Below are 118,974 nucleotides of genomic sequence, written 5' to 3'. Positions count from 1 at the left end.
CTACTGTGAACACAGAGCACCACACCGCAACACTCAAAACTTTGAAACAACAATTAAGTAGAGTTTGGAAGCACAAGAAGGAAATTTTGCTGCAACATGACAACACTAGGCCTCATATCTTATTCTGGCACCATTTAATAACGAGACCAACTTCCCAGCAAACACCAATATCACAGCCAGCTATAGACAAAAATACTCCCAGTTGCTTGCTTGCTTATTTATTTAAAACGTTTGTATAGCCACTCATCCTAAACCAAACTCTGGGTGACTTACAATCAAGAATAAAATCACATTTACACAATAAAAACTGAAAACAATAAAACCAATAACCAAAAAAGAGAAAAACCTGGCACCACAGCCACACTCCACTGATGCAACCCACACATTCTGTCCCCACTGACCTCACCCTATCCTAGCACTTGGGGAAAGACCCAAGTCCTAACTGCTCTCCTGAAAGTTAAAAGGGTGAGGACCTGTTGAATCTCGGGTGGAGGGTGTTCCGTAAGGTAGGGTCTGCAACGGAAAAGCAACACTTCCAAAGACCCACAAGATGGCACAATCACCCATAAGATGTTTAAGGGAAGGGACCTGGAGTGTGCCCACCCTATCTGCTCTGGTGGGATGGATAGATACCTTCAGGAAGAGGTGGTCCTGCTTATGCTTTGAGCACACCACAGCTGCAGGGCTGCTGTAATCAACAAAGGGTTACCTGATTAATAACAGCAACAATGGGAATTCACTTCAAGTCATACTTATTAATGTTGTCCAACAATGGTGATTCAACTGTTCTAAAGAAAAATCTGTTTAGACTTTGGTTGTTCACCCAGAAGACATGAGATACAATAAAGATCACACTTATCTTCTGGGAAAGTGCTTTAATTGGATAATGATTTACATACAGCTTGCTCCCTACTTAATTTTGACCATCTTAAAATGCTACCACCTTGGAACAAGCTAGGGGTACTGGATCTGGGCTGCATAACTCTAGATGGCCATTAGATGGCAGCAGTGGGTTACTTTTTTCTCAATTTCTTTGTTACCATCTAGTGGTCATCTGGATTTTGGCAGCAATAGTGGAAGCAATTGCATGTCAATCCAGCTGTACAGGTCCTGTGGAGTTGCCTGAGGCATGTTCTTGCCTGGTTATCTGGGGAACATTTGAATATGTTAGCCTTGATGAAGCAGACAGGGTCATCAGAGGTGAATGCAGTCACCTGTGTTTTAGACCTCTGTCCCTGCTGGTTAAGGTCTCCCAGGAGGTGGCAGGCAGTTGGGTCTGGGCAGTAGTGAATGCTTCTCTGCGGGAGAGGGTGGTTCCATCCTCTTTGAAAGAGGCCATTGTCTGCCCCCTCCTCAAGAGACCGTCACTGGACTGAACAGATCTGGACAATTTTGGTCCAGTCTCCAACTCTCCCTTCCAAGGGAAGGTTGTTGAGAAGGTAGCTGGTTTACAGCTACAGACAATACTGGACGAATGGATTATCTGGACCCTTTTCACTCAGGATTCTGGTTATAGTACTGAGTCAGTACTACATGGTGGGCTCGGGATGGGGGGGCCGTACCACCATCTTGACAGTGACTCGCCCCACAGATGCCTCTGCTCTATATGAATGTCACTCAAATTCTTTTTTTTTCTGTTTCTGAAAAATGGGATACTTTAAGAAGTAGAATCCTGTGTATTGTTTATTACAAGTAAAAAAAAATCATCCTTTCAAAAGATCAAGTATTATTTACAAGTGCAAGAACTGTGAAGATTCTGAGAACCCACGTGCCTACCCACGTGCCTACCCACAAGCAACAGGAAAGTGGATTTTCCACCAAGCCACCTACAGGTATCACCACCACTAAGGTAGCCTGACCTTGAGTTCATGTGTCCTTCTTTTCTGGCAGAGACCTCAAGGCCTGCTTAACACTTAGGCTGAAGGGCTGCTACTGCTATGATGAAGGAAGATGTACTGTATTCCTGATTGCCCAAGTCCTGTTTTCAGTCATCCATCTTCAAGTCAAACACATTTCTGAGGGAGCACTGAACAGCTTTCACACTGGAAGCAGCTGTCATCTTCCCCCACCCTCAGGACCCTTTCCCACTCTACTCTCTGCCTCTTTCTCTAGTTTTTATGACCAAATGGCAGTTTGGGAAGTTTTGAGAGCCTAAAGTGGGCACTGAGCTTGAAAAGGGAGACGGATGCTGGAGTCACCAGGGTTCAAGTCCTTGGGGGATCAAGGGGATAGGGAGGAAGTGGGAAACAGCACTTGCCTCTCTCTGCCTAGCAGGTTGAAGTTTTCATTTACCTGGAGCCCACAAGAAGGCAGCAGGGCTTGCTTCCAAGGAAATGCCCTTTGACACTGACTGTACCAGATCAGACTGCAAATTCCATGTGACCGCTAGACAGCAGGAAAGGATTAGAGTTTTCTGTAGCTCTTTAGATGCTGCCTAATGATTGTCTGGATTTTTGCAGTCCAAATCCAGTAGCCCTAGTTCATATCTCCTTACTGGGAATTGTGCCTGAAAAAATACCTACTTTAAAGGTATTGGTGCAAAGCTTTGAAAGCCCATTTCCTTCTAACACTTAAACCCTTTCCCTGTAAGGACTGTTAAGGGTGAGCCTGAACTGCTGTGAAATGATTGAGTTGACCTGTGATTCCTGCATGCAATACCAGACTTTCTCAAATGAGGTCAGCATTTGTTCAAAGATGCCATTGCAGGGATCCAACAGAAGGATATCTTTCTGTAAGCCTTGAAAGTGCCATAAGTCTCTAGCTGTGTTTATACAACAAATTGAACCACATTTTAATTTTTTTTTAATCCCACCTTTATTTTTTATAAAGAACTCAAGGCGGTGAACATACCTAATACTCCTTCCTACTCCTATTTTCCCCACAACAACGGCCCTGTGAGGTGAGTTGGGCTGAGAGAGAGTGACTGGCCAAAGTCACCCAGCCGGCTTTCAGGCCTAAGGTGGGACCAGAACTCACCATCTCCTGCTTTCTAGCCTGGTGCCTTAACCACTAGACCAAACCGGCATTTTAGTCTGCATGTGGTGCAAACCCTGCCTGCATACTGAAGTTTTGGTTCAGTACAGAAAATTGTATTAAGTTTCAGAATCTTAGCACAGGCAGATAATGCCAACACATCGATTGTATTCACCAAACATGCTTGCCCACATTCTTAAAAAATCTAATGGGTGCATGTTTACAATATGCTACCTTTTTTTTTTCCAGCATAGGGTGAACTTGGTCTGTCTGGTTGGTTTACAGTTCAGTGTATTGTGGAAACTCAGAAGATAGTTTAATTCAGTATTATTATTATATTTAGATTATTATATTTAATTATATTGATAAGTATTAATCTAATAATCAGTAATATAAGGATCTGTGAAGACATCCTGTTTCTCTGTTGGTTTTGCTACAACAGACCAACCTAACAGTTGGTTACCATGCACAAAACCCTTCCCATAGCTTTTGCAGTTAAGCATTATATACCCTTATTTTACTTTGATGGTTGGTAGCCTCATAACATCAGTGGCTACTGGCTCTTTTTAATTTGCTCTAAGGCTCTCCCTTCCTTTGTATTGTTGGAACAGTTTCCCCCCTCCTGTAGGTGAACAACGAGTCACTTTGCAAAGATATATGCATCATTTAATACCTGTTAATGCCATCTGATAAGTGGGCAAGTAAACGCCCTGAACTGGAGGTGGAAGTGTAATCCAAGCGCGATCCACAGCAGTTGATCTGAATGGCAGAGTCCCTGGCCAAGTCACCGTCGTGAATTATGATGAGGCATCTGTGGATTTAGCCCTCAAAATATTCATATTTAGATGCTGGCTAATCCTCTCACGTGAATCAGGACTTGTTATTTTACGAACATCTTCCCCTGCTGCAATTCTGCTAGTCTTTAGTCCAGGGTATCAAATGTATAGAATGAAGTATAATTGTAATTCTACTGCAGTGCAGCTAAGCAGTACCTTAGATTAAAAACAACCCTCCATTTATTAATGTACATTTATATGAATATGAACGCAAGTATGGTTGAATTATGCCAAGCAGTGCATTACTATAAAAGCTATTAAGTTGCTTATACTGTCAGGCAACTTGTCCATCTAGTTCAATATTGTCTGCTCCCCATAGTCAATCTTTTTTAAATCTCAACCTATCTATTGGATGCCTTAACTAGAGGCTGATCTTTGGAGCTTCTTCATACAAACTTACATGTTATACAGTTGAAGCAAAACCACTGGAAATAAACAAATAAATATTGTCCAAAATCTAGTAACCAAGTACTTCTGAAATAATGTCTTGCCATCTTTAATTATTAACTGTCATTAATTTCCATTCAAAGGGATCTCAGATAGCTTTGCTACTATTTCTAGTCAGATCAATTTTCACATCCAAAGGCAGATTCTCTTCTGGATTAAGTTTGGTGGATGCAAGTATTTCAATAAGATCTCCATTCAGCATCTGGGCATGTCAGTGTCTGAGTTAGGGTAGCTTTTCCTCTGAAAAGTGCAAAACCTCTTATTTAATATTGCTTCTCCTTATATGCATGCCCTCTTTCCTCTCTTAACAGATGACCAGCATTGTCTAAACTGATATCTAAAGCGCATCAATTTGTCATGGAGATGTTTACTCAGCAGCAGCTGTGGAGCTACTATTGTGTGCAAACATTTATAAATCAGGGCTAGTCATTCTTTTCTTTTTCAATGGTGTATAGCAATAATTTAGTATTTAATTAATTGGATTCAGATTGGCTGTTGCTTGAGCAGAAGGAAAGCTTTTTCTGTACAGATCCAGCAGAACAATGATGGGCAATCTATAGGATACAAATGGACTCCACCCTTTAAATGTAATCAAACTTCTCACATTTTGGTTGTTTTCCGTGGATTTTAAGGGCTAAACTGTTACTTAAGAATTGCAGAAGCTTGATAAAACTGTTGCACCCTTTCAAACCCAGACTGTCCCAAAATTAGGATGATGTGGTCCGTTTGGGTTTTAAGGTGCAAAAAAGAATACCTAGCATGAGGAAGCATTAAGACACCAATTTCATCTCATAACACAAAACAGGCACAAATATTTCACTCCAACCAGTCTAATGACATCATCAACCACTCCCCTTGAAGGCCAAAAATACTGCAACTACAGTTGCTTACCCCTGTGGGAGAGGCTCCCTGATAGGCAGAGAGGTGTTCCCTCAATGGCCCTCCCTGTGGCCTTCCCTGTGTCACCTATCATTCCACCTTGTAGGGTCTCCAAGGCAACAGTTTTCAAGAAAACTAAGGCGACTCCAGGGGAGGCAGAAGGAGAAGTCGAGATAATGTGTGTTTGATTTTTCTTTTTTAAGCAAAAACCAAGGGAAAAATAAGGTCAGATTTTGGATAACTTGAAGATAATTTCCTCGGAAATCCTGGAAGATCATATTGCTTGAGTTTGGATCATACCCCATTGTTGGTGGAGAATCTGAATGTGGGACTTTGGCATTGTTGTTAGGAATTGGCAGTGGAGTGGAACAGCTGTCACATACAGTATGGCTTTGGCCTACTTTTGCTGAGAGCATTTAAGGGAAGACATACTGGTTAGAAAGCACTTGTTTGTTTTTCCAAGCCCATTCCTTGGAACAGTATTTGCAACAAATGTTGAGTTCCTAATGCCAGAGGGTAATCCTTTCCCACCAAGATTGGGACTTCCCAGAGGTAGGTTTCAGACAAAGCTGTATTGTCAGTTTTCAGCTGGAAAGCAGCTGCCAGCACACCACATTTACATTGGGTTCCAGACAGTGGGCCCAATGAAATAAATCCAGAATAAGATTCAAAACAGAAAAACTGCTTACATTTGTTCAGCGCAAAGCACTCTCCAAAACTATCCAATACTGCTTCTCCAACACCCATCAAAATATTTATGTATTTGTTTGTTTATGTTGATTCCTAACCTACTTCCAGACCCAGGCCTTTTTTTAAAGTAGGCTTCTACAACATAGTATCCCCTGCAGACATGTTGGACTACAATTCTAATAATCTCTAGACAAATGACCAATGCCCAGGAGGATTTAAAGCCTCTTCATTGTCATATTCTATTAAGTTGACTGGCTTTATGGTCATTCTCACACCAAGCTCTCTTTCTGGATATTTGGTATCCATAAGTTAATTATCACTTGCTGATTTCAGTTCTTGTGGAACAAACTGAAGATGATCTAACCTGATTGACATGTTTCTATATTCTATGAGCTGGATGTCAAGACTTACACCTTCTGTGGGAGCAGTTAATGATGTACATTTGGCTTTCTTTTAAAATAGAGAAAACTTCCTACAGGAGGATTTAAATGTGGATAATTGGTCTAGAAAAAATAGATTTCCAGGCAAATACATTTCTAGAAAATAAGAGAACAGGCCTTCAATTATAATTTCCCAAAAAGGAGGTTGGGAGGAAGTATAACTTAATAGTCGATTACTATTTACTCATAGAGAATAGGTTCAGTGAAGGGATACTATGGCAATTTAGACGAACAAAAATGAATTTGTACCTTGTGAAAAATGGGGCTTCTAGCTAGTAAATAATATAAATTGAGTTAGTGTTCATTCATAATGCGTAGAATTGAAGAACCCTCTAGAGATCTCCAACATTATCTCACTTAACTCTGCCAAATGTTTTGAGCCTGCATGAGGAGTACCTTGTTTGCCTTATATTGTGGTTTTACATTGCTGCCTTATAAGCACTTCTCAAGGAATAAGCCCCATTGAACTTGGGGAAGGGAGCTCTCTTCCGAGTAGATGTGCAGAGTATTGCACTATTCAGTCAGATGTGTTGACCGGAAATTGATTTCCAATGTTAAGGCAATGTTTGTATGCACATGTAATTTTGGGGGTGGGAGGTAGGTAGGTAGGCTCCGTTGCTCTCAGTGGAATTTACCACTATTAGGTAAATATTAAGTGCTAGGACATAGCCAACCTTGGCTGATCCTAAAAGACCTAAGCAGGGGTGGACCAGGACTTGGATGAGAGGTCCAGGGCTCCAGGCTAAACTGGCAAGCAGAGAAAAACATCCTGGTAGAAGGCAATGTCAAACCACTTTGACATTGAAAATTGCATGGCCATGTCAGATCTGAAGCAGCAAAGGTGCTTTGGAGGGGGTATCGCCACAATCACTGCACCTGTTGGCACCTCCTTAAATATGCCTTTTCCTGGACTTATATGGCAGTCCTGCAGTCCCTGGAAAATATGTGTACAAATAATGAATTCTTGACAGGTGTAGCAGGTGCACCTATGTCATCTCCAAAGCACCTTCTGTGCTTTGTCCATCCTTAGGCCTCTCCATGAAGTCACAAGAAATAAAGCTTGATTCAAGGGATTTTACCTGTAAAAGACCATATGAATTGTACAGGTAGTCCTCAACACGACCATTTGTTTAACAACCATTCAGAGTTACAACAGTGCTGAAAAAGTGACTTATGACCATCCTCATACTTACGACCATCACAATGTCCCCACGCTTATAAGATCAAAATTTGGGCACTTGGCAACCTGCATGTATTTATGGTCCCAGTTGTGATCATAAGTCGAGGACTACCTGAACACAGAACAGTCTATTGGCTATGGTCCTTAACCCTTTTATTGTAGAGCAGTAGCTCTGTAGCAGCCTGTTTACACCTTGTCAGAAGGAGGAAGATGGTGTACTTGGTTTGAATGCTGCTCCTGGGAAGCTGACATGCAGCCATGGGGAGAAACTCCAGCATCTGTTGGTCAAGGAGATACTGCTTTTGAATGTGGAAAATCTTTTTTAGCTTCCAGGAAAAATGGCTATGCGTAGTGGCACCAAGTTACTTATCAATATGTCCAGTTCTTTTTTTAAAGCTGTCTAGCACCGGTGCTCTTGAGTAAGTGGTTAAAGAATAGCAGCAGTAGTCAAATCCATCTAAATTCCACTCCTTTGTGTTGCTAGCAATTCTGTATTCACTCTTCTTAACCTTCCAGTGTAGCTGTCGGCAGCATGAGGAAACCCCTCCAGAGATAATTGAATCTGTCTCTCTCGGCTCTGCATTCGGACCTCTTATCAAGGCTTTAGGTGGCAAATGGCTTCCTAGCTTGTGCCTCTTTGCAGCTACCTAGTAAAGAGCAGAGAGGCCTGGATATGGAGTGAGTGAAAATGAAGTGGCATCATTTCATCTTGCAAATTCTGAGAGATGTATTTCTGTTGAGTAGGAGAACCTTCCTCAGCTTTGGAGACAGCAGAGTTGGAAAAGGTTGTAGTGCTGTAGTGCTTCAACTCAAGCCGTTCTTCAGTGCCCCGGTTGCCAACTGCAGCGGGATGAGTTGTAAGGCTCTACCACTGAAGTAAAGAAAGAGAGAGGCCGAAACAAAACAGGAAAGGCTGCAATGGCCCGTCCTGGGAAGACAGATCCTAAAAAACTATCCCCCTTACCACGAGAGAGAGAGGAATAGGGCAAGCAGATTATTCTTCCAATATTCAAAGAGGAATCATAGCAAGAAGCTCAGTGGAAGTCATTCTCAACTGCAGAGAGACGATTTGGGAGTGACAAATGCACAGTGGCAGATGCTGCAGGGGAGCAAACTGAAACATCAACAGCACACAGGAGAGGCTCAAGGCTGTCTCGGAAATTGCAGAGCGGCTCATAAGGCAAAGCCGCCCAAATGACCTTATTGGGCCATGCTTGAACTTCCTATGAGGTGAACCTCCAAAATCCAAGGGGGAGTTCTCAGCTGTAGTCTGACTGCAGCTAAGCAAAAGTGCTCAAAATGTCCTGCCTTGCCCTTGAATTACAGCAAACACTCCAAGGCTGGAATTAGTTTACAAAATATAACATTTGCTCCACCCACAGAGGCTAAAAATTGCTTGTTTATTCCCAGCCGTTTGTGCTGTTGAACCTCTTGGATGAAATAACTCTTAAATTAGGTTTCTAAATAAGTTTCTCTTTAAATGTAGCTGGCCTGGAAAAGGGAGGGGCTGTGCTGCAAGGGAGGGAGCCATAAATAGGGAAGGCCTTTTACAGAACTTTCCCTTCTCCCCTCCTGGCAAGGCTGAAAATAGAAGGGATGGGCTTCATGACTGTTTGTACGCTTGCCAAGCCAAGACTGGGAGTGAAGCAACAAGGACCGTCAGAGGAGAGCCTTGCTTTTCCAAGCCTACTTTTCCCTTCGACTGGGGAAAAAACCCACAGAAAATGGGGCTGGGGATTCTTATCAGCCGGGCCATGTGCTAACGTTCACAAGACAGCAAACAGCCCGTTCTCCCAGTGCAGAAAGTGGGGAGCTGTACTGATAGCAGCTAGTCCAACAGATGCAAACCTGCCATTCAGCCTCTGACAGAGATGCCAGGAAGCTTTTAAGTGCCCATTTTCTCATTCTTTCCACTCTCTCTTTGAATGCAGTCTGATTAAGGCTTGGCTGAACAATCCAATTCATACCCTTAGGGTACAGCCGGAGAAACACGCCAAAAATAGTAGCGGGTGGTTCAAACTCGCAACTGCTGAAGGCAGGAGGCAGTACAGTTCTCTCTTCCCACTTACTCATTTTTATGGGGCCACATTTGCTACGGAGGGAGAACAAGAGCCACAGACAGTTCTTTACTTTCTCCAATCCAGCTGCCCCAACAATGCAAGCAAGCAATCTTAGTTTGCCACGTGCCTCGCCTGATAGGACCTAGGAGACAAGTCCCAGTTAGGGCCAACAGTTATAAATTTAAGAGATTGATGGTGCTGTTTACCACTCTGAGTTTCAACCCAATTCATCTCATGGCTTTCCTCAGTTGGCAGATGCACCTGTGATATAGAAGGAAAAAACTATGGAGCCAAATGCTATTCAGTGCAGAAGGGAGTCTGCAACTATTCAGTGCAATCTTACATTAAACAATATCCCAAGAATGTCCAATTGTGCAACCTATACCACTTTAATACCTATTGTCGAGAATCTATTACCTTGGCTCAGATCTAAAGAAATAAAATCAAAGGACTTACAGTATTAAGTTCAGCAAAATTCTGAAATTTCCATATGAAGGATAGCAACTTTAAGACCAGTTGGGAATCCCTAGAATACCAAACTGCTCCAACATATTGGAATTAGCCACCCGTTTTTTTCTGTCATTTCATTTTCATTTGTGAGTAAATATGCCTATTTTCTGCCACTGGAACATAATGTATTGCGCTTAACTAAAATGTATTATATACCTTGAAGGCTTAAAGCACAATAAATCTATTTAAGGTATTACAAGACATTTGCCAGCCCAGACAGATATAATTACTCCACCACATACCTCAAGATGTTACTATTTTGAATAATGCTTTCTTGGAGGAAAGCAACAAGGAAAATGTTCCTTGAATTGACACTACCATTTCCCAGTTGGGTGGACAACTGCAAACATTCTGATGCACCTGTGGCACACAAGTAAGATCAGATGGGTATTAAAGACAGTTTGGTGGTGATCTGCTCTGGGATTCTCAAGAAAACTAAGGGACAGGTTCCTGCACTCCCTCCGCTCCCAAACAAAAAGCAACAGCAGCTCGGGATGAGGGAAGCAAGAAGTCACTTACTGGAGATTGGTGTGATAGCATGTCTTCCTGTACAGAGAGTTTCTCCATCATTCCTTTGGCCTGAAGAAAAACAAGATCCCAGCCATTCTGAATCTCAGACTGCTGAACAAGTATATCAAGCATGATGGAGGCATTAAAGTTGATGGTGGAAGCCATCCTACCGGACAATTTCCTAGCCTTAGTGGACCTGACAGAGGCCTACTTGTACATCCTAATCAGGACTTCCCATCAGAGATTCCTCCGAATGGCATATGGGAAAAACCCCAGTTCAAAGCATTCCCCTTCCAACTAGCCTCAACACCCAAAATAGTTAATAGAGTAATGGCAGCCCTTATAGGATACCTCAGAGCTCAGGGTATTCACATTTATACTTATCTGGATGGATACGCTTATCACAGTACCCTCCTGATGCTTCAGTGACTTCAAGAGCAGAGTTTTATGGTGAATTTTGCCAAGAGCTTGCTCACATTCTTGAAGCAGATCCTGCACCTGGGAGCTACCATCAACACAGAAGACTCTTTCTGTATCTGGGGCATATCTTCAATTTTCAGAGGGATGTGAGAAAGACCAAAGTGTCCAGGAAGCCAATCCTCATCATAATGAGATTACAAGGGATCATGGTCACCACTCTATGAATATGGATATCCACAGAGGGGGTCAACAGCATCAAATGGCAAGTACGACCAAGACAATCAACCTCCTTGATCCTTTTTACATGTGTATGATGCATACAACACACATTAAAAGGGGATAGGTCTTCAATCACCTGCTCATACTTGCCATTTGACCCTGTTGTCCCCCTTCTGACAGACACGCCTATCTGTTTCCACTCCAGATGCTCCTTCTCTGTGATGGAATGTATCTACGAAGAGGAGGGTGATATGAAAGATCAAGGCTATCAGGAAGGAGGGAGTGCATTCCAGGAAAGGAAAGGAGACAAAAGACAACAGAGTCTGCAGGAGGAGTGTGGGAAGCATAAGAGGTTCAGGATAGCCACTCCCTCGAATCTCCCAGGGCATATCCACTAGTTGCAGTAGTATAGATTGAGTCTGGCAAGATTTTGTCTATATGGTGTAAGCAAATAAAAATAAACTTAACTCAACTGGACTGTTTCATGATTGTTCTTTGGCTGGGCCTGTCATTCTCCCATTCCAGGACCACATTGCCAGCAGACCCTACCAGCACATAACAGTACCTAGCAAGTTAGCCCAGTCTTTGCATTGGTAGCTGATTCCAGCCAGTTGGGTGTGAGGAATGCTATTCAGATGATCAGATGATGACAGACACCAGTCCAACAGGTTGGGGAGCCTAATTCCAAAACTGTTGGGGTAAGGATTGTGGTCCCATCATGAATCAACACTCCCTAACAACAAATTAGACTTGAAGGCAGTACCACTGGCTCCGAAGATACTTTTATACATAGTAAATAGGCAATACCTATTGCAGCAAGCAGACAATACATATTACAGTCAAAGCTTATGTAAACCACCGGGGGCATACAACTAATGACAGTGATGGAGAAATACCTACTCTCCATATCAGCAGAGTACATAAAGAGATTATGGAATATCATAGCCAAGTGGTTGAGTTGTCAGCAGCTGTCTCAGAGAGAACGGGTCCTGCATCCAGAGACTTTTCTTAAGAGCTCAGCAAGATGGAGGTCCTTCTCAATCAACCTGTTTGTTGTCAGTGGACAACAGATAAGTGAGGCACTTCTTATTCTAATTTTAAGACAACAGCTTAAAGGATAAATGCCTTGTGGCATTGTGGCCAAGATTCCTTTGCTTTCCCACCAACACTATTGCTATACAAAAGTGAAGATGCTCAAAACACAGAATATTTTGATTGCTCTGTTCTGGTTCTCCACTGTACAATGAGGTGCCCTCATGGCATGTCTTGAAATGCCCAGATATTCTCACTCAAGGCCCTGTTCTACATCTGGACTAACTGCTACAACTTTGTGTCTGGAAATTAAATGGGAACCTCACAAAATTTCTAAATATCTAGCCACCACAGAGTTTGGTGTGCCTTTTAATTGAGGTACAAAAGATAGTAGCAGGGTTCCCTGAATAATTGGGATACAAGTGGGACTGAAAAAGGGGCTAGCAGCAAATACATTATGGACACAGACAATTGCCTTGGGGGGGTCTATCCTCCTGTCACTAACTAGCCACCCTAAGGTACACCATTTTCTCAGAGGAACAAGCCTTCTCTTAACCCTGTTCATCCACCATATCAGTCACTGATTCTGAATGTGTAACAACTGCTTCTTTTGACTCCACCAGACAGATTGCCATTAACATTCTTATCTGGAATACAGCCCTTTAATAATTCTATCATCATCTAGGAGGCTTGGGGAGATAATGCTCTCTATGAATGAGAACTATATGTATTCCATTAAGACAAAATGGTGCTAGGTCTGAACCCCTGCTGCCCAAGGATACCAAGCAAAAGAGATTGTGCACCCTGCTTTTTGTTCAGGTCCTTCCTACTGTAGTGAGGTGGCTACACTGCCTATAACATCGTATATCCTCTCTCCTAGTCTTTTAATAATAGTATTGATGTTTTTTAATTGTGGAATGTATTTAATATTTTATGGTTTGTTTTTATTGTATGTTGCCCAGAGTCACATTTTGTGAGATGAGTGTTTATATAAATATGATTAAATAATTAAATAATAAAACCCAGCATAAGTTAGATGTACACAGGACACTAAAAGTACAGGTGGTCCTTGACTTACGACCATTTGTTTAACAACTCTTTGAAGTTACAACGGTGCTGAAAAAAGTGACTTACAACTGGTTCTCACACTTATGACCATTGCAGTGTCCCTGCAGTCACATGATCAACATTCTGGTGCTTGGCAACCAGCATGTATTTACGATAGTTGCAGCATCCTGGGATCATGTGATTGCCATTTGCAACCTTCTCAGGGGGCTTCTGACAAACAAAGTCAATGGGGGAAGCTGGATTTGCTTAACGACCACAGTAGTTTACTTAACGACTGTGCAAAATAAGGTAGTAAAATCAGGCGCAACTCACTTAATGACTGCATCACTTAGTGACAGACATTCCAGTCCCAACTGTGGTTGTAAGTCAAGGACTACTTGTATATCTTAAATGTACTTTTACTTTTTTCTCCTACAAAACGAGAGACCTGAGGAGATGAATTACATGAACCACCTTCAGCAGTTGAGTCAGGGAAAGCATTGCTTTGATAAACCCAGCTAGCTAGAAGCAGCGTCCTGTTGGCATTAGGGCTCATTCTGTCAGGAGGGCTAGATCAACTATTCAGGCAGCAGGGGTCCTGCTAAAAGGCACTTGTAGGACAGCAACCTGGGTGAAAACCTGTATGTTTATTAACACAGAAAGACAAATTTGCTTCTGCAGGTGTGGATTTGAGTTGGACCATGCTACAGAAAGTGCTTTAACTTCTACTGACCCATCCAGGAATACTGTTGTAGTATAGCCCTTTCCTGTTACCTCATATTCAGTGACCAAGAACAATGCACTTATGGTCATCAAAACACAGTTCTGACAGTCTCTCCCTACCAGAAGGTACAGGGTAAGGACATTTCAATGCATCAAGGGTCAAAACTATAACTACCTTGCTGTATTTGCTGAATGTTTTATTGTACCTTGCTCTTATGTTTTCCCATGTTTCAGTATAAGAATGAAAACCATTAAAAACCAGTAATGTTGACAATTCTAAATTCTAAAATGTATGGGTTACAATATATATTTGAACTGTAATGAAAAGGAGGCCAGCTTCAATCTCAATGGCCCACATGTGGGCTAAGCCCCACACAGAAACAGAATTGGTTGATACTGTTAAATTCACCAGTGGCAGGGCTTGCAAAAGGAAATCAGAGGATAGGACAGACTATACCAGAGTAAGTAGCCCTGAAACTAATTTGGGTCTAAGGCATGCGTGGCTTTATATGCCACAATGAGTGTTTTGAATTGGATGCAGCAGTCAGTACCCAGAACAGCTATTTCAACATCACCCATGCTGCCTGGGCCAGTTCCAATTTCCAGGCTCTCTCCAAGGGCTGTCCCACGAACAGCATACTGCAGTTATTCAGCTTGGAGTACAGCAAAGGAAAAGATGGTAGACAACTTAAAACAAAGTGAAATAAAATACCCTAACTGGTTATTCTCATAAGGATCTGTGTAGTATTAATGGGAAAGTCAAAGTTTAAATAGAGAGGGAGCTAAATAGATCTACTCATGCATGATTGAAATCAACAGGATTTCAATCAGTGGACTACTCTTTTTACAATTAAGTCTGGATTCAACTTGTTGTAATGGTTGCCTGACATCCTGTTACAAGCTAATTCCATTTCTATGTGGGGCCTAGAGTATATGTGGGCCATTGGATTCAAGCTGGCCCCTTCTTCATTATAGTTCAAGTGTATATAACTGCTGGTGGTTCTTGAAAGAAACCTGTACTGCAGTGTTTTTCAGCCTTGGCAACTTTTAAGATGTGTGGCAAATTTAAGATGTGTAAACATGCTGGCTAGGGAATTCTGGGAGTTGGAGTGCACACATCTTAAGGTTGCCAAGGTTGAAAAACACTGCTGTACTGAGTATACTAATTCACCAGGGATCCTAGCAATGAGAAAGGCCTCTAAGAACAGCAAATTGATTACTATGGCTAATATTTGTTAGTTCATGAGGAAGGAAAATTAATATTATTTCAGTCAAAGGGTCAATAAAAGAAGCATAACAGTTGTAAGAACAGACAGTAACTTTAACTCTGAAGAATATTAATTTTAAATCCTACCTAAAATGCAGTCTTTGATTCTGGGTGCAGAGGAGCATTTGAATTCCGAGCTTCAAACTGAGTTCTAATCATATGGTAATTTTTCAGATTTCTGAGAGAATGAGCAAGATTCACACCAGTATGAATTTTGTGAACAAGTGAACTACATCTGCTGCCAAGTGGGTTAAATGTCACAGAAAGAGATTTGTAGAAACTGATTTAACTTGAATTGCAAACAAACAAGTGATTAATTGAATTATATGTCTTGCTGGAACTCCCTTAACCTTTTGATGGTGTTCTTAAGCTCATTGATTAAGGTATGTGAAATGTTTGCTAGTACTCTGTATGTGTCCAACTCTCCCAGCTTTCAGCAATATTTCAAAAACAATTCAAATTATGACAAGTTCATGACCCAAAGGAGGTGAAAGAACAGGATGCCTGAGCCTGAAATAAACTAAGTGCATTTAATTATTACTTTTTAAAGGTAAAAAATTTAATGCCAAATGCTAGTACAGTGGTACCTCTAGTTACGAACGCCCCTACTTACGAATTTTTCGAGATACGACCAGCTCCGGCCCCAAAAATGTACCTCGACTTGCGAACTCACCTTGACTTACGAACCGGATCCGCGGCCATTTTCTGCCTGTTCCACGTGGTCCGCGGCCATTTTCCCGCCCATGCCACGTGGTCCGCGGCCATTATCCCGCCCATTCCACGTGGTCTGCGGCCATTTTTCTGCCCGTTCCACGTGGTCTGCGGCCATTTTTCTGCCCGTGCCACGTGGTCCACGGCCATTTTTCCGCCCGTTCCACTTGGTCCGCGGCCGTTTTTCTGCCCTGCCGCATGGTCCGCGGCCATTTTCCGCCCGACACGTGGTCCACAGCCATTTTTCTGCCCATGTGGTCCGCGGCCATTTTTCCGCCCTGCCGTGTGGTCCACGGCCGTTTTTCCGCCCCTGATGCATGCTCCGGACGCCAGAACGGATTAACGGTAATTACATTGAACCTTATGGGAAAATTTGCCTCGTGTTGCGACCAATTCGAGTTGCAACCAGTCACGGAACGGATTAAATTCGTAACTCGAGGTTCCACTGTACTACCATGATTCATGCCATACCCATCATCTTCTTGTCATGTGCCACACACATTCTACCATAGTTACTTATGGCCTATACTGTACATGTGATTTCTGTATCACAAGTGCTTTAAGAAATTGTTTTAAGCTACTGAGAGTTGTATGTCTCCATTGTCCTCTGGATATACAAGGTTAGGTGGTTAGAACTGGTTCCTTGAGCACAGTGATCATTTGTCCCAGTACTGTTGGGCATTTTCTAGCAAAGTGCTTTCTGAAATAAGTACATCTTAGAGTAAACCAACCTTCCTATATCTAGTGTCTTCTAGTTTGATTACAACCCATAGAATTTTACACCACCAGAGCCAACATTTTAATTAGATTTATGTTTATCTAGATATTTTATGTAGACTATTTGAGCTTATCTTTAGTTTGGCAGTTGATCAGTTAATTAGGTCTGAAGATCTACATTAAATTTTGGATCACAACACTGCTTAGCTAAATTTAATCCTAATACGGTACATGGAAAATGCTACAAGGAGAATTGGTGGAGTTTAATTTGGTGAGCGTAGGGTGATTTTTAAATCTATCTCAGCAAGAATATACGTTTTAAAAATCTATTTTTTTAAAAAATGAAACTTTTTCTCAACTAAATTTTGTTAGTGTCCTTATCTTTGGTTAATCACATAGATAACTGTAATACACCTCTTACTGCAATACCCAATCAAGCTCCAGTAAGTATAAGAAAAGGTGGTAAATACATCATTAATGAAAGATTGACAATTTATTAAAACAGGTGAAATAAGATTTAAATATTACTTTACATAAAAATATTAGAATATATTCCAAAAATTTAGTGGTTATTTGGGATGCTTTTAAGGCATATCACAATTGGATTATTGTTTATGCTTCATGGTTAAAGGGAAAAAAAGAGAAAACTCAAAAAACAAAGTTATGGAACTTTTGAATATGCAGATATATATGTATATGCAAGGCATTACATATATAAAAAGTGGAATTATACAAAATTCTTATGTTTGCTAAATCATAAGTTAATTCTATTGATGAAACAGAATATTCACTGAATCTTATAAACAAAGATCTTGGGAGGAAGAGGAAGAGGAAAAAGAATAAATTATTGGCTTCTTGATTGAAACCACTAAGAACAAAGTAACATTTTAAAAGATTTATACACTCAACTACTTATACACTCTTTATTTAGCAGCTCTTTTAGTCTTTCAGAAATAATAAACATTAAATGCATGAAAAATGGAAGGGCTCCCAGTGCTGAGGATTATCCTTTTGAGTGGTATATAACATATATTGATTGTTGGAAACGTCTAATTATGCTTTTCTGACCTTATTCCTTGTATAACCAAGATTTTTAAGACTGGTAAAGTTTCTGATTGTATAAACTATCATCTGATATTTTTTGTTAGATGTTGATGCTAATGTTTTGACAACAAAATTGCTGTCAGTTGTTCATTCTGCACAACCTGGTTTTATGAAAAGGCAACAAGCCTTATATAATAGTAGATGATTAGTTTGCATTTTAGATACATATTCAAAAAAATTGAATACTGCAGAGGTGGTTGGTTAGACGCAGAAAAAGCCTGTAATACATTACAGTTCTAATTTTTGGAGGACATTTTAGCTAAATATGGATTTCCTTTTTGTATTAAATGGATTACAGTGTACTATTCCCATCCTTTGGCCAGGGTTATCACAAATGGAATTATTTCATCACTATCTCTTCTTCTATTTAATTTCATACTAGAAACACTGGCTTATCTTAACCAGTAAGACAAGGACAATCAGGGTATAAAAGTGACTGGAGTTAAACACATTTACTGATAAGGATCAATATTGATAAATATCAGGTTACTAAATTAACTGGAATAAGTTTCAGATACTTTCCATAGGCTCGAAGATATTTAAGGAAATTGGTAAAATGGGTATTTTGTTTGGGATTTAATTCTTGGAATAATTAGTCCAAATAAAGGTTGTTCATAGATGTAAACATCTAAGATTCTTTATCTCAGATCAATATTAATATAAACAAATGTTTAAAAATCCCAATGGACTTATGGGAAAGAAATGTAAAAATAAATATTGCTTCAAGATTCGTATATATAGTTAAAGGGGTTCCTGTATTAACGCCTTTAAGATATTTTAAACAGATTAAGGAATTATTAAACATGCTTTTATGGGAAAGAACCCTCTCCCATGATTTACTTTATCCAAAGTATGGCTTCTATACAATGGGGGGAGGGGGGAAAATACATTCATCACTGGGCATACCTTTTGACTTCTATCTCTTTACGTAACTCAAATTATTTAGTTTTAAAAAACATCATAGTACAGGCCCTATAATAAAGTAATAATACTACCTTTCTGATATCTTGGCAGTGGCCAAGTGGTTTCCTTTTATGCAAAATTCAGTTATATTTTCAGTATTAAGAGCTTTCAGACATAAATGAAAAATGCTGGAATGGAAATGTAATAACTTTGACCCTTATTCCCATGATAAACTTAGATTCTAGGATAATCCTAGTTTGAGAATGTCAAGTTAATTCTTTGCCTCCCTCCCTCCCCCTTATTTTGAGTTCATGAGCCAGTGGGGTACTAATACTTAAGATAATTTTATTGCTAGCCAAGTTTTTAAAATATCCAAGATACTGTAGGAAGAATTTGGATTGTTTAATATTTTGCAAAGGCAACATATTCAGTTAAAAGATAATCTGATTACATGATTTGAACCAGATGTGTCCACCCATATTTAGATATATCTGTAAGAACTTTTGAATTAAAGAGCTGGAAGCCCTATCAGGCTTTTTCACAATATTCCATAGGGGGAAACCAATGGTTAAAAAATAATATATTTCTTAAGGTGAGATTAAATAAATAATTTTTTGGTATGTATTGAACAAATCAGAGAATGTTTAGGAGAGACTGGTTTTTAATTTTGTTATGCTGTAAGTGTAAAATGATGGAGGGGAAAGTTACACATATGATATGGGCTTGCCCCAGTGTTGTCCTATTTGGGTTAACATCCATATATTTGTTAATATTTGAGCCTAGAGTCACTTGTATAGTGAGATGGGTGGCATCCAAATTTGATTTATTGATAGATAGGCAGGCAGGCAGGCTGGCTTTGGGAAGAGTAATACACAGGTTTAAAGCTGTTAATGTGACACTGAAGTATATACCAAAAAAATTGAAATACATCAAGAATTTATCAAGCTTAAGGAATAGCAAAGACATTTTTGTTGTGGTGGAAAGTGCTACTCTGGATATATAGTCCTGGGCTCATGATACTGTTTATCAATGTGGAGGAAATACTGTTTGGTACAGTATTACTCTGTGAAAGCTTAAAAGCAGCTTTTAAAAAGACTTTGTTTTTGTATAATAAAGCGGTAAGAAAATATTTTCAGGTAAATGGGCACAGGATTGTAGCCATGCATACTTACCTTCTAAGGGACTTGCTCCTTGAAAAGTGAGAGTCATGAGGTGTAATCATGTTCTTATTTAGAAATTAGTTTGCCTGTGTTAAATGGGGCTTCCTGTGTGCTAAGCAAGCACAGAATTGTGCCTTAGGGATACAGAAAGAATTCTAAAACGGACTTTAGTCTTCCTGACTAAAGCAAATACAAATAAATACATGAATTATGAATGCATAGAGGATTATCCCCCAATTAGATATTTCTTTATCCATTTTACAGGCTATGTAGAAGAATTACAGCACAGAAGAGTAATCTGAATGCATAACTAGTCTGGGTATAAGAAAATATTAAATCTGGAATTAAGTGGAAAGGCACATCATGTGCATATATAAAAGTATGTCCAAGAAGTCCAATTTTATCTTGTCATTCCTCTGACCTGCAAACTCCCAAAGACCTACTAAACTTATGTCTCTAGTCACAGAGAAAAACATAATCCTCTCCTAATGAAAGTGAAGTTACAATTTTAAAAATGGCCAACACTGTTTTAAACAGATACAGCTTTTGAAATGACCAGCAATTTTCACTGAATAGTTAATGCAGCAAATTGAATATAATTTTAGTTGCTAAATTGTTTTATTTAATCTAAATTACCTCTGGTGTCTGCTAAAGAGAAAAAGAGGCGATCTGAACTGATTCCCTGGGCTCCTATTCCCGCTCCTCCAATCTGTTCTTACTGGTTGAGGAACCCCCACAGAACAGCAGCAGAACTGCTGTTTGGGGGATCCAAGAGGACAGGCAGAGACAGAGTCCTTGGTTGTATTCAGGTTAAGAGCTTTCAATAAACGCAACTAGACTTTAGTGATGCATATTTAAGTTCAGATATGGGCATGAACAAACTTGATAGATTCAGTTATGCTTCTTCTCCATCTTTAAAATAGGCCCTTGAAGTTACTTCAGAGTTGTTGGGAGGATGAATCATGCTTGTGAAGCATTTTGCATGGACAGACTATGCTAATGATAAACAAAAAATATCTGATGTTTGTAGTTAACACGAAGAATCCCTGCCTAGGCTCCAACCATTCAGAAAATATTCCAGAATTTTTTGGGGGGAGGGGAGACAATATCTGCTGTGGCAATTTCTTTATTGGAATTTGAATTTAAAAAATAGCACAGAAGCTTTAGGATTATCAAATTTCTCATCAGGTAAGGGATGGAGGTGGCAAGCAGAACTAAAAGATGTTCGCTGTCTGAATATCTGCTATTTTTTTTCGTTTCCTTTATGTTTACAATTGTGTCTGAAGAGTCCTTACTTTCCTTAATATGATTTGAATTTTTTCACCAATGTTGTGTTCTGCCTATTACTTTTGATACTTTTTAAAAAACAAAATAAATCTTTCCACTCACTGGTGAAGATTTAAGACAGCCGCAAAGTTTTTTAAGCTGTTCCCCATTTCATGGCCTCTAGGTGTGTTGGCTGAAACTTCCATAATCTCTACCAGCCCCACACCTTTGGGAAGGCTTTTGAAATCAACATGAAGGATATGTGGAATTCCATGAAGAATAGTATGACATTCTCTTACGGCCATCACTGCACAACAGAGCGGTCCAAACTCCCTGGGATCATTCTGCTGCATTTTCTGCAGTGTCTCTATCAGATGTTTTCTACGTTATGAGACTATTGTGTGCCGAGAATCCTGTGGATCCAATGGAAGAGCTCAATAGCTTCTCAATTTATAGTAAAGTACACTGGTTTATTTAGTTGATATGTTTCTTTACATAATGCAGAAAACACATTTTAAAATAATTATATAAGGACATAAAAACACATCAGTGGTTGGTGAACACTTTTTAATACAAGATTTTCTCCCACCATTACAGTGTCTAGTGGCATAAACAAACAGCACTGGTGCTTAGGGGAAACCGGCTGATGAGAATGCCATTGTTATTATTCTGTTCACTGCCCCTTCGCCTCCAGTTTCTATGGTGACAGGTAGGCCCAGGCCTGAAATTGTTTGCGCTTGCGCATGACCAGTAATAAAGTGGTATCAGTTGCTAGGGACGACGGCACTGTTTGGAAGGCCCTTCAAGCTTGCAGCATTTAGGCTTAGGAGGCTGTGTGTGTTGATAAAGTGGGGGACATCTTGAAATGCAGGTCTGCCAGTAGAGATGTTGGCACCAAACTGCTAGCTTGGGGAGGGGGGAGGGGTACCTTACTAACTTACTTCCAGTATCTGTCAAAATGCACTGTGCCTTACCTGATGCTGCTTAATGACCTTCCCTTGACCTTCTCTTTTGGTGGTGAGAAGAGTCCCAGGGCCTGTCTTTACCTTACAGCAGGCACAGGACTATATCCAAGCACCAGGGATTGGGGGCGCAAAGGAACTTTCTAGAGCAAATCTATACTGTCACCCTCACTTCATACACATACCCTTCTAGCCCTCCTGGAGTTGGGGCAAAAATAGAGTGCAGATCTATGGGGGAGAGCAAAATTAACGTTTGTTTACAGGTTTTAAATCCTGCTCGCATATTTTAAAAGAGGTTTGATGAAAAATGCCACTCAAGCAAGTTCAGAGGTGAAGGTCATTTTAGCCATTCATCCACTAGCGTGTTAACTGGCCATGTCAGCACACAAACATACTTTGCAAAACAGTCAATATGGCTTAGAAGTGTCTGCTTTGTGTGCAAAGTCAGCCAGAGGCTGCCCAGCCCCCAGCCAGGGGATGGACTCATTATTGCAAAAGGTTTTTCCTCCCTCTAGTGTACCCAAAATAGTCTCAAAGGACAAGGAAAAAAAAATCCATGCGTAAAATGATTTTGTCTAAAGAAAAAAAGCTGGGAGCAACCCTGAGAGTAGCTCCAACTTCCCAGAAGGAAGATCAGTTTTTTAAAAAGGCAAGAAACCGAGACATGGCTCTGATATTTAAAACAATGACTATGAAAGACCAAAAAAGGAAAAAAAAATGCAACATGAGCATAGCATCAGACCCACTGAATTGATACTAAGAAGCTAAGCTCATACAAACTGCTGGCAGCATTACCACTATTAATTATTTTTTATAATTAATAAAATTTGACGCTGTATCAAAAATTTAGTAAAAAAATTAGAGCTGAGAGTTCACTGATGTTTATTAGGAACTGTTTCTGGCATTTGTTATTACTTTTGCCATACACCAGACCGGTTCTATTGCATCTGCATGCAACAGAAAACAGTGGGGAAGTGAGCTGGGACAACTAGAATGGTGGGGGTACAAGGGGCTGTTCCAATACTGTGGGCCCAGAAGGAGTTCATGTAAGGAAACTGCATTACACTACATAAAAATATTGCATCTTCACCAAAATACCTCAAGAGTGTTTCAAAAGCCAAAGCATACCTTCCAGATGGAAAAATCTCAGTGCAGCACCATGACCCTTTGCAGTCTATAGATACCACTGTCAGGCCTCCACTTTCCGAAAGGCAGCAACATTACTCCATAATTCTGCTTTTTGATAATGGCAAAGATACTTCAAACTCCATTGTTAAAGATATTTGTGCCATCTGTTCAGCAACAGCAGGCTAGAGAAACAAGAGCTCTACAACTTGCAGAAAGGACCCCAGGTGATGACTGAATTGTATAATATGTGAAAAAATAGGATTCCTTTGATTAAAAAAAAGATGGTTCCTCAGCCTGATTGGCATTGGAAACACCCTTTGAGCTTATTTGTAGTAAAGCACTTCCCTCCTTTCCCAAATCTATACATATAAGTTTCGGTAACAGCAATTAAGTGTAAAAACTTAATATTGATCTCATAAAGTCCTTTGAATTTAATTCTTAGGCTATGTTTCATGTTATGCCCTGTAGCTAGACACACGTGAATAGAAAAAACAGTACAGTTAGTTTTAAAGGCAAACAGCAGAGACCCAGTGTGCCACCCCTAGTGCTGCCTGCATGTCCAGTCTCCCTTTGCACAAGATGCTTTGAGACGCCTGCTGTCAGAAATATTTTGAGCCAAGAAGATTTTTTTTTTCTATGAATAAACAAAACATAAGCTGTTAGGCAAAAATAAAATCAGTGTCCCAAAAGTTCCACAAGCACTCTGGATTTGCAAATGCACTCGGAGAGAGCCTGCTGGGATCAGGCAATGTTTGAGATTCTGAATGTTGGTTTTCTAGTTGGCAACAGATTTGCAGGCCACTGATCCCTACAGATAACACTGGTGTGGAACTAAAGGCTCCATCTCCGTGGGTGTCTCTGGTTCATTAAGGAGGGACATAGGGAGGTGGAGACCTGTACGGGGTCATGTTCTTCGGGCGGGAACCTTTACCTTCCATGGGCGTGGTGAAAGGAGGGGGAGGCTGATAGGGAGGGGCATTAGGGTCTTCATCCCGCAAAGGTGTATACTCTCCTATGACATCTTGGTTCAGTGGGGTGGTTTCTGGCATATTTTGATTTGGATACTCAGGGGGAGGGAGAGGAGCTTTTTCTTCCTGCAGAATCAATGGCATGCTAGAGGAAGGGGGAGGTTTGGAATCATCCAGCTCATCTGCAAAGATTATTGGTACTCCTTTCTTGATAAAGGTGGCCTGGTCTTCTATAGTGAGTTTGCCTTTTCTCTTCTTGCGATAACAGATCATAGCAATAATGCCAGCTATAAGCAAAATGGCTGCCACTACCACTGCAGGAATTACTGTGTGCAAGTAAACATCATCTTCACTTGTCTTTTCTGGATCTCGTGGAAGCCCAACTGTAGGAGGTGCAGTTGTAGGGAGCCCATCTCTAGTCACAGGAATAAACTGAATGTGTCTGCAGCTACCAGCACCAACTACAGAAATATTGATGGGCCTAAATTCTGGTTCTAAGGTATTTGAAAAAACTGTGCTTGGAACTCCAGAATCATCAGAAATTTTTCTACTCAAGGTGCGAATCTTTTCTTTGGGACATGGATCCAAAGGCAGAGTATTATTTGTCCATTCAACTACAATAGAGCCTTTGCCAATATTCTCTATGGTAATAGTACTACTGTTTCTATCACCAAGAGCAAATGCCAACTTCTTTACCAACATAATTTTCTTATGAATGTCATTGGCTACTATAGTATGGTCTCCATGGAATCTGGCCTTAAATTTAACAGGAGGTATCTCATCATCTCCAAGAGTGTGGACAAATATTTCAAAAGCATCCACAGCTGAAAGGCCACCTTTGTCTGTAGCATGCATAAAAAACTCATGCCTGCCTTCATGGGTATGATTAGGTAATCCATACATTAGCTGACTAGTGCTATTAAACTGCACCCAGGAGTTTTCTTCCAATGGTTTCTCATTTTCTAGTTTCATGGTCAGTTGTAGTTTGTCAGTGGTAGTATCTTCTTTGTCATAGAAAGTATCTGAAGGTATTTTGAGCTCGAAGTATGTGCCCACCCATGCATCTACCCTGTCAATATGGTTTTTCAACACTGGTGGATCATTGGGCACACGGGGAATTCCAACTGCAGTAGTGCGAATACGAGTTGCTGGTGAAACTGTTTTCTGTTCAACAAGGCTTGGTTTAGTAGTCCGAGGAGGCTTTGGAGGTCGAGGAGGTTTTGGAGGTCTTGGTCTTCGTGTTGTTCCTGTATCAGTTGTTGATGGTGTTGATAGTTTTGGAGTTGTTCCTTTGGGTTTCTTTGTTGTGGGAGGTGTAACGACGGCAGTAGCTTCTACCTGCCCAGTCATTGTTGGTCGAATCTGGCCAGGAGTAATAGTACCTATTTCCACTGTTCTGGTTGGCTGAGCTGGGGCAAGGGTGGGTGTCTGCACAATAGCACCTCTTGTTCTAATAGTAACTGTGGGTTTCTTGGGCAAAGGTACCGGCTCTCTTACTGGAGGTGCTGTCGTTTCAGTAGGAGGTGCAATGGCTGGAGAAGTTGGTGTTGGAACAATTCTAATTGGTGGTTCTTGGGGGGCAGTTGTTGGAGGTCCAACAGCAGTCACAGGTGTTGGTGTAGCATTAATCTGCCGTCTTATTCTCTTTGGAAGATTAGGTTTCTTGTTTGCAATGTGCCAACCAACCACAGGGTAACCAAGATGAGCAGACATTGTTCCTTCCTTAGCTGGAGATTCAACATTACTTATGTTGGGAACACTGTTTTGGCTCAAAGAACAGCCCAGTTTCCATGATAGCAAGGCTCCATTTTCCACCACCTTCTTAGCATTCCCTGGTCCAGCCATGAAGGCTGACATGTCAAAGAGTCTATTATTTACAACAGGAACTAATTTCATGTTATAAAGTTCCACTTCTGAGAACGTTTTCATTCTGTTCAAAAGTTCAATCCTCTGCTTTGGTGTCATTTTTGTTAAGTCAGCATCCAAAATTACAGTTAAGATGGTGACTGGCTCCTCAGCACTACACACAAATGGTGATGCTTCATTCACATCTTGTAAAGCCACCCGTACTGACTGAGGTTCATTATGATCTTCAGGGTGAACTTCGATTGAAAAGACATTAGTGGTTTGGGGCACATAGCTTCCATTAGATACCAGATGCACTGCAGTCACTGAGATATAATGAATGCCTTTATCTGTTTCAAGTGGGAGACCTTCCAAGGTTCTACTCTCAGGTTCCCAGTGCAACCAAGAAGGCAAGGATTCTTTTCCAGCTTCAGCAATCTATTAAAGAGAAAAAAGTGATAGCTACATTATTCTTTAGAAAACAATAATACACAAAACACAAAACACATTTTAGAAATTCTCCTAAAAAGCAGTTACTGAAGGAAAATATGAATGTTGTTGAAAAGCTACAGGAAACAGATTTTGTATCTCCCCATATGCCAAAGCTGTGAAATTCTCTGACTTACTATGAATTAATTCTTCCTGCCAGAAAAAGGCTAAACAAATGATAAAAGGTCCTTCTCTGGTTTGTTTGTTAACCTATGAACTGGGATCTCTGGTTTCTTTTTGCCAAACAACTCAAGCCTTTTGACTCTAGTTTTTCATCATCATCCATCATGGGAAACAGACCATAGTAGGTTTTTGTGGTTTGTTCAACAACTACTACTACCATTCAAGTGGGAATGGCTGAGTTGCAAGTACACTTCTTCACAGTAAACCAAGAATCCACAAAATACCTGAAAGCTATTAGAAGCTATTCCTTGTAAACAAGCACCTGCTTAGTTGCCTGTATTGAATAAAAACAATCTACCAAGGAAGAGATATTATGTTATACAACTGGAAATAAATGAATCCAGAGAAAAGGGTATTTATCTGTCACAAAGGATTAGGATAAAGTCATACATATGCCTAGGCATTTGGGGTGGAGTCTTAAACTTTCACAGGCATGTTTGGGAGACTGGGTTAACGTTACAAATTAATATATTCTTAACCCACATAATTAAGCTACCTATTGGAGGATAAGATTCTTTGTGGGCAATTTCTTAAAACAAAGTGCTTGATCCTGCAGCAATGTAAGAGTTCTGGTGTAAAAGTAATACTGAAGGAATTTGGACTAGCTTTCATACTGCACTGACTGAAAACATGTGGACACAACAGTGACAACGGAACAGGACCTAATCAATGGCTGTGTGGCATAGAAGACTGAGAACTTGCACAAAACTGAAGGATAGCTTGTTTATTGTTCATTTCCTAGCATCATCCACACATGTATTCAAAGGCATCAAAACATTCATACTTCAAGTGAATTATTTATTCCATTTCTATTCCACCACAATCCAAGAGACTCTCAGCTTTTTAAAATGAATTACCCAGTTTTGCAGCAATAACAACCCCCCCCCCAGTGAGGCACTATCTTGATGTTGTTGTGGGACTTGCGTGCTCTAAGGAGGATGACAGCTATGCCAGAGGTTCAACATGTCTTGGACAGGTCTTATCAGAGGAGCCAGACAAAGAGTGTCTCTCCCATAAACAATATGGTGAGACATAATTTACAGAAACCCATACCGGATCAGTTGTTGCCCGGGTCAACAAGGACTGCACTAGGTGTTCTAGTTCCTGGACATCCAGTGACAAGTGGGCTATAGGACTCACAACTGTTGGCTGAGCAACCAGGGCCAGCAGTGCAGGACTACTGGAAGAAAAGTTGTTTACCCATTGCAAATATATAAAGACTGAAAACAAAGAAATAATGATCTGCTATTACAAATCAAGTCCAGTGAGAAGAGGATATCTGAAAATAATGTACCAGTTCTGGAAAGAACAACATCCAAAATCAGAAATAACAGAACAGAGGCTAGCAGATCAACGTCAATTTATAATACGAAATAAAGTATTCACAAAAGTAGAACTGGAAGAACCACAAAGGTCTACCCAAGGCAAAGAAATCAAAGCCTTGCCAGAAGAAGCTCAGACTGTAGAGGCAAACCAGGGGGAGTTGGCAGTAGAGGAAGCAACATAGCTATTGAATTGTTTTCATTCCCAATCCAGCCACCCTCTCTTTTGCCTTCTTCTCAGAAAGAACAAAGCCCTCTGACTAAAAAACAAGAGGAAATGAAACAAAGAATAACTGAGCATCTAGAACAGCACAAAAAGAAGAGAATAAGATTATCTGCAATGAAGCTTGTTACAAAGAAAGAGCTAGCACAAGTATTAAAAGATGCCAAAACTGTAATATCAAATATAAGCACCAGCTTGCTGCAAGAAACAAACCAATTAATGTACAGCACAGCTGCAGTTATAACTGAATATCTTGGATGCAAAATCAACAAACAAGAAAAAAAGCCAAACAGTGCACCACCAAAATGGAAGATCAGGTTGGAAAATAAGATCAGCATGCCAAGTGTAACGATCTGCCACTTTCAACTCCCAATGCCAGTAACTCTCTTGCAACCGAAAATGGTTCAAAGAAAAGTTCATTTATTGAGAAAAAGTGTACAGGTCCAAAGCATTGCTAAGACTGAGCCCACGCCTACCAAAAAGTTACTTTTACCCCCTTTGGTTGCCATACTCCCCCCTTTGCCTTCCAGTCATTCTCACATTCGCCCATTGGTTTGACCTTGAGCGTTCCTGCATTCTGATAACAGCCCATCTGCTTCTAACATCTTCCCAACTCCCCCCCCCCCACGTCTTCTAATGGCAGAACGGAGGCGAGCAAGCTGGCAAGCAAACTGGTTAATTGATTGCGAGGATTCTGACACCAAGATCAGATGCAAGCAAGCTAGAACAGATGAAAGAAAAGAAGCTGAAGAACAAGACCACCAAGAAATATCACCTAAAAACAAGGAAGATAAAAGAAGCACTGGAAATAATAAAGCAGCAAATAACAACCATAGCCAAAAGGATAAGCAGATATAAAGCTCAAATTGCACACTACAGGCAGAATCTTCAATTTCAATTGAATCAGAAACTTTTCTACCAATCCATCAATGGAGAGACTGCAGTGAACCAGTCAACACCTGACAAAGAAGAAACGGTGCAGTTCTGGGTACAGCTATGAGACAACCCAAAGAAATACAACAAGAATGCAGCTTGGATAAAGGAGGTGGATAAGAATAAAAAGGAAGCTGAAATGAAAGAACTTGTAATAACAGCATAAATGGTGGAGAAAAGGGCAAGGAAGATCAAGAATTGGTCAGCACCAGATGAAGATGAACTGCATGGTTTTTGGTTGAAACATCTGACTGGTCTGCACCTACTCATTGCCAAGCTATTCAACAACATGCTGGAAGGAGATGAAACTGAAGATTGGTTAACATCTGGCAAAACCTACCTGATAATGAAAGATCTAACAAAAGAGGCAGCACCAGGCAACTACAGGCCAATTACCTACTTACCAACAACTTTCAGATTGCTAACTGGTGTTGTAGCTGATGCAGTCCAACAGCAACTAGTTGAAAACAAGCTCTTTCCATCTGAGAAGAAAGGAAACCACCCAAACAGCAGACGGACAAAAGATCAGCTCCTAACTGACAAGATGGTTTTGGAAAACTGCAAGAGAAGGAAGACCAACTTGAATGTAGCTTGGATTGATTACAAGAAGGCATTTGACTCCCTACCACGATTGGATAATCAAGTGCCTAGAAATAATAGGAGTCAGTAGAAACACCAGAAACTTTGTGCAAAGATCAGTGGCACAATGGAAGTCATAGTTGCTGGTCAATGGTGATAGACTGGGAGAGATTAATATCAAGAGAGGAATCTTTCAAGGAGACTCACTAACACTACTACTGTTTGTCATTGCATTGATTCCTGTCAACAATACTGAACAAGTCAGACCATGGCTATCAAACAGCAAAAACATCTGCCAGGCTATCCCACCTCCTTTACATGGATGATCTGAAGCTGTATTGAAAAACACCATCTGAAATGAAATTGCTGCTCAACACTGTCTGAATATACAACCAAGATATTGCAGTGGAGTTTGGACTGGACAAATGTGCCACCCTTACCATCAACAGGGGACAAATGGTGAAATGAAGGCATCAAGATGCCCTATGGAAATAACATCAAGAGTCTGGATGAAGAAGATCACTACAAATACCTGGTCATCCTTCAAGCTGACAATATCAAGCACACTGAAGTCAAGAAGAAGGTTAGTAGTGAATATATCATGCGAGTGAAGAAGATCTTAAAGTCCAAAATCAGTGGAGGAAATACCAGCAAGGCAATTAACACCTCAGCAATTCCAGTCATTAAATACACAGCTAGTATAGTGGACTGGACTCAAGCAGAACTAAAAGCCCTGGATAGGAAGACCAAAAAAATAATGACAATGAATCATGCCCTTCATTCGCACGGCAACATTGACAGACTCTACTTACCAAGGAGCATTGGTGGGCATGGAACTTTGCAAGTACGCCAGACAGTTGAAGAAGAAAAAAGGGTATTGGAAGAATATCTGAAGAACAGTGAAGAAGATACACTGAAGCTAGTACACCATGAAGGCTTACTGAATACTGAAGAGACCAAACTGGCCTACAAGAAAGACCAAATGAAGAATAGAAAAGAGACATGGCAAGGCAAAGTATTACATGGCCAATACACACACACACGCACACACACACAAAACAGCAGGCAAAGCAGATAACAATAAGACCGGGCAATGGCTAAGAGCAGGAGTGTTGAAGAAGAGACAGAGGGGCTAATTCTGGCTGCATAAGACCAAGCCTTAAGAACAAATGCATACAAAGCCAGAATTGAGAAGACAGCAACAGGCAGGAAATACTGCTTCTGCAAAGAAGCTGAAGAAACAGTGGACCACCTAGTTAGCTGCTGCAAGAAGACTGCACAGAGTGACTACAAACAACTGCATGACAAAGTAGCAACAATGGTACATTGGAATATCTGCAAGAAATACCATTTGCTTGCAAGCAAGAACTGGTGGGACCACAAAACAGACAAAGTAATAGGAAATGAAGAAGCTAAAGGGCTCTGGGACTTTAGAATTCAAAAAGACAAGCACCTGCCACATAACACCTCAGACTTAACAACTGTTGATAAGAAAGACAAAAAAATCTGGATAGTGGACATTGCAATACCTGGAGACAGAATAAAAGAGAAAGAAATGGAGAAAATCACAAAATACAAAGACCTGCAAATAGAAATAGAATGACCGTGGCAAAAGAAAGAAAGTTAGTACCAATAGTAATAGTGCCGTGTGCAATCCCAAAACGTCTGGAGTATCACTTGAAGACCACTGGCATTGACAAAATGACCATCAGTCAATTGTAAAAGGCAGCTTTACTTGGAACAGCTTACATCCTGCGACGATACCTTTAACACCATCAAACAACATCTGCCTACCTCAGGTCCTTGGGAAGAACTTGATAGGTGGATAAAAATGCCAAATCCAGCCTAAACATCTGGCTAACTGCAACCAACAATAATATACAGAAACTTCTGCTATCTTTGTCAAGTAGACAAAAACAAATTTAAAGCTGTCAGTACAAATAAAGCACTGAACCTGCTCAACTACTAAAGTGACTACTACTAAAGGGTCTTTTCAAGGAATGTTTCAACTTTTCTTGTAGATCAGGGTTCCTCAACCGTGGCAACTTTAAGACGGGTGGACTTCAACCCCCAGCCTTCCCTGGCTGGGGAATTCTGGAAGTTGAAGTCCACCTGTCTTAAAGTTGCCACGGTTGAGGAACCCTGTTGTAAATGATATTCATATTCCTTCAGGCTTTTGGGCTGGGAGGTTAACTGCTGGATCTGTTTAGTTCTAATCCTATGACTAGAAGTGGAATATTTTTAGACTGTAGTCATGTTTATGCTTTTGTATTTGTTTGTCTTTGGATGTTGGGATAGTGTGCTTTTGCTTTGGTTTTAATTCTTGTTCGCTGCCTAGAATAACTGTATTGTGAGATGGCTAGCCATATACATTGTAATATATGTATAAATACATTCATACATTTTTGGCACTCCCACTTTCCAGCACATCCAGCCATTTTCTCCAGAGCAACCTGAATAGGAAACACAAAGTTCTAGCGCAAAATAAAGGTATATGTGTGGGCTATGTATTGTATGTATAGGATATAGTATATATATTGTATAGGAATAAGGATAAAATAGACTATTTTAAAAAGTCAGCAATTCTGCTGATCCAAATTAGTTGCAGCCAAATTCTCTAATTCCAGAAAAAATAATTCAGACACTTGATTTTCTTTCTTTGGAGAGTTTAACCAAAGTAGCTATAAATTTTAAAGAATTACATTCTCCAGCATTTGTATTTGATGAATATTCTTTTCCTAGCCTTTCCTAGAAGTAACTATCACAGTGAATATAAAAATGGTTAATTCCAAGAGTACTATGACTAATATGAATGCCTACCCAACATCCTCTGGCCTAATTCAGAAATGGAAGATCATAACATAAGCAAAAATATCACTTAAATATTCAAGAAGACTCTGATGAAAGTTCACTCCACCTAGTTTTCTTTCTTCAATTTCTCTCTTCCATTTTCTCCAAACAGAATGTTGACTTATTCAGCATTTAGCTACAGGTAGTCCTTGCTTAATGTCCATTCATTCAGTGATCGTTCGAAGTTACAACAGCACTGAACAAAGGGACTTACAACCAGTCCCTGAAGTTCCGGCCATTGCAGTGCCTCTCTGGTTACATGAACAAAATTTGGGCCCACCTGCATTTACAACTGTCTTCTGGCTGCCCATCTATCCACTGCCCTGCCGCCCAGCCCTGCCCGCTATGGCCGGGTTACCAGACTGCACGCCACTACTATACCAGCTGGGTCCTTCTTTTGTGCCGGAGCAGCTGGGACCTTCTTTCACACACCGGGCTTCTTTTGTGAAAGAAGGCCTTGGGAGGGGCATGAGAAAAGCTCTGGCTGCACTGGCGCAAAAGAAGGTGGTGCAAAAGACAGCCCACCCAGTAGCGGCATGCGGTGCAGTGGGTGTGGCAGGTAGGGCTGGGTGGCAAGGGTAGCTGGTGGCAGCAGATAGGCTGGCGGCCAGAAGGGAAGAGATGGGAGAGAGAGGCTGGTGGGGGTTCAAGAGGCGGCAGAGGAGGCAGTCCCTTACCTTACTGAGGCTTGGGGCTGGGAGGGTCCAAGCCGGAAATGGCTTGGAATGGGTGGGTCCTCGCCTAGTGACTGTTGGGATTTGGTTAATAGCAATGGGGACTGGCAGGATTGCCATCACTAAGCGATGCTTTACAACCGCATCACTTAGTGACAGAAATTCTGGTCCCAATTATCATTGTTAACCAAGGACTACCTGAATTTATTCTGCATCTCTTTGTCTTCCAATCTGAATAAAATTTGTTTCTTAGAATTCCCTCATAATTTTACCTCACCTGTGAGAAGCTCTCTCAGGCAGTAGATTGGTATCTGCATATTTGCAAATCATCCCACTTTTTATTTCTGTTTGCCATTAGAGCAACTAATCATCTGAAAACCTGCTAATGTTTCCTCTTTCTAATAAAGACAGAAAAGGAATTGCACAGAAATGTTCTCTTAGAGTCGGTATATTTAAACCACTTTAAATGCAACCATAATTTATTAACAGCACCTTCTACAGATCAGCTAGACTATATTTATAACAACACAGGACCAGTCAGAATAAGATTTACTGATAATGCTTATTTCATCTAGTCATGCAAACTAAAGTTTTCTTTCTATCTAATCAGGTGATCAGAAATACGGTTCCAACAGAGCCCTCCTTGAATTCACTCACATTAGAGAGACATTTGGTATCAAGATGGGTATATTTGTAGCACACCTGTTCTGGATTTAAAGAAAGTGAATTTTAATGAACACAGAACAGTGTTAAGTAGGATTCCAAGGCAAGAGGAGGTAATGGGGAAAGGAGCTCAATATGGATGGGAGTTCTTATCTTCAGGTGACACAAAATTGAGTGGAATACCTAAAAGACAGAAATAAAAGCTCAAAATGATAAGTTATAGAGCTGGGCTGAAAGAAACAATATAACATTTAAAAAGAAAAGAGCAAAGACTTTCACTTGGGAAACAAAAATTAAATCCATGAATATAGGATGGGGATACCTGGCTTAGAATAATGGGGCAGGGCTTTAATCACCCAGTCTCACCTGCCATTTTGACACGTTGACCCCTCCTGTCCCTGTGGTAATGGTATTTGTGAAAGATTGAAATAGCTGACCTTGTACTATGAGCCAGTAACATAATGTGGCTGCAAAAAAGGCAAATGCAATTTTAGGCTACATCAGCATAAACATAATGCCAAATCACAGGAAGTAATCATGCCATTTTATTCTGCACTGAACAGATCCTTCTGAAGTGTTGTGTCCGATTCTGAGCACCACACTTGAAGAAGAATTTTTTTTTAAAAAAATGAAATGATTCAGAAAAGGGCTATGAGGAGGATCAAGGATTAGAAACTATGAAGAGAGACTGAAAGAGCCAAGTATATTTAAATCTGAGAAGATGGGAATAACATAGTACTCTTCTAATCCTGAAAGGATGTTACACAGAGGAATGTCAAGATCTATTCTCTTTTATTCCAGATTGCAGGACACAGAATAATGGATTTAAGTTATAGGAAGGCAGATTCTAACTGAATGTTAGAAAAACCATCCTAACAGTAAGAGCAGTTTGAAAATGGAACCAGTTTTTCAGATACATGATGGACTCCTTTCTTTGGATAAATTTAAATAAAGGCTAGACAGTGATCTGTCTGGGATATTTTAATCTGGATTCCTGCACCGAGCAGGGAGTTGGACCAATGGCCTAAGTGGCCCTTTCCAACTCTTATGACTCTAAATGAGAAGTTTAACTCATATAATTTAGAATTAGAATCCTTGAAATACTGGACTGCATAAACTCATTTAAAAAACCTTCAAATGCACAATTCAAGGAGGAAAATAAAATTATCTTTATACACATTATTTCTTTGTAAAAAGTGAAAATGTCTGGCAACCTCATTTATCATGCAGCTGATTTGAATACCTCTCATTTGATTGATCAGAGCATTATATACAAGATGGCTGTTTTTAAAAGCATTGACAGACTGTGGTAAAATAAAAGCTTGTGTAAACGTATGCATGTTAGCATCATGGATTCAGCTTAACGTTCCACTCATTTCACTAGACTAGACTAGATTTCTGGGTTGCCCTGTAAAAGTTCAAGATTCTTTAGCAACACTCCACAATGAACCTGGAGGGATAGCTATTCTCTGAAATCTTGCCATAATTCTATACTGAATTCTATATTCAATTCCTCTTCAATAATACATTCAATTAAAGCTCAAATGAAAGCACCACAAAGCCAGTGTATTGTATCTGGCTATTGCTTACATTCTTGCTAAATAAACTGTCAGTGTTACCAAAAGACAGACAAAGCTTCCCAATTTCCCATAAAGCCATCTTCCACTAATTTATTTTTATTATAAGATTTATATACTGCTTCAGTCTGGACAACTCTAATTTCTTGTTAACTCATACATTTATGGTGTTATTTGTTATTTTCTTTCTCATCCAAGGCTCCACCATCTTTTTGTTTCTTTATAATTGAGTACATGCTTTGCACATAGAAAAGTCCAAACTGAAACTTCTGATGATTAGCCTTTAAAAGGCTCTGAAGCGGCTGAGTTGGAAAAGTTCTCTCAAGACTTTGGAGAACAGCTAGTTACAGGAGATACTGTAGAAGCAGGTGGACTAACCAATTTTATATAATGTGGGAGAGCTTCATTTATTCTCCATCAACTACTACATTTTGAATAGCTTCCTACTTTGTTTCTGTCAAGTCAATTCATTTCTTCTAACTGAAGTCCCTTCTCATTTTTTCAATATTCAGTTGGAAATTCTACTTCTCTTTACTACTGCCATTTGTGCTATTACTTTAAAGTCTAATATATGTAGATACTGTAACTCTTGTGAATCAGGCTCTACCATACTATAAGGTGTTACAATCTGCTTGTAGTCACAACATGTGAAGAGTGTCGCTTCTAACCCTATAATTCTATAATGATGATTCTATGATGAAGGCAGGAATTGGTTTCTGAGTTTATACAGAAACTTTTTTTAAAGTTTTGTCCTAGCAAGGGAAGAGGATTACATTTCAGCTCTACATCTTAGAGCAAAATGTCTTGAATCCAGTCAAGGAGAGCCCATCACCACTTAAAGCTGTCTGGATAGAACTGATTGGAACAACACCTGATATACTTTCAGCATTAAAGCAACATTTTAAAACACATAAAATATTAACTACTAGATATATATTTTATACCAAAATATTAAATAATAGAGCAAACTCTCCTCTGATTTTATTTCATCACAGATATTTGTTGCACAGAAACAGTATTTACAGGCATTGTTCCACATCAGATTGCTGTATATTTAAGCGTAAGCTCTCCTTAGTAGGAACATTTTCATTTCTCTGAAGCTCTATAGAGCTCATATATATTTCAAGATTTACCAAAACATGGCCTTGTTGTTATAATTAGAACAAGATTAAATTTGATGTAAGCATTTACATATATTTTGCCATCTCCCCCTATCCAAAAGTGGGCAATCCCACCAAAATCAGAGGCAAGAATGAAATAATATAATAGATGAACAGAAAACACAATATTCCCAAATAACAAGTGTCTCCAATCACCATTAGAACCTATTCAATAATGCCTGGTTTAAATTTAAAAGGTTCACATTAAGTATTGTAACATATGCAAACCAACTATAAATTGTGATAGACTTCTGTCATTTTGGCAAGCTTCAAATATTGTTCATCTCTTAGAACCTCCAATTTTTTACTCCAAATATGAGTAAAAACATGACATATATACATACATTTTAAAAAGGAGCAATTACATGCTATCTCAGTGAAGAGAAAATTCTGTGAATAGCCACATTATGTAAATCACTGTAGAGATAAAAACTAATATGAACAAAGTAACACAAACACATATGGAAATGTTGGTGCTCGCCTAAAAATTGTTAAGTTGCAAGTTTGAAATAAATGAATGAAATCTTCAAATTAAACATGAAATAGCTTTATGTCTTATTACCAATCATCTGGAGGTCATGTAAGCATCCCTGTAGCAGTAGAATATTTATTTATAGTATTTATAACCTGTCCCAGTCCTGAATGACTCTGAGTGGCATACAACATCAATACAAAGAAAAAAACAGTAATAAAATCTAAATAGAAATCAAAACTGGAGATAAGTACTCCAATCAATCAGCTGGGGCTGAAGGCATGCTGAAATAAAACAGATTAAATATACTTACGGAATTGCAATGAGGTGGGGGCTGAACATACTTTGGGGCAATAATATTCCACAAAGTGGAGGTTACTATGGAGAAGGCCTGCTATCTAGACGTGTGTATGTTGCAGGGAGGGGAGACCTTCAACTAGCCCTCTTGACTGCACCATTCCATTTAGCTTCTTTTTATGCTTTTCTCCCAGCACAACACGGTTCCTTCTCTTTTTAGACTGTTCTATAAAGGACATTGTAACTACTCAGGGGTAAAGCATTTATGAACACTTTTGATACCTCAGCCAATGGTGGGGGTATTATTTCAACTAACAGAAATCTGAATCCAGCTTTGCAAATATCTCAAGATAAAGACAATTTACAAACTGGTAGGGAAAATATGCCTATAATTTCCGTCATGTTTGGTGTTTTTGTTTTATAGGTAGTCCTCAGTTAACAATCATTTGTCCAGAGACCATTCATAGTTATGACTGCGCTGAATGAGTGGTATTTATAACCAGTCCTTGAAATTCCAGCAGTCCCAGCATCCCTGAAGTCACGTGATTATGATCCAATGACAAGCAAAGTCAATGTGGTAGCCAGCAGGGAAGATTGCAAGTCACTCTTGTTAAGTCACTCTCGCTCCCACCACTTTTTCTCCCAAGGATCCCGGCTATGGAGTACAAGATCCCAGGGATCTCATACTGTAGCACCCACCCCCCACCCATCTGCGTTTGCACCATGGCAGCTACCTGCACACCATCCTGCACTCTGCAGCACCCTCCCCACCCGACCGCGCTGCACTCCACAGCACTTACTAGCCTGCTGACCTGCTTGCGAGCTGTCTGGGACTTGCGACTTTCTGCTGGTTTCCCACTGATTTTGCTTGATGGAAGCCAGCAGGAAGTTGCAAGTTGTGGTCACATGAGGTCCTTGCTTAATGACCCACTTAACTCATGCAATGGAGACGGCTGGGATTGCCGTTGCGAAGCGATGCAAGCACATCATGTCATGCTTTACGACCACATCGCTTAGCAATGGAAATTCCGGTCCCAATTACCATCATTAAGCAAGGACTACATGTACTACCCAGATTTTCAAGCTGGCAAATCTATAGATTAATACTTAGATGGAAGATATTTAGGGAATCCCAGGGCTATATGCTATATTGGAAAGTAAAAAAAAAATCTTGAAAGAAAGCAGTAGCAGACACTTTCATATTGCTACCAGAAAAATTAAACTACATGAAGTACAAAGGCAGAATGAAGAGCACTCTTTCCACCTCCATAACTTTAAATAGGGATATACTATACTGGGAAATAAAAAAAAATCTTGAAAGAAGGTAGTGTGATGGAATGGAATTATGAAGGCCAGGCTCAGGGAGATAAGCATTTTCTTAGCTCGCTGCAGGAGCGTGGGAGCTAAGAAAATGCTTATCTCCCTGAGCCTGGCCTTCATAATTCCATTCCATCACAGGTAGTAGCAGCCACTTTCATATTGCTACCAAAGAAATTAAACTACCGTATTTTTCCATCTATAAGACACCCCCATGTATAAGATGACCCCCACTTTTCCAACCCAAAATTAAGAAATCAATATTTAAAGATAAAGCAGAACACATTTTTATTCAGTAATTAGGTAACATTTACCTGATTCACTCAGTGGGAGGAGATCCAAACTGTCTCTCTGCAACTCTATTTCCATGCTCTTTTGCATAACTGATTACATTCAATCATGAGTGAAACTGCCGATAGCTTGTCTCTGCAAACAGACTTCCTCCAATTGGTTTGTTCAGCATCAGCTGACGTCAGTTACATAAGGCTTGTGATTGGAGGAAGTCTGTTTGCAGAGACAAGCTATTTCACTCGTGACTGGAGGCTAGTGATAGGAGGAAGCCTGTTTGCAGAGACAAAGTATGGGCAGTTTCACAACCGCGCGGTTCTCTCCTTGGCTTACTTCCTTGCATAAGACGCCCTTCAATTTTTAGTTTAACAATTTTAGAAAAAAGGATCGTCTTATAGACAGAAAAATATGATACATGGAAGTATGAAGGTGAACTGAAGAAAACTGTTTCCACCTCCATAACTTTAAACAGGGTTATTTTAATAAATGAAAGAAGAAAGTAATCCTTGAAATAAGCTCTTTTGTTACCTGTATTTACTTTTCCACATTATCACCACCATTTACTACATGCTTCTGCCAATGAAGGGCAAGCTTCTTAAAGCCATCACAATAGAACCACTCTTTGTCTCTTCAATCAGGTCCTGATAACCCTTTCCATGTCTTCATTTGAGTCAAGCAGATGCCCAGACAGGTATTCCTTCAATTTGGGGAAAAGGTGGAAATCACATGGCACCAAGTCTGGACTCTTGATGGATGGTGTAAAAAGGTAGTGAGATCCAACTTTACAATTGCTTCTTGGGTGGCTTATGAGATATGAGTCCTAACACTGTCAAGTTGCAGCAAAATTTCCTTCTTGTTCTTCTGAACTTAGCTTAACCATTTCAAAGTTTTGGGTGTTGCAATGCAGCACTCTTGGGTTGATGATGGTGCCAAGTTCAAGAAATTATCAGCCCACCTCATCAGATATAGCAGAGAAGGCATGTTGAGGGTATCATCAGCTAAGGATGTAGATTTGATGGGTCCCGGGCATTGGGCCTTTTTTGCTATGGCACCCGCCTTATGGAACATTCTTTCCCCCGATACTAGATTAGCTCCATCCCTTCTGACCTTTCAGAAGTCCTTCAAGACCTAGTTATGTCACCAGGCCTGGGGCTCCCAGGGAACCGGACATATGCTTAGATGGCTCCTTTTCTGAGTTAGCTATCCTTATTCCCTTTTGCCTAGGGTTTGTTTTTTATCATATTTATCTTTAATATTTTTATATTTTATACTGTTTGTATATGTGTTGTTTTTATTGGATTGTTATAAGCCCAGAGTTGCTTTACTGTGAGATGGGCAGCTATACAAATTTGATTAATAAATAAAATAAATAAAAATCCATGTGAATAACACCATCTCATCCCCCCAAATTGTAACCGTAAGTTTTTCTGCCAAAGTCTGGGGTTTGAAATTTTTTCCCACAGGTAAAGCTTTTTGATACTTCATGGACTGATGTTTTGTTTCTGGTGAGGAGCTTATGTTTCATCAGCAGTCACAATGTTGTGAAAAATTCCTCACCTTTATTCTTATAGAGTAACAACAATTACTGGGAAATTTCAACTCCTGAAGCTTTCATCTCTGCCATCAGCATGTGAGGAACCCAACTTGCACAAAACTTCAGATACTGAAGAACATCAATAATGAGACCCATACATTCCTGTGAAATGCTAAGGTTGACAGCAATTTTCCTTTGAGTGATCCACTTATTGTCCTTAATCAGTTCATCCATGTTTCTCACGTGAAACTCGTTGATTGCCGTTACAGGCCATCCACTTTGTTCTTGATCACACAAATCAGGTCTTCCTGGTTCATTATTTTTACATTTTTTTAGCCCAGTGACATACAGTTGTTCTTTAGTCGTTAAGTCGTGTCCGATTCTTTGTGACCCCATGAACCATATTGCGCCAGGCCTTCCTGTCCTTCACTGCCTCCCTGAGTTTGCTCAGTTTCATGCTCATTGCTTCAGTGATGCTATCTAACCATCTCATCCTCTGCGGTCCTCTTCTCCTTTTGCCTTCAATCTTTCCCAGCATCAGGGTCTTCTCCAAAGAGATCTCTCTTCACATTAGGTGACCAAAGTATCTGAGCTTGAGCTTCATTATTGATCCTTCCAATGAGCAATCAGGGTTGATTTCCTTTAAGATTGACTGGTTTGACCTCTTAACAGTCCAGGGGACTCTCAAGTGTCTTCTCCAGCACCACAGTTCAAAGGCATCAATTCTTCGGCGCTCTGTCTTCTTTATGGTCCAGCTCTCACAGCCATACATTACTACTGGAAATACCACAGCTTTGACTATGCGGATCTTTGTCAGCAAGGTGACGTCTCTGCTTTTTAATATGCTATCTAGGCTTGCCATAGCTTTCCTCCCAAGGAGCAAGCGTCTTTTAATTTCATGGCTGCAGTCTCCGTCTGCGGTGATCTTGGAGCCCAAATAAATGAAGTCTGTTACTGCTTCCATTTCTACCCCTTCTATTTGCCAGGAATTGATGGGTCCAGATGCCATGATCTTACTTTTTTTAATGTTGAGTTTCAAGCCAGCTTTCACACTCTCCTCTTTCACCCTCATCAAGAGGCTCTTTAGTTCTTCTTCACTTTCTGCCATTAGGGTGGTATTGTCTGCATATCTGAGGTTGTTGATGATTCTCCCTGCAATCTTAATTCCGGCTTGTGATTCTTCCAGCCTGGCATTTCTCATGATGTACTCTGCATATAGGTTAAATAAGCAGGGTGACAGTATACAGCCTTGTCGTACACCTTTCCCTATTTTGAACCAATCGGTTGTTCCATGACCAGTTCCTAAGAGTTGCTTCTTGGCCCGCATACAGATTTCTCAGGAGACAGGTAAGGTGGTCTGGTACTCCCATCTCTTTAAGAATTTGTCACAGTTTGTTGTGATCCACACAATCAAAGGCTTTTGCATAGTCAATGAAGCAGAAGTAGATATTTTTCTGGAATTCTCGTGCTTTCTCCATGATCCAGCGAATGTTGGCGATTTGATCTCTAGTTCCTCTGCCTCTTCGAAACCCAGCTTGTACATCCAGTAGTTCTCGGTTCATGTATTGCTGAAGCCTAGCTTGTAGGATTTTGAGCATAACCTTGCTAGCATGTGAAATGAGTGCAATTGTGCGATAGTTTGTGCATTCTTTGGCATTGCCCTTCTTTGGAATTGGAATGTAAACTGACCTTTTCCAATCCCATGGCCACTGTTGCGTTTTCCAAACTTGCTGGCATATTGAATGCAACACTTTAACACCATCGTCTTTTAGTATTTTAAATAACTCAGCTGGAATACTGTCATCTCCACTAGCTTTGTTGTTAGCAATGCTTCCTAAGGCCCACTTGACTTCACTCTCTAGGATATCTGGCTCAAGGTCAGTGATCACACCAGCGTGGACATCAGGGACATTATGATCTTTCTTGTATAGTTCTTCTGTGTATTCTTGCCACCTCTTCTTAATCTCTTCTGCTTCTGTTAGGTCCCTGCCTTTTTTGTCCTTTATCATGCCCATCTTTGCACTAAACGTTCCTTTCATATCTCCAATTTTCTTGTAGAGATCTCTAGTCTTCCCCATTCTATTGTTTTCCTCGATTTCTTTGCATTGTTCATTTAAGAAGGCCTTCTTATCTCTCCTTGCTATTCTCTGGAAATCTGCATTCAGTTGCTTATATCTTTCCCTTTCACCCTTGCTTTTCGCATTCCTTCTTTCCACAGCTATTTGTAAAGCCTCATCAGACAGCCATTTTGCTTTCTTGCATTTCTTTTTCTTTGGGATGGTTTTAGTTGCTGCCTCCTGTACAATGTTATGGACCTCTGTCCATAGTTCTTCAGGCACTCTGTCTACCAAATCTAATCCTCTAAATCTATTCCTCTAAATCTATTCATACAGTACTTACATACATGCAGTACTTCAATACAGTCACCACTATAAACAACCTGCATATGGCTGTGAATTTCAATTGAAGGGACTCTTTGAGCAATCACAGTGCACTGCTTAAAGCTCAGTGATGAATATTAGTGCAGGTTCCATTTCATGAAGTACAGCAACATAACATTTTCTTACAGCAACTTCCTATTAACAGAAGTGAAGAAACAGATGCTAAAGAACTGTCAAAGCTTCTAGCACATCAGTATTGCCATCTGTTGGGGATTTACAACACTGGAGGCATTACTTTTCATTCACCCCTCGCATCTGTGATGACCAAGAGTTGAGTTCAATTTATAGACCTTTTTTTAAAAGAAACTTCCCATATTTGCAAATTGGAAAAATGTGGTATTTGCCAATCTGACAATTTATTTATTTGATATCTCATTACCTCACTGTTAATCATTAATACAAAGAGTGGTACAAAATATTTGCAATATATCAAACATTATGTAAATAAAATGGCCCTCAAACTCTTGAGCAGAAAGCTACTAACACTAATAGTCCCCGATAAAATGCCATTACTCACTGTGCACTACATGGGCTGCTTAATGAATATCATAAATTAAAACCTTTCCTAGTTATATTCTACTAAACGAAATTTCTCCTCTTGCCTCCCTGTAGTCATTTGTAATGTGGGAGTTTATGGAGTGCTGCTTTTGGAAAAAAATATAGTTCCTGACAATATATAATCCTATATCTAGTTAGAATTAAGCTCATCTGAAAGGTTCACCTATTATTTAAAAATAGTAAGGTTACAATTAAATAGTACCTAAGGAATGAATAGCCTTTGAGCCACAGCAAATGTTGGAAGTATGGATATTAGAAAGTTTGTACACGAAACATTCTGACAGATTTTTGGTTTGGATGAAGTCATTTTTTTTCTGCTAGTAATGAACAGGCTGCTCATTTATTAGCATTCAGTGTAATAGTAAATACATTTTTATTATACCAGAAAATGCAGCAAAAGATCCAGATATGCACATAGATCCAGAGTTTCCACACCAGGTTGCCAACTTAGTTTTCCTAACATACATCACCCTGGAAGTTCCACCATATCATGTAATGTTGAGTAAGAAAAATATGGTGGGCTCCCTAAACATATATGGAGCTGTTTCACAGCAAAGAAATAAATTTCTATAAGTTATTAGAGAGAATGTAATTCTTTCCAGCAAAACAGGCATGCGTATAATCTTCATATTTCTATGTCTGGGAAGAGTGTGCCTTTAAGATGAATGCTTTTTTTTAGAAGATAAGTTCCTCAATTTGGTATAAAAATGCCATCCTTCTTAAAAATAGTTTAGTACACTTGGATCTTGAGTGTTCTGCATTGAAAGTTCATATTTAACAATATGAAGCCTATCTTCATTTTGCTGCTAGACAGTACATGGCAAAAACTTACATAGGAACGGTCTCATGCTTGCTATTCTAGAGCAAGTTAATTCCTACTATACTCTCTAACATGAAGACTGTAGCAGGAATATAATTCAGCTTTGTGTGTGCTGAAAAGGAATGTACTGAATACACATGTCACTTAAGTGTTTAGTTTTGTTCAAATTGGTCTGCAACCGAATTGACTTCGGTAGAACCCTGAAATATAAGACAGAACATAATTCAAACTCTTTGGCTACATAGCTACATATTTTCTGCACTCTACAAGAGCCAAGTTTTTTATTTAGCTCTTTCTTTATACATACGGATTACTTGAAAGGTAAGGCTACAATCTTATGTATGCTTATATGGAAACAAATCTTAATGAACAATGCAGGATTCACTTCCAAGTATATGTTTAAAGGCTCAGTCTGAAATAATCTGGAATTTTCCAGAAGCAAGGCATACTAGCTACCAGGTAGTACAATTTTTTATCCAACAAAACTGCCCATGCAGCTTAGAAAGCAAAATAAAAGATGTCTAATTAGAGAATTGAAAACACTGCTGAGTGGTCAGAGGAAGCTCATGAGATAGGAATAAAAGATGAGCCATCTGGGTTCAATGGACAACCCTGGGGAGTACATGCCAGCACATTCTGGATTTTAGAATCTTTCAATAATAAATACTGTATATGTTGGCATTTATAATTCTTCATATCTGAAGTCAGATATCTCAGCATTCCTCTTCCAAAATAGTTCTTAGATACATCAATAACTGGCTTTTAAATAGCTGTTGCTGCATAGTTTTTAAGCATATATTTTAATAGATTTGTTTTCTCTAAAAATATACTTCTGTTACAGGAGGTCATTTTTTAAAGGAAAGCATTTAATAACTTCTTAAAAAATGGGTGAAATCCCGCATCATGACAGCAGAGGTCTGTTTGTACACTATTACTCTTCTCTGTCTCCCCATCACACTCCACTGTTACAATCTGCCTGTCCTGATATTCCTGAACAGTTATTGTAAGCTTGAGGGCAAGGCGGATACTACCTTCCAGAGTTCTGTGCATGGCAGCTGTTCCAATTAAAAAACAAACAAACTTTTCCTTAGATTTAATCCTATATAAAAATTTGATTAAAAAACTTAAATTGTTTTAAAACTTATTTATTCAAAATAGTTTACCCCAAATACTGAATTATTGTACACATATAATCACAGAAACAGTTCAGCCGTCTCCTTTTCTTTCCTGCCCAGTACAGTAGTAAAATATTTGCAGCAGTTTGGGAAAGGGAAGGATGAAATGTTAATAGTCCAGATTCTGCCATCTTAAAATTTTTCAGCAACACTATTTGAGAGAACATTAGCAAATACATCAGCTAAAAGCAAATACATTAGCTGCATCATCACCTACACTGAAAGCCCGTGTAATGGGACTGGGCGCATCAGCCGAAGAACTGGCGGTGACGGCCCAAGGCCTGGAAATTGGCCAGAGATTCAGTTTGGGGTGCAACCTAAGAGGCAGCCTAGGTTGTCAACTCTGGCCCCTACAGCCTATGCAGACAGGGCAGAGGTGGGTGGGGGTCCCTCCTGTGTGTGAGATTTGGGTTGCTCCTCCCTAGTGAGAGAGGCAGGGAGGGGAGCCCAGGAGTGAATGTACAGAGTGCAAATGAGGGTGTGAGTGCTGTAAGGATACTTGCCCTGCCCGAGAGTCGGGGAGGGAGGGGAAGTGGATTGGGTACCCTCTGCCGGCTAGTGAGAGAGGCCGGTGAAGGGGGCACAGTGGGCAATAATGAATGAAGGGGGTGGGGATTAGGGCTCCAGCGCTGAGAGCAGTAGCTGAAGTGCTGAGGAGCCCGCCACCACCCTCTGACCGATTGTGGTGTGTGTGTTGGTGTATGGCTGGATGGAGGGCCCCCTAATCAGGGGAACCAGAGGCTGGAAACTGGAGGGAAGTGGAGGCTCTGGGGTGGTTAGGGCGGGTTATACTATTCAGGTGGTGACAGGGAGGGGATGTTATGATGGGAGTCAGAGGGCGGGCCACTCTTGGGGAAGGCATCCCCGGTGTTTGTTACTGGTGGCATGTTCCGGCCCTCTGGACTCAAACCCAGGCCCTGGACAGCAGATCCATGGTGGCCCTGGCTTTCAGCTGCTCCTTCTTAATGCCAGGTCGGTTAACAACAAGGCCCTCCTTATATGTGATCTGATCACTGAGGAGCAAGCCAACCTGGCATGTATTACTGAGACCTGGCTGGACCCTGAAGGTGGGGAGCCCCTTTCAGAAATGTGCCCAGCCAGGTTTACAGTTTGGCACCAGCCGAGACCCCAGGGCAGGGCAGGGGAGGAGGGGTAGTAGTTGTTATCCGGGACTCTCCTGTGGCCTTCAGGGGCACTGCTCCACAAGTGGCCAGTTGTGAGACCCTGTTCCTGAAGCTGGATTCGCGAGAACAGTTGGGATTGTTGCTTCTGTACCAGCCTCCCTGCTGTGTAGCAACCTCCCTGCCTGAGCTGCTGGAGGCAGTCTCGGGGCTCGTGGTGGAGTTCTCCAGACTTATGGTTCTGGGGGACTTTAATCTGCCGTCCCTGGGACGTGCCTCGGAGGCAGCCCGGGAGTTCATGGCTACTGTGGCAGCCATAGGCCTGTCCCAGATTATTCGCAACCCGACTTGGGACAGTGGCCTCACACCAGACTTGGTTTTCTTGTCTGAGCAGTGGCAATATGATCTGAAGGTGGAATTACATCTGTCCCCCCTGATCACGCCCTTGTGGCCTTGAGATTCTCTTATGCCACCCCCCTCCGTAGGGAGACAGGACCCATTCGATTGGTCCATCCCTGGTGACTGATGGACCCAATGGGGTTCCAGAGGGACCTGGGGGCTATACCCGAGGATCTGCTGCACAGTCCAGCAGAGGCCCTGGCTGCCACCTGGAATAGGAAGGTGGCTGAGGCCTTGGACAAGATTGCGCCTGTGTGACCTCTCTTGACCCATCGAGCCTGATGCTCCCCGTGGTTTATGGAGGAGTTGAGGGTTCTGAAAAGGATTAAGAGACCTCTAGAGTGGCTGGAGGAAAACAAGGACCAAATCTGACCGAACACAGGATAGAGCCACTATTAAGGCCTACCTTGTGGCGGTAAGAGCAGCGAAACATCAACATTTCTCTGCTCTTATTGCATCTGCAGAATGCCGCCCAGTGGCCCTGTTTAAGACCACTCACTCTCTTTTGGGAAAGGTGGGCCCAATGATCCAGTGACCCACCTGCGTGGAGGAGTTTTCTGGGCATCTGGCAGAAAAAATCGCTCGGATACATTCCCAGTTGGATGCCAAGCGTGGGGCATGGCCTGTGGACATGCTGGGGTATGTACTTACCTTGTTATCTGGGAATAGTTTGATCCTGTTGGACCTGAGGAAGTGGACAGGGTTCTCTGTGCTATAAATGCCGCCACCTGTCAATTAGATCCATGCCCTCCCTGGCTGGTTAAGGCAGCTCGGGAGGTGACATGTGGGTGGGTCCAGAAGATGGTGAATTCATCCTTGAGAGAGGGAGTGTTTCCAGGAGCCTTTAAAGAGGCACTGGTGCACCCCCTCCTCAAGAAACCATCACTGGATCCCACTGTACTGGACAATTTTTGTCCAGTCTCCCACCTTCCCTTTTTAGCCCTTTTTAGGGAAGGTGGCTGAGAAGGTGGTGGCATTGCAGCTTCAGAGGATCCTGGATGAAACAGATTATCTGGACCCTTTCCAGTTGGGTTTCAGGTCCGGATTTGGGACTGAAACAGCATTGGTTGTGCTCTTGGATGATCTCTGGTGGGAGCGGGATGGGGGTAGTGCATCCATGCTTGCTCTTCTTGACCTCTCAGCGGCTTTCGATACCACTGACCATGGTATCCTTTTGGGTTGGCTTGGGGAGTTGGGGGTGGGTGGTACAGTTTTGTGCTGGTTCACCTCCTTCCTCCAAGGCCAGCCCCAATCGGTGTTGATAGGGAGCAAGAGGTCCAGCCTGCAGCCCCTCTTTGTGGGGTGCCACAGGCTTTGGTACTTTCCCCGCTCCTTTTTAATATCTACATGAAACCGCTGGGTGAGATCATCCACCACCGTGGGATGAGGTATCATCAATATGCAGATGATACCCAGTTACATATCTCTATCCCAGGTGATTTGAGTGATGCTGTGGCTACCCTTTCGCTGTGCCTGGAGGCTGTGGGGGTCTGGATGGGGAACAACAGGCTTCAGCTGAACCCTGGTAAGACGGAGTGGCTGTGGGTTGGGGGCTCCTCTGTATCCAGAAGTTTATCATCTTTGGTTCTGGATGGGGTCACAGTACCCCAGACAGACCTGGTGCATAACCTGGGGATCCTTCTGGACTCATGACTCCTGCTCGAAGAGCAGGTGGCAGTCGTGGCCAGGAGGGCCTTTGCTCAACTATGTATTGTGCATCAGTTATGCTCTTTTCTGGATCAGGAGTCCCTCTAGTCAGTCACTCAGGCCCTAGTCATCTCCCATATAGACTACTGCAATGCACTCTACATGGGGCTACTCTTGAAAGTATCCGGAAGCTTCAACTGGTTCAAAACACAGCCGCACAGGCAACTTTAGGTACCCCAAGGATGGCACATGTTACACCTTTGTTACGTGAGCTACACTGGGTCCCAGTTTGCTTCCGGGTCCAATTCAAGGTGTTGGTTATCACCTTTAAAGCCCTACGTGGCACGGGACTGGGTTACCTGAGGGACCATCTTACCCCCATTATATCTACCCGTCCCACCCAGTCAGGCAGGGAGGGTATGCTGCGGACACTGTCAATGAAAGAATGTTGACTGGCGGGGTCCAGAGAGAACCTTCTCTGCCGTGGCCCCTGCCCTATGGAATACTCTCCCCCCAGAGGTGAGGCAGGCCCCAACTCTCTTGTCCTTCCGGAAAGCAGTCAAAACCTGGCTCTGCCAACTGGCATGGGGCGGAAAAAAGGGCAACCAACCCTGGGGGTGGCTAGCACTTTGAAGATGCTCCCATATGTTAACATCTTACTGACCATCAACATCTTGGAAGATATTATTTGTGTATGTGTTTGGTTTTTATTCTATTTTTATTCTATTTTATATTGTTTTTATTATGTTTTAATATTTATTGCTGTTTTATTGTGAACCGCCCAGAGTCACTTTTTGTGAGATGGGCAGTATCCAAATTTGAAAAATAAATAAATAAATAAATAAATAAATAAATAAATATATTTTCTAAGACACTTAGCATTTCTAAGATATACCATATTGAATAATTTCAAATTATTGTAATTATCATGGAAGCACGATGGAAGGCTGCATAAAAAGTATAACAAATCTTATTCACAAGCATGTAGGTAAATCTTGGTAGCGTTTTTACAGCACTTTAAAGTAAAAAAACAAACAAACCACTTCATAATATTATTCCCAAAATCTTTACAATAGGCCTATAATGGAGTTCAGGAGTACTATATTCCTATATAAGGCTTTCAACCAAAAGATAGCAGCTTGCTTAAGATCATATTGTAGGCTTACAGTTGAAGCAAATGTGATGATAGTTTTCAAAAACAGCTTCTACCTCTATGCTCAGAAAAGATGCAACACTAACCCTCTCTTCAGGAATTTCAAAAAGAATGTACAAAGGAAAGTTGGGGACCAGTTCCAATTATGTATTATAGATCTCAACAGGATCAGGAAAAGCCACACTACAAATCTACCATATCAGTTTAGGACGGACAGGGTGGATACTGCAGCTCTATCTTCCTTTATGTTTTGTTTCAGTGATTTTTGAAGAAGGCACTATTGGCTCTCTGCAAACCATGATTCACTCACTATTCAAAGCTAGTTTTGAGAGTGCTTACTTCCTGTTCTGTGATTTTTCTTTCTGTGTGAGTACCCTAGCCCTAACCCTGAAGCTGTAAGTTGTTTAAACCTGCTCTTATTTAAGAGGCAAACTGATTAGTATTACCTATAGTTTGGAAAAGTGAGAAGACACAGTAAAGGCACATTTTAACTGTACAGTAAAAGTAAAAAGATTGCTGGGGGACAAATTCTTCTCCTTCATTTCTTTTTACCACTACTCTACATTCCTTACATACCGCTCTACCATGGCAGAGGGAGCGCTATGTGGAATACAGGCCTCACTACAGAAACCTTCTCTACCTGCTACCCACTCTGCTTTCCCCAGGGTAAAGTTTTGTGCTCTTTGATTGTTAAATGCCTGTTTTCCACACAGAGCCCCCACTGCCATGGTAAGGTAGTATGTACGGAATGTAGAGTAGTTAACCTGTATTTCAAACACTGGAACTACATACTTGCCATATAACAAGCTCCCCTCTGTTATGCTATGTAAATTAACTTAAGTATGCACATTTCTCTAAGAATTAAAGCAGAAATTAATCATTGCTTCTGCAGCTGATACCAGTGACAGAACTCCACAAGGCATACCAAAAGTCAAGCATATCATATATCAGAGGTTGTTTACATCTGGACTGCTGTTCTTTTCAAGATGATTTGCATAGTACAGCCTTACCCTAAGAATGCTGGCCATCAAGTATGCCTATACTCAAGAATCTGTGCCAATAGCAATGTGGCTTCCCAGTCCTTTCTTTGAGTAGAAGATGAAATATGGACAAAGTAATATCTCAGATGTAAAGTTTTACAAGCTGCTTTATATTCCTTTAAAAATTTGCAAACTTTTAAATGTGGTCAAATTTTGCAAAGAAAGGCATAGTTCTGATTCAGAAGTCAGTCTGTGTTATGTGTGCTCTGTGTGTGTGTGTGTTATAGGGGATTACTGCTATTAAAGACAAAATACTTTACCAGGAAGCACATATGATACCTCATACACAGTTGATAACTATTTCAGCTCTAAATCCACAGCTTTTTGTTTTTAATCCTGATGATGCTAAATGACAAACACGCATTATGAGGGCATGATGCAAGTATGTAAGGGAAAGCATTTGTGTCCTGATGTACCTCTCATCCTTGCCTCTCCTCCACAGATATCTATGTATAAATCTAGAACATTCTTTAGGAGAAAAAAACAGAAAACTTCCAGGTACAGTATGTATGTATGTATGTATGTATGTATGTATGTATGTATGTATGTGTATACACACACACACACTGTACCTTACTCAGACAATATGTTGGGTGGAAATGATAGAAGACATACTCAACCATACCTGGAAGATGTCAAGGTGGTGAAGGCTGCTATACAGATCACTACTATCAAGAGTTCATTTTTAAAAAGCTCTTTAAAAAATCCAAAGAATAAACTCTAAGCACAAGCAAATTGTTTGTATTTGTGAAACAAAAAATTTGAGCATTAGAAGTTCTGAACTAAGTCTTTAGATATTTGGAAGCTATTAAAAAAAAAGAATTGAAGGAAAGAGTTGACAATGCTCATCTTGGAAGAGGATCAGGATAAGTATTTTGGCTTTCTTAATCACCAGTCATCAAGGCTGCATCTTCCTTCCCATAAAAGGTTGCTTCATCTATGAACTGCAACAGCTGGAGCTTTCACAAATACAAATCCTTTTTGATTCTACAAGAAGCTTTAGCTGTGGTAATCAACTAGACGTGGAACATATTATGGCTACAGGCCCATTTCTGAACACAAAGAAGTTATCTGAAGCATTGCTATCTCTTGCATGAATCTCAGTTGCTATCAGCATCAATCACAGAGATCTCACTTCACATTTCCATGTTAATTGCAGAAAGATAGGTGGTAACCACAGTGATGTCAGGGTCTTTTAGGCTGTTATACCGCATTTGTAGAACTCTTTTTCTTCCAAAATATACCCAGTTCTGTCTTGGCTTTGGCATCAGGAGCAAACTTTAAAAAGCTTGAGCAAATAGTATTTGTGCCTTCCTTTAAAGTTGCTTTGCCAACTTGATTGTCTAGTCTTTAATGTTTAATGAATTCTATCTATTGTTTAGATCTGCACTGATTACATAGAAACACTCTATGAATCCTATCAGCTGAAGAGCTGAGTAAAAAATATTGAAAATATAATATATTAATATTATACTATATTATAATACAAACCAGTATTACTCTATTTCTTATTCAGTGTATGCAGCCTGAATGTTATTGGGATTTTGTTCCCATGAAAAACTAAGACTCAACCAACATGGGCCCTACCAGTTCCACTATTACATTGTCCATACACTAGGAACAGTCTATGTGTGGTTAACAGATTTCCCTTTATAGTAAATGCTCAATACTTTATGAGTCTAGCAGAGAATGTGAAGGTGGGAGAGGGGGGGACAATTGCCCAGGATGCCTTTCTGCCCCAGTTTAAGAACAAGCTCCGTTCCCAAGGTCTGTCCTTAAGTCAAATTTGTATATAAGCCAGAACAGTATTATTGTATAATACTGTATAAATAGTATTGTGTAACTAACTTGAACCACTGTGTATTTAACTAGAATTTTGCTACAAAAGGCTCTGTTCTTTACGGGTCATCTGTAACCTGGGCATTCTTAACCTGGGGACTACCTGTACCTTAAATCACAAGCATATCTTCTGAAAAGGAATGTTGCTACTTGCTCCTTTAAAGGATGAGACTCTCAAATTTTATAGTGAAGCACAAAGCATAAGGATTAATACTGAATAGTCCATTTTAATGACAGTCCATCAGTTTATAATGGTCCTTCAGTTTCTAGACAAATCCTGGAACAGCTAAGTCTATTATTGTAAACTTTGCAAGCTAGCTTTGCTGCTGTTGCAGTTTGTGAATCTGATCTGGAAGAACAGAGGAGCCTTATTATCATCAAATTTCCAACTAATTCCAAACATGCTGGTGCAAGAGAGCAGAGTTTCAGGGAGATGTCATCACAAAGCAAACATGGAATTTGAGAAACCACAAAGGGTTAAGGGATAACAAAAAATAATAAGGTATTACATAAATCCAAAAAACAGTAATGCCAGTATATAGTCACTGCAGCGCCAGTTATCACATATGGATATCCTATGAAATGCAAAACCCTGAGCAATCTGAGAAGCAGTTACTGGGCAAGCAGCACTGAACCTATCAAAAACAAGTTTCTGAACTCTGCCATTTCAGGCAAGATAGAAATATGTCCTCAAATGGAAGAAGCCTGCTTTCATTTTGAATTGAGTATAATTACAAATAAGTGTATCTTAAGATGTTTTTACAGAAGATAGTATTTCTTTAAGTTATGTCAAGAAAAGTTATAAGAATTCAGGCTATAATCACAATAACTAGGATGACTTGGATTTATCTCAAATCATGTGGATTTATATATGTGGTCTCTGAATCTTTTAAGGAGCCTGCCTTCCATTCAATTACACAGCTGGATCTTTTCCATTATTTTCAGTGGAAAACACAAGTAAATTGTAATTAAGCAGGCTTAATATAGTTACTATATACATACTCATCATGCTATTTCTTTTTGGAATAAGAAACATTATGCAAAGTGCAGAAAAAGAGTAAGAATACAACTACAGTAGTTGACTCTTACACGATTCACTATATCTCTCTACTCCTTTGTATATATCAAACCATCCTTGTTTCCATACACTGTTCATACATTGATTTTTGTTGAAACTTTTCATCCCTCTCTTTTTGAGGATCTCATTAATTCCATTCATTCACAACTTTCTTGGTTTTTCCCTTCCTCCGGACCAATCACTCTTTCTTCAAATTTGTTTTTCAATTATATCCTCATTCATTCTCTCCATATGACCAAGCCTCAACTCACTTCTTTCATACTGGTTACTCACTTTTGTTGTCAGTTCATATTCAATGAGCACCCATTCATTCTTAAACATCTTATTTCTTGTTTTACCATACGCATTTCCCTAACCTCTGCAAACCATCCTATATACGTCTATATACCACTTTCAGTCAGAATTCTGCCAAAACACCTTTTTAAGCACACATAAAAACTAACCCCCCTGTAGTTTTTGTATTCACTCTTGGTATCTTTCCCTTTACGTACGGGAACAATAATAGCATTCTCCAATTGCCTGGTACAAGTGCAGCCTTCACACACACACACCACACATTAAACAAATCATACAGCTAAAATGCACCTATATTTTACACCAGTTACACCATCCACACTTGCAGTTTTACATTCTCATAGCAGTCAAGGTTTCCTTTTCATCATTTTTTACTTGGACACTAACATTTATAGCATTTGTTTCAATTCTACTCTTCAATGTATAAATATCATTCCATATAAATCTCTAAAACACTCAATTCTAGCAATTTCTCATTTCATTTTCATCTCAAATCATTTCGTCATTTTTATTTTTAATTCCATTTATTCTGCTGAGGTTCCTTGTTTAGCCCTCTTCACTCATTTTCAAAACTATTTCCATCAAAATTGCTCTGTAGTTTTCTACTTCTGTTAATCCTAACCGTTCACATTCTTTTCTTTAACTATATTCTTTGTAATTCTCTTTCTCTATATACACATTATACAAACTTTCCCTCATGCTTATTTTTTGCAGCAATCATTCTCTTATACGCATTTTTCTCATCTAGACACTCTTTTACTTTATCATTCTACCGAGCATCCTTTTTCATACATCCTATCAGTGAACATTTTGGTGATACTCTGTAGCATAACTCTTTTAACTCTGTCCAAGCAGCTTCCATTTGCACTTCTTTACCTCCACTTTCCATTCGTACTGTTGGAAGATTAATCTATCTTCTAATCCTTTTTTTACACAAGACTTATACTTTCTGTTCCTGCAGTCCTTCTGTAGTTTCTTTCACATCTTTTTCTATGTCCATTTTCGCCAAGACCCCATTAAAAAATTACCCTTTTATACTTCACTAATTCTCTCAACCTTTCATCATATTCAGATTAGCTATGCTTCTAGATTTATTTATTCTAGATTCCCTTTCCATGCATACAGACTAATGATTAAAACACATTTTAACGATTGATCTAATGAACAGTTACTCATTAGACCATCACCATTCTCTTTCATTCTTGGATCTATAAATGGCTCAAACTCTTGTTCTCTACTTTCTTGTCTCATTCCCACCCATCAATTTATTTTACCTAGCAGAATAATTTTCTTCTCCTGGAATTTACTTCAGAATGGTGTGTATTTTTCCAAAGCTCAATTCCAATTCTTCCAATAATACCATTCACTGAAAATATACAACTAAAGTATTATCAACTTATAAATTCTTACATTCATATATACCCATAATAACCTAGATGTTACCAATTCATATGCTGACATAGATCTTTTTTTCACTTTCATTCATAATCTTCACTGCTCTACATATACTCAACTCCACTCCAGAAGATTAGTCCAGATATTCACCTCTACCACCCATTATGGCTTTGTTCAATCAAGACTTTCACATAACAGTTTTTAGTAAGACAGAGAAAACGTAGACTAGATTAGTAGCCATAGCTGTATTTGTGCTTCATGCAGCATTCCCTGCTAACAACAAGAGCAGTACTGGCTAGTTCTGGCACATTTTGGTCAATATGCAACAAGTGCAATCGAAGGCCAGCTTTATCCCAAGCATGCCTCCGTTATTTTATGCAAGCTAGATCTCTAATCTATTTCTAATCTTAGAAAATACAATCAGCTTTATATTTATTCTTCAAATGCTTGCATTTTATTCCAATTTTTGTACAGGCAGATTCTACATACAGCAGTCTTTTTAAGACAACCACTACATACAATAGCTTTTAAAAGCCAAGTGTTTAGTGCATTAAGCCCATTAAATCTACAACTGTTCACATATATGAGCACTGGAGCCCTCAGTATTTACTAAAGCAATCTATTTACAGATATCTGTAGACACAGCTGCATAAAAAATGTAGGCACTCCCGATCATTGTATGTTTCAATGAACCCCTAAGTGAACAGAAGCCATCACATGGTACAGAGTTAAACAGGTCAGCTTTCTGCAAATTTAAATGCATACTTACTATTTTTGTATGCTTGTTTACAGATTCAAAGTAAGGAAAAAAGTGAATACGGCAGATGCAAGAATTTGGCCACTCTTCCAGACAGTAATTTGTAACACCTTTTTTTAACAGAAACTAACAGTTTCCAAACATTTCCTGTAGTGTGCTAAGAGCTTTTCTATTCTTGCTTTGGACCCCTCCTCCAGCTCTTCTAGGAAATGTTCTTAGGTCTCCTTGACAGAGGTAAAATCAGTTTTAGCTTGAGAATTATGATTACTAATACCAAAATGGGCTCTTGTTCCTTTTTTGCCCACCAAAATGTCTTTGCCTGCCAGTGAATATTGTGCACGGATTACATCCACTTATTTTGGCTATCTTTTTCGCCCACCAAATGGGTTAGGGTTATCAATCAATGGTTGGCAGTTACCTTTGCAAATTTATGTAACCACACCATAATCACAAGGATATTGCATCAATCAATTACATCCACAGTGGGCAAAAACCTTTTGGACATGAGATTTTAACATTACAGGTAGTCCTCCACTTACGACGGTAACTGGGACCAGAATTTCCATCGCTAAACAATGCAGTCATAAAGCATGTCACGTGACTGCATCGCTTAATGATGGCAATATCGGCACTCCCTGTTGCCGCTGTTAACTGAATTCCACCGATTGTTAGCAGAGGACCCATCCCAATCCAAGCCATTCTGGGCGTGGTCCCTCCCAGCCCCAAGCCTTGATAAAGGTAAGGGACTGCTTCCTCTTCAACTCCCCCCACCTGCCTATCCCCACATCTCTGCCCTTTTGGCCACCCTGCATCCTGTCTTCTGGGGCAGCAAGCAGCCCCAGAACTGCACAGCTCTGGGGCTGCTTGCCACGCTGCGGCTCAGGGGCTTCTTGGCACACTGCGGCTCTGGGGCTGCAAGAAGCCTGAACCACAGCATAGCATGAAGCTGCCCCTGGAAGCCTTAGCCGCCTTAGCCGCCCCAGCCCAGCAGCGCGGCGTGAAGCCGCAGTGCCCTGGGAACCCCCAGCAATGCAACGCGAAGCCGCCATGCAGCGCAAAGCCCCAGCCACCCCAGCCCAGTCTCTGCCACAGTAACCCTCACCACCCAGCACTCCAAGGTCCCTGCCACCCTGCACTCTGCTGTCCCAGCTGATCTTTGCTGTCTTCTTGCTCCCACTGCTGACTCTGCTGCCCCACCTTGGCCCTTTGCGAGACAGCTGCTGGCCATGTGAGGCCATCTTCTCCAGGTCTCATGAGGTAACTGCCATGAGCAACCTTGGGAAGAAAGCCTTGTGCAACCAACAGGCTGAGCATGCTTGGTCAGAAGCGGGAGCAAGAAGATGGTGAAGGCCAGCTAGGGTGGCAGAGGCTGTGGAGTGCAGTGGGCCAAAAGGGGGAGGATGGAGGAGGAGATAGGTGGGGGGGAGTTGAAGCATCCCTGCAGTCGTAAATGCGGGCAGGCTGCCAAGTGCCTGAATTTTGATCATGTGATTGCAGGGGCGCTACAACGGCTGTAACTTCAGGGACCGGTTGTAAGTCCCTTTGTTTAGCACTGCTGTAACTTCAGTCGCTGAACAAATGTTTGTAAGTCAAGGACTACCTGTAATGGTGGACAAAAAAAGGAACAAGAGCCCAAAATGTTTCACTGAGCAATACTAGCATTGTCCCAAGACACACTGAATAAAATGCTGGAAAATATAGGAACTTTTGTCTTACCCAGCACAGTTTTTCTGATGTTCTTAAGGTAATCTCTACTCTGTTCAAAGATAACCTTTGTCACTTTTCTGTTAAGCTCTATACTGAGCTCTAAGCAAACAGTTATTTTTTAAGAATACAAAGAAAAAACTGCACAGAATTAAACATTAAGGTAGAAAGTAATTATGACCAAGGTTAATGCCAAGATGCATTTTCTATTTCTATCCAAAACAGTATTTTCTGCTATTTTTGTCTCATAACATGAAGAAATTCCTGAGAAACATGGCAAATTGCTGTGAACTTTCCTGTGAACATCAACAATAGTGAGATGTACAAATATAATGAAGTTGCAGAATGTCATAATAAATGAATTATTCAAACTGCAGAACATACAAACTGCAGGCAAGAGTTTCACTTTGAAACTGGCAAGAATGGAAAATGAATAGTCCTAGCTGAGACAGAAGAACATGACTTGGATATACTGTCCCTCTGAGCCATAATCATGATATAATGATATGTGTAGTAAGCCCAGATTTATTAAAAAGGAAGAACCTAGGTCAGACCTAAACTTGAGCCCATACCCCCCTTACTCCTCTTTCCCAAATTATAGGTTATGAAGGTAATCTTGTTTCAAACAATTCAAAACTTAAGATTAATCAGTTTAGCGTTCAAAGAGAACAATGAAACAAAACAAAATCTCCCAATTACCTTTCATATGTTCTAGTGATTATAAGGATTACAAGAATCCAAGGTTCTCTGCTACTTATGCCTGTGTTAATAAGCTACAGTTTATTCTCGTGGTTGAATGTGATGAGCACCTAGTGCAATTTGTACTGCTTCACTGACTTTTCTTAGATTTTAATTTATCACCAATGTAACTGAGACAGCAGGAATCTGGTGTCCCTGAACATTTCCTTTGGCACTTTTCAGTTTCTATGACTCAATTGTCTTTATTCATTTTTTTTAACTCTTTTAATTTTGGGGAAAACATATTTTTAAAAAATTAAATGAAAAACTGCCATCCTGCAAAACACTTCCCCGTATCATAATTTTATTTAACAGAACATCTTCAGGTCCAGTAGGTTTCCTTAAAATATATGGAGTATGTTCGCACAAAGAGTATTTTGGGAGCTGAGCAACATATAAATGGTAACAATAAATAAATGTGCATAAATAAATAAAATTAAAGCGGTAGATGGCTTTATGTGGAAATGTGCCCACATGCCAAGAAAAAAGACAAAGGTAAGTCAGGGTGATGGATAGCTTTCTGGGGGGGATAAAGCTTGTCAGTTTGACATCAAAGAAATGGGTGTTTTATGACTGCTCAGAGTTGCCATGGTGATCATTCCATAAGACTACCTACAATATGCTGAAAATAATCCACTAACCTGAAAGGTTACCTATCCTTAACTTAAAGTCTGATCACTCTCACACACACAGCTCTTGAATAGAGCAAAAATATTAAGATTTGTGGTGCCTTAAATACGAATATTTATTATGACATAAGATTTTATGGACTGCAATCTACAAAAACTTACGCAGTAATAAATTTGCTAGTTCTTAAAGTGTCACGAGTTCTTTATTTTTGCTGGAATAGACTAAGACATGATCCCTGTAGAATATGACAGCATTTACTACCAAGAACTGAAGTGGGATTCCAGGAAATGTAAGGATTTCAGTGTTGATGGGCCTTAATCAGTGACTGATTCTTTCTGATGTTATAGAACCAGCTTTCTGACTGTGTCCCCTAAGTACAAAGTATTATGTTTATCCCCTCCTTTTCTAACAGCAGAGCAGCACAGGCAACTGAATCTAACCATATTTGGCTGTAATACTGATAGAATTCTTGAAAGCTGAAGCCATTTTGGTTTTGTAAAATCAAGGATGAGAAGGGTATTACAATTTTTTCCAAACTTCTCTAAGACTGTATTATGTCCTATGAAGCATCACAGCTATTTTGCTGGATAAAATCAAAAGTCTATAAAGTCTTTAATAGCTAAATACACTAGGACACACAGTGAATGATACAGTAAAGCATAATTTAGCAGTATGAAATTAGAATTAACTAGTATGAAATATGGAACATTTAATATTGAGAAAGCTATTTTCCACCATCATTATTTTATTCTCTTTTTTAAATAAACCTATAACAGTTGCTGCCACTACAATATTTGCTAACAATGAATTCCATTACTTGTAGTTGAAGGAGAATTTCCCTGGCTGTATCCAGACCTAATGCCAATGTATTTCAAAGCCATCTCAAACCATTAATCAGAGTTGGACTTATTGATTATGGGCTTTAATGGAACTAAATTCAAAAGGCCAGAACTTAAGAAAAGATGTAATATAATTACAATGGAAAATAACAAATACAGACAGAGATGCTAAGATGTTTTGCATAAATACTGAAAATGTAAGCTGATAAACTTAAGTATGACTTCTTCTGGGAACAACCAGGAACATCTATTTAGCCACTAGAGGGAGGTAAGATATTCACGACTTAATTGGTATTTATGAAGCATGTATTATGAAGTACATTATAATTACTTTAAAAGAAAGATTGAACAAGCTTGCCTGAATGTTGACACAAAGTAGCATTATACTAATTCCAAGTATTATGTTTATGGTATGATTGTTTTGTTTCAAATAAACACATTCAATATATTCAGTATAACGATGCTGGGATTTTCTGAAAATGGAAACACCGAGCAAAATTTCTACCATATATATTAAATACTTGGTCAGATTTAGGTAACAGAAAAAGATATAGAAATTATTTATACTGAGAAAACACTTGCTGTTGCTGTCTATAACAACTTCTCTGTGAGACAGCACTGTTCAGTTCACCAAAGATCTGAACAGATTTTCCAGCTAATACCATTCTATCACTCCCACTACAACGCCTTCATTTCCAGATGTGCCCATGTTTATTATAAAGGAACTATTCAAAGATTTCCCCTCTTGTACTACAGAGCATGCCAGTAATTTAACTGGGTAGTCACAGCAAAACACTGACTGTCGAATGAAATGTTTCTTTCATAAGGAAATGCTGCAAGTCTAAAAACAATTCAATTGTTTATTCCTGATGAATGATATAAGCACTTGGACTGCGACTGCAACTGTTGCCTGTTCCTATTTTATTGTCAAAAACCCAGGGCAGGATATCACATTTTGAATGAGAACACTTCAATATCCATGACCTTTCTACAAGCAAAAAGGCAAAGGGAAAAAAACACCTCCTAGACAACATTTGCACCAGATGCTTTTGATGCTTTAGGCTTTGTATTTGCTGCTATTTCCTATAGTCTGCAGATATTCTGATGTCTGAATTGGGAGCAGAATCAATGACCTTTATGCAGACCATACACAAATGCATACTATTACTCAATGGCTACCTTCACATCTTTTATAATTCAGTGCTTCACAACGCCACTTGAGTAGAATGTTGACACAAGGGATTATTCAGTCTGAGAAATCAGTTTATAATTAGACAAGAGTCATATCTTCCAAGCCTGAAAACTACAAGTTCAAAGGCCCAAATCCCTTACACTAAAAGGCACAGAAGAGATCACAAGTGAGAAACTACTCAGAGTCCCTTAATAGGACAGTTATGTTCAGGTGTCCTTTTTCCAGAAGTCCACAGATGTTGGGACAAGCAGCATCAGCTGACTACAGATTCAGATGGGCACAATACCAAGCCCATTGCTTAGCAGGCAATCCGCTGAACTACATCCATTTTACTAGCACAAAGCTTTAAGATAAATGCTTCTTGTATCACTTGGTCCCTAATCTTGAGTTCATGTTCAGTTAAAAGTCCATATGTCAATTTTCATCACAGAAGGCCAGAAGAGAAAAACATAAATGGCAATTACTCAGAACATGTCAATATTCCAGAAGAATCCCCCTCTTGGCACGGCTATTGTATTATTTGGGACAGGCTGAACTTCTAACAAACTTTGTTTGGTTTCTTTTAACAAAACTCCTCTGATCTTATTTATGGGATGACATTTTCTTAAGAATAAACCTGTTAAAACCTGTTCCCAGCAGATGGTGACCATTATCAGACTCTGGGGGGGGCTGGGGGAAACGGTCCTGTTTGAGCACACAAAGCAGCAATGTTCAGATTTATTGTGAAATGGTTCACTGGTCACAAAAAACACCATTTATATAGTCATTTGGTGAATAAGCCTATTCAATGGATAAGACTTGGTTTCGCCTTGGACAAGTCATAATGACATCTGTGCACCTGTTATGTGTATGGACAACATCTTCAAACTGTGGGAAGGTTGAAGCAGATGGACTAAGAAGCCAAAAGGAAAAAAAGAGAAACAAAATATCTACACTTCCACTTCATTACAGGACATAGAACCTTTAATTAATTAATTAATTCTTTATAACCAGGACATATACAGATTCATCTATCCCACTATCCATTCTTACAGGAACACATATTTACCAAGGCTTGTTTTACTCCTTAGTACAATACAAAAAACAAACAAAATGCCTCTCACGCACAAATTCTGTTTAATAATGTTCTATTATAGTCACTACTACCAACCTTAACAGTTTTTTCTATTTGTTGATAGATGCAGCAAGACTAAATCTGGAAGTTTATTATGGTATTTCTGTTACATTTTGCTCTGCAGAATCACTGAGTAACGATAATGAGACTAGGGAGGAAGGTGATAGTCTATTTGTTAAGATTGTTTTCCTGTTCAGTACTACACAGCACACTTTTGGCTGGAAAGGAATGCAGTCCTTAAAATACTTGCAGGGAAAAAGAAGCCATTTTAAAGTGGACTGTGAGCCTGGGGCCAAAACAATGTGGAATTGAAAGTACCATTTATCTGGCCAACTGCAATAAAGAGATCAGAGGGGCAATTTTGCTAAAACAGATAGATACAGGGTATTTTTCTTTTCTTTCCACTGCTGTAATGCAAACTAATAAGGGTATATGCTGATCATAAGATTCAACTCAGAAAGAGATCACTTCATCTTGAACTCAAGCTCAAGGCTACATGTTTCATCTCAGGGTTTGCTCAGAGAGAAGACTTGTATTTCTATTTGATTAAAATAAGAATTTGTTTTTACGGAGTGATATATGTAGCAATATTAGACTGTGGAGGATAAACATTCCCCAATTTCAGAGAAACATATGTAGGGTTTTTGGAGCTGAAATTCTTTATATTCTGCAAGAAGGGTGTGCATAACATTGTTTCTTGGGAACACAGGACTGCGTGGTATGTGCAGGAATTTATTGCTCTTAAAATCCTATAAAATTTCAGAAGGATTGAGGGGTTTTGTGCAAACAGAGTCTTTACAAATTTTGGCAGTGATTAAAAAAGCATTCATTAATCCTCCCTATTTTGGATATGTAGTATTGATTGATGCCTTTGAACTGTGGTGCTGGAGAAAACTCTTAAGAGTCCCCTGGACTGCTAGGAGGTCAAACCAGTCAATCTTAAAGGAAATCAACCCTGATTGCTCATTGGAAGGATTGATAATGAAGCTCAAACTCAGATACTTTGGTCACCTAATGCGAAGAGAGGACTCTTTGGAAAAGACCCTGATGCTGGGAAAGATTGAAGACAAAAGGAGAAGGAGACGGCAGAGGATGAGATGGTTAGATAGCATCACTGAAGCAATGAGCATGAAACTGAGCAAACTCAGGGAGGCAGTGAAGGACAGGAAGGCCTGGTGCAATATGGTTCATGGGGTCACGAAGAGTCGGACACAACTTAACGACTGAACAACAACAATGTACACTGTTAATGAATCACTGGTGTGGGCATCTGTTGGTTTTAGATAGAATTAAGTTCCATTTGCTTAAGATGATTTATTGGGATTTATAAGAAGATGTTTTGATTTTTGAATGGTTTCGAAAGAAACAAAACAGTCCACAACTAATAAGCATTTTCAATTGGAGACAGCCCCCAAACATTCCACTGGTTTCCTATGGTCTCTTAAAAAAACACCCTGATGGATTGTAATAGACACTTATCGACATTGTTCAGTATATACAACCAAAAGAATCCTTTATTGTCACCATTCACTGTCAGTCACTAGTTGACTCTAATTCTCTTCTGTCCCCTCACTTCTATCTCACCACATCCTGTAATGTTATGGAGAAATGAAACAATTTTACAGAAAAATGAAGCACAGCACCTACATGATTCTGAGATGAACAGAAAGTAGACCTGCCAGTCACAGTTGATTCCACTCATCTCTTTCCAATTCAATTACAGAAGAATGATACATTTTTTTGCAGCTATAGCATCTGCATTTTGGAAGTGGTCAAAATGTCAAATCATTCACAAAGGCTTGCAAGTTACTTTGTTCGTCAAGGGGATCCTACCTCATCATTAAGTAACCAATTCTGCTCAGAATATGGGATTTAATAGAGGCTAACCCTACTAATTTGGTGTGCCTGAGGTAACAGAAATTGCTATGAGCTAGTAATTTTTATTACCTTGCTTACAAAGGGGAATTAACAAATCCAGTCAGAATTTTTAAAATGTTAGGATATTGCAAGATTAAAGGCATTAAGTGTATTCAAGAGTTCAAAGCAGCTAATCCAACAAAGATCCATATGGGCGCCAGAAATTAGACTGATCAATTAACCAAAGAAAGTGGAAAAGAATTAACTCCTTGAAATTTAGAAGTAAAAGCTGCTTCAGAAAATAACTTTGTTCCTTTCAGCATTAAAAAAGGAATTGAATATTATACAATACTTGATGAGTAATAACAGTATTCTTTCAACTTGCCTCTATTATGCCGTACTGCTGTGCAAAGCTTTGAACAAGTACTTTGTTTTGTTTGAAACTTTGGCAAAATGAAGCAACTCTTTTAAAGCTGCTTCACCAAATAAACATGGTCCTCTTATACTCAACAGCGAAGTGAAGCTTTGGTCAGCTTCAGAGCCCTTCTCAGCATTTATGGTGCAGAAGACAACTGAGCTTTTTTTGCCCAGGCCTCTCAGGCTGGGCAGCTGCATATCAGCTAATGCTATGGGGAAAAAATGGAGAGTCTTCTTCTCCCCTCACACTGGCTACTTCAAAGAGAATCACAAGGTCTCATTATTTCACTGAGGTGAATCAGGGTGCCTCCATGGCCTGAATCACTTCATCAAAGCAGATCTATCACTTTACAAGCACCTATTATGCAGTTTATGGACCCTAACTATTTGATCTCAGGGGTCTTCCTGTTTTAAAATTCCATGAATGCTGCATAAGGCAAGTTGAATAACATATAAGACAGCAAATCTGAATAGGAGATTTTATTCCTTTTGAGAAGTGGGTTACCTAGAAATCAGGCTGATGTGTGAAGTTTCTTATGGTGCTCTCATCTTACACTCAAATTCAGTCAGTTCTACAGTGAAGCCTCTGAAGTTGTTCAAGATTAACACCTCTCCCACTTGCCTGTAATTCATTCCATCTGAAAACTTCAGAGCACCTTAGTACATAAATGTAAATAGCTTAAAAGGGAAGGAGGAAAACCATTTCTTTACATCTTGGAAATCACAAACATATTCTTCTTGCCTGCTAATGGCAATTTTCAGTAGTACCTGTAAATAAAAGCTTCAAGCTGTAAGGTAACACCCATCTGGCTTTCTATGAACAGCATGGAAAATATTTCTGGTCAAGTAAAAGGACAATGAAACAACTCCTGCACACAAATTGAAAATGAAGCTCCAGTAGCTATACTTCAGATTGTGTTTTGAAATTCAAAAGAATGAAAACAGACTGAGTGAAATCTCTTGCTGCCAGTTTTTGCTGAAGCATAATGAGACAAGTGTGCCAAGAAGCCTTTATGTAACACAATATAAAGTAACCATCACTTCTGAATTTTCTCGGTTTAGAAATTGTACAGCCAGACAAGCTTTATGTTTTTAATAAATTTTCAAGTTGACAAATTCATATATTTCATGTATAAGCCTCACAACCCTAATGCAATCAGTCACTCTAAAAAAGACTCTTACTTTTTATTGCCAGAATAATAAGTGTGTCCTCAAGTTCTCACCTGGATAACCTCTCCACTGGAAGCTATAAGATCTGTAGGGATGGTGACTCTGAAGGTGCGACCTACTACAGCAGAGCTGTCTGGAATCCCCACCACTGCCGGCGCACTCTCACGGAGGTCCGAAAGCACCAAATGCATGGAGGCTTCTAACTGATGTTCCCAGTCCCGTACAACTTCTGAAGCTTCACTGGGCCAATGGCACTTAGCAGAAGTAATCACTGTCAGAACCAGCAAAGTCCTCCCCAATACTGGGGTTAGTTGTACAAATCCAGGATTCATTATAACTGCACGTACCAAGTATACTGTTCTAGCCAGGAAAAAAGGCCCAGAGTCAACAACCTATATAAAGTTGCTTAATCAAAAGGTCTTCACACCAGATTCATTGTTGTCAGTCTTGACGCCTGAAAGAAGAACATAAACTTGATTAGCAAGTGAAGATAATTCATTAAAGCTTTCTTTGATTCATTTTATCAACTAACTAGTACATGAAATCTTTTTCCAGTTAAGTTAAGCAGCCTGCATTAGGTCCTTGCTTTTTAAATTTTGCAGCTGTGATTGAGCACAGATGGATGTCCAATGTAGGATAGAACAGATCTTTCTCACCTATACTTTTTTATTCAACTTGTATCCTGCTCTTAAAGGAACTCCCAGAGGTTTTCATTTAGATTTTTAATCAGGTCCATGTCACCTTAGTTTTAGCAGTTTCAGTATCAGAAGTTCCCAGGATATTTACTGTTTCCTCCCTCCACGAATACCCTTAATGAATCATGATAATCTAAATAAAGGAAAAAATGAATTGAGAAGTTATCATGGAGCCAGATGACCTTTCAAGAAAACAAAAGTGCACTTGTGCAAGAATTTTACATTTTAGTTATCAGACTGAAAGATCATTTGTAGTGAAAGACAGAATTATTCCCACTATTCTGAGTTTTTTCCACATTTTACTTGAAAACCGTCAAATCACAATCTGGACAGCTGGAGAGACTTTTTATGTGACCTTTCTTCCTTGTGGGGCAAAGTTCTATGTAAGACATTCTATAATCATTAAGCCACTATGTTGTATTGTAGAACTACATATGTTTATTTTGACAAATATGTATAGCACAGGTCCCTCTGAAAAACTAAAGACTTCCTGTTGGATTTATGACAAAAGTCTGGCCACATTTACACATAATGAACTTTCTATAAAAGGAGTGATGGCAATACTGCTTCTGAAACACAGTCCTCAAATCCTCACTCTGCATGCCACAGTCATGAACTGCATAACCACAAATTACTACTAAGTAACCTCTGACCAGGAAGTGTCTTAAAATTGGCTATCCTCCCACTTTCCTTTTAGTACTGCAGTAATTCCAAATAAGTATGGGTATTTAAAATGCAGTGTAACTAACAGATAATAACTACATGTTATTATAAACAGAAATGCACAGTGTAACACAGAGATTAATACATAGCTCTACAGTATTTGGTATACTATTTGTGGCTGCTTTTAATCAATTTTAAAACACTCATGTAAAATACAAGGTTCAGAACAATTCACATATGTAAATTATAAATTAGACTAACATTTGCACTGATAAGTCATTAAAATCCAAACTTTCAACACCACCAAACAACTCGTTTCTTGAAGTTTATCTATAGCAGTGATGTCAGTACTTCACATAAAAATCCCTCATAAGACACATCACCCCAACGAATTTGAAGAAGTTGGTCCTATGTGTGGATGGTGTCAAAGTAACCTTTGGGCCAATGTGGAAGAATAACTTATGGCTTAGATTTCAAAAATGTATTCCAGTGTACAAGCAAGCATCTGAGCCAAAGTTTCAGATTCCATGTGAATTTTAATGGACACTATTTAATATTTTCTTCTGTTATTGGAAAGGGGATGGTTATTATCTTGAAAGGTTCTGTTTAAAAAGAACAGTAAATAACAAGCTTCATAAAACCACTGGTTGAAAAGTAGTGAGTAATATTGAGAAAGTACCATTTTCTGGGCACTATCAGGCAATGTAAAATGTAAACATGACTACTGTTGAAAGTATCCACTGACTCCTCCTCCAGCAGTATGGTTAGGCACAATTAACCAGAGAGCACACACTCTCTGGGTACTTAGTTCCACTACCAAACTGCTCTGTCAGGCAATTGTTAAAATGTTTAATTGGAACCTGTCTCCAGTAACTTGTATTCATTATTCCATGTGCTGCTCTGGAATGAGAGAGAACAGGTCTTGATCTTCTATGCACCTTCCTTTTGGGTTTTTGAAGTGTGGTGTTCAGAACTAGAAACAATACTCAAGGTATAAACTGTCCAAGGCAGAATAAGGTAGAACTGCTACTTCCCGCGATTTGCATTACAGTTCTCTGATACAGATTAAAATTCCTTTTGTCTTTTTTGCAGCCACATCAAATTTTTGGCTCATATTCAGTTTTCAGTTAACTATTATTCCAATATCTTTTTCATAAGTACCTTATCAAGCCAGGTATCCCCATCCTATACTTGTACATTTGATTCTTCTTTCCTCAGTCTCTGTTTTGTCTTTACACTTATCTCTGTTAAATTTCATTCTGTTATTTTCAGCCAATTGTCTACTCCAGCAGGATAATTTTGAATTTTATTCTTATCTTTTAGACAATTAGCTATCTAACCCAATGTTATATTATCTGCAAACCTGGCAACCATTCCTTCTGCCTCCTCATCCAAGTCATTCAGGCCCTAAACCTTGTGGCACTTCAATCAATAAATAGCTCCAACTTGATAAGGAACAACTGATGAGCACTTTTTGGCCCTATACCCATAATATGCTTAACAGAGCTGCCACTAACTCAGTCAGATCTCATTAACATCCACATCCACAGTAACTGGTCATCTACAGATATGGTAAGCATTCTACCACCCTCCTCATCCAAGGCATTACTTAAAATATTGAAGAATGGAGGATCCAAGTGTTAGCCCTTCGAGGCAGTTCAGACAAGACACACAACCAGGAGTACCAGCTCTATCTTTATTGTAGGGTTACATTAACAGAATCTTGCAAGACAGAAAGTATTTCTCCTCCCTTTTCCTTTTACTCTCCGGAAAACTAGGGAGGGTCCCTTCTGAACTGTTTCCCATGCCCTCCCTCCTTTTGTGGACTGAGATATCTTTTACATGCCAGTTGTTTAGTCTGTGGCTCTCCCTCCTGTCTCCCAAGGTCATTCCCACATACCAATACACCAGGACTGGCACCCAACTTGATACTTCTCCCCAGTTTGAAGATCCACCAATGAGTACCCTTGGAGTATGATTTCTGAGCTAGCTATAATATTCACTTAAATCCATGCCATCTAGCTCATACTTAACTAGCTAGCTAACCAACATGTCAGCGTATTTAGGGGGATTAGCTGCATTCAGAAGTACTCTGCAGATGGCAGTATAAGCTTAAAAAACTGTGCTTCCTAAAAAAGTGCTTCCTATCTGCAGCACTTGGAGTCAGTGGACATGAGCCAATGTGTTCATGATTAAGCACTGTATATGACTGAAGCTTGTATGGTCATTTCTCAAGAAAACAGTAACATCTAGAAAAAATAAATTAAACTCTATATAGGATGGAGATGTGCATACAATAAAACATATTTTATTCTGAGCTCAGATCATTTAAAATGAGTAACATACTAACAAAACAAAATTTGAGATAGTTTACTGTTTTACTTTAAGAAACAATGCAAACTCAAAACAAGCTTTTTTTGCTTTCGTCCTAGAGTCACAAACTAGAAATAATAGGCCATGCTGACTGCTATCCACTACTAAACCTATAAAAAATTAACTAGGGGGATTATTTTAAAAACTTTTTTTTCCCATTTTACATGGGAGATAAAGAAATTGTGAAAGTACATATTTTATAGGCTGTCTACACCAAGAACCACTGATCTGAGCTTAACAATGGATTCCCTTCAGTGTAGCTCATAACTGAACAATAACGAAAATATACTTCTTTGATTTTTGGTGTAGCACACATGTACAGAGCATTCTTCTATCATTTAGCAACCTGTTTGCAAAGTTAAGTAGCATTTTACAAAATGAAAGTCTTAAAGTGGAGGAATATTATAATGCATATACAGAGTTATAGTTTTGCATTTGGCAATCTGAAAAAGAAAGCAAATCCAATGCAGAACACAGAAGGATAACAACAATACATTGTGGTACATGTATTCTGATTTCCTCATAGCAAAGAATTTTCAAACAGTAATAATTTTACCTACTGGACAGTTAATATGTGCTTTATATGTTCTCGCTTATCCCAATCCCTCCTTCTCCCATCAACTAGCTTCAACCAATGGCAGCAAGGATGAAATCTGTGCCTGCTGTTTTGCTGATAATGTACTCTCCAAGTTTTCCTCATTTGGAGCATTTAAAAGAAAAGTCAGCTGTGAGATGCCACAATACATGAAATAATCAGCTTGGAACAAATCTCCAGAATTTGAAATGTTTTGTTCCAGACTCAAAGCGGCTGTTCTAAACTTGGACTGTTTTTGCACATTTCTAATTCAGGATCCAAACACCAGATCAAACCAATTACATTGGTACCCCCACAAACCTTTGGTGTGGATAAGGTGAACAACAAGGTGGCTGATAGTGAAGCCCCATGTAACTAACTAAATAATTAATATGCAGTTGGAGCCATGGATTACCCGAAGAATTTTCAAGAGCCAAATAAATTCTAAATCATGTGTGCAAATGGTTTTATGTGAAATAAACAGACCACAGATCAAACAATAAAGCAATTGTTGAACTTCTATTTTTCTGCTCTATTAGGAATTTACCCCAAGGAGTAATTTCATGACCATGAATCAAGAGCAGGAAAAAACAAAAACTAGTAAAAGTTTTGAGGCTCCAAGAACATCCCAAACTGTGGCAGGGTAAGATACCCTGACTGATACAGTTCTAAATTAGTCTCAAGGTTAAGCATTTCCCTCCCACTCCCCATTTGCCAAAACAATGCAAAGCACCACATAAATGCCAAGAAATGTCCTAACTAAGACACCTGAGAGCAGGCATGTTTGCCCTCTGGTGAAAATATTTAAAGGGCAGATCTATTAGCAATAAAGGAAGCTGTTGGGGGTTGCTGGACATTGCTGGTGTTGCATTTCTGCTAGAGTCACTGTGTAAATTCAGGTACAGTTGGGGGAAGACATTGCAACTGAGGCCCAGCAGAAGAGAGATCTGCAAAGTGGACTGACTGGTGGAAAAGACTGCTGTATTTAGAAAAGACAAAGTGGGAGTCAGTGAAGAAAGTTTGACCAAGGTGCTAAAATTCCAAGTTCAGGGAAGAGTTATTTTTTCCTCTTTCCCTCTTTCTCTGTAGGCTAAAAACAAGATGAGAATTAAAAGTACTGAAGCTATCCAATCAAGTGAGAATCAAAATTGTGATAAGGAACACATGTATAGATCAGGGAAGGAGAAAGTGAGATAATTAAGAAAGTATAAAAAGCTCTGCATAGAAATGTGTGGATAGCTTATTAAGCTAAGGCTTTAAAAAAAGCACTTTTTTTAAACTTAAAAAGCACTGAAACAATAAACATCACTGTAGTTTAGAGAACAGCATGTGTATGTCTGGCAAGTTCCTGCCTATTTTCCTACCCTTCAACACATGTATGCTTTGATCAAGCTAATCCACAGCTCACTGGATTAAAGAAGGAAAAATATTGGAAAACAAGTTAGGGAAAGTATACAGAGCATTAGTTAATGTGCTATGTATGTTTCTGATTTCCTCTCCTGTTACACCTGTGTAAGTATGCATATATGTGTACTGGGAGACAAAAAGCGGGGCGCATACACTCCACTCTGGATCATGTAACCTAGAGGAAGGGGGCTCAGAATGGAGCAGTTAGCAGTATTCCAAACTTGCCCAACTGCCTTTCCCACAAAGATGGACTGGGGATTTTTTTCTGGCCTTTTTTTCCTTTACAGTCCAATCCATTTTTTAAAACTTGACACGATTTTAGCTGGCTTCTCCCACCACACCAAATTTGGTCCCATTCTGTTCTGTTGTTGAGGAGTTATGTTACTGATAAATTATATAAAGGGGCTCAGGACTTCATTTATTTTCTTCATTCTATTAGACAGGGAAGAATAAAATGGGAAAGTAGCAAAATTTTGGAAATTCCAGAAAAACACTACACCTGCCAAAATAATTTTAAATTTACATTTAAAAATTAAGAATAGCAGGAAGGAATGTTTGTTTCTGCAGGCATCTGCATAAACATTCAGTTAAAATTCACAGATAGGAGAAGAAAGCAGCAGCTAGAAAGTACCTTTTTTGTCTCAATGTCCCCTGCCTAGATGAAAGAAAAATGTTTTTAAAAAATCTAAGTACTCTGGTTGTGGGCATCTTTATAACTACCGTATTCAAAGCAAATAAGTTGGCCCTCCTTGATACTGAAAGGACATTTGAAAATCAGTGGAGTGGGTTTCCTGGATACTCTGCCAGGTGCCTCTGAAATTCCTAACAGACCAAATGCCTTAGATACTGAAGAATGAACAAGGTACACAGCAGGTTGGCAGGTCCAAGCAACAGCTTGCTAGCCCCACTTCATAAGCAGATTTTACAAAGGTTGGAAAGAATCAACTTTGGATAATAAAGTACTCACTCTATCTGGAAAGGGAGAATTTCTTATGGCAGGCTTTAATAAATCATTCTTGTAATACTCTTATATTCACAATTCAGTATCCAATTTGGTTTGAGAGCAAGTATCCATTCGTTCAATTTATTAATAATGAGGATTATACTTTAATTGGAAAAATATGCTGGGAGAGTGCTCTATTGCTTTTTGTCAGAAATACATATGAAAACATATAACATTGGTACAAGATACTATATTTTTAAGGGATGACTGAAAATAGCAACAGAATGACTATTGGCATGAGACCAATCATTTAAAGGAAAAGCCTTAAAGCAGCTCCTTCCAAATTATGTAAAACCTTTCCCACTTCCTAGCACTCAATAACTTTATACACAAGCCATCAATTGCAAGCAGGAATTACTTAAAAGGCCTTCAAAGAAAGCCTGTTCCTAGCCCCAACAATCTCATTCTTCCTGTGTAAATTTTAATATATATTGTCCAAGATATGCCATTGAAGTCTTTACTGTACAAACTCACTCAGTGATGCCAATTATTTCTCCCAAAGCTAGACTTTCCTTGGACCTGTTTCTGAATTCAAGAACTGTGAGCTTCTCTTACAGATGACTGTGTCTTTTTGTTGCAAATTTCTCCTTTCTCTAAATTATCTTCTCTCAATACTCATTAAGAAAAAAAATCAAAATCTTTATATCAAAGTTCTTCAAATTGGAAGCTGTTCATAGTGACTCCCTGGAATGTTTCAGGATTAAGGTACTATGCAAATATTAGTCTAACTAATCACATTTTTAGGTATGTAACTAAGAAAAAGGGCAGAAGATAACGAATGCTCAAAATGAAAAACATACATTACTACAGACACTTCTGGTAAAACTGAAAGACTTAACAGAGAAGTAAAGCCACAATTTGGTCCAAAGTTTTATACTTCACTCTCTCCTTTCAATACACACACACACACACACAGAGAGAGCTTCCAAACAGAAGGGTTGTTTGGTAGCTGAGCAAGTGGATTTCAACCGAACATGAATACCAAACTTCACCTCTTTAAATCAGGATTTTTCTTTACAATTATTTTGTCAGCCTGTTTTTATAATGTATTACTCTAAATGTGGAGAGAGCTGGTCCATAGAATTGCTGAGAATCGGACACAATTGAACGGATAGCATCATCATTATCACCCTTTCATTTTAATTTTAATGCTACAATTTCTACTATTCCATGCTTTCCCTCTATAATCAACAGTATTTGACTGTTCCTTACACTTCCTCTGCATATGCTTTTTGTATATGATTTTATCATTTTTAATATTGTTAGCCATCCAGAGTCATGTAGTTGAGATAAATCTACTAAATAAATAAATATTGCAGAATAACCGAAGCAAGGACCTGATTTCTAACAACACTGCTTATATTGCCTCGTCATAGATATGAGGACACTATGAAGCAATGAAACCAAGTGGTAGAAAAGGAATTGTGAATAGGTTGAGCAACACCATGAAGACAAGCAAAACTTTCAATTTTTCTATTTATGAAGCTATAAGGACATTCTCAAAAGTAGAAAAAAATTAATTCAAGGAAATTATTTAAGAGTAATAAAACAAGGATTGCATTGCTTTTCCATATGATGTTATGTTAAGTTACTTCTATAACTATAGATGTATTTGCTATAAATTCCTTGCACAAAACAAACGTTCACAAACTCTGGGATGCTTTGACCTCAGAAAATAAATAAATTTCCGTGGATCCTAATATTAATCATCATCACTACCACCACCAAGATATAACTGGGGACTGGAAGAATTAAACTTTCTTCCAATTGTGTGTTTTCTGAACTAGGCAATTCTGTATGCAAGCCATCAAGGCTGAGCATGAAAAGCCAGAGCCCTGTTGAAACTTTCTCCTGGCTTTGGGCAAGCTGGCTATCTCTTCTAGTCTCTGATCAATCCTTTTACTTGTTACAGTAACAGTCTCTGCTACTGGGCTGGCCCCAAACTTCCAAGATCTCTTAAGCCTCCGTTGCCCACCCATCAAGATTACTGCCACTTTCTTTTTTCCCCTAACGGCCTTCTTCTTTTTCCCACCATCAAAGCAGCAGCTAAGAGCCCTAAATTGCAAGTGATCTCCATGGCACCCCCGAATCTATGGGATGCTGACACTCTAGAATAAAATGTGAAAAACCTGAATGCCCATTCTGCTTCTCTTTGTACCACAACAATCTCTGTCTGAACCTGAGTGGTGGGTGCTAAAGATTTTGAAAGTCCAAGCCTTGCCCCTAACAGAGGCTACTTCTGTGACAACCAAAATGGCAGACAATAGGACAACTGGTTTGTACAGGCAGAATGGGACCATGGTCTAGCAGTGCTCCAGCTTTGCCCATACAAGCCCAAACTAATTTGCAACCCAACCTCCAACTTCCTCATTACTCCCCAGGGGATTGTAAGCCATAGTCTCAGAACATCTGGTGTATAGCATTATCTTGCTGGTAACATCCTGAGTGGTGCTGCAAAAAGGTGCTAAGTATTCAGGAACGTCTCATTGCAACTAACTGAAAATAATGTAAAATGAGCCACATATGAATATAGTTTTAGAGATTCCTCTAATTCTCAGATGAATCTTGGATATATTCCCTGAAATCTGGATTGATTACCACAAAGTAGTAATTTATAAAATCATATTAATATGATTTAATATATTTGATGCACTTTCTGCCCTCAAAAATTCTGTTGATACTCCCCCCGCCCCAACACTTCAGATAAATGTTAAATTGCAATGGGGACAAAATATTGTTGCCAGAATCCAAAGGCACATCACTCTATACTACTCTTTAAGACTGTTCCTGCAGTATGATCAGAACCACCATAATATGGGCCTTCTCTGCCATGGCCCCCACCCTATGGAATACCCTTCCCCCAGAGGTGAGGCAGGCCCCTACTCTCTTAACCTTCTGGAAAGCAGTAAGACCTGGCTCTGCCAACTTGCATGGGGCAAGAAAAGGGGCAACCAACCCTGGGGGTGGCTAGCACCTTGAAGATGCTTTTTCACATTAAATTTCTCTTCACCTGTCCCCAATCCCCCGGGTCCCTTACCTCTGGTGATTCTAGAAAAAGAAGTGCGAGGTCTGTTTCAAAAGCAAAAGATTGGAAAAGCTCCAGGTCCAGACGGTGTGACCACCTCGTGTCTGAAAGTTTGTGCAGAACAACTGGCCCCCGTTTTCACGCATATTTTTAATAAATCGCTGAAGACGGGTTATGTCCCTTCTTGTTTTAAGTGCTCTACAATCATCCCAGTTCCTAAGAAATCCCCCATTAGTGAGCTGAATGACTACAGACCAGTTGCACTGACATCTGTGGTCATGAAGACCTTTGAGAGGTTAATGTTGGCTCACTTGAAAGCCATCACGGATCCCCTGCTAGATCCACTGCAGTTTGCTTACCGTGGAAACAGGTCAGTGGATGATGCTGTTAATATGGCCTCGCACTATATTCTGCAACACCTTGAATTTCCGGGGTCTTATGCACGAGTTCTTTTTGTGGCCTTCAGTTCAGCATTTAATACTATTGTACCAGAAATTCTTTACAACAAACTGATCCAGCTTACTGTGCCTGAGCATACCTGTAGCTGGATAATCAGTTTTCTAACAGGTAGGAAACAACACGTGAGGTTAGGCAAAATTACATCCAGTACCCGGTTAATCAGTACTGGTGCCCCTCAGGGATGTGTGCTTTCCCCACTGCTTTTCTCCCTTTATACCAATGACTGCATTTCAAAAGACTCTTCTGTTAAAATCTTGAAATATGTGGATGATACAACTGTCATTGGTCTAATTCAAAATGGAAATGAGTCAGCATATAGACGGGAGGTTCAACAACTGGTCTTGTGGTGTGGTTGTAATAACTTGGAATTGAATACACTTAAAACCATGGAGATTATTGTAGACTTTAGGAAGAATCCTTCTAATACTCCTCCCCTTACCATACTCAACAGCCTAGTATCAGTAGTAGAGTCCTTCAAGTTCTTGGGTTCTATACTTTCCCAAGACTTGAAATGGACGTTTAACATTACAGCCATTATTAAAAAGGCACAGCAAAGGATGTTTTTCGTCCGGCAACTTAGGAAGTTTAAATTATCCCAGGAGCTCTTGGTACAGTTTTACAGGGGAATCATTGAGTCTGTATCTGCTCCTCTATAACTGTCTGGTTTGATTCTGCAACCAAACAGGACAGACTCAGACTCCAACGGATAGTTAAGTCTGCAGAAAGGATAATTGCAACCCGCCTGCCTTCTATAGAAAAACTATATACTGTAAGGGTCAAAAGGAGGGCAGAGAGGATATCTGCAGACTCTTCTCATCCTGGATATAATCTGTTCCAACTTCTTCCCTCAGGACGGCGCTATAGAGCTCCATATGTTAAAACATATAGACATCGGAATAGTTTTTTCCCTTGTGCCATTGCTCTGTTAAATACTATATGATTTGATATGTATTGGACAGTGGCTTCTTCTTTTGGAAAAGTTATTTTACTGGTCAGTGTTATTGTTACTGTTTATTAATTTTCTGTTGTTATCCAAACACACCATTGATCTTGTTGTTCATCACCGAAGACAAATTCCTTGTATATATTTTATACTTGGTCATTAAAGTATTTTGTATTTGTATTTGTTTGTATTTGTTAATATCTTTTTGATCACCAGCACCTTGGAAGATATTCTTATTTGTGTATGTATTTGGTTTTATTGTATTTTTATACTGTTTTTATTGTATTTTAACTAATATGTGTTGTTTTTATTGTAAACCACCCAGAGTCACTTCCTTGTGAGATAGGCGGTGTCTAAATTAGAAATATAAATAATAAATAAATATAAATATAGTGTCCAAATCTATGAAGACAGCCCAGGAAGATATCATGTTTGACAGTATCAAAAGGCACCAAGAGAAGACGCAGGATCAACAGAACCACTCACTCTGTCACATATACACAGCACTCTCTTTCCAACAGGAAGTCACTCAGTGTGATTCTGGTTCCAAAGTCAGGCCAGAAAGCAGGTCTAGATAACTGGTTTCCTCCAAGAACATCTGCAGTTGTACAGACACCATTACTGCATCACAGGCTTTGTTCAAATGTGAAGAGGTTAAGAAAAGAGCTGAGGGAGGGAGAAAAAAAAAGGTCTTATAATATGCAGATGCATAGTTTCCTGGAATCAATAACAAGTTCTTTTGGAGGGGGGGTGCTATCTGGATAAGTGTAATGCAAATTTCTACAACAAAATTACTTTCTACAACAAAATTACCAAAGGTACTTTGGTTTGATGTCTCTCTAGACGAAAAGCCTAAATCTGTACTATGGGAACATCCAGTTACTGTCTACTCCTTAGGCACACAGGGAAAAGGATAAATACTTGAATTTCTGTGCCACCATTGAAAAAAGGGAAACAACAGAACATAATGATGCATGGTAGATCAAAGCTTGAGAATAAAAACTGAACCCTGGTGCACAGGAAGAGGAAAAAGTGCTATCCTGTCCCACCAACCCCTCAACTTTACTTCTTTTATGATAGGGAACATGCCTAGATTTGGTAGCACCCAATAGTTCAGATTAACTAGAGCTAGTACATGGCTACAGCGTTTTTATTTCATACAAAACACCCCACAAAAGCCTTGCTTAGCTGGAAAGCTCACTGGGTGGCCTTGGGAAGTCTCTCTCAGTACAACCTCCCTCATATAAAAACAAAGTTAAATGCTGCTTCAAGCTCTTCGGGGGAAGAGGCTTTTCTTGTCATTGAAGTTTAAAGGGGAAAGTATGTACTTGTGCAATATTCCTGGCAAATGTTGCCAGCACCCACTTTCTATTATATTTTATACTGATATATTTAAAAAGCCTGAATCTCAAAGGTATTCACCTCCACTAATTTCAGAGGCATTTATGCACTTAGCACATGTTGTGTACCTATATTATGCACAATGTATCATGTGGCAGGCATTTTAATTTTGCTTACATAAAACTCTTCACTGATATACTCAAAGAATGGATTGTAAATTCTGTAAGCCCTGTAGCTGATATACTTAATTTTTGTCATTCAGCATAATAGCTGGGATAGGGTTACCAAAAGAACTCACACCAAAACAAAAGAGCCCCCCAAACTAGCCATAGCAAACCAGCAGCTTCATCATGGAATCTCTTTTTCCAGCCAAGTCTCATATATTGCTCTTGTATTCTGTACACTGTCTGAAATTTGGTCAGAGAAGAGAGTACACCATTAGAGAGCACCACTATATTAGATCAAATGGACATTTCTTCAACTTTTCAAATGTTATTTACTGTCCATTTCATATGTTCTATATAAAACTGCCCAGAGCATATAAATTGAATAAATCATTGTTAAATAAGAGATGTGAATACTAGATTTTGTAAAGTTCCAAAGCTTTAAAAAGTTTTAATCCATGTGCTAATATTATTTTTAAAAGCCCTCCATTTATTTTATTTTTTAGCAATTTCAAAATTGACATTTTAAAAAAGCAAGCTGCAATTAAAAGTTGTATATACAATTAAGAACATTTTCTGTTCATAAGCACCAATCTGAAACTGAAATGCTGGGTCTTCATAGGCCAAAGTATTTCAGATTCCTGAGAGGCATTAAAGGAAAGTGTCCAGGTATTAATTATATAGCATGTGATATGTAAAGCTCTTCCTACATTATCTCAAAATTATTCCTAAAACTCAAAGTGAATATATAAACATACAGATGACAGAAGGTTGGAAGAAGTGGTAGAAAAAGAAAAAGAAATGTTTTTAAAGCAAAAGAGGCCTTCGTATTCTTATATAAAACTGCTTAGGACATAAGTTCTACTAAATCATGTCCAAAAGATAAGAGGTGTTTGCTTCAGAGTCAAAGCTAATTTGATATTGCATTCAGAAACTTACTGGAACCAATATTGACTGTGAAACACACTGCACTGTAACATCCTGTCCTGGAAATAACACTCAGGCATTTTACTCATGAGATGAAGCTAAAAATCAGTGCTATGCTTTCTTACAAAATTGGCCTAGCATTCTCTCTTGGAAAAAAAAACAAAAAACTGAAGTGCCTGGCTGTACTTTTTGGAAATCCAATTTCCCTTGAGGTCAGAAACAGGCATGGTAGTCTTCTATATAAATGGAATTTAGTAGAAACAGAAATACAAGAGTTTTCAACTTTTATAGTTCATAATTGCTTTCAAATACTTTGGGAGGTTTTACAAAAAGAATTGACATTTGCAAGCTGTTCCTCCTTCTTCATGTATTAATCCTCCATCTCAACTAACTTCTTGGGAAAGGGTCCTCATCCTCAAACACAATGCTCTTTCCCTATACTTCAATCTTGCACATTTTCTTTCTTTCATCAACTACCAGTAGTTACCCCAACACTTTATAGTACCTCCTTAAATAATAAATTCAAGAAATTAATACACAACTGAAAAGACATATGTCAATAGACAAAACTGATTAATGGTGTTTTCTGGACTTTTCTGATCTAACTTCTTAGATATAGCTCTTTACAACATTTATTTCATATTTCATCTGCCCTATATCTCTCCCCACCACCACCACCTTGAGATAGTTTATAGTTATCTTTTCTTAGTCTGTAATGAGCTTAACTACCCGCACTATTTTAGGCAACAAGATTTACAAGATTTATTTCCAGATTATTGCATCTTTGTTTGTAACCAAAATATAGAGAATTAGGCAAAATCTTCTAAATGTGGTCTACTCAGACATAAGATTGTATTTTTTTCTCCATTCCTCTCTCTTAGAATCTATTATTCCATATTCCATTCTACTCAGGAGTATCAAGCACAGGGAAAGGAGACTGGCATGGAAACAGTTCCAACAGCAGAGTGATAATAATTGCAGAAGACTTCTATGATAGATTCTTAACTGCACTGTGCTATTCTGAGATGATGGGATGAGAGCTATTGCATTATTTATCTCGGTATGGGGTCAACATAGGACACAGTGATAAGAGGGTCAGAATGCTTGTTCACTTATAGGAAATTATCAACGGATAGCCTTGAGCAATTACATAACCTACCTTAAAAAGTTGTCAGAAGAAAGGAAAAATGCAATAGATAACTACTGGAGAGCAACTTTCAAATTGTTTTGCGTTCAAATATTAAAAAATGCATGGATTCTGGCTAAGTGTCACATATGAGACTTCTAATTACTTTGCTGAATCAAAACAATTTTCATCAGGATAATTATTCAGATTTTGATAGTGTGTATCCCAATTCTTCTTGAAGCTGACAAACATAGAGAAATGCAATGATTGGACTTTCAATGAGGATTCATGGCGAACTAGACATCCCTGAAGGAGTGGGGATGGCATTGCGGCAGAGACTGGTGGCCAGACAGCAAATTCCGGCTGGCAAAATCTCTCCAGGAAAAAGAAGAGATTGTGAGATTGCCCATGTGTACTCTGGACAGCTACTCCTCATGAGTAAACTGCAGGAACTGAGGTTTTTGTGGTCAAGGTATTTCTGTAATGTAGCCTATATGGACATAATGTTCACCGAGCCTCATTTCTTAATCACTTTCAGAAATTGCTTTTTAACTACTTTTCAACTATTAAGAACCTCTGGAATGACAAGTTTTATAGTATTCACTGAGTGAGTCTCCTTCAATCCTTAGTGAAAGAAGTTTTTAATATAAATTTAAGGACTTAATTTTTTTTGTGTGTGTGTGGAATAAACAGCAAAAGGGTGATCAGAATGTTGATTCTGGAAAGTAACAAACAGATTAAGGGTCCAGGCAGATTTGAAATAAGATTTTGAAATTAATTATAAGAATTCTTCCTGTGGGAAAATTCTGTTGTTTTAAATCCCCCCCCCCAAAAAAACCATAATAGGATGGGACTTTGAAGGTTGGACACTAGAGGGAACCAGAAGGAACTAAAGATTACAATCAAAGGAAAACAATGCTTAAATTTGACTTACATGTAGTCCTTGCTTAACAACCTTCATTTAATGACAGTTCAAAGTTACGAGTGTCTTGGGAAAAGTGCTTTACGACCTACACTCGCAGTTACGACCATTGCAAACCATCTGTGATGGAATGTTGTAATGAAGGCCACGCTCAGGGAGATAAGCGTTTCCTTAGCCCCCAGCATGAGCGTGGGAAGTTTAAGAAGATGAGACTGGCACCACCCTAAGGAATTCACGGTGTTGTGGCTTGCTGGCTTGGGAACTTAGGTTCAGTCTGGAGAGATTTCTGTCTTGAGGTGGAAGCTAATAAATGCAACAGAACTGTATTTGCACTGTCTTGTGGAGTTCTTTGGGCTGAACCTGACACCATCACACCACCCCAGTGGTTACATGATTGCAATCGGGCACCTGGCAACCAGCTCGCATTTATGACCGGTTGCAGAGTCCTGTGCTCACATGACTGTGATTTACAACCTTTTTTATGATGGTCATAAAGCTAATCACCATGGTTGTTAAGCGAATCACACAGTCATTAAGCAAATTCTGTCAAAAAATGTCCATTGGGGAAGCTGGATTCACTTAACCATGTGATTCGCTTAACGTCATGATCTGCTTAACAACCACGATGATTAGCTTTATGACCATTGTAAAAATGGTCGTAAAATCAGGTCCAGTCGTGTGGTGACTTGCTTAATGACCACCCCACTTAACAACCAATTTTCCTGTCCCTTCTATGGTCATTAAGCAAGGACTACCTGTACTAATACAGGATGGAGCAAAATACTTTAACACTAGACATACCAAAGGATATTTGTGAACAGTGGACTCAGAAGTTAATTTTATGAGTGTCTGCCATTATAGATAGTATTTAAAAGATGTTATGGAAGAAGAACAAGTTTTACCAGACAAGACTGAGACTGATTTGAAAATTAATTTAAAAATAACAGGCTACAAGAATGATATGGAAAAAGATGCCACACTGGATATACAAATGGAACCAGCTGGTGTCTTAATAATTAAAAGGGATATACAAATAACAAACCAGAAGAGTGACTTGGATAACTTTCCTATATTGGATTTACAACAGAGAGCTGTTAACGTTTTGAAGGATTTTGAGAGAAGGGACAAAGAAAAAATGAAATCAAGTTCTAGGACATTATTTGAAGGGATTAAAGATCCAGATTGTTAAAAATAAAAGGAAGGAATATAAAGTTGGTTTATCTGATCAAGGTTAAAAAAGATGTGTTGTTATCTCTGGTAACCCTTAATTGACTTTTGCTGACCAGAACTGAACCACAAGGCTTTAAGGATTTGTTCATAGTTAAGAGATGAGATATGGGAAGAAGTGATCATTTACTATATTTTAAGAGAAGGTGATAAGTTACTAAAATTGTTTATGCTTGTTGTGATGAAGAGGGAAGTTAATTCTTTATATATTTCTTTTCTTTTTCTTTACTATATTCTTATTTTTTTCTTTCTTTTCTATTTTTCTTTTCTTTTTAGCACTTTCTATTTTTTCTTTTTACTTTTTTTAGTTTGCATTAGTTTTTATCTTTTAAAATGTTTACTAAATTATAAAAAAAAATAAATGTAATGATCATATGTCCGCCCCAGTATGTTACAGAGTCCACTAATTAATAGCAGAAAAGAATTTGTAAATTAAAGTATTAAAGAATACTTTAATCTAGTATCAAAATTGAAAATTTTATTAATATTCCTCAGCCTTTTACTCTGATTATTGTTCTGTCTCCTTTGAAACTGACCAGGTTTTGTGAACTATACACATTGTATTCTTCACCCTGCAAAATCTATTCCAAAGCTTGATATACAAACATCTAACATTTTGCAGAAGATACTAGTTTAGCATAGTGATAACCTTGCAAAACATATTAAAAGCACAGAATGGACTCTGTATTTTCAATATACTAAAAACTTGCTTCACAGCTGAATTCCATTACTCCTCCACTCCCTAGAAGAACCTTTCCCATAACCTACTTCCACTATCAGCTATTTTTTGCTTTTCAGTAAACATACTGAAGAGGCCATCTAGATGCAAATTAAGATGTCTACTGGGTATAGAACACGAAAGTTTCAGTAATGTTCTTCTATGTCCTTATTTTCCTTGGATATTCTTTAATCAGTAGCAATGACCTCAAGACTAGATTATAGTACGGTAGTGAACAACTGGACCTTGAAAGCTGAATCCAGAACAAAGTTTACCTGCAATAAATTGCATAATAAAGATATCTTTCATATCAGAATCTGTGTCAGAGAGAACAGATATATAAAGCTGTTTCACAAATTATATGAGAGATTTAAAGAAATAAAGCACTCTCAGTTAAATGTGTTGTGACTGATAAGCACATCTGCCTGTCTCCACCTGCTGCTTACATTCCATGCATTCCTCAGAAACTTCTGCTGCAATAGTTGATAAGCAGTCTTTTTTTCCTATCAGAGGAAAGTCTCCTAACAAAAATGAAAAACAGTGTTTTATACAAAACATATTTCTCCAAAGCTGGAACTAATATAGCACAGTGGCTAGAAGTCCATGCTATGAACTGGGAAGTCCCTGGCTTAAATCTCATTTCTGCCATGAGCTTATTAAGCAAACTACTCTCTTCTTGCATCTGTAATAACGAAGAATAATACTGATTTATCTTATCACCGGCATGGGACACCTATGATCTTCTATTTACCCCAAACAACATTGTGTACAGAATCCAGAAGTGATAGTTTGTAACTGAAGAGTTACAGATTTTTCAGCACTGCTTTACACTGCTCTGCTATAAGAATTACAACTACATAATGCATATTAAATGATTCAAAGTTTGAATGTGCCATATAAAATGCGGTTTATTTTTTTTCAGGATAGAGACACTATATAATAGATTTATTCCATTATAAATTAGTTGCACTTTTATATGTCTGTAAGTACACATTCATCCATACCACCTTTTACAGGGATGAACGGTTGCTGAAAGGGCTAAAGTACTCTCCAGATGTTATTGAGAAGCCTTTTAAAATGTTGTTCACCCAAACCAAAAACAAATGGATTTAACTATAGAAAGCATTCAACAAGATCAAATTTTTACTTTATTCAACAATATTATTTTTACGTTTTTTACTTATGTTTGAGTGTTTTGTGGTTTTTTAATTGTTGTTATGTTCGTATGCCACCCAGAGTCACATTTCATGACATGGGCAGCCAAATTTTCTAAATAAATAAACAATTTGAAAGCAAGAGATCTTCACTACATGCTACAGAAGCACAGCAAACTTTCATGAATAGCCTTGTCCTATTCCTACAGAGATCACAAGCTCTATAACTTTTGAAGACTGATAGATGTGCTGCATCAAGTCCCATCAATTTTAGTGAAACTTTATGACAATTACAGCCATAACATCTGACATAGAAGTGTACATAAAGTGAAAAATGCACTTTGCTCAGGACAGGTCATGACCCAGCTGAAGCAAAACCTGGACCACTAAGGTTGATCCTTATTTCAGCCAAAGCAAATCAACAGAAGGGCAAGTGGGGCAAAATTGGTGTGCCTCACCCCTCCACAACCCTCTACTGGCTGATCTTTCCAGCACATTCCTCTCCTTTCTCCCCTCTTAGCTGTTGCCATGCTTCAATTCAAACACAGTATACCACCTGGCTCAATCATTCCTTTTCCTATCTTCCCTGCACTTCTTTCCCCACTGCTGCTACCTAGCATCCACCCAACCTCTCCAATGTTGTACGCCTTCTTTCTCCGTCTTCTTTCCCAGGCATTCAGTTGTACACAGATCACCTGCCTGATTTATGCATGGGACTAACTATAGACAGATTTAATAGTCCTGGGAAGAAATATATTTTGGAAGTTTAGACAGGAAAGTTCTTATGTGGCAGCAAGCTCATATATGCCCTAAATTATAAGCAACCATTTCATTCACATCAGGTCTTCATTTTAATAATACATAAGAGACAATGTCCCTCTAGTAAACCAGTATTACACCAGTATTTAAACAATAGTCTCATACGAACGCATGCATATGCTAAACTCTTCACTAAGTAGATTAGCTATGTAGCTATATGACTGTATTTTGATAAGTTCTGAATAAATTCTCACATTATAAACTACTTCTAACATCAAGTAATTCTCATTTTTTGGAAGAATACGCTCACTATTAGGAAGTATAACTAATTCAAATATTCTATGAGTAGACCTACAACATTTATGTGAAGGCAGACAATCCTTTCTCCAGGAAGTACAGAGTGAAAAAATTAATCTAATTTACTGTATTTTCAGTGAATCTAAGATGACTCTCCCACTTGAAGGATAAATTATTTGGAGAACCAACTTAGGATTCTTTTCAAGTAATAATTGTACTTTTTTCCTGGCTTTACAGTAAGAACACTGTTAATTACAAGCAGATATGGACCAAGCCACATGTAAAAATGCAGTTATATTAACATATGGGGGTGAGGTGGAGAAAGTACACTAATATACCTAACTAATACACAATGTGAAAAAAACGTGTCACGAATTTAGCAGATATGATTTTCTGAGCATAATGACGTTAGAAATTAATGTTTCCAGAATTTGGAAAGGTGCCTATAGCTTTCTTTGCATGTATATTTAAGTAAACAGCTTATCAATTTCAAGTGATGTATTATGGAATACAAATTTATTTACCATGCAGAATGTTCTGCAATGATAAGAGATAAGCTTTCACAAAAAATTATGAAACTTGATGGAAACTGAGAAATGAAATGAAAGAGTAGGCTGGGAAACTCATTCAGAAGGAAAGCAGGGTAGCATAATCTCCAATAAGCAATATCTTTGAGTTTTCCAATTAACTCTACTTGGCCACACAAACTTATGTATGCTAACATGCTATCTATAAATGCTATCCCAGGGTTTTCTAGCCTTTTGTAATCCCCTAGCTCGGTTGTAGAACCTAAGGCATACTTATTCCAGTTACAACCTACTGTGTCTACAAAAGAAACTACTATTCTATATATCAACAATATATTCAAAACAAATATTAAATTAGCATATTGTAATAAAATACTACACGACTTCTGCTGACTTTGGCATTATGCTAATCTTTCTAGAATTCAGGGGCTTTCATTTCCAAAACAAGATTTCCAAAACCAAGGAAAATAGAAAAGCCGAAGACAGGCTACACTAACTCCAGAAAAATAAAGTAATCATGCTAAATTGTTTCATGTAACTAAAATTCACCTTCCCCTTCCATTCAAAGGCTTAATTTCATAAGAAACAATTACATATAACATATATTTTAAGTATAACATTTTATCTCCCCTGAAAAAAAGGCTAGCAAATTAAAACACCTTAAAAATTATTTCTTCTAGGCAACATTTCAAGCAGTATCAGTTGCCCTGTTAATTTAAAATATATTTTAATGGAAGATGGAGCTGTGTATTTTTGTTCTTGTGCTTGTATTTTCCTTGCTGCACACCATACCACTCTTGTGATTTGAGAGGTAAACAAAAAGTTTGCTCAAACAAATGAATGAATAAATGCCTTATTTCAAACAATTGTAGGCAAGATTCTTCCTCTAGCCTATAAACCACTTGGATCTATGGGCACAAATAGCAAATCGCAAACTAATTAACTGCAGTGTGGAAAACTTTCATGGACCAAGAATACTGAAGAACTTAAGTTAAAAAATAACAGACAAAAGCTAAATTTTTCATTAAAAACTACCAAATGACTTATGTCCCAGAAAGAATTCTAAGAATTTAACTGTAAAGTAACCTGTGCAATAAAAATAACGTTCTTTTAAGATAGTTACCGTATAGTTTAAGTCACATACTATTTGAAGAATTCAGAAACAGTCAGCCAGACAGTTGTATTTTTTTTCACTATGTAGACCAGTTTCATATAATAACATCACGAACACTTGTTTGACATGCCTTCTTATACCCAACTTATACTAATTTCTAACATTCCTAAGCTAAAGGCCACTTTCAGTTAATAAAGACACAAATGAAAAAATAAATTAAAATTGCAATATATTACAGTCCATAAATTGGATAACTTTCAGGAAGATGATGAAATGTGTACTCTGAGGAGATCCCTGGGTAAGAAAGCAGCAAATTCCATTAATGCCTATTTTTACAAGGATTGAGGACAGAAGGAACATTACAAGGTAATAGTTTAGGGGAACTGTGAATGAATGCTCACTCTGAAAGGCTGGTTGTCTGGAATCTCAGCAATAGCAGCAGGACAATAGACCAATGCAAGAGAAAAAAATATGGTTGATCCATTTCCAACTTGCATTTTCCCATGCAGTTTCTGACCCCTTCTAGGACATACTCAAACTTGATACTAAATAAGCTGTCATAATGAAAAGGAAAGTCCTAATTTCTAACTTTAGCCTCCATTGACATGTCAGTAAAAGGAGCCACTCATGATAGCAAAGGGTGATCAAAATAATAATGACCTGATAGGGGGATAAAAATGCCAAATCCAACAACTGGGTGACTGTGCAACCAACATCAATAATAGAAATAGAATCACTGTGACAAAAAAAAGCAAAGATAGTACCAATAGTAATAGGCGCCTTGGGTGCAATCTCAAAACATCTGGAGTACCACTTGAAGATCATTGGCATTAACAAAATCACCATCAGTCAATTGTAAAAAGCAGCTTTACTTGGAACACCTTACATCCTGCAACAATACCTTTAATACCATCAAACAGCATCCACCCATCCCAGGTCCTTGGGAAGGACTTGATAGGTAAATAAAAATGCCAAATTCAGTCTAAACAGCTAGCTGACTGTGCAATCAACCATAACAATAATATAGATTTATTATAGCTGTCCCAATCCAAAACATGGCTTATAATATAACAGCCTGCACAAAGACAGCTGTAATAAACACACACACACAAACACACACAAAACCACAACAGGTGCTTCACTAACACACTAACACCCAGGCCTGGGAGCAAAGGGGCTTCCAAAACACTTGGAAGAGTGGGAGCCATACATATTTTTGGGAGGATGCTATTCCAGAGGCTAGGGCAGAAAAAGCATGCTTCCTTGGTCCTATAAAATGACAATATTTAACTGAGGGGACCTGGAGCACACCTACTCTGCCTGAATGTACTGGGTAGGCAAACTATTGGCGACAGATGGTCCCGTAAGATAACCAGGCCCTACGCCACCAAGGGCTTTATAGGTGATTCACCTTAAATTCCACCCAGAAGCCAATGCAGCTTTTGTAGCATCAATGAAACATGGGCATAACAAGAAGTGCCCATTACTGCTTGCACTGCTGTATTTTGGACCAGTTTTAGCTTCCAAATGATTTCAAGGGCAGCCCCATGGAGAGTACATTGCAGTAGTCCAGTTGCAAAGTGACTATGGTGTGAGTAACTATTTGAAGTGCTTCCCAATTGAAGAATGGGCACAACTGGCATATAAGATGAACCTCTGCACTACTACTTTAGCTGCTGCTGGGGTGTGCTTAATTCCTCTTAAATCCTTCCCTGCATGAAGGACAGGACAGTTACAAAGCTCTCTTGTACTTTAACATTTATTACATGCCAAGTTTCTGGCCTTTTGGCAGGAAAATCCAAGAAAACTTCCTTTCTTTTTTCTCAGAGTTATTATTTGGGGAAAAGTTACCCTTTGGGATGATCTCTGTCCCTGCACCCCCCCCCACCCCAATGTTTGGTTGATCCTGACCCTGCTGGTCTATAGAAAGGTTTTTAAAACTTAGCTATTTCCCCAAGCACAGGTGGCAGGATGAGTAAAGTCCTGTCGCAAGAGGATATGAATGTGAGCTGGGCTGCCTATTACTGATTGTTTTATTTTGGGTTGTTTTTTTCTTGTAAGCTGCCCACAGTTGCACTGTTTGAGTTGGGTGGTCATAGAGATAGTCCTTGTTTAACGACCACTCGTTCAGTGACCATTCAAAGTTATGACAGCACTGAACGAGGGTGACATATCTGTGTTCATAGTTGTGGCTGTCACAGTATACCCACAGTCATGTGATCATGATTTGGGTGCTTGGCAACCAGTTCACAATTACGACATTGCAGTGTCTTGCAGTCATGTGATCACCATTTGCAACCTTCACTGCTGGCTTATGACAAGCAAAGTCAATGGGGAAGCCAGCAGGAGGTCGCAAATAGCAATCATGTGACCACAGGACGCTGCGACCGTGTGGATTTGCCTAACAATGGCAACTGGGACTGCTGGAACTGCTGTCATAAGTTGGCACGGTCATGTGACTTCCCACTTTATGACTGTGTTGCTTAGCAATGGAGTTCCTGGTCCCAATTACCATCGGTAAGTGAGGACTACCTATATAAATTTTTTAAATAAAATAAAATTAAGGGTAGATGGGTTATGAACTCCAGCTAGATTGTTAGAATTAAATAAACAAACAATTCTAGAAGAATCAATTTTAAGTTCCAAGAACAAACGTTCTATTGCTGTGATAGATGGGAGTAAGGAGGAAGACCTAGTCATGTGCTCACAGTCTGAGCTATCACCTAGAAATTTTCTCAAGTTTTAGAAGATTCCTAGCAGTCTCTGTGGAGACGCACAAGCTGTACATGTGAATCAAAAACAAGGATCACCCACTTTCTTTTAGCAAGTAAATCAGATCTATGACAAATATTAAAGCTTTCTTCTTACCAATTATACAAGCACCATACAGTATGAAATAACTGTATCACAAGCCATTTAGGAATCAGAACATCATCAAATATATATCTGATTTTTGCTGTCTATCCTACCGTGCCAGGACAGATGCCAATTTGTATGGTAAGGCCACAATTTCTCTTTCTCAACCAGATTCTGTCTTTCCAAGATTTGCTACAGATATGGTACATGATTCTATAGAATTAAATATTAAAAAATAAAAGATTTACACCATATAGTTCAAGATGGTTTATGAACATGTAAATATTTTGTGCCATTTTGAAATTAACTGAATTACTTAAAGCATGAATCCAAAAACTTTTATTAGACTGAAGGCCACATCAGTTTGTAACAACGTACTGGGAGATGCAATGTAAATAGGGGCATATAGAAGGATTTTAAAAGTAAGGTGGTGATAAGCCAATCAAATTCATTCAAAAAGTATTACTATTCCATTTAATTTAATTTAATTTAATTTAATTTAATTTAATTTGACCCCTTTTCAACATTTAATTTGATTCCCAGGTTTAAAATATATTGAATATTTGAGAAAGTAACTTTGGGCCAGTCATTCTCTCTCAGCCCACAAGGTCAGGCTTGGGTGACAAGCAAGTCAATTCCTATACGTGTTTTATTTTGGTTGTTTGATTGAATTATTTTATGTTTTTGTTACTACCATTTTTGTGTTTTTTAGTTTGTATTTTAAATTAAAAAACACATTTTAAAAAAATTCCTGTTGAACCAATGAATCAACATTCAGTTGATCCAGGAAAAAAAAAGCAGACCCTGCACCTGCAGGAAAAATGCTAGGAAGGTACAGTCAGGTCCAGAAATATTGGGACATCGACACAATTCTAACATCTTTGGCTCTATACACCACCACAATGGATTTGGAATGAAACAAACACAATGTGCTTTGTATTGTCAAAGGCTTTCACGGCCGGCATATGATGGCTGGTGTGGGTCTTCCAGGCTGTGTGGCCGTGTTCTGGAAGTTTTGTTTCCTAACGCCAGCACCTGTGACCGGCATCTTCAGATTGGGTCCTACAAGCGAATGGCTAATTGGGTCCTACAAGCGAATGGCTACTCCAAGAATGAAATAAAAAGAGCCATCAAACCAAGAAAACAACATGCGACTGAAGAAGAAAAACAGCCACCCACCAACACCGCATGGGAAAACTGATGGAAAAACACAATTTCCAAACAATCTTCAGACCCACCAGAAAAGTACAAGAAGTGCTAAAATCAGCAAAAGACAAAAGGGATCCCCTCACCGCCGCAGGAGTATACTGCATACATGCAGTTGCGGGCAAGTATACATCGGGACCACAAAACGCAGCATCCATACCAGGCTAAAAGAACACGAAAGACACTGAAGACTACAGCAACCAGAAAAATCTGCAGTAGCTGAACATGCTCTCAAGCACACTGGACACAAAATCCTATTTGAAAACACAGAGATACTGGACAACACCAACAGCCACTATACCAGGCTATACCGGGAAGCCATTGAGATTCACAAACACCAGCACAGTTTCAATAAAAAAGAGGAGAGTCTAAAAATCAACAAAACCTGGCTACCAATCCTGAAAAATACAGCCTGCAAAAGGTCAGTGAACTCAGCTCGACCACCAGGACATGTGAACAGTTCACACAATGAACTTGCTAATCACCCCCAGCAGCCCCTCGTTAACAATTCAATAGAAGAAAAAACCCTGCCTAATCCCCAGGAAGATACACACAAATGCTGACACCAAAACAAGCAGCCACTCAGTAACCCAACCCCCCCACACCCCCAATCCCCCCCCTTCCTCCCCTCAGATCTCTATAAATACCCACAAAAGGGTCACATCACCCTGGGCACAGAGAGAACTGCTCCTGTCTGTGCTCCTGCACTCTGAAGATGCCGGTCACAGGTGCTGGCGAAACGTTAGGAAACAAAACTTCCAGAACACGGCCACACAGCCTGGAAGACCCACACCAGCCATCACAATGTGCTTTAACTGCAGACTGTCAGCTTTAATTTGAGGGTATGTACATCCAACTCAGGTGAATGGTGTAGGAATTACAACAGTTTGCATATGTGCCTCCCACTTGTTAAGGGACCAAAAGTAATGGGATAGAATAATAATCATAAATCAAACTTTCCCTTTTTAATACTTGGTTGCAAATCCGTTGCAGTCAATCACAACCTGAAGCCTGGAACGCATAGACATCACCAGACGCTGGGTTTCATCCCTGGTGATGCTCTGCCAGGCCTCTACTGCAACTGTCTTCAGTTCCTGCTTGTTCTTGGGGCATTTTCCCTTCAGTTTTGTCTTCAGCAAGTGAAATGCATGCTCAATGGGATTCAGGTCAGGTGATTGACTTGGCCATTGCATAACATTCCACTTCTGTCCCTTCAAAAACTCTTTGGTTGCTTTTGCAGTATGCTTTGGGTCATTGTCCATCTGTACTGTGAAGCGCCGTCCAATGAGTTCTGCAGCATTTGGCTGAATGTGAGCAGATAATATTGCCCGAAACACTGCAGAATTCATCCCGCTGCTTTTGTCAGCAGTCACATCATCAATAAATACAAGAGAACCAGTTCCATTGGCAGCCATACATGCCCACGCCATGACACTACCACCACCATGCTTCACTGATGAGGTGGTATGCTTAGGATCATGAGCAGTTCCTTTCCTTCTCCATACTCTTCTCTTCCCATCACTCTGGTACAAGTTGATCTTGGTCTCATCTGTCCATAGGATGTTGTTCCAGAACTGCGAAGGCTTTTTTAGATGTCGTTTGGCAAACTCTAATCTGGCCTTCCTGTTTTTGAGGCTCACCAATGGTTTACATCTTGTGGTGAACCCTCTGTATTCACTCTGGTGAAGTCTTCTTTTGATTGTTGACTTTGACACACATACACCTACCTCCTGGAGAGTGTTCTTGATCTGGCCAACTGTTGTGAAGGGTGTTTTCTTCACCAGGGAACGGATACTTCGGTCATCCACCACAGTTGTTTTCCGTTGTCTCCCGGGTCTTTTGGTGTTGCTGAGCTCACCGGTGCGTTCCTTCTTTTTGAGAATGTTCCAAACAGTTGTTTTGGCCACGCCTAATGTTCTTGCTATCTCTCTGATGGGTTTGTTTTGTTTCTTCAGCCTAATGATGGCTTGCTTCACTGATAGTGACAGCTCTTTGGATCTCATCTTGAGAGTTGACAGCAACAGATTCCAAATGCAAATAGCACACTTGAAATGAACTCTGGGCCTTTTATCTGCACATTGTAATTGGGGTACTGAGGGAATATCACACGCCTGGCCATGGAACAGCTGAGAAGCCAATTGTCCCATTACTTTTGGTCCCTTAACAAGCAGGAGGCACATAGGCAAACTGTTGTAATTCCTACACCGTTCACCTGAGTTGGATGTACATACCCTCAAATTAAAGCTGACAGTCTGCAGTTAAGGCACATTGTGTTTGTTTCATTCCAAATCCATTGTGGTGGTGTATAGAGCCAAAGATGTTAGAACTGTGTCGATGTCCCAATATTTCTGGACCTGACTGTATATAAGAAAAAAACCCACATTATCCCATAGATATACTCTCCAATATTAACACATCTTGTATATAGAGGAAGTAACAAAAGAGCCAAAAAAAAGACAATAGTGACATGGGTTTGCTGCTGAAGACCATCAGAATTGGGGTAATAGGGGAGTGAAGGCAACCATATCCTCTTTTGTTTTCAGAAAACATTCCACAGACTCCTCTTGGAAAATCTTCTAAATACCTTACCAAAGCTCTATGTGGCAAAGTTTACCTACATATATTGATGCCCCTGCATGGAGAAAGGGATACTGTCATTGGACAGAACTTCAGTTCACATAAGGATTTTTCTTAGAGCACTGATATCACTTTGAATCCTGGACAAGGGAAGAGCCAAATCCAGTCCCTAAACTGGATCCCAGCCCCTGCAGATTCCCAGATCTCTTTATTAGAACCTGAGGCCTTCATTATCCTCTGGTGATCATTGCCAAGAATTGTTCTGGCATGGGGAACATTGGGCTGTACATTGTGAAGGGGTGTTCCAGAATCATCATCTGCTGAGCTGCAAATTTTAAGAATACAGACAAGGAATCCACAGAACTGAGGGTAAAATTAAAAGAAAGGATGCCCTTGAGTTGAGCTTAACCCAGAATGACTACATAAACATAGCCAACCAGTTACAGTATCTTGGCAGTGTTAAGAAGTAGTTTGTCACTGCCTTATTCCAGGATGTTTTTCAGCTTCTCAGTCTAGTCTGCAGCAATAGTATATGCTAGTCTAACCAGATTCAACGGTGCTTATCTTCTGAATTTACACAAGGGCAGCCAAGTGCTGCCACCTACCAAAAGGACAGAAAACCATCTCTTTACTTCCCCTTTTTCTTCCAGGATAATTAAATGGATTAAAATCAAGATGAAGCCATAACTACGTAGATAGACAGATAGACAGATAAGCATTTTTTAGTTAAGGGGATATAGAGTTAGCGACAGAGATATATACATCCCCATAACTAAAAAAAATGTTCTCTTGACTTGTGACAATTTGGCAATTATAATTTATAATTATAATTTTTCAACTAAATCATTTTAGGCCAAGGAGCCCACAGGGGTGATGGTTTCACAATTCCAGAACCATTAAAAAGAATACTGATTACCTGGGCCCATTTCAACTGGGCTTCCGAACAAAAACAGACTGAGAGTACATTAAAAACTATAACCCGAGCTATGTTGAGAACTGGATGTCAGGAACACAGCCTATTAGCTCTTCTGGATATTTTATTTATTACTGCAATTACATCCCACCTTTTCTTTTGAGCATTCAAGATGGCATGTATGGGAACTTCCTTTCATTTTATTTCCACAGCAACTTAGTATGGTAGGCTGGGCTGAGAAAGTGACTGGCACAAAATAATCTAGCAAGCTCTATAGTTCAATGGGGAATGAACATGGGTTTCCCTGGTTCATCCTTGGTCTCCCTGATCTCTCAGCATCTTTCAATACCGTCCATTATGGTATCCTTCTGGGCTGACTTTGGGTAAATGGGGGGCAGTGTTATGCCAATTTTCCTTCTTCCAGGATCAGTTCTAGTTGGTGTTGGGGGAGGGAAGATTTAGCCCAAAACTCCCTCTTGTTCTGGATGGGACTGAACTACCACAAACTGGATACAACTTGGGAGGTCCTCCTGGACTCACAGCTCCTGTTCAAGGAGCAGGTGGCAGCTGTGCCCAGGAGGGCTTTTGCACATTTTCGTCTTGTGGACCAGTTGCACCTTTCCCTAGAGGCTTTGCTCATGGTCACTCATGGCTTAGTTACCTCCTAAGTGGATTACCGCAATGTGCTCAACACGGGACTGCCCTTGAAGAGCATCTGGAAGCTGCAGCTGGTACTATTTTCTAGCACCACTACTATTAGCTTTTGGCAGCCTTCCCCAAACAGATGTCCTCCAGATATACTGGGAGACCAGTTCTCAGAATTCCTAGTCAGTTCTTTAGGAAGACCTAAAGTCTTAATACTAGAGCACAACTTGAGGAAGACTGACAAGAGTTCTGATTGACTTTGTTAATGTATACCTAGCACTGCTAAGTGAGGTCACCGTAATTTGGGAGTGAGTAACATCAATATGTAGATGAATTTTTGTTCTACTGCTCCTTGTCACCCAACATCAAGGAAGTGGATAATACCACTGAACAATTCTTCTGCTCTATAATCAGTCATGTGCTAGAGTCAGCTTGCACCAGCTTGCAAGAGCCAATAGATAAATTTTCTGGAATTTTGCAAGCTGGTTGACAGCAGGGGGAGTCTCGACGCCTAGTACTCCAATCAGCTGTTCCACTACTACTGGTGAGGCAGTGATAATGGAGCCAAGCCAGTTCTTAAACATTTAGCAGCATACCATTATCTAAAATGGGGTGGATAAGGATGAAAAGAATAGAATTAAATTTATATAAAAACTGTTGGACTCAATATCAGTTGTTATTTTTAACCTACCCGAGGAATCACCTATATATCATTATTATGGCTGGATAAATCCTTCAAAAGTGATGCATGGGGACATGCAAGATCATGAACAAAGCACTTTCTTTTAATTCTTAATGCAAACATGTCATTTATCAAGCTCACATGGCTATTTCAGAAGCTGCTCCAAGCTGTTTCTGCATACATATGTATATGTATATGTACGGCCATTTCACTTTTTTTCCTCAGCAAAACAATGCAGCTACACATACAGAGACTGCCAGAAGCAACTTTTAAAGTAGCCACACAGATCTACAAAAAGATGTAGCAGTTTCAACAACTTGAAAAGAGATGCTTCTTGCACCTCTACCACCCACCCACTAATTTTGAAGTTCCTTCTTCAGAGGCCCTGTAGATTGTGAATCGTCTGGCCATTAAGAGGCCTTGTAGAGACCCACTTATACGACAAGCAAGAAAGGATCTTATATTACAATACTGTACAGTGCCTTTTAGAATGGTCAGACTATATGGCCACTTAGATACTGGTAAGTGCTAAGTAGACTGAATGGGCCCAGTTCAAAATGGTAGCTTTAACCTCTGAACCCTAAATGGTAAGGGACCAGGTTCTTTCCAGAGCCATTTTCAAACTACCTGGCATTATAGTCAGCTAAGCTGACATATATAAGAAATATGGCATTCTAGGGGCCAATTTCAGAATTATGAAACTTTCTATTAACCTGAACTTTATCTCTTCAATGTTGCCCTTAACTAAGATCATAATTAGCTTGTAGATTTTTGAGCAATTCAGAAGACACACACCTGTAGTTAGATAGCAATAATCCTGATAAAGTTGCTTACGTATCACATAAACCTCAGATTTAAAGGACTTCTTACCACACAAACTGCAGATTTAAAGCACAGAAAATGGAAGTAGTCTTGAAATTAATTGTGCATGTCTATACCTTTTAAGAAAAAAACCCTTGTAATTAAGCCAATTTGTTTATTAAATGCTTTAAGTGCTCATTTAAAAATAAATTGGAGATACTTATTATCAACCTTATACAACAACTCACTTTTTGAATCTCCTCTACAAAAGTAACTTTGTAAGACTATGCATTAGCTTCTTTTAAACAGTGAGTCAACTTAAGGCTCAAGCTATGAATTGTAAAGTGAAAACTGCTATGCAAAGTCATAGGCATCTCCAGGATTTACAATTTGCTTTTTATACATAATTTTGACAAGATACTTTAGAGAGCTCTGCACGTTTGCAGAAATACAAACACAATCTTTTCCAATATAACTATTAGGATTAAGGATTCTCCGGTCCAAGTTATTTTACCTGATCTTTAATCTCCTGCAGACAGGAAACTAAAGGAAGAAAGGGAGGAATGGCTCCTTTTTTGTATGTTTAACAATTTTAGGAAGCCAAAGGAATATATTCACTACTTTCTCATTTTCTGCGGAGGAAAGGATAGTGGAGGTTATTATTGCTTCCATACTGCACAGTACTGTCTCCTCCAAATGGTTATTTTTCAACTATTTGGCAGCTTTCTTCCCAAGCCCAAATCTGCTGCCGAACATTTGGTTTAGTCCATAACAGCACACAACGGGTGGATCATCTCTCCTGATCTGGTATTTTTGTGGATGTTCCACAAATGTGTTTACCATGGTGACTGCTCCTTTCCTATTATGTCATTTCTTCCTGCTAGAATGAGGTTGAGCAGGTTTAACAATTTATTATTGCTTGGATTATGAGTATACAATTCTAAAGGTGTGGAGATGCAGGAGACTAGGAAACTCCTGAAAAGTGTTTTAGGCAAGTCTAATTACCTTATCTTTGTTCATCACAGCTAGCAGCAATTCCAGACAAAAGCAGAGGAGAGAGGAATGGTATGCCTAACTACCATTACACCAACTAGTAAATCTTGTAGATTATAGAAGGTTAAATAACCCATATACCCTGCCTAATATTTCCATTCCTTTCTTTGACAGAGCTCCTATCTGAAACTTGTAATTTAAAGTTCCAAAATAGAAAAAACATTTAAGCAAAACTCTAATATCTAACTTACAGCCACTTTAAATATTGCATCCTATCTCCCCCAAACAATTGAAAAAGCATTCAGTGAATTTCATAATATGATCTTCTGCATCCCCACATGTTCCTGGATATAATCTTATATAAATTTGCAGGGAACTGCTTTTCTAGAAGAATGTGAGTTGTCATAATTACTGACAAAAATACCAAATGTAGTTAGACAAACTGTCAATGATCCGGCTTGGAAAAATTACATCTAGGGTAGATTCTAATCTATGAATGTTAACATAAAGATGCAATAGAAATCTTATTCCTTATTCATCTTTCTTTGATCATAATTGGCACCTTACAAGCTAGAACTATATTCCCCAACTTTTGATGTTTTGTACCAAAACAATGTAAATGTTGCATAATACTCATCTTTTAATAAAATCATAGATAGCATTTTGAATTATACAAATGGGAAATCCCATTTACTTCCTATCTACTGCAGGCTAATCTGCTCCCTAAAAAAATAAGGCCCAGGATGTCATTCATGGTGGCTCCAACCGAAGCAGGTAAAGTTAAGGAGAAACATCTAAACAGGTACCTGCATAAACTGGGATGTGACATGTGAAGAGTAGCAGCCAAAAAGCCCTGGTGTATAATTTCAGTATACCACTCAAAATATTTACCAAGGGAAAATAAAAAAATTAGAAAGGAAAAAGGATTAAAATCCTTGGCATGATTCACATGTGTAAGTAAAGTCTGCCATATGTTAATGTTTACTAATCTAAAGTCTGGTTCAATTTGATGAACCAATCACCTGTCCCTAAAATGAATACAGTGCTATAAAAATGGTAGTACTACATTTTACCAACAGCTGGATGATTACCACAATAAGCCAGAAAATAAAACTAACAAATGATATATACAAAGGGTTACAATTTATATGGAGCAGATCTCTATTAGAAATTGATACTCTATTTGCTCTAGTCTGTGGAACAGAGTCTATCAGAACATTACTCAGGAACATTTTAAATAAGAAATTAATGAGGTGTACACTTTGAATTAGGGATCCTAGAATTTTTGGCTGACCAATTTGAAACACGAAGGAAGAAACAGGTGCTGTTTCACCAGAAGCACTCTTCTAGTTTTGACCAGAACTTTTTACAGATTTGCAGCATACATTTTTATAGGAAAAATTGGACATACTTTACTAGAAAGAATTCTCATGAAGCCAAACTAGTCGACATTTCTGGAATTCAGGATCAAGATAGACAACATGAAATGCAAAATAGCTAAAATGCAAAATAAGTTAATTAGGAAATGGAAAGTGTTAAAAATGTTTTAGCAGCGTAACTTTCAGTGTGCTGTGCTGTAGCAATTACACATTTGAGAAAGGCAATCACTTATTTAGGTCACCAGTAAGACAAATGATGCCACAAAAACTAAAGAGTTTTTATCTCTTCTTACATTCTGGTGTTAAGCTGAAGGGGTATTGGTGAACCATAAGGTTCAGTAAATAAAAATAAAAGCTTGTAGCATCTTAATGACTATGGAGGCTTTCTGACAAACCAGGAACTCAATAAGAAATAATCAAAATTATCACTCTGTATAAAAGAAAATGGCTATATAGTATTCACTTGCTCTGCTTTCCTAGATTTGGCAAAACACTATTATGAGTTTCCTAAGGAAACATCCATGTTGAACAAGCATACATTTTTGAGTCAATGTTCAAGAAATATATTTTCCTCCTCTTCAATAAATTAACTTGGTCAAGCAAAATATGACAGTCCAGTGACTACAGCCACATGGATGGGGAGGAATCAAGACAACTTGAATATATGTATATGTATTGTGTGTGTGTGTGTGTGTGTGTGTGTGTATGTATATATGCATAAACACACACACACACGCATATATATTTTATGATATATATATATATATATATATATATATATATCATAAAATGAAACAATTGGAAGGCACCTTGGAGATCATCTATGATAAATCCCTGCCAAGTGCAGAAATCCACTATTACAACATCCCAATAAACTGCCACCCAATCTCTGTTTAAACACTTCCAGTGAAGCAGAGTTCTATTATTGAACAGTTCTTACATTTAGATAATTTTTCCAGACAGCCAACTGAAATCTACTTCCTTATCATTTAAACCCATTGTTTCGTGCCCTGTCTTCTGGAACAACTCTGAACAATCCTGACACCCCTGCAGATGCTTGAAGAGAGTTATTATGTGTTTATACTGTTTTCTCTTCTCTAAGCTAAACATATGCAATACTTCCAAATATTTTTCTTCCAGGCCTCTTATAATATTGGTTGCTCTTCTTTGGCTACATTGCAATTTAGTAATGTCCTTCCTAAAATATGGAGAAAATCTATCTATGTAGTCACTAGAAGTCAAAAACAACTTGATGGCACAAAATCAATCAATCTTCCTAAAATATGGTACCCAGAACTGGACATAATATTCTAGGTGCAGTCTGACCAACACAGAATAAACAGGAACAATGACTCATTTTGATTTTGACATTATATTTCAGTGATGCATCCTAGGACTGCATTTACTTTTTGGGGGGAGGGGGTGCTGTACTGTTGGCTCAATGTGGATTATAGGAACCCAAACTCCAGAATAAAAATATTAGTATATTTGATGTTTACAACTACTTTGGCTTTTCAAATGACTGTACTATTACAAATCTTATGCTTAACTATATGTATATAAACAGTTTTAAATTGTAAACTCCTTAAGATTAAATCCATATTCTGTATAACTTTATCAACGCTAACAGCACCATTACAGACAATAACAATAATATAATAAAAATAGCCAAGAAGAATTATTGGCCCATCAAATGTTTACTACTCTACCTTTTCAAACCTTGTAGAATATCAATGCCCTAAAAGGCTTCATTGCATGTTCATTTGAGAAAATGTTAGACTATTTACAAGTATAAAATGCTGTTTAAATGCACTTTCTGCAATGAAACACTGGTTTTTAACCAAAATTCTTGTCCAATTCAATAAAAAAAATTGGCAAAAAGCCCCTAGAGTCAGAAGCCTGATTAATCATATGATGTTTACATGGAAGTAAACATAAGTAAAACTTTCTCTTGGAACATGAGGAAATGGGCATTAGTTGCCAAAGGGCTGAATAATGATAATATGCAAATTGTGGAGAAAATGTGGTTTCTTAAGGCCTTTTCATCTGTTAGATATAGGGCTATGCTATGAACCCTGTTTTAAGATAAAATACATTCAAAATTTAAAGTTTATAGATTACAATTTGCAAAGTGAACACTATATTATCAAGAAGATATTAAATCTTGGGAATACTGGGAATACTGACCAAGCCCTCCACGCAGAAAGCATACTACCCTTTCACAAGACAATAGGTCTAAACTTTTTTCAAGTTCTTTTCCTCCACAATTAGAAGAGCTTCCGTATAAATATTCAAAAATTTGAATCAAACAGCCAGTGGACTCAGTGATTCACCAAGCAACAGAAGTGCCTGACAAGAATATTTTGCAAAATGCCTTTGCAAAATTGTCTAGAGTCTCACAGCGGGTCTCCAAAAAGTTTCAATCTAACAAGCACAGTAACTTTCCAGAGTCATGGTAATAAAGCTAATTCCTTTTCAGTGAGTGGGTGACGGGGGGAGGGGGTTTGTAAATGGAACAATTGTTTGACTATGAATGTACTTTGCAAATGTATTTTACATTGCTTCAAAGCTATAAGACAGAAGCCTGATTGTATAAACTTTGATCCTTAGCCTCATCATCACTTTTCATCACCTCACTTAGGATTTATTTCTCCAAATAAAGACTTTCTAATGATCCCTAATGACCACTGGAGCCTTTCTATTTGATCTAACTAGATATGAAACACTGAAAAGTTGCTAATATGCATTGAATATGCCTTAAGATGCTGGGCTCAGACTCAAGAACCAGTCCACTAATTTAGAAGGCTGATAAGACCTAAGAACCATTACAGTTACATGATTACTTATCATGATTATCATGATTACTCCAGATTACCTATTTTTCAAAGAAAGATCAAAGTGGAAGCCACTGTTGACTAAGAAGAGCTTTGATGTTCATGTCAGGTTTGCCAAAAAGCAACTGAATCATGCTGCAGATTTCTGGAGGAATGTTCTCTAGGCAGAAGAGCCAAAAGTTTATTTTTTCAGACTACATGGCTATCATGTGGCAAAAACCAAACACTGAATTTCATGAAAAAAGGCTCATGCCCACTCATCAAGCAAAAAGAGAGCAGTGTCATGGTTTGGAGATGTTTTGCTGTTACAAGACTAGACAACCTACCTTCATTGAGGGAAGCATGAATTTTGCTTTGTAATCATAGAATTCTGCAGGAAAATATTGTGCTTCAGCTGTTGGACAGATGGCCTAAGTGGGTCATGCAGCAAGACAATAATTCCACATACAAGCAAATCTACAAGGTGAAGAACAAATTCAGTGTTTTCAAATGGCCAAGTTAAAGTTCAGGCCTAAATACCCACAGAAATGTGACAGGACCTTAAATGAGCAATTCATGATAGATGCTGCTAGCTGAAGGAATGGTCCAAAATTCCCACCCGAAGTTGTAAAAGGCTGATCGCCAATTATAGGAGGTGTAGTTTACAGTTAATACAGGTAAATGTGATACAGCCATTTATAGAAAAGGAGCAATTACTTTTTCACACTGATACATTGCATCTTAGACGATTTATCAAATGAAATGAAACAAGCACTAACTTTTAGTATTTTTTGTTCAAACTCCCTTATACATATCAGTAGGATCTACATGTTGCTCTGATAGTCCACTGAATAGTTAGAAAGTTGAAAAGATACAAAATCATTTAGAAAATCTGAAAGAGGACAAATACCTTTGCACAAACGTGTAGGTCAGATTAACATTTACACAAAGCTCTTTTTCCTATTCATGTTCAGAATAACATATTCTGGATTATTCCACTTTATCCTCCTCAAAATTCATAATCCACTGATAATAAAATTAAAATACAAGAAATCAACTGCACTTGGAGATGTGGTTTTTCTGGGGAAAAAAATTAATTGGGAAATTCTCCTATGCAAATGAGTATGATTGCAAGTAGCACATTCATCTTACTATCCATAGTTTGCACAAGTATTTGGACTACATTATTTGATGTAAACAAAAATTACATCTGGCCTACATTATGAAGCATGAACAGTATTTCAAAGAAACTAGACACTTTGATATGAGGAGAAAAAATATTTATTGAAATGTTGATGGAAAAAAATGTTGAACAATAGGCTACAAAATAAGGTAGTCATTGTTTAATAACCACAACTGGGCCTGACAATTCCATCGCTAAATGACGCGATTGTTAAGTGAGACATCACAACTTGCGATTTTACTGCCAGCTTCTCCATTGACTCTGCTTGTCAGAAGCCAGCTGTGAAGCATGCAAATAGTAATCATGTGACCGCAGACATTGCGACAGTCATAAATGTCTGCCAGTTGTGAAGTGCCCAAATCTCGATCATGTGACCATGGGAATGCTGTGACAGTTGTGTGAGGATTGGTCATAAAGTTATTTTTTCAGCACCATCATAACTTCAAATGGTTGCTAAACAGAGCAGTCATTATGCATACCTGTAATATGCAGTCATACTGTAGTTTTAGCTTCTCACTATTTTAGAACAATCATCTGAAAAGGAAATTGCATGTAACTTTGAAATTTGCCAAATTTGCCTAGAGTGGAAATTCTCCATGGAAAATTTTGATGCCTGAGTTTAAACCAGAGTTGGATCAAGTTGGATAATGATTTTAATTGCAGTTTTAAGTAGATTTTAGCTGGTTTCCCCCGCTTCTCTATTTGCTAGTTGCCTTGAGTGCTATACTGATATAAAGACAGGGCATAAACCAAGGAAAAAAAGTAGTCTAAGAAGTTGCACCTCATTCTCAGTGTTGTTTGTGGCTTGAATTTACATCTGAACCTAGATGTTCCAAGTGCAAAAACAACAACATCTAACTGTAACCGAGACCATACTTCACTGTGAAGAAATCTAAAAGATAAAGCAATAAATGTCAACACAAAGTTGAGAAGCCAGTTTTAGGTTTTGTTTAAAATTCCATTACAGTTATTTTTTCTAAACATGTAACATTCATATTCCACACAGAATGCAAAAGACCAAGAGGATACCAAAAAACAAGGCCTTTAGGTACTTCAAACATCCAAAAAGTATTTACTTGATCTATCAGTGAAACCGCTGCTTTTCCACACTAAGACTCACAAGCTATCTATTTATCAACTCAAGACACAAATTAGTAGTCATATGCTTTGTAAACAACGGACTTTAATATTTATTTTTAGTGGGCTGTTTTCTTATGATATGTCACGTATCTTGGATTTAAAGTTTTGCATGAGTTAGAAATGAAAAAATGTAGGAAGTTTTGCTACTGAAAGGGGTCATCTAGAATCTAGATAATTCAGCAACAGAGATGGCAAATGATTGGACATTAATTAAAGTATTCCTAAAACAAATAAAAGCAAGCACTCTAATGAGATTGTTTCAACATTGTTACTCATGTTCTGAAGGAAGTATTTGAACAAACACCAGAAGGTATGATGGCAAGAATGTTAATTGTTTTATGCAACACTAGAAATATTATTCAATTAAAATCAAACCTACATTCAACCTCTAATAAATTACGCATATCCATCAAAAATATAATCATATATAAGAAATAGGCTTTTAACTATCAGAAATGCATGATTCTATATTACCACCTTTTGTCCTGAGGACAAAGGTTTTAAAATTGTTGGGAATGTTAATGAATTCTTTAAAATCAAGTGCTATATTTCACCCCACATTTTAATATTTATTCATTTATCTGGAATAGAAAACACTAATGACTATAGAGTATATATTGGGTCTGATAAAGCTGTGCGAGAAAGAAAAATCTCAAAAAAAAAAGCTAGTACAGTATAGGAAAAGTGTTTGACTGAACTCTATACTTAAAGGTTTTTAATTTTTCTTTTACACAAACCAGATTACTGTACCATTCTTTAAAACCAGAGGTATCTGTTGTTTAAGTAACATATTCAGCTCTGCTCTTTACAGTTGGCACAATTACATGATTTGTGCCACCTATTAAATGATACCCAGTTACATGTTTTTACTCAGTTTGCAACAACTAGCCCAATCACTCTCTTATGTACTTCAATCCATAAGCACAAATTTAGCTTTTCTGAGGACTGTTTTACTTCAGAATGCAAGTGAGGGAAACACATTTCAATACTTCTGCACATAAAAATAGTTTGAAAAGAAAACTAAGCTAGAACTGCCTGATCCAAATAATAATTTTATGAAGTTGTACATTATAGAGACAATGATTCCTCCATTTACTTCTCCTTTTAAGTATTGCATGTTTTTGTTGATGCAAAAAAAATTAACATATTTTACTAGCTTAACATGTCTATAAAACAGAACCTATTAAGCTACATGAAAGAATAACTTACCTGGTTCAAACATACCATGCTTGCAGCAAAGATACAGAAATGCAAGACATCTGACATGAGTGTAAGCCAAGCATCCCAGGGTGCTAAGAGAACTTAGGAATCTGATCTCAGGGCTAAGTTGGAAAGTTATTATCTATTTTCTTCAATCAAGGCAAGTGCTTGGAACAACATACAGTATACCCAAAATGTGGTTCTTAATAGATCTATGTCTACACGGAGAGATGTGTTGTAGTATAGCACCTCAGAGCTCTGTCCTGGCCTCCTCAACATTTTCATAAATGACTAGACAAAGTGATAGAAGGGATCCTCATCAAATCTGCAAATGACACAAAGGGAGGGGGGACTGCTAACAGCTCAGAAGACAGGCTCAAGGTTCAAAAGGAACTTCACAGACATAAATATTGGGCCCTATCCAATAATATGCAATTTAATGGTGAGAAATGTAAAGTTCTGTCCTTAAGTAGGAAAAACCAGATGCACAGGCATACAGTAAGTAGTATCTGGCTCAAGAGTCCTGTGAAAAGGATCAGAGCATCTGTGGTAGACCACAGATTAAGCATGAGCCAATGCAATTTTGGACTGCATCAACAGAGATACAGTGTTGAAATCACAGAAGTGATATTTCCACTCTGTCCTGCATTAGTCAGACTGTACCTGAAATAGTGTGTCCAGTTCTGGACACCACAATACAAGAAGGATGCTGAGGAACTGGAAAGAGTGCAGAGGAAAGTGACAAAGATAGTGAGAGGCTTGGAGGCAAAATCATATGAAGAACTTTTAAACCAAGTAATATATTTAGCCTAAAGAAGAGAAAGCTAAAGGGAGACATGATAGCAGTCTGAAGGGCTACTTGAAGGGCTGTCACAGGGAAGAAGGTGTGAATTATTCTCCATTACACCCAAGGGTAGGATGAGAACCAACGGGTGGAAGCTCTACAGAGGGAGATCCAAACTTGAAATAAGGAGAAATTTCTTAACTGTGAGAGCAGTGGAACAGCCTACCTCCTAGAGTTCTGGGTGCTCTATCACTAGAGATTTTCAAGAAAAGATAGGACAATCATTTGTATGGGATGATATGAGGATTCCTGCCCTGGGTTGGGGGTTTGAACTAGAAGACCTCCAAGGTTCCCTTCCAACCCTATGATTCTACAAAGCCCACTGCAATGTGTCAAATAGCATTCAATCCACAGATAACTATTAGGAAGCAATACATTTCACTATATCTTAAATTTAAAAAAAGAAAAAGAAAATTTTTAAACTCTCCACAGAGAATACTAGATATATAAAGCACTGACTTGTATCACTAAGAAAAGAAATGTTAAATGGAGAGGAGGGAAATCAATTGTCCATAGCAGAACTCTAGAAACTAATTAAACTAATTCTGATCAATTTCAGGATGTCTATTTCCTACACAAACTTCTAAACAAAGCTTGTAATTTGAAAATATACTGAAATCAGAGTAAAAACTCTCATGGGGAGGAACAACTTTGCTTGACACTATAGAATCTAAGCTGTATTTTACTCATATTTTAGTAACAGCCATAATATTGAGCACTAGGTTTACCCTAAGATAAAAAGATATTACTAAAATAAAGACAAGATTATGTCCATCCTCAAAAGCTTGGTCAAATGTTTTATGCCAGGAACAAAGATGTTCAACTACTGTTCCAATTAACCAGTTTCATCCTTCCTCAGCATAAGGATTTAATACTTGGTAGAGCAAACTGTTTCATTTCTAACATTCAGAATAATATTCCATGTTTCTGATAAAAGCATACACCATAACTTTAATAATGTTTAGCCACGAGATTCTGTTTTCACTGCAACAGATTAAAATTGCTACTCCCCTGTAATTAGCTTCAACCGTATATTATAAATGGAAGTTATATGCTCATAAAATATGAAAGTGGCCCAAGAGACACTCCTACTGCTAGGCTGGAGCAGTAACTTATGCATATTTACTTATGAACTCAACAGGAGTATGTCTTTAAAAAACAAACTTAAAACTTAAGCATAGCTAGACAGATCCTTATCACTGCTGGCATTGCAGATACCCCCCTTCAATTCCAATATGTTGTTATACTTACATACTACAGTACATCAACTGAAGCCTATAGGGTAAGGCCCTGTAGTTCTCTAAAAACCTATCGGCATTCCAGATATTTCAACTTCTTAACAGGATGTTCCAAACTGGCATGCTAACCTATATTTAGGATACTATTGTGGTGCAACCAATATTAAAAGTAAGCAAATCAGCATGCCTGGACTAGTATGAATATGTCTGCAGTGTGCTCTAAACTAAGGAGTAGAACACAGACTGAAAATACAAAGAAAACTTACTGAATGAACTAACAACACTGCAAAATTAAAGAAGCAAAAGAACATCACAACAATTGATTCCAATAAGTAACACAGAACCTATGTGTATGCAACACACTTAACTTGGTTACTCAATTAACCTGTTTTTCTGGGTTCTCAAAAAAACCCCAATTGAATCAAACTAACCAAATGGGTTACATTCACAAAGCATACTAAGCCCCCAAAAAACGCTACTCTAAAGTGAAAAGTTAACCAAGTTTAACACATTGTGCTAATGCAGCTGCTAGTTCTTTAACTGTTTCAGTTAAGTGTATTGTAAAAACACAGTTAAGGTTACAAGGATTCCATGTAGTATGGATTTTTATTTATTTTCCCAAAATTACCAAACTACAGGAACAGGACAGGGAGCACTTTAATTCTAATTGTTTTCTATTTATAGAGTAGAATGTTTAGAGATACTTAGCCAAGGTGACATAAGCAAGGTAAGGCATAGCATAAATCATATTTCATAAGAAAGGAGGCAGCACTTGGCTAACAAAATTGTCAAGGACTACACTTTGCTTCAACCCCCACAATCTACATTCACATCCTCTCATTTTCTCTTTCTCTGCTGATTAACAGGGTGGAAAATCTGGATTGAATTCAATGGCTGTCAAGCAGGAAACAAATCTCAGATACATGATGTTAATCAGACTGAACTAATCCTTTTCCCCCATTCCCCAGAATCAACCATTATCCATGTTCTCAGCCCTATGAAAATCATTGTTCATTTCAATTTCCCCAATGCCGAATTAAAAAGCCAATTTTTCATGGATTTTTAACTTAGGACAATTCTCAAGTCCAGAGTTACTCCAAAGAGTACTGCTGGACTGCTTAATTACATTTTCTGACTTTTTTTTACTTTATACTACCACTGCACCCCAATTAAAAAAAAACCCTAGAACCTATTAGAGGTTTCTCTTGATTTAAATGACCCAAAATGATGGAATTTGAGAATGCCTGTTCTTTGACACTAGTCCAATTTAAAATACTCAAAGGCTTGCAGTAAGAATGAGTTAAACATTTTACTATGTGACATAATAGAAGCTATACATTCAAGTGTGTGCATGTATTGCATTAATCTGACAGCAGCAAAGATTCCTAATTGTATTAACCAGCCATTTATTGCCAATATCCATCAGTTAAAAACATTTTTCAGATCTTTATTGGGTGCCATGTATTAAATTCTCCATGACCTAACTGTTCCAACTCACCTGGCTACAAACTAAGCAACACGTTATGCTAGGAAAATGTAACAGCTTTGAAAGCCATACCAGCAGAAACACACACATATACACTTCAGAACTGAGTCTGTTGATAGCGACTTGAGGCTTCTATATGGTGTTTCTTTACTCTCTGATGTGCAAAATTTGAATAACCAGAAGTTAATTTATTGTGAACAAGGTTTATTGTGAACAATTGGAAGCTACAAGTTAGTCAACCTTACTTCTGAGTTAAGCACATCTTATCAGCTCCACCTATAATTAACATTACTGGTTTCACATACTTTTGTTATGACATTTCATTACTGAACAGTAATGAAAAGTTACAAGTAATCTCTGTAATTGCTTACACTGAATTCTGACTGATTAATTACATCTTTTCACTCCACTGCACAATGCAGTGGCTAGAGACTTTCCTCTTTTCCAATTCCTAACCTAATAAATATAAAACCAGTCATTTATTCCTTCTAGCAGAAAGCAAATTTGTTATTCTTTGTCAAACTGATAATACCTGTGTGGAAGCTATCAAAGATAGTAGCAATCTATTTTTAGAGAGGGGAAGTTTTATATTTTCCCTACATATTTATTCTGGAGGAAGTTTATATAACTGACATTGGTTTTCATATTTACTTTTTGAAGACAGCCTTCACAGTATTTGAAGAATTGTAGTAAGGAATAAGTTACCACTGATCCAGAATTTATTACTTCATTATTAAAACAAAAGGCGTAATTGATTCAACAATTGCAGATGAAATATTAGGACTGGCTAATTTAATTCCACAAAGCAACATAAAACATATCAGGGATACTGTAACACCACAAACTCTGCACTGATAAGTACTGAGCTAGGTGACAACTGAGATCTTTTAAACTTGAAATTACATACTTTTGACACTACAGATACAATTTTCTGTAAAAGACAAAAATCTACAAAATAAAACAGAAAAGCAATGCTGGATCTGGCCAGGAATCCATCTAGTCCAACATTATTCCCGCAGTGGTCAGCTAAATGCCTTAAGCAAAGCATTGACTAGTTGCCTTGTAGGTCTACGTACTGATAAGAAAAATGCCTCCTTATTAATCATGTTGGACCTCATCATGTTTGCAGTACTGAGTTAGAATGCCTATCCTCAAGAACCTATCAATTTTTTTTAATCTTTTTGTCCAAGAAAAGCCAAAAATTGATCACTGGTAAAGCTATCATCATCTCAAAAGTGACATGAAATAGAGTTCAGTGTTATCAACACTAAAGTTGTATATTGTATTAGCCATTGCTCTGGAGCTGAAAAATGTTAGTTTACTACTAGTGATAACCAGTTCTACACATTAGACTGAAATAAATATTTCTGATTCCCATTCAGATCCTGGGAGACTTCGCTGCCTACTTTTCTATATATTGATGACGTATTCAATCCTCAGCTCTATTCTTTTGCTGTTCTTCTCTACATAAGGCTCTGTCTCCTTATTCCATGATTGCTTTAAATTTGCTTTTCTTTAGATCATGTTAACCACCAAAATTATCTGATTACAGTTTATCATATTATATCATAAACAAGTGGCAATTTACTCAAGAATCTTGATGGAGAAATTAAAGAAAATCCAAAGATGCTGGTCTATTCACCCTTCATCACCACTGCCTGATGTCTTTAAGGACTACACTATTTCTTGGTGCACTGACTTTCTGGTAATGCCATGTGAGACAATGAATATGTGCTGACACATATTTGCTTGCTGTGGCTAGTGAAATGTCAAGATGTATTCAATGTCTCTCACGATTATTATCCAAAAGTAATTTCATAAAGAAATAGCAGCTATGAAAAACTATACTCTACAGTTTTTTTCTTTAATAATTAAGATTAATATTGACGACACATCCCAAGATAGCTATACAAATATTTACCAATATCCAAGCAGTCCATTTTATCACTGCTATATCAAGTATAGAAAAACAAGCCTACATGCTTTATGTTCTTAAGACACCAGTTCTGCAATAATCCTACCATATTTGTTATTGTGGTGATTTCTAAACTACTTGCAATTAATTATCATTGTCTTCCCATATTATTTTGGAAGGGCTTCCATTATGAATTAAGACTTATGATAGCAATTTGCCAGTTAAATCTTAACCAAGTAATTATGAGAAGTTTAAAAAAAACTAGTAATGAATGATATATGAAACATACCAGAATCTTCTCAAGAGAAAAAAAAAAGCACCTCACATGTGTTGGTATTTAAACAACCAAGCTCAACAATTTATCAATCAAATTCACAATAAAAAACCAAGGCTTCTCTTCCATTTGAAGTAGTTACTGAAACAGGCCAGATGATTTACACTAAAAAATGCATTCTTGATTTTTTACACTGCAGTTTTCACCACACTTTAGTTAAGGAATAGCTATAATCAAATATAAGGTAGATAGAAGCAAAATATGTATGGAGCTCTTTCATCTTTACCCAAATTATGAAGCCAAAAAAGAAATTTACCAGTATGCTGTTACTCTTCAATGTTCTAGACTAAAGTTCTTAGAGCCATGTTATTTAAAATTATTTGATAGTTATTTACAAGCTAACTTAGAAGCCTCATTCACAACTCAAACAGACATTATATTAACCATTATCAACCTAGTTAAATTGGTGCAATGTTTTCCAAATGTCTGGAAAAATGTACAACTGCTTACTAGAGATATTCTAAACATTAGACTTAAAAGGATGTATGTTAGAGTGCATAGAAGTATGCCCATTCAGAGGAGTGCCTCCTTCATTTTTGCATATATCAGTGTTCATGGCATGCCATCTGGCTGACTGCAATGGGTAGCTTCCTTTGAAGGCAAGAATCCTGCTGCATGTCAAGAATTGGAAGTGACTGCATGCTTAAATTATAATGAATGCAGAGACTACATAGAACTGTATACCTCCAGTGAAGTCTGATTGGAGGGAGATAAGAGCATATGCAGCAGTAACCTACAGTTGGGTGCATACTAAGTATTCACAGTACTCTTTATTTAATTAATTTAGCATAGTATGCAGCACAACTGACATGCCATTTGGGAATTACTGAACATAATTGGTATGCAAGTTACAGTCAACATACCACCATACATCTTTATTAAAAGGAACTTTTTCTCATTCTCTGTGAATTTGAGAAGGGAATGTGGCTTAGTTATACATTTAAAATAGTTACCACTCAGTAAAAACAAGGATCCATTACACAAGACATCTTGCATTGGTACTCAGCATATTCATTCCTTGGTACCCTGAAAAACTTTCCTTGTCCCTAAAACTAGGGGAGTATCTTTCTGTAGATGAAATTCCTCCTAAATGATTAGGACTCTCAGATCAGTAGCACAAGAGGCTAGGAAGCCCTTATATTGAACCAAGAGGGGACCATAAAACATGTTCTATTCACTCAGAATGCTAATACAAAATATTAGTATATAACAAACCTGCTAATATTTAGGGTAGCACAAGACTATACAATTCTTTCTTATCAAAGCAGCTCAATACAAAATATAGCATACTTTTACTACCTTTGACTTGCCATTTAACCAACAGCTCCCCTGAAGTCCCAAGCAATTTGCAATTAGTATTAATCACATAAAGTCATTCAGTGCCCTTAGGCTAGAGAGATGAAAGCCAGCATATTCTGATTTCATATATTACCCAGGAGATTAAGATAGACCTAGAAATGATAACCTTGCATCACAAGACCACCACCTTCACAAGGAGAAAACAATACAACCTCTTACATCAGTAGAGAAATAACATCTGTAATAAAGTTACTACACTGTTCTCTGCTACGAACAGAACACACACCTTCTATGAACAATTGTTCTAGAAATGGAAAGTTGGAAAAAAAAACATTCTGGCCTTATCTATTCTTCAGGTATTTAACCAAAAATAATAGCAGAGAGAGACTGACTACACTGAAAATAAATATCCACTTTAGTTTACTATTTTGCTTTAACTCTGAATTCAGGATTTGCCTCCTGAAACTTTCTCTTCATTTGCCTTTCTTTGAATGTCTTAAGTTTGCTAGTCTAATATCAGGGCCAGCCTCTCTCTTAAATTGATATAAGCAGCTCAGAACACAGTAATTGTTTGAAAAGTAGGATAAAAATAAGCACATAATTATACAGGAGTCAAATAACTTCAAGAAAGAACACAAATATCTTGAGAATTCATGTACGATCTAAAAATCAGCAAATGACATATGAATTGATGTGGAAGCTATTTACATAGTAACTTCTCTCTGTGAAATATTAATGGAGAGAAAGAACACAACAGAAGAAAATCGTTCTGCTTACTCTCTCAAAGGGTCAAGGTCTACTAGTTTTAGAACTCCAGCACAACACATATAAAAAAAGCAAACCATGATAAAGTCATTCCAGATTTTCAAAAAAGCAGCTGTCTTTCTAGGGAAAAAAGCAAACTTTAGTTACCCCCTTTCTTTTTCTTACATTATTCCGCATTCATGTTAGAAACTAAAAACTTATTAGATTTTTTTAAAACTTTGCTGCAAACATCCATAGAAGCTCCCCACAGCTTTATTAAGAGACTGGCAGTTAAAAATGCACTGTAAAATTTTCTCTAATGAATCTCTGTTGCCTTGGCCTTCATTGGAATTGTCCTATAGCAGTTAATCAAGATCAAACTATCAACACATATTTTTAAAAGACTTTATTTCTTCTGCTATATTTATGCTATATGCATGATAAAAAAGGCTTTTCAATATTATTTCCTGAAAACATAACTTTGATTACTGTATGCAATCTTTCAAACATAATAAAATTTATGTTGGGAGTTATTTCCCCAGAAGCCAAGTCCAAAATACATATCCAAGCACCAACTATTTTGGGACTCTTTAAAAGATAAACTATGAAAAAGTATAGTCTAATTCCTACAATAAATGTAAGTAAGTTATTCTGTGAACATTCATATGCTCAGAACAAATAACTGTGGAATCAGTGCAATATAGGAAAAAGGTCCACTACAACATCAGCTAGGAAAATCACTATTTCAACATGCCCTTTCAGGTCGCTTCTAAATATACACAGAATTTATAAATTTAACCAAATGCCTGAACTGAATTAAGCCTCTGAAATGCAATGCTCATTCTCCATATGGTGGATACCAGCAATTACTGGTATCATGACAGCATTACCTACAAGAATAATGATTCCAAGGCATTACTTTACAAGTCAATAGAACCTCTGGTGAATACATCGATTTTTTTTTAACAAACTTACATTTAACCTGTTCAGTGTCAATGATTCCTGCAGGCCTAGCTCTCCAGGCCACAAACATGAAAGAAACTTTAATATGTAAACATGTGCCAACAGGAAAACACTATCTCCTGCCTAGGACTTAAAAAGCCTCTAGTACTTCCAACTGTAAAAATTAGCTACAGCTGCAAGCCAACCAGTACATACTTTACTGACAGCAAAGGATTATATTTCTTGGTTTCCTATCTTACAAGGCTGTTGGAAGGATCACAGAGACATACTGCTGAATACTTTGATCTAAACCAAATAACAGTGGATGTGAATTCTGAGCACTGGAAATGAATGTTATACTATTCTATTTTGTATATATAATGGAACCATTCGAAGATTTCCCAACCCCTTTTTGAGTCTCTGTAACTTGGATACCTCCAGAACTTTTGGCCAAGACCTAAAGAACCTTGCTTGTTCAGCAGTACCATATGTAAAAACATCTATTCTTCACCATGAGAAACAACTGCAGAGAATTTCTGCGAAAGGCCTGCAACAGTCCCCAAATGGCAAAGAAACAACAGCTGCCCTCGGCTATAACTACAGCCCGCTCAGTTTCCTAGCCTCTTTAACGTAAGTTCCTATTTCCCACTATTTCCCCGTCAATGACAAGCGACTCGCCGACCCTACTTCGAGGCACTTCAGCGCACACACCCCAATGCCCAAACGCCACCTGCACCTGCTGAGCCTGTCTCACTTGCATTCAAGGATCCCCGCTCACAGGCTGCCTCGCCGCCCCTTCGGCAGGGAGGGCAGCGGCCCAGGCCCAAGGTGACAGACCCACGGCGAAGGCTACGGGGGAGATCAGCAGAGGAAGCCTATCTAGGACGCGGGTATAAGAGAAAGAAGGCGCCAGTGCCAGCGGGAGAGAGAACGCCCGAAGCGCCAAGGGCTCCAACTTAATCCGGGGCGCCGGGAGGCCTCAGGACTTCCCGAAGCCCCGCACCCCCAGCCTCCACCGATGCCGTCGACCCCCTCACGAAGCTTCCCCGGCGCCCGGGCTCACTTACCACGGGGCGCGCGCGCTCCTTCCCCCGCCAGCCCTTCCAAAGTGCGGCCCGCGAGGAGGCCGCTCCCTCCCGGGACCCGCCACCGGCACAGTGACCGACAGACCAGGCGACAGAGCAAGCGCGACGGCGCGCGACACGTACCTGGGGGAGGGGCGGCGCACAGGAGCCTAGCAACCGCCGGCACGAGCGCGCCACAACCAATCACGAAGCCTGCCCGAGCTCGAGCTGCAACACATCGCCGCTCGGCAGCGTCTGCTTGTTTGGCCAGCAGCAGCCCAGCCCAACCTAACCCAACTCGTCGGACTCCGCCTCACGCGCAAGAACTCCCCCTACCCGACCGCAGGACACGCCTCTTCGCCAAGCCAGGCCCCGCCCCTTCTTCGCGTGCGCGTTCCTCGGGCTACACCTTCTGGGCTCTGCCTGTTCTGGCCCCCCAGCCCGCAGAATCGAGATCACGCCCCTCCTCATACTTCTTACTGGGCAAAAGGAGCAGGATTTCAGCTTGTCGATTTCCGATTGGTGTATCTTGACATTCTTGTGGGAGGTGAAAGAAATCCGGCACATGCATCGCCCCACCTGCGAAGCCCGCCTGAGGCTTTTCCTTTCTTCCCAGGGACAAAGCCCAGGAGGGGGATGGAGTTTCCTTTCTTGCGGCCCAAGCTCATAACCTATATTGCAGTGCCTCTTTGTAGAAGCCGGGCCGAGGTTGAAATCTTAAAGGAAACCCTAAATATCCTTGATTTGTAGGTAACCGCTGCGGTTACTCAAGAAGGAAGATACTCTGTATCTCCACAGATAAATTGTAAGGTGCAATCAAAACAGCTGTAGAAAAGGGGCAGTAAAAGCCACACATCATTATTTCCTGAAAATATTAATTCCACGAAGATGGTTTAGGAACCTAAACTTAATGTTCTTAACTGGCTCATCTGAATGCGCTAGTTGTATTGGTGTGTAGCTGCGGGGGCTTCTGGCTGGATTTTTGGAGCTGGCCCAACCTATCTGGACAGCACCAAGTTGGCGAGCATGTGGAGTGCAACCCATTCTGAAATCTCAGGATAAAAAAAAGCCACAAGGCAGATCAGTTTGATTCACTAAGTAAGCCACAGTTCAGTGTTCTATAGCTCAGCAGGTTATTACATGTATCCTGCAGATTGCAATGTCTTATATAGCTGAGGAGCTGCTCCTGCTTTTGTTTTGTAAGGTAGGTTTTTCTGGATTATGGCTGTCATACTGAACAGTATCCAGAAGAGCAAATGCAGATGTGCTCATTAATTGCTTATAGTGACACATTTCTTATATGACAGGCCTGTATGTTTTGCAACAGCTGAACCTTCCCAACAGTTTTCAATGTGGAGCTATTCAATTAGGCTGGTGTGGGTCTTCCGGGCTGTGTGGCCGTGGTCTTGAAGTTTTGTTTCCTAACGTTTCGCCAGCACCTGTGAGCGGCATCTTCAGAGTGCAGGAGCACAGACAGTTCAGAGAGAATTGCTCCTGTCTGTGCTCCTGCACTCTGAAGATGCCGGTCACAGGTGCTGGCGAAACGTTAGGAAACAAAACTTCAAGAACACGGCCACACAGCCCGGAAGACCCACACCAGCCATCGTATGCCGGCCGTGAAAGCCTTCGACAATACTATACAGTTAGACTTGCTTTAAATATGTCCATTTTTGACTGTTGATTGGCTTGCAAGCTTAGCAACAGGGATGAGACCAGGATTGTTCATGTAAGGAAGAGATGCCTTTAATATTTCTGTGTGCATTTCCTAAAAGGAAAATACATTTGGAATAGAATATATCCTCTAGAGTGTTCATTCTACTGGGACAGGGACCACATTGACTATTTACAAGTGTTAAGACTGTAAGCGAAAAGCAGTTGACACAATAACATTCGGAACATCTTTAAGTCCCAAATGTCTTACAGGCACTGCACAGCATGTCTTTCCTTGTGTACAAATGTGGCTGATTATTTACAGAGCATTATGCCTTTGGGCAACATAATGCCAGTTCAAGATGGATTTATGGACCTTATTACTGAATAAATATAATGATTTTTTAAGAGAGTACTGAGAAGATGGATAGAAATGAATTATGGCCGGAATTCTTTTAGATTCTGCAATGTCATATTATAAACATATTATCCTGCAACAAGCTGTAAAATTATGCATCAAGTAACAGATACAAAATACACAGTGTGCCCTGGGAAGATGCCATTAAGATAGAATCTGGGAAAAATTTTGAGAATCACTTTAGAGGAACAGCTTTGTAGCAAATACAAACTTACTGAGAAGGAGCCCTATTTAATTTAGCGGCACTTACTTTCAAAGAGGCTAGCATACATATGCAAACCTTCTTTTACATTATAATTTTATTCTATTTTCTATTTTCTTCATTCTGTTTTTTGTAACGCAGTCAACAAGTGAATGCTACATTATAAGTACTATAACCTACCAACTCCCAATACAATAATAATAAAAACAAACAAAAACAATACGATATGAAAAAGTGGGCAAAGCCTTCATAAATCCTGTCATTAAAAGAATAACAAAGAAACTGGGGATATGTCAAAATCAGTGGATGGTTTATATTTATCTTCTCTTTCAGCTTTCTCTGTTTGTTCCATTTGAATGCAGCAGTAGTTGTATAAGTGTACGTGAAGGTGACTTACAGTATTTGTGTATGTACCTCTTTTGTATGCCAGAATTCCAAAAGTACAAAATTATTCATTGATCAGTCAGCCTGATGCTAACATAGCTATCAAATTATAAATATTGCTAAATTTTGCAATGATGAAAGAAGCTTTCCTGTTATAGGATCATAATATTCTTCTATTTCCTAACAATGGGAAAATGTTTTGTTTAGTACAAAGCCTCTAGTAATAGGTCAATCATGGCATGTTAATGAATAAAAGAATTGTCTCTTAAAAGTAAGTTTTATCATTCCTATGCCCAGGGGTTTCACCTCTTCAGAATTAGAATTGTCATAGGGATACAACAGAGCAGGGTTGTTATTTTTTAATTAAGAATATTCATTTGCTGGAAAACTGCCCAACTCTTTATGTGCATAGGGAAAAGCTAACAAAAGGTAAAGTACAGAATTTTCAAAAAGATAATTTGGTGATTTGAAAATCTACATTTTAGATATTTCTAAATGTATAAAAAGTACATGGGAATATTTGTGGAAATACTCATAAAATTCTAAGTATCTGGGCATGGAGAGATAGGCAGAAGGAATTATAAGTGTCCCTACCGATAGTGAAGGAACCCTTTCAGAAACCTAAAAACATTAAATTCTATAAAACATTTATAGATATTTGTACTACTGTTCCAGAACTTTCTACCTAAATAGATTATCCCCATTAAAAATA

At 38.8% G+C, this 118,974-nt stretch overlaps 1 protein-coding gene and 1 long non-coding RNA gene across 5 annotated transcripts; both read right to left on the bottom strand.

Moving 5' to 3' along the window:
* Positions 1 to 5,406: 5,406 nt before the first annotated feature.
* LOC148216685 (uncharacterized) lies at positions 5,407 to 16,091 on the bottom strand. The gene is made up of 3 exons (XR_015795062.1): positions 15,907 to 16,091; positions 10,535 to 10,594; positions 5,407 to 9,766 (listed from the first exon to the last, which is right to left on the bottom strand). It is a non-coding gene; the product is annotated as an uncharacterized LOC148216685 (long non-coding RNA).
* Positions 16,092 to 21,543: 5,452 nt separating this feature from the next.
* DAG1 (dystroglycan 1) lies at positions 21,544 to 115,911 on the bottom strand. 4 transcript variants are annotated; one of them, XM_088133974.1, is made up of 4 exons: positions 115,753 to 115,875; positions 77,565 to 77,744; positions 65,990 to 66,390; positions 21,544 to 26,435 (listed from the first exon to the last, which is right to left on the bottom strand). In XM_088133974.1, the coding sequence occupies exons 3-4, from the start codon at positions 66,266 to 66,268 to the stop codon at positions 24,051 to 24,053; spliced, it is 2,664 nt and encodes an 887-aa protein (XP_087990100.1). In that variant the 5' UTR covers positions 66,269 to 66,390; positions 77,565 to 77,744; positions 115,753 to 115,875; the 3' UTR covers positions 21,544 to 24,050. The 4 variants fall into 4 exon arrangements, with proteins under 4 accessions (XP_087990100.1, XP_087990099.1, XP_087990098.1 ...); XM_088133973.1 differs by lacking the exon at positions 115,753 to 115,875 and adding an exon at positions 115,612 to 115,729; XM_088133972.1 differs by lacking the exon at positions 77,565 to 77,744 and having other exon boundaries at positions 115,753 to 115,911.
* Positions 115,912 to 118,974: the final 3,063 nt, after the last annotated feature.

Source organism: Python bivittatus, unplaced genomic scaffold (genome assembly GCF_059951505.1).
Source record: "Python bivittatus isolate LINGU-HERP-01145 unplaced genomic scaffold, Pbiv_v1 ctg000080_np1212, whole genome shotgun sequence".
In the NCBI taxonomy this organism is placed as follows: domain Eukaryota; kingdom Metazoa; phylum Chordata; class Lepidosauria; order Squamata; family Pythonidae; genus Python; species Python bivittatus.
Note: the sequence above shows the minus strand (reverse complement) of the source record. Positions and strands in the feature narration are given on the sequence as shown.

Coding starts and splice junctions, on each gene's coding strand:
- DAG1 (XM_088133972.1), bottom strand. CDS start 66,268: ATGAATCCTGGATTTGTACAACTAACCCCAGTATTGGGGAGGACTTTG. Junction 26,436..65,989: donor CCAGTGGAGAGGTTATCCAG/GTGAGAACTTGA, acceptor TCTCTTTAATAG/ATTGCTGAAGCTGGAAAAGA.